This window comes from Dendropsophus ebraccatus, chromosome 14 (genome assembly GCF_027789765.1).
Source record: "Dendropsophus ebraccatus isolate aDenEbr1 chromosome 14, aDenEbr1.pat, whole genome shotgun sequence".
Classification (NCBI taxonomy): Eukaryota; Metazoa; Chordata; class Amphibia; order Anura; family Hylidae; genus Dendropsophus; species Dendropsophus ebraccatus.
Genome location: NC_091467.1, coordinates 42,957,371 through 43,101,549, shown reverse-complemented (window position 1 = coordinate 43,101,549; position 144,179 = coordinate 42,957,371). Strand labels below are relative to the sequence as shown.

Genomic DNA, 144,179 nt, shown 5'->3' with positions numbered 1-144,179 from the left:
GAACCGGGTTCGGGTTCGAGTCGATCCGAACCCGAACGTTCGGTATTTGATTAGCTGGGGCTGCTGAAGTTGGATAAAGCTCTAAGGTTGTCTGGAAAACATGGATACAGCCAATGACTATATCCATGATTTCCACATAGCCTTAGGGCTTTATCCAACTTCAGCAGCCACCGCTAATCAAATGCCAAAAGTTTGGGTTCGGATCGACACAAGCATGCTCAAGGTTCGCTCATCTCTACTGCCCACATACACCACTTTAATGACAGATGATGGGTATAGCCATTGTGACGCTGTTAAGAGGGTACAGAGAGGGCTCACGATGTAAGCCCTCTCTGTACCAAATTGCAGCTGGGGACATAGATAACATTGATCAATGCAGTAAATATGTACTGCATTGATCCCTATGAGCAATCATGGTATTGCTTATAGAAGTTCCCTTAGGGGACTACAAATTAGTGTAAAAAAAAGTTGTTTTTTTCCCATAAATTAAAAAAAAAAACCTTCCCATCTTAAAAGTTTTCCCATTTTATAAAAAAAATAAACATATTACTGTGTGCGAACTATTAAAGGACAAGTGCCATGAAAAACTTTTTCCCAGTAATTGAAGCACATTACAAAGTTATATAACTCTGTAATATGCTTCAATCACCTATCTGCCTCCCTTCCCTGTCTTTTCCCCCCTCCACCCCCCACCAGGAAGTGTCCTAACTCACACAGACCTGATTACTGTTGTCACTGTCACCAGGCAGCTCCTTCTTGTGAGGATGAGTCATCAGCAGGAGGGCTGCTCTAGGTCCTGTTACAGCAGCCCCCCCTCTCCAGTCAAAGTGATGGCTTGCAGTTGTTCAGCCAATGGGAGCTGAGCAAGCTGAGTCACCTGACAAGGCAGGGGAGGGGGGGGCTGCTGTAACAGGAGAAGGAGCTGAGAGAAGAGCTTGGTGACGGTGAGGACAGTAATTAGGTCTGTGTGAGTTAGGACACTTCCTGGTGGGGGGTGGAGGGGGGAAAAGACAGGGAAGGGAGGCAGATAGGTGATTGAAGCACATTACAGAGTTATATAACTTTGTAATGTGCTTCAATTACTGGGAAAAAGTTTTTCATGGCACTTGTCCTTTAAATTATCACATTCCTGCAAAAACCTGCCAAAGTGCAAAATTGGCTATTATTGGTCACATCACAACCAGAAAAATTTTAATAAAAAGTGATCAAAAGGTTGCATATACGCAAGAAAGGTACCAAGAGAAAGTACAGATCATGGGGCAAAACATTACCCTTAAAATAGCCTCACAGACCAAAAAATAAAAGTATCCGAATTGAGGAATTTTAAATACATTTAGGACAATAAAATAAGACTTATATAACTTGTATCATTGTACTGACTGGGGGCACATAGATAACATGTAAGTTTTTCCACAGGGCAAACTTTTTCATAGCGCAATTTTTTCCCCTCAGTTTCACAGCATATTTTATAAGAAAATTAAGTTTGTCATTGCAAAGTACAGTTGGTATCAGGCCCCAGGCTGTCCACCCAAACCTGATTCCCCACCCTGTTGCACTTATGTGGGACCCTTGTTTGTGCTGTACAAAGGTACCTGCGACATGGGGTGGGTTATAGGGAGTCACAGATTCACTTTAACAAAGGTAAAACAACTGTATGCATTATAAGGCTAAGTTCACACAATGTAAATTTTCTATTAATCATGGCTGTTGTTGCCAATTTGCAACAATGGCCGTGATCAATAGAAAATTTACATTACGCTGCAGTCAATGGAATACTGTGTATATTCACTCCAGCATGACAGTTTTTTGCAGCCGCTATTCAGTGAAAAGCGGCCGCACAATACTGACAGCTCACACAATGGAAAGTTTCCATTGTGTGCTATGGTGAATTGGAATGCGGGCACACACTGATGCGCCCGCATCCCAATTCAGCACAAATGAAGTTCACGGCTGGGTCACAGAACGCCGGTGTCATACAGTGCGTGAACCCGGCTTTACACTGTATACTTATATTACTATATTATTATATTGATATATAAATAGTCATACAGCTACCAAATAACACCAGTATATAAAGAGCAAATATTGTCACTATACATATTACCACCATACTGATCAAATCCAGTCAACCGAGACCAATAATACCAGTATACATGGGGCATATATTACAGCCACACCATAATCACTATTATTACTACCATACTGTTAGTGACCAAATCCAGATTGCAGATCCAGAAGTTATACAGAGTTGGAAAATCTCAAGCCTTCCTTTGTTGTTGTGCATTATTTGTAGTCTAACAGGGTGCTCTCTACTGCCACCTCTGTCCCTGACAGGTACTGTCCAGAACAATAGCACATAAATTCCCATACAAAACCTTTTCTGCAGGTGATAGTTCCTGACATGTACAGAAGTGGCAGCAGAGAACACTGTGTCAGACTGGAAAGAATACACCGCTTCCTGCGGGTCGTGCAGCAGCTGAAAAGTACTGGAAGATTTGAGATTTTTACATTTTAAAATATTTTTTCTATTAACTCTGTACTATTCCTCTGTTATTCCTCCTAGAAATGTATGAACGAATTATAACATTAGCATAGTACTACATACCCTGCTAGGAAGGGTAGGGTACAGTTTATGTAGTTCTGAATATGCATTTAACCAGAATTGCAGACAGCAGACACAGAACATTGCATAATGATAATTATCGTAATACGGAACTAAGAAAACGTATCTTTGTATCTGGTAAAACTACTGTCTGCTGCACCGCGGGGAAGGAAGTCAGTGACGGACAGACCGGAAGTATCTTGCTCACTGCCGGAAGTGGCCGAGTCATGGCACCGGAGAGGAGCTGAGTATCGGCGGTCGGGCATGAGATTGCCGGTAGAGCCGCCGGGCACTCGGGAGCGCTGAGCTCTGTGGCCCCGGGACACCGGGCAGCCGTCAGCATGGCTAAGCTGCAGGGCATGGACTTCTGGAGAGAGACCCTGAGGGGAGCTCGCTATGTGTTGGCCCCAATGGTGGATCAGAGCGAGTTAGCCTGGAGGCTCCTGAGCCGGAGACATGGTGCCCAGCTCTGCTACACCCCCATGCTGCACGCCCAGGTGTTTGTACGTGATGCCAACTACCGTAAGGAGAACCTGTACTGTGAGGTGTCCCCCGAGGACCGGCCGCTCATCGTCCAGGTAACGCCCCCCAGTGGCTGCCAGCAGTGGTGCAGGCAGGGCCCCTAATCCTGGTGCTGGGGGCAGATATGGACCAGAACTAGGAGACACCTCTATAACAATCAGTATCCATGGAGACATGGCTGATGGGGGTTGTAGTGTCTGATCATGGCCCCATCCCAGTCATCTTTAGGCTGTGTTCACATGTACAGGATCTGCAGCAGATTTGATGGTGTGTTCTGTTATTTAGTTACATTGATATCTGCAGCATCAAACCTCTTGCAGATCCTGTATGTGTGAATGCTCCCTTAGGGATTATTTATCATTTTCCTTTCCCATTGGAGTGATAGGACAGATGTGGCATCATCTATAGAGCCGGGATGTAACCTTCTGCGCTGGACCGTGCTGCGCATTCATTATAGCGGAGAACAGCAAGGAAACCCCAAGCAGCTGAAGTCTATATTATAGAGGGAGCAGCAGTGTTATAGAATGTAGGAAGCAGCAGAAGTCTATAGTATAGAGGGAGCAGCAGTGTTATAGGATGTAGGAAGCAGCAGAAGTCTATATTATAGAGGGAGCAGCAGTGTTATAGAATGTAGGAAGCAGCAGAAGTCTATAGTATAGAGGGAGCAGCAGTGTTATAGGATGTAGGAAGCAGCAGAAGTCTATATTATAGAGGGAGCAGCAGTGTTATAGGATGTAGGAAGCAGCAGAAGTCTATATTATAGAGGGAGCAGCAGTGTTATAGGATGTAGGAAGCAGCAGAAGTCTATAGTATAGAGGGAGCAGCAGTGTTATAGGATGTAGGAAGCAGCAGAAGTCTATATTATAGAGGGAGCAGCAGTGTTATAGGATGTAGGAAGCAGCAGAAGTCTATAGTATAGAGGGAGCAGCAGTGTTATAGGATGTAGGAAGCAGCAGAAGTCTATAGTATAGAGGGAGCAGCAGTGTTATAGGATGTAGGAAGCAGCAGAAGTCTATAGTATAGAGGGAGCAGCAGTGTTAGGATGTAGGAAGCAGCAGAAGTCTATAGTATAGAGGGAGCAGCAGTGTTATAGGATGTAGGAAGCAGCAGAAGTCTATAGTATAGAGGGAGCAGCAGTGTTATAGGATGTAGGAAGCAGCAGAAGTCTATAGTATAGAGGGAGCAGCAGTGTTATAGGATGTAGGAAGCAGCAGAAGTCTATAGTATAGAGGGAGCAGCAGTGTTATAGGATGTAGGAAGCAGCAGAAGTCTATAGTATAGAGGGAGCAGCAGTGTTATAGGATGTAGGAAGCAGCAGAAGTCTATATTATAGAGGGAGCAGCAGTGTTATAGGATGTAGGAAGCAGCAGAAGTCTATATTATAGAGGGAGCAGCAGTGTTATAGGATGTAGGAAGCAGCAGAAGTCTATAGTATAGAGGGAGCAGCAGTGTTATAGACTTCTGCTGCTTCCTACATCCTATAACACTGCTGCTCCCTCTATAATATAGACTTCTGCTGCTTCCTACATCCTATATTATAGAGGGAGCAGCAGTGTTATAGGATGTAGGAAGCAGCAGAAGTCTATAGTATAGAGGGAGCAGCAGTGTTATAGGATGTAGGAAGCAGCAGAAGTCTATAGTATAGAGGGAGCAGCAGTGTTATAGGATGTAGGAAGCAGCAGAAGTCTATAGTATAGAGGGAGCAGCAGTGTTATAGGGTGTTAGGAAGCAGCAGAAGTCTATAGTATAGAGGGAGCAGCAGTGTAAGGATGTAGGAAGCAGCAGAAGTCTATATTATAGAGGGAGCAGCAGTGTTATAGGATGTAGGAAGCAGCAGAAGTCTATAGTATAGAGGGAGCAGCAGTGTTATAGGATGTAGGAAGCAGCAGAAGTCTATATTATAGAGGGAGCAGCAGTGTTATAGGATGTAGGAAGCAGCAGAAGTCTATATTATAGAGGGAGCAGCAGTGTAAGGATGTAGGAAGCAGCAGAAGTCTATATTATAGAGGGAGCAGCAGTGTTATAGGATGTAGGAAGCAGCAGAAGTCTAGTATAGAGGGAGCAGCAGTGTTATAGGATGTAGGAAGCAGCAGAAGTCTATAGTATAGAGGGAGCAGCAGTGTTATAGGATGTAGGAAGCAGCAGAAGTCTATATTATAGAGGGAGCAGCAGTGTTAGGATGTAGGAAGCAGCAGAAGTCTATAGTATAGAGGGAGCAGCAGTGTTAGGATGTAGGAAGCAGCAGAAGTCTATAGTATAGAGGGAGCAGCAGTGTTATAGGATGTAGGAAGCAGCAGAAGTCTATAGTATAGAGGGAGCAGCAGTGTTATAGGATGTAGGAAGCAGCAGAAGTCTATAGTATAGAGGGAGCAGCAGTGTTATAGAATGTAGGAAGCAGCAGAAGTCTATAGTATAGAGGGAGCAGCAGTGTTATAGGATGTAGGAAGCAGCAGAAGTCTATAGTATAGAGGGAGCAGCAGTGTTATAGGATGTAGGAAGCAGCAGAAGTCTATAGTATAGAGGGAGCAGCAGTGTTATAGGATGTAGGAAGCAGCAGAAGTCTATAGTATAGAGGGAGCAGCAGTGTTATAGGATGTAGGAAGCAGCAGAAGTCTATAGTATAGAGGGAGCAGCAGTGTTATAGGATGTAGGAAGCAGCAGAAGTCTATATTATAGAGGGAGCAGCAGTGTTATAGGGTGTAGGAAGCAGCAGAAGTCTATAGTATAGAGGGAGCAGCAGTGTTAGGATGTAGGAAGCAGCAGAAGTCTATAGTATAGAGGGAGCAGCAGTGTTATAGGATGTAGGAAGCAGCAGAAGTCTATAGTATAGAGGGAGCAGCAGTGTTATAGAATGTAGGAAGCAGCTGAAGTCTATAGTATAGAGGGAGCAGCAGTGTTATAGGATGTAGGAAGCAGCAGAAGTCTATAGTATAGAGGGAGCAGCAGTGTTATAGGATGTAGGAAGCAGCAGAAGTCTATAGTATAGAGGGAGCAGCAGTGTTATAGGATGTAGGAAGCAGCAGAAGTCTATAGTATAGAGGGAGCAGCAGTGTTATAGGATGTAGGAAGCAGCAAAAGTCTATAGTATAGAGGGAGCAGCAGTGTTATAGGATGTAGGAAGCAGCAGAAGTCTATATTATAGAGGGAGCAGCAGTGTTATAGGATGTAGGAAGCAGCAGAAGTCTATAGTATAGAGGGAGCAGCAGTGTTAGGATGTAGGAAGCAGCAGAAGTCTATAGTATAGAGGGAGCAGCAGTGTTATAGGATGTAGGAAGCAGCAGAAGTCTATAGTATAGAGGGAGCAGCAGTGTTATAGGATGTAGGAAGCAGCAGAAGTCTATAGTATAGAGGGAGCAGCAGTGTAAGGATGTAGGAAGCAGCAGAAGTCTATAGTATAGAGGGAGCAGCAGTGTTATAGGATGTAGGAAGCAGCAGAAGTCTATAGTATAGAGGGAGCAGCAGTGTTATAGGATGTAGGAAGCAGCAGAAGTCTATATTATAGAGGGAGCAGCAGTGTTATAGGATGTAGGAAGCAGCAGAAGTCTATAGTATAGAGGGAGCAGCAGTGTTATAGAATGTAGGAAGCAGCAGAAGTCTATAGTATAGAGGGAGCAGCAGTGTTATAGGATATAGGAAGCAGCTGAAGTCTATAGTATAGAGGGAGCAGCAGTGTTATAGAATGTAGGAAGCAGCAGAAGTCTATAGTATAGAGGGAGCAGCAGTGTTAGGATGTAGGAAGCAGCAGAAGTCTATAGTATAGAGGGAGCAGCGGTGTTATAGGATGTAGGAAGCAGCAGAAGTCTATAGTATAGAGGGAGCAGCAGTGTAAGGATGTAGGAAGCAGCAGAAGTCTATAGTATAGAGGGAGCAGCAGTGTTATAGAATGTAGGAAGCAGCTGAAGTCTATAGTATAGAGGGAGCAGCAGTGTTATAGGATGTAGGAAGCAGCTGAAGTCTATAGTATAGAGGGAGCAGCAGTGTTATAGGATGTAGGAAGCAGCAGAAGTCTATAGTATAGAGGGAGCAGCAGTGTTAGGATGTAGGAAGCAGCAGAAGTCTATAGTATAGAGGGAGCAGCAGTGTTATAGAATGTAGGAAGCAGCAGAAGTCTATAGTATAGAGGGAGCAGCAGTGTTATAGGATGTAGGAAGCAGCAGAAGTCTATAGTATAGAGGGAGCAGCAGTGTTAGGATGTAGGAAGCAGCAGAAGTCTATAGTATAGAGCACATGTGTCAAACTCAGGCCCTCCAACTGTTTCAAAACTACAACTCCCATCATGCCTGGACAGCCAAAGCTAAAGCATGATGGGAATTGTAGTTTTGCAACAGCTGGAGGACCTGAGTTTGACATCCCTGGGAGGCAGCAGGCCTCATTCATTGCTCTGAAGCTGAATAGTTAATCCTTGGAGCCTGTGAATAAAACCACAACCCCACCCCCCCATCTCCTTGCATGTACTCCTGCGCTGCCATGTAGGTGGTTTCCATATTTGTCTTAATTTTTCTTTTTTCTTTTTAGTTTTGTGCGAATGACCCTGAAGTTTTTGTCCAGGCAGCTCTGCTGGCGCAGGATTATTGTGACGCCATTGATCTGAACCTTGGCTGTCCACAGATGATTGCAAAGAGAGGTAAAGTCTCCTACCTGTACCACCTTAGCACTGCAGACTTGATAAGGGGACTCGCATATGGCAAAAAAAAAAAAAAAAAAAAAAAAAATATATATATATATATATATATATGCCTAACCAGCACTGCTAGGGACAACTACACTCGCTATTTAGGCTGGGATCACACTGTGTTTTTGCAGTCCGTTTAACGTATCCATTATTAAATGTTTACTTTTAACGTACACAAAAATGTGGTCAACCTCAGTTTTGTGTACGCTAGAAAAAAAAAACACACTGCGCACAAATACATCTGTTTTTGCATCAGTTTTCAATCCATTTTTCATAAAACATATACGTTAAATGGACTGCACATACAGTGTGAACCCAGCCTTATTTATTTACCGTTTACCTCCCCCCAGCACTGTTGGTCATTATGAATGGTCCATTACACTTGTGCATCATCCTAGTCGACTACTTTCATAAAAACATGATTACATGGTCCTTCTGATAATATTAAATCCAGCCCTAGGTAAAAAATAGAAATTGCCTCATTGAGTTAGTCATGTGTCAGTACTACATGATCCAGAGGGTTAGTCAGCGTGAGCCTTCACACTTTCTGTCTTCCCTTTAAAGAGGATGTACCATCAGGTACATCCTCTTTGACCTGACACAGGGATAGAACGGCCCCGTCACGGGCAAGTGGTACCGTGGACCGTTTTTCGAACTGCGGCCCGGTTGACATGTACAACGCCGTTCTATCCACGGCTACTGGCCGGTGCTCAAGCACTGGAGGCCGTCCGGGCCGCCCCCAGTGGGTGAGAATTCCCTCCCCTCTATGCCCGTGACGGCGCCGTTCTATCCCTGTGTCAGGTTAAAGGATGTACCTGATGGTACATCCTCTTTAAGTATGTCAGAAAACCATCAGTCCTCCGCCTGCTTTCCTCCTCTGCTGGTCACCCATCCCATGAATACTGCTTCCACAGTTGGAGTCTGGTCGCAGATTATGCAAAGTGACCCTATGTGTACAGTGTTGCTGTACTATACATGGTACTTATTATGCTATGTCAGCAACCACATTACCCCCTTCCTTAGGTGGAGTAATTGTGTTGTACAGAGGTTAGCTACTCCATTATACATAGTAGCTATCATGCTAATGCAGCAGTCATGTTACCCCTTTTCTTTAGTAGCGTAATTGTGTTTTAGAGGGGTGTTTTCTCCCATTATACATAGGGCCTAGTATACTACTCCAGCAGTCACATTACCCACATTCTCCATAGGCAGAGTACTCCTTTACTGTGGGTAATACCTAATGTGCTACTCCAATAGCCATATTCCCCCTTCCTTAGGAGGAGTAATGGTGTTAAGCAAAAGTGGCCTTCTCCTTTATACTTGCTTTATACTGTGCTGCTTCATTGCCCCCCCCCCTTCTGCCCCTTACATGGGTGAAATGATTGTTTTACAAGGTTCCACATCTCTACCACAGGTTCTACCTATTGTTACTTCATTAGCCGTAAATGACTTCCATTTCTATGGGAGTCATTGGCCTAGATTAAGGCCTAATTCACACGTCAGTATTTTTCATCCTTTTTCCCAGACCAGGAAAGACTGAATCCATTACAACCCATTATTTTCAATGGTGCTATTCATACATTCAGTTTTTTTGCAGATCCGCAATCCTTGACAAAAAAAAAAACGGACATGTAATACGGTCCATAATTAGAGAACGGATACTCCAATAGAAGTCTATGAAAAGCACAAAATTTGCGGAGAGTACATTGCAATACGCAAAACCATCCAAATAACGGATTTGGTTTTTTTTGTCCAAGCTCCTCCTGCCAGAAATATCCTGCCTGATAGAAATGACTGTAGAATGACCCCCAGATCACCAGGTGACCTTTTTTGGGGGGGTTGGGAGAGCTACTGACATCATTTTTGCCATCCCCTCTTTTTTTTCTCCACTACACCTTTTTTTGCGGATCAGCAAAAAAACGGATACAAATCAGATGATTTTTTGCGGATGAAAAATAGAGGATCCAGATTTTTATCCAGGAAAATATAATTACGTGTGAATAAGGCCTTACTAATGTGTCTGCGTCTGACTTCTGTCCATTAGGTCATGTGTAAGACCTAGGGTGCGACCCTCGTGACAAAATCTGGCTGAAAATTCTGGCACACTTCAGGCAGACTAATAGTTGGTGTGACTTTAGAGCAGACAGTCTTCAAGTGCAACAGATTTCAAGTGTGGCAGTCTGCACCACATTGATAAATCTGCCACATGTTCTCTCATCTTAGGGTGGTATTACACAGTATGATTATTGTTCAAAAAATCGTTAAATCGTTCGATTTTAAACGATAATGGTTTAGTGTAATAGCAGACAACGATTAAACGACCAACGAGAAATCGTTGGTCGTTTAATAGAATTTTGACCTATTTTCATCGTTGATCGTTTGCAAATCGTTCACATGTAATAAGACGTGGTACGCAGTAGCGGCAAACTCAGTAGTGACGACTGGACGAAAGCAATAACGATCATAAGTAATGATTACCACAATAATAATAATAATAGTTTATTTGTATAGCGCACACAGATTCTGCAGCGCTTGTATGTTTTTTCTGTTTTTTTTTTTTTGTGTGTGGGAGTAAACCAGAGTACCCGGAGAAAACCCACGCAAACTCAAAGAGAACATACAAACTCTTTGCAGATGTTGCCCTTGGTGGGGTTTGAACCCAGGACTCCAGCGCTGCAAGGCAACAGTGCTAAGCACTGAGCCACTGTGCTGTGTAATTGGGTGAACGATTTCAGGTCGTTCGCCATAGCGGTAGTTTAAGTTCGTTTATCGTTAATTGTCGAAAAATCGCTTCGTATAATGGTACCCTTACTACTTGTAGTTTCCACACCAGCATCCTTATTTCATTGCCCTATAGGTGAAGGAGTTGCGTTATTGGCCCTGTCGGAACTTCCCGGGTGTGCTATCTGTGGCCCAGGCTACCCCACAAGTTTTTCTCTGCACCTGTTATGACACAGTCCACCTTTACAGCCCTCCACATTATGGTCAAGACTTTCCTTTGAGGGTCTCTCCTATTTTTTTTACCTCAATGGAAGTTCTTCTTTCTGTAGCCTCTCTCTCATTGGGTCAGTTTTGTTCCTGTGGCAGAGGTGCTCTGTCTTGTTCTGTTGTTAAAGCTTTACCAAGCTCTGTGGGTGCCTCCTCACCCGAGAGGCCATTCACTTGCGGATCCTGGGTTCCTTGGTCTACCCCTCTGTCTCTTTGTAATGTTTTATCGACCCCTTTAAGTTGTAGTTAGGATAGGTAAATAGGTCACCCCAGTTGTTTGCTGGTGATGTAAAACTACTCTGCTCAGCCAGCGGCTGACAGGACATGCTGGGAGTTGCAGTTTCTTAGCTGGAGAGCCACTGGTTTGAATTGTTGGAGGTTATCGGTTTTAGTAGCCTTATTGCATGTGCAGTTTGATTTCAAAGGACACTGTGTAATTCTTTGCTGCCCATGCTGTGGTAATGCGGGAATATTTAACACTTAGAGTTGGTTTCTATGAATAATAGTATAAGCCAGCGTTACATGCAGGAGTCAGCTTATTGATAAGGACAAGCCGTTTTGGGGTCACATGCATTGCTATGTTGGGTGCCTGGATGGTAAACATGCCTGTGTTCTTATTGTACAGGTCACTATGGAGCATTTCTACAAGATGAATGGGAGCTGCTGGAGAAGATGAGTATGTGTCCTGTTTAAAGTAATTGTTTCATAAGATTTCCAGTTGCTATTTTATATCTGACTTTTACATCCCTTCATTTCTTAGTTCAGCTGGCGAACCAGAAGTTGTCCGTTCCCATCACTTGTAAAATTCGTGTCTTTCCTGAGATTGAAAAAACTGTCACATATGCCAAGTTACTAGAGAAAGCCGGGTGCCAGGTGGGTGTTGTGTGGAAGGTGTGTTGTGTGTGTGTGCTATGTGTCTCATTCTTGGATTCTCACAAGATTTTGTTTCAGCTTCTGACAGTTCATGGTCGCACCAAGGAGCAGAAAGGTCCTCTAACTGGTGTTGCTTCATGGGAACATATAAAAGCTGTTAGGTGAGTGTATTAGCACTTAAGAAAAATTCACTATTCCAAATGCATCAGGAAGCTGGCTTACATGCCTAGCACCCCATTTAATATCCATTTTTATATGATTTTTATGCCTTGCTGGGCAAGTGGCGTCGCTTAAAGTGTGACGCTGTGTACCAACATTTTATTGCTACACAATCAATAGGCTAGAAATTACACAACATCTGTATAAATGGATTATACAGTGAGAGGCAAATTCATGAATGTGGTGATTCTTCAGACTATGTTCACCAAGTTAAGACACTAAATCTTTCCCACTGTCTTAGAAAAGCAGGGACACATTGGGTGAGGTTTATGACAACTAGGACTATTGAACAGTTGTCAGAATTTCATGGGGTAGAGCTTCACTTTGTCAGATGCTTTGTGGACAATGGAAGATATTGCATCTTTGGTTGTCAAAGGAAGCAAATTTATTTTACCATTTTATGTGTTTAGAAGGTTTATCTGGCCCCTATCACTTACTGCAGTTCCCTGTACAGTGGGGATGCAGTAATAAATCAGTGCAGTGGCCCCCTTATCTTATGATGGGTGGGGTTCCAGTGGTCAAACTCCCACAGAATATGTAGTGATCCTGGTGAAATGCTATCACTTTGAATAACCCCTGATCTCATTATCAATGCTTTTTTGCCCATCACAGCTAACACTTCTGTTCTTCCTGATGCACAAAAGATCCTCGCCAATCCACGAAAATAGTTTCCATTCTTATGTGTTATGACCACTAATTCATTTGTTTTCCCTTAATAACTCATATAGGAAGGCTGTCAACATCCCAGTTTTTGCAAATGGGAATATCCAATACCTTAGTGATGTGGAGCGATGCCTTCAAGAAACTGGAGTCCAAGGAGTGATGAGTGCAGGTTGGTTTATTTTGTCCAGATCTTTAGTCCCTAGTAAGGGTGTATTCACACTGCGGAATGGCGAAGGTTAACCCGTTGCACATTCCGCAGCCCGCACCTGCCGGGGGACTAAGGCGGGCACGCACGTCTCCGCCCATGTCATAGACTCCATTCTATGCACGTGCGGATTCCGTTGTCTGTCCAAAGAATGAACATGTTCATTCTTTGGACGGAGAGTGGACCCTGCCTGTGCATAGAATGGAGTCTATAACACGGGCGGAGACGTGCGTGCCTGCCTTGGTCCTTCGCCATTCCGCAGCGTGCATGCACCCTAAAACCATGCTGGTTATCACCATGCTAGTCTATAATACCTGGAGAAGACCTTCTAGGTGACCTTCTTGTGTTTTAGAGGGAAATCTTCACAATCCAGCCTTGTTTGAAGGGAAGAGTCCCTATGTGTGGGAGATGTCAGAGGAGTACTTAGAACTTGCCCAGCAATACCCATGTCCTTTGTCTTTTGTGCGGGCACACCTCTTTAAACTGTGGCACCACACGTAAGTATTAAGTTTTATTTTTCAGTTTTAGGTAAATCCACTTCTAAAAGGGGTATTTCTAAGTCAAGAAATTACCCATATGAATTTTGGGGGAGGGATTGCCCCAGAATAAATGGAATGCACCTTGTGTGTATGGTCAGCTCTCTATTTATTCTCTGTGGTGGTTCTGTGCCTTGGAAATCCCATAGAGAGTGAATATACTTTATTCTACTACTGTGCAGTACAGTCCACTAATCTGTATAAACAACGATTCAAAGTCTAACATACAGCTGTAGTTCAGCTTCAGGCAATAGGAGGCACAGGAGCCAGAGGGGCTATAAGCAATTACATCCGCCCCATCATGTCACTGCATGGAGCCAGGGGAACAGAGCATAGTCTATTATTTGCTTCTTTGCATGTGCCCATCTGGGCTCTGAAAACACACACCTACAAGTGGACGAGGACAAGTGGGAGGCAAGAACAAACAATGGCGCTCTAAACCCTTCATCCTCTTATTCTAGATAATATCTGTCATGAACCAAGGGGGCAGCAGTGAGCACTTTAATCATGAACTTACAGAACCATAGAGGCTCATTATTACAACATAGTAAATATCAATGTGCAAGACGCAGAGTCGTAAAGCACAATTATCTTTTTTAAATAAATGTTCCTGGACAATCAATAGTTGTAGGATCACAGTGGAGTTGAACCACCAGTATAAAATAAATTATTTTTTAAATAAAAACTGACTAATCAAAGCTCCCAAAAACTTCCCAATGTGTGTTTCAGAATTTTACGTTAGAACCTAGCAAGATATTTATACATGGACTAAGTTAATTGGCATAGAAATATTAAGATCTTTACCATCATTATATGTAGTGTCCTCGTGGCTCACTGGCCAGCAGTGAGCGATTTGTTAAACTGAAAGAGAAGGGGGTGCTAGAAGATAGGAGAAGGAATCACTTTTGTCTGATAAGATATATTACAAAGTTTCCTGTGTTCGCTTGTACTAATGATCTATGCAAAGTTTGTAGAAACCACAGTGCCTATTTAAGATGCATTGGATTTTGTTAGAATTCTGGTAAGCTGTTTATTCTAGAAGACATTAAAGGAGTTCTCTCCCCAGGGAATCGTTCACACCTTTGAAATTGAAATGTCGACTCTTTTCCTTTCCTGTGGATGTAGTAATGAGGATGCTCGTCCATACTCATTATGTATGGCATAATACAGAGTAGATCTGTTCTGAGCATACTTACACACAAACCCCAAGAGCCACACTGTGTGCCTCTGCCCAGAGTCTCCTCTTGATGTTACTTCGTCTGAGAACAGAACCCATGTATGATATTCTCCAGGCATCAGAATGCTGACGTAAACCAGTGATTCCATTTTAGGGAAAATGCTGTTTGATGTGCACCACAAGCATGGTACTGTACACCTCTATGGTATATAGCTTACACATTGTGTATAAAAGAAATGGGAAGGGCTGTCTTTTGTCTACACTTACACAGACCTTTATGCCGTTTGCCCTGTAGTGAAACTAACATGGTATCTATGTTCCTCAAGTCTGAACAATTAGAACGATATGCAATCTATATAGCTCTAATTTTATTTTACTGCTTTCAAAAAATTCAAACGTTAAAAAATAAACTGTATTTAAAATTGCTCTATGCTAATTCATATAATGCTTTTATTTTCACTTTTTATCAGTACCTTGCTTATGTATATGCAACTTTTTTGATCACTTTTTTTATAAAATTTTTCCATGTGATGCGAGCAAAAAATCTGCAATTTTATGCTTGGGTGGGTTTTTGCGCTTAAGCTGTTTACTGTGCAGGAATGTGATCCTTTAATAGTTCAGGCGGTTCTGCACACGGCCATAGCAAAAATGTGTGTTTACTTTTGTTTATAAAATGGGAAAAGGGGGCTGATTTAAACTTTTATTAAAGGGAACCAGTCAGCATCAGTGGTAGCTTTAGAAATGTGAAAAAGAAGTTTTATTATGCCGCCCAAAACAGGGAGAAGGGCGCTAACTAGTCATCAGGTAGGGAGCCACCCATGACTAGTCACAACTTTTTGCCTGCCGCCCCTCTCCCTGCCTTGTGCGGCAAAATAAATTTTTTTTTCACCTTTTATAAAACTACTACTGCTGCCGTGGCTGGTATGCTCTGCGAGCTGCACAGTAGCTCTATGCTGTACCGCAGGGAACCATATCAGGACCGCCACAGGGTCTCCACCTGAAACTTCTGTGCATATTCCGTAGTGGGAACATACCCTAATTTGTAGTAGGGGACTTCTATGAGCAATACGCTGATTACTCATAGAGATCAATGCAGTACATATGTACTGCATTGATCTATGTAATTTGTACTCAATTACAAAGGGCTGCTGAAGCCCCTAGTAATTTATCACTGAGCCTGGATCAGCTTCATTACATCATTGAGGCCATTTACAGCATTTAAATGGTTTATTGGCTGACACGAACAAACGGTTTGTGCCAGCTGCTAATATCAGGGGGCGGTTCTGTACAGAGAGGGCTCGCATTATGAGCACCCTCTGTTCCCCCTTAACACCATGACATAGCTTGACATCAAAATGGGTTAAGGGGTTAATAAAAATTAAAACACAAGTGAGATGGAATGAGAGTTCTGTTTCTTCGCCAACATATGGAAGAGTCTTTCCATGTTTTTGCTGTGGCCATAAGGTTTCTTAAAACCTCTCATATAGAGCAAGTTCACAGAGACTAAAGAGGATGTGCAACCTATGGAAACCTTTGTAGCTTTATAGTAAGATCTAGTGGGTTCTTCGGACTATGACTCCAATGGCTTTCATAAAAAAAACGGCTGGTATACTTCATACTTCCCAGTCAGGTGGTAGCTTTCAGTGAAACATTGAAATGTTGCTGCAGATTCTCACTGTTCTGGTCTCTCTAGTTTGCAGGTTTACCAGGTGCTACGGGAAGAGCTGGCAAAAGCCAAGAGCCTAGAAGGCATCATTGCTGTGAATAAAGAACTGAAACTCAGGTGCCAGGTAAAAAAATATAATGTCTCCAAGCTTGTTTATACGGCTGTTTTCCTACACATAAAAAACGTGTATATATATTATATAGAATTGTGAAAACTTTGAGCACGCTTGGGTTTGACTTAAATGACTTGCTCAGTATGCATTAAAAATCAGATATTTTAAGGTCTACAAATATTTACACCAGTCCTATTCTAAGCTATTAAAAGGACAAGAACCTTCAAGGGGGTATTAAGGTATGCCTGCTAGGGTCCTCTGTGCTAGGGAACGTTGGTCTGAATCATAATAACCATATCTTATACCTCGCAGGAAGAAATTTCTGAAAGGAAAGAAGGTGAAGCTGTCTCAGGGGATTTGCCATTCCCTCACTGGATCTGCCAACCTTATGTCCGCCCACCGTGAGTTTCTTACTGTCTCTTTTTCTAAATTTAATATAAATGTTTTCTGTAGTGTCCTCTGTACTGTAACCTCTGTGTCATATATATATATTTAGCCATAATTATTTTCAGCCCTAAAGATGTCTCGACAGAGGAAAGTGGAGTGCGAGGAAAGAGAGCTTTGGAGGATGAAGAAGATGGGAATGCAGAACATCTGTCAAAAAACAAGCAGAAGAAGAAACTCCGTAATCCCAACAAATGTTTTGACAATTCTGTAAAACGTATGTCACTCCTTGGATATAGCAGAGCATAATTGGATTCAACCCTATCTCATAATGTATTACTATTGGTTCCACATATATGTATTACATTATACCTCTTGTACATGATAGGCGATTACTAGCCAAAATGTATTCAACAGGTGTTAAACCTTATTTTTAGACTGAACGATTGAGAATTGACTGCATAAATCCAAAGCTGTCAGTGGCCCTCTGTCTGCTGACACCCATGGATAACAAAACCCCAGAGAGCAGCAGCTCTCATTTACTTGACACAAGTTTTTTTTTTTAAATCCTATTAAAGGGGGTTATCTAGAAGTAGAAAAACACAGCAGCTTTCTTCCAAAATGTCTTCAGGTTGTATGTAACATTTCCAATTGGCTACAGTCACAGTGGTATTGAGCTTTAATGCCACATACATGCTGAGTACTGAAGTGTTTTTGAAAGAAAGTGGCTATGTATCTCTGATCGTGGATAACCAATTTAATACTGTCCAAGGTCTAAGCATTAATTATGTTTATCTCTTTATTCCAGCCAAATATGCAAAATGTGACCAGTGTGGAAACCCCAAGGTGAGCTTCAAGTAGACATATTCCTATGTTCACCAAGAGCAGTTCCGAGACATTGATCTAAGAGGATATAACTTGTCAAACTGTCATGCATCCAGTATGTAGGTATAAAAGTAGCAGAACTTACTGCAGTTGCACATTAAAGGAAAACTCCGGCCCAAATCTATTTTTTAAATATGTTATTACATAAGCAAAGTTAGAAAAATTCCTAACACCTAGACAGAAGCCCATAGTGTAATCATACCCTAAAGCCCCCCAAACACCCATCCACCACCCGATCCCATCAGAAGTCCTGTTTAGTGTAATGATCAGCCCGCCGCCCTGACAGGAGCCCTTAGTGCTGTGTACTAGAAATAGATTCAACAATAGCTGTGTATGTGATTTCCTAATCCACAAGCATAGGCCTTCCTACAGTGGTATATAACAGACTATCCCTCTTACCGCTCTTTACAGGGCAATAGGTGTGTGTTCCATCTGTGCCGCAGCTGCTGCAAGAAGAAGGCGTTCAGGGAGTTGGCAGACTGTGCAGGTTGGTATTGGCTGTCTTTGCCCGCCGTCTCTAGATCATTTGAGCCTCACTAAAACTCTGCTATTGCCTGCAGGTCACGGGCTGCTTTTTAAAACCAAATATGAGAAATCTCTTCAGTCTAAGACGACACCAGACGAAGATGTTTCGGAGAAAAACCTGACAGAATCAAAGCTCTCACAGCCACTCCCTGAGATCAAAGCCTGAGCCTAAACTGCTGGACCTGGCTCATCACAGGCACATCTCCTATCGCTTGCTCAGGGAAATCTGCAGACTTTACTACATGTCTGGGGCTCTCACTATCCCATGGTGAAAGGGCACGGTACAAACTTTTTGCACTTCAGACATTTTTTTTAAGCTTTAAAATCCTTTTTTTTTTTTCTTTCCGACTGGACTTGGAAAGGTACCATCATTGCCTTTTTATGATATGCTGCTACTGGATTTACATCCTCTTCAACCTGGGACACGGCAAAGGATCTGCATTAACAGGGAGACGTTTTAAACTTTTAGACACAAACATGGAAAATAAAGATCTTACCTGCTTCTACCCAGTGTGTGTGAATGTGTTATGTCTCAGAAGTTTAGCTGTGATCGCTACATAGATGACAGTGTGATGTGGAGGGTGACAATCCTAGGTTATTGTTTGTGAATATATTAAACGTTTTCAGCATTTCTGGACAAGTCTGATCTCTTTACTGGTTTGTAATTGCTGGAACTCTTTTGTAGCAGGGCATTTGAAAGTTTTTATAGAATGGTAGGGGTCAAATTAAATTGCAGTTGCCTTAAAATGCCCCCAAGATGCTTAACTACTTGCTGCTCAAGAACTTACAGCCTGAGGCTATGTTCACACTACGTAAGTTTCATAAAAATAATGGCTGTTGTTGCCAATTTGGACTTGCGTAGTGCTCCCGTCTATGGAATACCGTCCGGAGTGTATACACATAGTATACACTCCGGCTAGGATCCCTAGCGGCACCACAAAAATGAATAGCGACCGCAGAGAACCTGTCAGTGTACACAATGGAGAGTGCGGCTTTGGCCGCATGCACGCTCCATTGTGAGCAGCAGGAAATTTGGATGCGGGCGCACACGGATGTGCACGCATCCGACTTCAGCAGCAATAAAGATGATCCGGCTGGTACTGCAGTACCCACCGGGGAGATCTTCTCTGACACTGGCCGTTCTGTGACCCGGCCGGGTCACAGAACGGCCAGTGTCTTATGCCATGTCAACATGGCCTATGGCTTTATCCAAGGTTTCCCAGAGTCCCTAGGGCTGCATCCAACTTCTTTAGCTACCGGTAATCAAATGCTGAGTGATCTGATTTGAGCATGCTCGAGTTATGCTAATACATATACCGCATCAGCATAGATAGAGAGATCCAAATATAAAAGGAACAAGAATTAAGCTGCTGTACTGTTTGACTGTATAGCTGAATAGTTAAGTGAAGCATGTGCCAGATTGATGGGTCTCCTATATGGAGATCTCATCGATGCACTCTGGGCAGATACTGTGTCTCTGTAAGTGTTGGTGACTTAGGCGGATGCATACCTGGACTTCAGCACTGGTATACATTTAGATTCCTTCCTTAGGACTTTTGACAGCCTGGTATATAGGTTCCAGAACGATAGGGACAGTTTTTTGCCATACATAACAGATGGCTTGCATAGACTAATGTATTTAGCCTCGACCATCCCCCTCATCCCCAGCTCTCCCTTGTACTAAGAGTATGATACATCCCATACATTTCCTGATTGACTATTTATGATCCACTGCAGAGATATGTTAAAATAGACACTGGCGGCATAAGTAAGCTGGTGATGTCATGCATGGGCTGTGATGTAGGCGAGACTTTTGCTTCTGCGGTCCGTTGTACGCCTAGCACCATGCTGTCACTGCTAGTGCAATGCAGCTGTGTACAGTTGCCAAGACAATGCAGTGGGGCTGGCACACTGATGGTCCTACCCACTTCTTATAGCACGGAGATCTGAGCAGGATCTGCAGAATGGATTCTCCTCCTTCCAGCATTAGTATCTCACAAAACCTGTTAAATAATCCTCTATTGATCGATGTTTCTATACAAATACTATACCATACCACATAGAAACACAGAAGATTGTTGGCTAAAAAAGACCACTGAATCCGTCTAGTCTGCCCTTTTTGGTATTTTCCTTTTTATTATCTTAGAATATCCCAGGCATGTTTAAATTTATTTATTGTAAAGTTCTGCTGGAAGTTTGTTCCAAGCATCTACTACTCTTTCAGTAAAATAATATTTTTTCCCCCCTCTTGTTCTTGTATGCAGTTTTTGGGAACCTAAATAAACCTTGAACAAATTATTTACCATGCAGATGTTGTCGAAGTCCTTGACAACTTTGTATGTTCCTAAAGCCTTTTTTGGGGTTAGATGGCTACAGCGTGCATATACCCTTGTACCAGGATACATTGATTTCCACCCTACAGTGCTGTTGGACTTTTTTTTTGTTCCAAGTTGTTTTTTTTTTAACTCGTTTTTATTAGGAGTTGCATAATAAAAAAAAATACATGACCAAAGTTCACACATATACATGTCGCAAATATAAACACGAAAAGGCGAGGTACCTTGCCCATAAACTAGAGTCCAGAATATTGTCCTTACAGGTCATCCATAGAAACAAACATAAACATTGGAGTAACATTCCATATACAAAGAGAGTGAGGTGTTTCTCCATACATAAAGGTGCTATATTACGTATTTATAGGCACTTCAGATTCAGAGATAAGTGTCAGGGGGATTGAAACCAAGATTCCCAGACCCTCCCAAATTTGTTAGGGCAACCTCTATGTTGGCCTTGCGTCCAAGGAACAAGGTTTCTCGCAGAGAAATATTATGATGGGACCACACCTCCTCACGCAATGCTCCAAAAGACATACTGTAGGATCAAGAGGTGCTTGCATAGGACATACAGTAGTGAGAATATTCACTACCTCCCTCCAAAAGGCCTGCAGACAGGGGCAGGCCCAAATCATATGCCAAAAATCGGCCGGCTCCATTTGACATTTAGGACATGTGGGCGCAGGTATCCTGCCCATACGATGCAGGCGTATAGGAGTCAAGTAACTTTGATGTATGGTATACAGTTGTGTAAGTTTATTGTTTATAGATGGGGACACCTGCAGGTGTGATTCCAGTATAATATCATATGTGTCATCTGACAGGGCAGGGATGTGGTCTCACCACCTGTCTACAGCCGGGAAAGGGATAGAGGCAGATTTTTTGCCTTTGAGGTAGGAGTAGATGGAAGAAACTAGTCCCCCAGGACCTTGTGATCGTATGATGCCTATTAGTGGATAACAGATGTATGTAAAGAGTGTCTCAACTGTAGATATCTATAGAAGTGTCCATTAGGGATAAAATAGATGCAGATTTCAATGTATCAAAAGAAACAACTACTTTGTTCTTATAAACTTGAGATACGCTACATATCCCTATCCTTCCCCAATAGGCAGCATCGTGGAAGTTCAATAAGTGTGGGAAGTATTATGCCAAAGAGGGGACTCTGTATATTCGGAGATTTTAAAGGGGAACTCTAAGTAGAGGTTAAAAAAATGAAACTTCTGCAGAAGCATAATGACTTACTTACTGGTCTATCCCAGTTTTGAAACTACCAAAAATCCATTTGTTTGGGGTTTTATTGCTCTGTATTGTGTTTCTGTCTTTTCTGGTTTAGCACTTCCCAGAATGCAATGCTTTCCCTCAGCTGACCATCACAGCCCCCACCCATTACAATCAGTAAAATTAGTGCAGCAGCTGCTTCTGGCCAGTCAGAGATGGTGAATCACTCAGGGGATTGGGGGATCCAGCCAAGCCTCCTGTGACATCACACCCTGCCCCCTGTCTGAATCATCAGCAAACACACACAATGTGAGACAGAGGTATGTAAGATTTGTCTCCTAGAGGGGGGATAGCAGAAGGAGTAGGAGACAATGTGAATTGGCACAGGGGCCATTTTTTTCACTTCCTGAATTTCTATCAGCTACCAGTGTGGCAGAACCGCACATGTACAGTAATACATTGCATAGACACATGTCACTGTGCAGTGGGATAGCAGGCTGCGGGGGGGGGGGGCAGCACCACCATGCCCCCTGCAGCAGGAATGATTTCCTTCCTCCTTAGAGCTTGACACTGAAGTAGACATGAACACTGTAAGGCTATGTTCACACGTCGTAACAGACCGGCCGTTCCGTGATGATCCATCTGGCCGCAGAGCTCTGATGCGGGCGTGCGCTGCTTCCCATAGCCCACAGTGAAGCAAGCGACCGGAGCCGCTCGCTTCACTGTGTGAACTGACAGGACCTGTCAGTTTTTTCCGGCGCCGCATGGGATCCCGGCCGGAGCATGTACGATGTGTGTACGCTCCGGCCGGGATCCCATTGCACACAAGGCTATGTTCAACTCCGCGAAACTACGGCTGTAGTTCTGCGGCGAGAACTACGGCTGTAGTTATACGTAGTGTGAACATAGCCTAATACTGTAGTCTGTAGGAAGATAATGTGAGTCTGTCTGGAAGGGTCCCTGAAACAGCGACAAGGACCCTTAAAGAAGCATTCCGCTGGCGCATATACTTACCATTGATGATTGGTGTCCCACAGCACGACTTTATTCTGGTAGTACAGCGCCATTCAGATCCCGCGGGCGTCCATGTAACCTCGCCAGAAGTCAAGGTCTCCAATGCATCTCAATCAGAGTGCTCTTGTAGAGATGCATTGGAGACCCTGACTTACAGCCTTCAAAAGTCCTGAGGTCAGAAGAATCGTGACATACCCGACAGCGGGGTCCAAACAGCATTGTAATAAAGCCGTGCCAGGGGAAATTATTTAAAAAAAAAAAGGCGGAATGCTTCTTTAAAGGGGTTGTCCAGTGAAAATCTTTTTCCTTCAAATCAACTGGTGTCAGAAAGTTATATAGATTTGTAATTTACTTTTATTTAAAAAAATGCAGGAATGTTGTTTTATTTTCAGTCTGACACAGTGCTCTCTGCTGACATCTCTGGCCGAGACAGGAACTGTCCAGAGCAGGAGAAGTTTTCTATGGGGATTCATAGAAAACTGAGGCCGAGTTCCTGTCTCGGCCAGAGATGTCAGCAGAGAGCACTGTGTCAGACTGAAAATGCAACAACATTTCCTGCATGACATACAGCAGCTAATAAGTATGGGAAGACTTGAGATTTTTTAATAGAAGTAAATTACAAATCTATATAACTTTACCCTACCGCCCATGACAGCACCCCTGGAGAGCACCTCCCACCGCAGGACAGGAAACCTGAGGATATAAAAGTTTGACACCTCTCCACAGACCTCAGTTCAGGTTTCCTGTCCTTGCGGATGGGAGGTCTGGGGACGCTCCATCGGGAGTGGAAGATAGAAGTTGATACCTCCGGGGCCACAGGTCCTCCGTTTGCGTCAGGCAGAGTGGGGCTCCCTGCAGGCGTAAGGCTCTTCTGGTGAGCAGCCTGGAAGTCGGCGGGGGATCTCTCCGGACTCTGGCGGGGCTCCGACTGCAGGCGGTGATCCCCGGCTTGGGGGTTGCGGCCTCCAGGGAACGAGGCATCCGAGTGTGCTGACTTCCGGGATTGGCCCGGCGTCTGACGTCAGCGCGCGCGCGGCAGTATGGCGTCTGCTGTCTCCTGCGTCCGGAGCACCGAGACCCCCGCCAGCCGGCCTTACCTAGACCTTGCTGGTACACCTCCTGAACCATGTCTGAACCTGCAGGAGGGGATCGAGGACGCCACGACCGCGGTGAAAGGGGCGACAAAAGAGCCTCCAGGACCTCTAGTCCGGTACCAGCTGAAGATCATATATGGGTGAGAGGTCCTCTTTTTATACGTTTTAGTAACAGGGCGTTTATTGTGTTTATGTTTAGAGATCATCCCATAGTCCTAAGGAATCTAGATCTTCTGAAAGACACCGTCACAAGAAATGTGGAGAATGTAGAAGGGAATTAAGTGAGGATTACCATAGGTCTGTGTGCCCTACATGTGTAGATCGTATGGTAGCCCTGGAATCCAGGTCTCTGGCTGATCAACAGATGGTCAGAGATGAAATCAGAACTTCCCTCTCCCAGATACAGGCCCCTGCTCAGCAGGAAGTCTCTGGTCTCAAACAGATGGTCAGAGATGAAATCAGAACTTCCCTCTCCCAGATACAGGCCCCTGCTCAGCAGGAAGTCTCTGGTCTCAAACAGATGGTCAGAGATGAAATCAGAACCTCCCTCTCCCAGATACAGGCCCCTGCTCAGCAGGAAGTCCCGGGTCCCTCGGGTAGCCTAGTCCAGTCCGAGCCATCCCCAAATTATGCAATGGCAGGATGTAGAAGAAGGGGAGATACAGACAGTCTCTGATGTAGAGGAAGAACCGGTCTCCAGTAAAACATGGTTCCCGGCAGAGGATACGGATCAGTTAATAAAGGCTATCCGTTCGTCTATGAACATAGAGGATCCGAAACCTCCACTATCCGCAGAGGATGCTCTATATCAGGACTTAGCCCCCAAGAAAGGCCGAACATTCTCTCTGCATTCAAGTATTAAAACCCTAATTAAAAGAGAATGGGATACCCCAGATAGGAAATTCTTTGTGCCACGTTATTACAATAGAAAATACCCGTTTGAAGAGCAAGATTGTAAAACCTGGGAGAAAGCCCCAGCAGTTGATGCGTCCATAGCCAGGTTGGCAAAAAAAGGATAGCCTGCCCTTTGAGGATCTAGGCTCCTTGCCAGATCCTATGGACCGGAAAGCGGATCACTTCAATCGGAAGACCTGGGAAGCCACAACTAGTACACTATGAACCAGTGTGGCGGCTACCTGTGTAGCTAGGTCTTTAAGAGTCTGGTTGAATGACCTAAAGACACAACTAACCAATGATAATGCCTCTGCCAGTATCCTTAATGACTTTCCAGTATTGTCCAAAGCAGCAGATTTTTTGGCTGATGCCTCTGTAGACTCTCTGAGAATGTCAGCAAAAGCAGCAGCACTTTCAAACTCGGCCAGACGAGCCCTCTGGTTGAAAACATGGAAAGGTGATATTGCAGCCAAAGGAAAATTATGTGCCATCCCTTGTGACGGCGAGTCTCTTTTTGGTTCAGTCCTTGACTCCTTGCTGGAGAAGGCCTCAGACAGAAAAAAGGGATTCCCCGGTCAGCCTAAATCTCAGGAGAGCCAGGCCAAAAAACAGTATAAGAGGCCCTTCCGTCCTAGACAGGACTCAAATAAGAGGTTTAAAGCCCCGGGTAAAGGTAGAGGGTTTCTTTTTTCCGGGAGGGACAAATCCAAAAATCCACAATGATGCTTGTCCGATGGGGGGACGTCTGTCCCTTTTTGCCCCAGCCTGGGGGGAAATCTTCTCCAGTCCCTGGGTTCTAAACACTGTGTCTCGGGGTCTTCTGCTGGAATTCAGCAGTGTCCCGAGGGACAGATATCTTCCCACCAGACTTGTCCCAAACAAGGAGAAGCAAGCAGCTATGGAATTAGAGGTGCTCTCCTTGATTCACAAAAATAAGGTAATAGTACCAGTCCCCGAAGACCAGTGGGGGACGGGGTACTATTCTCCCCTCTTGTTAGTAAAGAAGCCGAACGGCTCTTTCAGAGTAATTATAAATCTAAGAGGTCTGAATGTTCATCTAAAATACAAAGAGTTCCGCATGGAAACACTGAAATCTGCTCTGCATCTTTTATTTCCAAACTGCCTGATGGCGTCCATAGATTTAGAAGATGCGTATTACCATGTCCCGATTCATCCATCTCATCAGAAGTTCCTGAGGCTAGCTGGGAATATCAAGGGACAATGGTGCCACTACCAGTACAGGGCACTGCCGTTCGGAATTTCACAAGCACCAAGGGTGTTCACAAAGATTGTAGCGGATATGGCGGCATTTATAAGAACGAAAGATATGGTTCTAGTTCCCTATCTGGACGATTTCCTCCTCATCTCGGATTCAGTTCAGTCTCTCCTTCTCCATCTGGACCAAGCTTCACAAATTATAAAGTCTTTGGGTTGGAACATCAACACAAATAAGTCAAATTTGATTCCATCACCCAAATGCATCTTCCTAGGAGTCCTACTGGACTCTACAGTCCAAATGTCATACCTGCCAGAGGTCAAAAAACAAATAATCAGAGAGAAAGTTCAGAACCTTTTCTTAACCTTCAGACCATCCTTGCGAGAGGCAATGTCTGTCTTAGGTCTTTTGACCTCAACAATCCCAGCAGTAAGATGGGCCCAATTCAGAACAAGACCCTTACAACAGAACATCCTGTTCAATTGGAACAGAGCACAGGAGACACTAGACCTACCCTTCCCCCTTTCATCCGAAGCAAGACTGTCACTTTGGTGGTGGTTAGATCCAATCAATCTATCAGTGGGCATTCATTGGTCTCCACATCCATTACTGAGAATCACAATGGACGCAAGTCCTTGGGGTTGGGGGGCTCACATGGGCTCCCAGATGAGACAAGGTCAGTGGCCCCTTCAAGTCAAGCACTCATCCTCAAATTACAAGGAACTGCTGGCTATCCAGATGGCCCTTCAAGCATTCAAAACTCAGATCCGCCACAATCACATACTGATCTACACAGACAACACTACAGCAGTTGCATACGTAAACCGGCAGGGGGGCACAAGATCACAGACTCTTTTGAATCTGTCATCACAAATTTTTTTCTTCGCAGAGGAGAATTTAATGTCGCTATCAGCAGTACATCTAAAAGGAAAGCAAAACAGGGTAGCGGACTTCCTAAGCAGAGTACAGCTAAATCAAACAGAATGGTCCCTAAACAACGAGATCTTCCTCCTCATAACAAAAAGGTTCGGCAACCCGTCCATAGACCTCTTCGCCACGAGACAGAACCGAAAGCTACACAAGTTCTGCTCCCTAAATCCTCTGGAACATCCGACGGCAGTAGACGCATTCTCCCTAAATTGGGGGAAAGAAAAAGGGTATGCATTCCCCCCATTCAAACTGATCCCAAGAGTCATAAAAAAAAATCAGAGAGGACAAAGCGACCATTCTGCTAGTAGCTCCGTTCTGGGCAAGAAGGTCGTGGTTCACCTGCCTAAGAAAGATGTCAACAAGTCAGCCATGGGTTCTTCCAGAAATAAAAGATCTCCTGTTGCAGGGCCCAGTAGTGCACCCAGAATCCCGGAGTCTCCACTTGACTGCTTGGATGCTTGACTGCTTCTAAGAAGAAGAGGCTTCTCGGATGGTGTAATAAATACCCTACTTGCTAGTAGGAAGGACGTCACCTCAAACATTTACTTTCGTGCCAGGATCCATTAGATCAGCCTAATATCCCCTTAGTTCTTAGTTTCCTCCAAGCGGGACTGGACATGAACTTGAGTACAAGTACCTTGAAGGTCCAAATCTCTGCATTGAGCTCATTTCTAAACTATAAGTTGGCCGACAACTCTCTTGTTAAAAGATTTATTACTGCCGCATCCCGTCTAAATCCTCCGAAAAGAGTTACAGTACCTCAGTGGGACTTAAACTTAGTTTTGGATGCTCTAACAGCACCCCTCTTTGAACCATTGCAGGATCTGTCGATAAAAATGTTAACCATCAAGATGTCTTTTCTCCTCGCCATAACTACAGCAAGAAGGGTAGGTGAGCTACAGGCGTTATCTGCTAATCCTCCTTACACTCAGATCTTTGAAGCCAGAGGTCATGAAGACTCTTCCCACTTTTTTGCCCGAAGTAGTTTCAGAATTTCACAAAAACCAGGACATTATTCTCCCTTCTTTTTGCGATTCTCCAAAAAATCAAAAGGAGGCCACCTTTCACACGTTAGACGTTAGAAGGTGTCTGCTTAAATATCTAGAAGTCACTAAAGAGTTCAGGTCCTCAGAGAACCTATTACTGCAGTTTTCAGGCCCAAGTAAGGGAAAAGCGGCCTCTAAAGCTTCAGTTAGTAGATGGATCAAGCATTGTATCTCGCTAGCTTACACTAGTAAAAAGAAAGATCCTCCTGCATTCTTCACTGCCCACTCAACCAGGTCAGTAGCAACATCTTGGGCAGAGAGAGCAGACGCTTCATTAGATCAAATTTGCAAAGCTGCCACCTGGAGTTCTGTCCATACATTTTTCAAACACTATCGTGTTCAGCTTAGGCCAGTTTTTGACCTAGCTTTTGGCCGAAAAGTCCTTTCGGCCATAGTCCCCCCCTAGTTAGTTCTATTACAAATCTCCAGGGGTGCTGTCATGGGCGGTAGGGTAAAGACACGATTACTTACGGGTAATCTTGTTTTCAGTAGCCCATGACAGCACCCCTCAAATATACCCTGCTCGTTAAAATGTACCTAGAGGTGGCTGAAAATTTTTTTCTTTGTTATATTCTGTGTTATATGTTTATCTCCGCTGGAGTACTTGTTAACGAACTGAGGTCTGTGGAGAGGTGTCAAACTTTTATATCCTTAGGTTTCCTGTCCTGCGGTGGGAGGTGCTCTCCAGGGGTGCTGTCATGGGCTACCGAAAACAAGATTACCCGTAAGTAATCGTGTCTTTCTGACATCAGTTGATTTGAAAGAAAAAGATTTTTGCTGGACAACCTCTTTAACTGCAAACCTCACCTGAACTGGAGACAAGAGTCGGGTTGTCTCTGAAAGAAAGTGGCCATGTTTTTTTAGCACTGGATAACCCCTTTAAGCATGGATAGCATTGCAATACAATAATATTCACCTACAATCAGCGGGTAGTTTTAGGGCTCCTTATTGCTCTTGTACTTATTAAATGTTACTTTATGGTATTTTATATATTTTATATATTTACATGTACATTTGACTTCACTAAAGTTTCATGGCAGCAGGGCCCTTAAGTGAAACGTCTATTCTCCATCTTCCATTCCTTGTGTGTGCCTCGGCAAACTTTGCAGGTGCACAGCCCACAGAACGCGTCTGCTGAGTGTCTTCAATTGCAGGTAATTCTCGAGCTGTGAAAGCCCCAGTTTTCTGCTCCTTTCATTGAAATGCAGGATCTGTGCTCCAGCCTTTGAAAGGAAGTTTGAGTTGCGTCTCTGAAAAAAACTTGTTATCCTTTATGTTTTACGGTCATCAAAGACCTTGCTAAGTGCGCAATTCAGGTTTTGTTGCTCAGACAAATTATCTTGTCTTTCAGTCTCCGGGAGAGGGAAACAGTCATCCAGTCCGAGACTGACTAAACATCATTGACTAAGACCGTCTTGAGTGTTTGCTTATAGAGTACCTGCAGAAAAAGCCTCTAACTGGCTTACATGAAAAAGAGAGGGTTTTTTTTAATATTCTGTAGAAGAAAAGGTTTCTTGTATTATGGAAGGACATAATGGGATCAAGGGTGAGCTGTCATTGCTTAAGATGTGGCCAGAAGTGATAATTTACAGTCTACATGTGCAGGGGACCTGTCATAAACAAACATGAGCATTACATACTCTGCTCTGCTCCTCCTTGACCTTATTCTGTTTTTTACATGGCAATCTCAAGGGTAAAAAAGTCCTATATTCTTGTTCATTTTATAATGAATAACCGTTTCTTTGAACTACATATACAAAATAAAACCAATTCTTGTAAAATGACCTAAAGAGTTTAACAAAATACTCAATAATCACTGTTTTCTTTACCTTAAGGGTGCGTTCACACCTACAGGATCTGCAGCAGATCTGCAGCAGATTTGATGCTGTGTTCAGTTATTTAAATGAAATCTGCTGCAGAAAATCAGCTGCAGATCCTGTAGGTGTGAACGCACCATAAAGGGGTATTCCGGCAGGGTACATTAACACATACAGGATCTGCCGCAGATCTTGTACGTGTAAATGTACCCTAAAGGCTGTATTACCCAGGCCAACCTGAGGTGTAAGAGCTGATCTGCTAGATAGACTTTCGCTTGCGGAGCCTATCACACAGTACAATAATTGCTAGTAAGGTTCATGAAGCCCTTCCCTTTAACAAGCCGTCAGCTGCACATCTCTTATTACATGGTGAGATGCGTGACCAATGGCAGATGTTTTGTCTGTTTTCTATAAGAAATAGAGTGTCATAAAATTGGCCACTAAGTGTCTCACTTTTTGGAAAGCTGCAGTCGAGGCTCCGTCACTAAGGCCATTTTGTCTTTAGTAACGGCAAAAAAAGAGACCAAATGCAGGAAGTGATGTCAGTTGTCCCCCTGCTCTGCACGGACTGACCCAGTGATGATGAATGCTAATTGGCCAGCAGCTATACACACCCCTGTACACTACAGCAGCTGAGTTAACTAACTGATCTTAGGGCCCAACCGCCAGCTCACAAAAAAATGCAGGAGCATGAGCAGAACAATGGGGCCTTTAGGCAACTCTGTACCTACAATCTGAATCCCCCACCCAACCAACCGATTGTACTGTCAGATAGCTACTTTTAATCCAAGATCTGTCCTGGGGTCCGTTTAGCAGGTGATGCAGTTATTGTCCTAAAAATCAACTTTTAAACTTGCATCCCTGTGCCAAATTAGCGTGGCCTAGAGTGTCTGTACCCTAGGCCTGCAACGCCTCTTTATCCCTCCTCCCTGCCCTCCTCATCATTAGGAACAACCCTGGGCAGTATTTATCCTATTCATCACATGTCTGAACATTGCACATGTGCCTTATGATCCAGTGCATGTGCAGTGTTCAGACAAGTGATGAATAGGAGAAATTCTGCCTGGGGAAGTCCTAATGGTGAGAGCGGGGAGGAAGGACTGTGAGGCGTTCCAGACCTAGGGCACGGGTACTCTAGGCCATGCCAATTTGACACAGGGCTGAAAGTTTAAAAGTTTTTAAGGACAATAACTGCATCACCTGCCAAACGGACCCCAGAACACATGTTGGATTGAAAGCAGCTATTCGAAGGTACTAGCGGTTTGGGGGTGGGGGGCAGATTGTAAGTACACAGTCACTGTAAGGCAATTCTAATGTGCATTCTCTCTTTTCTTCCTGTTCACCTTGTCCTTTCAAAAACAGCCTAGTCATGTGATGAGTCTAGCCAATTCTCAGCGACATGACATCAGCACAATGGACGTTAAAGCAACTTTGTACCTACAATCTGCCCTCCCTCCCCCAAAACCACTTGTACCTTCAGATAGCTGCTTTAAATCCAGGATGTTTTCTGGGGTCCATTCAGCAGGTGATGCAGTTATTGTCCTAAAAAACTTTGAAACTTTCAACCCTGTGTCAAATTGGCATGGCCTAGAGTACCCTTGCCCTAGGTCTGGAACGCCTCTCTGTCCCTCCTCCCCGCCCTAACCATTAGGACTTCTCCAGGCAGAATTTCTCCTATTTATCACTTGTCTGAACACTCCACATGCACTGGATCGTTAAAGGGGAACTCCAGGTAGAGGTTAAAAAAAATGAAACTTCTGCAGAACAATAACTGCATCACCTGCTGAACAGACCCCAGAACACATGTTGGATTGAAAGCAGCTATCCGAAGGTACAAGTGGTTTGGGGGTGGGGGGCAGATTGTAGGTACAAAGTCGCTTTAAGGCCCCATTGTGCTGCTGTCATGTCATGACAGATACACAGATTTTAGATGTACAATTAATTTATACTTTGATTTGTTTGGTGCAGAATCAGTGAATAATTTCTCCAGCAAATCAGCACATGTGAACATACCCTTAGGGTATAACTGAGGTAGAGAATAGTGTTTGTTACAACTAATATTGCTATTACTATTGAAAATTACCTGTGTGCCAGAATTGTGCACCAGACTGATAAATCAGTTGGGAAAAGCAATGTTTGGTGGGGAAAGCAGTTAACTAGTAATAACTAATAGTAAAGCAGGGCCATTGATGTAGCAGGTTTTGCTAAGACTTGGCTAGACTCATAACATGACTAGGCTGTTTTTGAAAGGACAGGGTGAACAGGAAGAGAAGAGGAGAATGTGCATTAGAAATGCTATGAAGGTGAGTGGAAAAGATTCAGTAGTGGATGATGAATGTGACGGATGGAGGCACAGCATTCATGCAATTGTTACTGCTGACATTGCAATCCATTAAGTCAACATGTATGAGAATATAAATGAGCCACCTGGACATTTGGATGTGGAAATATTGGCTATAAAGCACAATTTTATATATAATTATATAAGGTGCACAATTATGTGAAAAAAGCACTTGTTGTGGTACAACTATTACAGATGAAGCAATAAAACCAAGGATAAGGCCTTTCAGTAGTTGTCCGTATTTATTGTCCGAATTTTTTGAAGGTTAAAGAAAGGTTTAATTTTTTTTTTGCGGATGTTTTTTCTATAAAAATTATGGCTCTGCAAAAAGTACAGACAGTTACGGAACGTGTGAATAAGGCCTATTACATATCCAAGGAATGAAGGCTGATGTCATTTTTTCGGTAAATATTGGACGTGTCTTTTTTCAACCATACTAATTATGAAATACCAGTTTTCACTCTTCTGGGGAAACTTTCTACAAGATTTTAGAGTGTGTCTGTAGTTTTTGCCCATTTATCCATCTATGAGGTCAGACATTTGTGATAGATGAGAGGGCCTAATCTGCAACCTCCTTTCAGGTTTATCACAAAGGCATTGGATGAGGTGTGGATGGATGAGGTCAGGGCTCATCCAATTCTTCCACACCAGACTCCCCTTCCATGCATTTATGAATCTTGCTTTGTACACTGAGGAACAGTTAGGCTAGAACAGAAAAGGGCAAAAGCAAAAGCATTAGGATTTCACAGCCATCGCAATGACCCTTAACAGATAAAATGTTAAGTATTAGTAAGTGTGCTCCCTGCATTTACTGACAGATGCTCCCTGTGTACCTCATAGACCTAAAATCAGATTCCCATCCTCCAGGCTGTGCTGCCCTGCTCTGCGGTGTGTCTGTCCATAAGATGGTAGACATGGAGGAGCATGTGACCAGTGTCCTCCAAAGGCATATACAGGTTCAGTGTTGGACACTTAGGGACGGGACATGGTCACATGCTCCTCCATGTCGGCCATCTTATGGACAGACTCCCCACAGAGCAGGGCAGCACAGCCTGGAGGAGTCAGTAATCAGTATACTTACTAAGGCCGTGTTCACACAACGTGTGTTTTGCATAAATCACGGCCGTTGTTACAATTTGCAACAACGGCCATGATTTATGCAAAACATACATTGTAGGTGAATGAACGAAATCACGGCCAGATGATCTTCATTTCTGTTGAAAGGGGATACGGGCGCATACGCGTGAGCCCGCATTCCAATTCACCATACCACCCAATGGAGAGTACGGCTTGAGCCACACTCTCCATTGTGTGAGCTGACATGTCTGTGCAGCTGCTATTTAATGAATAGCGGCCAAACAAAACTGACATGTCAGTTTTCCGTGCCACCGGCTAGAGTCCCGGCCAGAGTGTATACTATGGGGGAGATTTATCAAACATGGTGTAACGTGAAACTGGCTCAGTTGCCCCTAGCAACCAATCAGATTCCACCTTTAATTTTCCAAAGAGTCTGTTAGGAATGAAGAGTGGAATCTGATTGGTTGCTAGGGGCAACTGAGCCAGTTCCACTTTACACCATGTTTGATAAATCTCCCCCTATGTGTATACACTCCGGCCGGGATGCTATTCATTCACATACAATGTGATTTATGTAAAAGATACGTTGTGTGAACATTGCTCAATACTGTACACTGAACTATTTTACTATAAAGTGGCCAGACCCTTTAAGTTTTTTGGTTTTATTTTACATGCTGCTATGGTTTTGACAATATGGCATTGCATGCTGGCATTTCATTACTGTAACATTCTGTACTAACTACAATGCATTTCATGTGCAGAGTTATACTGTCATTGGAAGGCTTACCCTTTTCTGTCTGTTAACCAAAAAAATAAAATTTTTAATAAAAATTATGTGATTAAAAAAAAAATTAAGATTTCCCTTCAATGGACCTAAAAGGCCTTGGTCAAAAATGGCCAAAACACCCCTATAGCATCCTCCCCATAGCATGGACAAAGGTGAAAAATATATGCCCCTCCCCATGCCTTTTCATTTGAGATTTGAAATAGGCCCTTAATAGCATCCATGCAGGAAGTAAGTATGCTTTATGTATGGCTGGTGATATATTAGCTCTTATACCTTACCTTGAAGCGCTGAAAGTATGCATACATCATCGTCTTGCAATACAGACAGACACATATAAAATATGGCTGACAGAATCAGTCTTTTTTATATGTTCTCAGTTTTCTAAAGCTTGGAAGTAAAGAACCTGAACACAGAGCAAGCCAAGCACCCTTCAGATACATTCCAGAACCAAACCATGGCAACATATTTCTTGTGCTTAATAAATTAACATACTGTACAAAATGCTGAAGCATCTTTAACCTGATGCGGGAACATAGTCCTAATTATCTGCTGGAAATATATCTGCGATAATGGGTACAGGCTGCAAAGGAGGAGAACTACCTACCAGATGCCATAATAGAGGACACAATTATATCCCCTGAATAGCCTCTACAATGACATTCTGCACCTGAAATGATGCGGAATGGCAATCACATGGCTTGGAGTCTTACCTCCTTAGGAGTGGAGTCTTACGGCCCTATTACACACAAATTTATCTGACAGATTCTTGAAGCCATAGCCAGGAATGGATGTGAAAAGAGGAGGAATCTCGGTCTTTCCCTTATGATTCTGTTCATGGCTTTGGCTTCTATGATCTGTCAGATAAATCTGTGTGGGTAATAGGGCCCTTACATTTGAGTTTAAACCCTTGACAGGCACTTTAAGAGACTGCCTGGTGCAATGAAAACCCAAAATTACATTCAATGGGGAGTGAATGCATAATGTATGGTGGTGCTTATAGCCGGGAAGCTATCAGCAGGTTAAAAGCAGTACTGAGGATGAAGGTAAGTTTCTTATGTACATCCTCTGTGCCGCTTTCGAGATATTGTCAATATGCTAATATGCTAATGAGGCATTTGTGTGCACTGGGGGTGGGGCTACCACTGTGGCCGTGCCGTCCCTCTTATTGAATATTGTGGAGGTGCTCTGTGCTGCTCTGCTAACATTAGGTAGGAGGGATGGGACCGGACGGCAAGGGCAGATAGGTACACTGAGGGCAGTAGCCCCACCCTCAGTGCACCAGTATGCCTCATTCATATATTAAATAAGCTGTTAATATCTTGAAAACAGATTAGTGCACTGAGGGCGGTAACCCCACCCCCAGTGCACCCAAATGCCTCATTCATTTATATTAAATAATATCTTGAAACTTAACTCCCTCAGCGCACTGTGCCCTATAGGGACATATCAGCAGGTTAGATACTTCTACTTTACTTTCCCTAAAAAAAATATTATAACAGCAAATCTTCTGGATAAGGGTACATGCACACTATGAAATCGTGACGGAAAAACTGTTTTTCCTGAGGCCAGATGGAATTCCGGCCAGAGCGTATACTATGGGGGAGATTTATCAAACATGGTGTAGGCCCAGTTGCCCCTAGCAACCAATCAGATTCCACCTTTCATTCCTCACAGACTCTTTGGAAAAAGAAAGATGGAATCTGATTGGTTGCTAGGGGCAACTGAGCCAGTTTCACTTTACACTAGTTTGATAAATCTCCCCCTATGTGTATACACTCCGGCTGGGATTCCAATCATTGCAATACAACATATGTTGTGTATAAATTATGGCCGTCGGTGCAAATTGCAACAATGGCCATGATTTATACACAACATATGTTGTGTAAATATAGCATTCTCCTCAAAATGTGGGTCTTTTGAATGGTGGTCTTTATATCATTCCCTAAAATTCCCTGCAGCTTCCTACTCATCAGGATTATAATAAAATTCAATGGGATTGGGTCATTCACAATACATGGCGGTCCGAGCTCCCCCTCCCTGCACAACAGCCACAACAGTCACAGGGCATGCGCATTCTGTTGTTTCCTATGTCTATGTGATTTGCTATAAAGCATAATTTTAAATGCTGTGAAAAACATCTTAGGCCAGATGGCAGCCCCTCAAAATAAAATAAAACAGGAACATATTAGATAAAAAGAACATGTTTCAGTATTCAGTATATGGCTCTAATATCTTGTATTTATTCTGAGGCAATTTGGTTCCTTTAGCTTTCTTCACCACTTCTTCACTTGCCATAGATAGCATCTCTCTGAATGCAGAATGCTACCATGCCTGTGTACATTCCCTGTAGCACGTCTTCTGTCTGTCTGCACTAACAAAAGCCAGTCATCACCTTCATGGAAAATGAGCCTGGCTCTCACTGTAATAAAGGAGTGACAGGTATAAGGAAGTATAACAAAACAGCATCAATCCTTCATGTGTTCCTGTGACAGGATGACAGACGGCTACAGAAACATTAAACAGATGGATATGTGGCTGCTGTCAGCTGTTCATGAATGAGTGGGTCTGAAGTACCCACTGGGAAGGAAGGGGTTAAGATTCACTGGACAATTTCTTTTCCTTCTAGCCATGTAATAGTTTCTTGTTGACACATTTCTTGTTAGGTGAATGTATATAGACGGGGACTGTAATAATTCAATGTCTGGTCATGGAGACTAGTTACCCAAGATAATAAATGTTGTAATACTGAATCCTGTCTATCTATCAATACCAATCTTGTGCTCCTTTCTTCAGAGTAGCCCATTTGCGTTGTCAGTAAGTGTTATAAAAGTGCCCCAATACCTCCAAGGAGTGTTAGTAAAAGTTCTCACAGAAACCATAACATTAGTAAGTGTCCTCAGAAGGGTGCCAGTAATATCGTCAATTAGAGATCCATGCCACTCAATATCATGCAAAAAATTTCTAGCTACACTGCTTCAATCCATGGGTACAAGACAAAAAGCTTTCCCAAAAAGGGCCAGCCTCAGTGCAAGCTCCCCCACCTGCCACCCCGCCAATATTGCCCCCAGAGTCTCTCAGTGAGTGAGTCTAACCTGTCTGCTCTCTATGCTGTTCAAGGTCCCTAACATGAATCCAGTTTACCTCCTGCATTGAACTGAACTCGGCAGGAAAGCTAGCCCCCCCCCATTTAACAACTTTTTGGTTGAACTTGGTGGACATACTGTATGTGGTTTTTTCCAACTATACCAAACATGTAAACATAGGGAACATGTAGCTCGGGGGTATCACCACTGGGAGTTCCCACTATCTCAAGAACGGGACTTGGCTATCTTCAGTGGAGCACTGTCGAGTTATGCACACTGCCACACTGCCACTCCATTCAATGTCCTCCTGGGAAGTGGGGATAAAGGGGTACCACCATTTCAAAAAACATAGCTAAATTTGTAGGCCTCGTCGAGTTAAATATTTTTGGAAATACATTTATGTGGCAAACTTGCCTCCTTTTCCTGATATGCGTCTCTTGTTGTCTAGGTTTTCTATCGTTCTATGTATTTTTCCTCATCATCCTCAGGCAGCGCAGCTGGGATATTCCGCCCTTTAGTCTCCCCTCCTAGGACCGCCCACCTAGAATATTAAGAAAATTAAGACACTACTGGCAACACCTGTATAAATAGCCAAAGTACACCATCCAAATTGTGTTTTTTTCTTTCCTCTCCATCTATAAAGGTAAAATCTTCACCTGCATGTCACCCACACTTATTTTTCTTCCACATGTTATCTACAGGATGTCGCCCTCCAGGGTCTACTGCACAGTGACAAAATTATCAAGGACATTTTTTTTTCCTCCTGATGATTTTAGTGAAAGAACCTATGGATAAAAAGGCAGACTCAAGCGCCCTCACTGTCACCTAGCCTCTATGAATAAAGCGACTCTCTCAACTGTCCTTATAGCCAGAGCATTACCTGTATGGCCACCCAAGAGAGGTTTTTTCTAAACCGTAATGAAGATCCAAGAGTTACTTCTCTCATCTCATCTTAGTTCATTCAGACAGGAGCTTTAGAACCAGTTCTCTCAGGTGAAGAAGGCTTAGGAGTTTACTTCAGGGTATTTCTAGTGCCAAAACTAGATAAAAAATGGTCTGATTATCGATTTACAGTATCTCATTCGAACTCTGAAGAAGATGACCGCTTTGGCCTCTCTGGACGTGAAAGATGCCTATCTTCATATTTCAATTGATTACAGTTCAAGAAAATTCCTTTTGCCATTTGGATGGGAGGTGTGGTTCATCTCTACAGTTCAGAGACTTACTCCTGCATGTCTTCACTAAAGTTGTCATCATCCTAGCAGCAACCTTGAGGTTCACGGGAACTGACTGGTGGCTTATGTAGGCAATGGCTTCTTATTGCATCATCAGCAACAGAACTGAATGCTAAGACAGGCTCAGATAGCAAGAACCCTGCTAGAGTGGGTTGGGTTTGTCATCAATGTGCAGAAATCCAAGCAGATTCCAATCACCAGGAACCAGGACAGTTTCTGGGCTTTGTCATCGATTCTCTGTCCTTCTATATCTACCAGAAGAAAAGGTACTGAAGAACAAACAGCCATGCATTCAGGTATCTTAAGACGTCTCAAAGACCGTCTGGGGAGCGCAACTTGAAGGCAAATGGGTTCAGGACATCTGGACCAAGACTCTCTTACTTAGTTTATCCAGCATCTAGTCAGGAACAAAGCTGTTCTCATTCAGTCAGAGAATCTGGTCTTAGCCTGCTACATAAACAGACAAAGAGGAAGCAGAAGTCCAATACTTTAAAAGCAATGTCAGCAGATGTTCTGGGCAGAGTAAGTACTGCAATCCTAGGTAGCTGTTGACATCAAGGGAGTAGACAAAATCCAAGTGGACCTCTTGAGCTTCCAGGGGATCGGTCCCTCAAGCCCAAGTACTTCCAGCAGATTGTAGATATGTGGGGTCTTCTAGAATAGGATGTGATGGCCACTCATAAAAATCAACAAAGAAGTGGCTTAAAGGGTTAAGGCCTACCTGAAGATGTCATTAAAACTCTCTTTTCGCTAGAAAGATTTTTACTACTACTACCTACACCAAGCTCTGGAAGAACCTCTCATCTTGGTTATAGGATAAGAATCTTGAAGATATTGATGATTCAGTGATCCTCCAGTTTCTGTAGGATGGTTTTCAGATGGTACTAAGCCCAGCACTCTGCGATCCCATATGACGGCTATTAATGCATTTATGGATGGAAGACTCTAATCGACCACTTATCACCTAGTTCTTCAAAGTCCTAAAAGAAACTGTGCTCAGGACTCCAGTTGACACTTGGGAATTGTTGTTAGTCTTAAAAAGGATCATGGCTCCACCCTTTTAAACTCTGAATTAGTAATTGATCTAAATTGCTTGTCCTTCAAGGTTCTATTCTACTTGGAGAACTTGGAGAACTGCAAGTGCTGTCTTCCAGGGAGACATTTTTTAAACTACTACCAGATCCATCTTGTAGTAGTTTAAGAAATATCTCCCTGGAAGTCATCTTTTAAGCCCAAAGTGGGATCTGAAGCCGATATTGACAGAGAAGCCTTTCCTCCAGTATTTTTTTACTAATTCAAAAAATTGAGAAAAATGTTCACTCATTGGATATAAAGAGAGATGTCTACTACTACCTTTCAGCAGGTAAAGCTTTCTTTATTGATAAAAACCTATTTGTCCAGTTTGCCGGAGCTAGTTTGCTGTTTGCCTCATCCTGTAAGTGTACAAGCTTGAAGAACAAAGTCTTCTGTTTTCAGTAAAATCTCATCCCACCAGCTCAACTGCTACATTGTGAGCAGAAGAAGTCCAAGTGCCTCTACAAGAAATATGCAATACGGCATTGTGGTCATCATCCATTATCCTTCAAGACATTATAGACTTGACATTCAGAACCAGTGTCCAGCCTTGTAATTTTGGCAGCACTCCAAGACTGATCCTTTCCCCTCTTTTGGTATAATTCTATGCATATCCCAGCTGTGCTGCCTGAGGATGATTAAGAAAGTGAAAATTCATCTTACTTGTAATTTTGCTTTCCCTAAGTCTGAAGGCAGCACAAATATACCCACCTAATATTATTATTCTGTTTATCAAACACAATGTGGATGGTGTATACAGGTGTTACCACTAATGTCTTAATTCTCCTAATTAATATTCCAGGTGAGTAGTCTTAGGAAGGAGACTGAAGGGCAGACTGGCCCGACTGTGCCGGGATTTGAGGAAAGAGAAATTACAGATTAGACAAAGTTTCACTATATCGGTGGTGGTCTGTAACCTAGACAACAAGCTGTCCACAATGGGAGGGAAAGAGCAGCTTATCAGGAGAAGGAGAAATATTTTACTTGATACGCCTTACATGATTAAATATATTAGTTGATAAAAGAATATAGCTCTGTGGTAGCGAAACTGCTTTGAGAGCAATAGAGCCCCCCCCCCCAGTTGTTGTTTTCCTTGTAGATACATCTGTTCTCCGTGTATTTTTTCCTCAGGTATATAATATATGTTGTAAAGAATTCATTAAAAAATGTATTACAATCATTTCTATAAAACTGGTAGTGTCAGCACACCTTATGGCATCACTGCCCAATACAGATGAGACTGGTATATTCAGTATTTTCATAGACTGGATGACATCATCTCCACCTGCCCCTTCTATGTGAGCTGCTGGTAGTGGTGTTCTGTGGACACCTACACAGGTAGTCAGTGTGCCAGTTATATCCCAGACATCCATCAATTTCAAGAACATACAAAACAAGTGTAAGTCCATATGCCTGTCTATCTGTCTATCTATCTATCTATGATCATAATCATTATCTATTAAGCTATCTCTCATCTTTCTATAATCTATTTTCAGTATATATGTCTATTTATCTCTATCATTTATAGATTGGAAACCATCATATTGCTGTGAGACATTGTTCAATAGGTACAAACAAAAGAATAAATGTCCACATGATCTATCTATCTATCTATCTATCTCCTGTCTATCTATCTATCTATCTATCTATCTATCTATCTATCTATCTATCTATCTATCTATCTCCTATCTAATCTATCTATCTATCTATCTACAGTATCTATCTATCTATCTATCTCTCTATCTGCTATCTATCTATCTCTCTATCTCTCTATCTATCTATCTACAGTATCTATCTATCTATCTATCTATCTATCTCCCTATCTATCTCTCTATCTCTCTATCTGCTATCTATCTATCTCTCTATCTGCTATCTAGCTCTCTATCTGCTATCTATTTATCTATCTCCTATCTATCTATCTATCTATCTATCTATCTATCTCCCTATCTATCTCCTATCTATCTATCTATCTATCTCCTATCTATCTATCTCCCTATCTATCTCCTATCTATCTATCTATCTATCTAGCTCTCTATCTGCTATCTATTTATCTATCTATCTATCTATCTATCTATCTATCTATCTATCAATCAATCTTCAGTCGATGTATCATCTATGTATCTGTCTGCCTGTCTATCCATGTTCCATGTGTTCATGTACACCTTATTTTTACTAGATGGAACATTACCTTTGTGTATCTCTCTGTCTTTTCTATTATCTATTTTAGTTGATCTATAATTAATGTATCTGAAGATCTAAGACCTATATATCTATACCTGAGACCTATGTATCTGTCAGTCTGGCAGTATATCTACTGATTGATCTATCAATGTGTTTTCTCCAGAAGACAAAGTGTCTGTCTATTTAACTATTCATTTCCCTCTGTCCACCTTCTCTTTCTGCAGATCAGTAGAGTGACATCTGACCTGTAGCTAGCTGTATACTGCAGCTGTATACCCGTACACAGGGCTCTTGTGCGCTGAGGTTGGGGCAGGGTCCTGGAGCGTTCTAATGTCCTGGGGATGCGGTACCGCCTCTCTCGGTCACGGCTCATAAAGCCGCCTGTGCCGCGCTCCCGCACTTCTCTGCTGTTCAGCACCTGCTCTCCGGACAGCTCCTCATCCTGCCCGTATCTCCCGGTACTGACAGCTCCTTATCCTGCCCGTATCTCCCGGTACTGACAGCTCCTCATCCTGCCCGTATCTCCCGGTACTGACAGCTCCTTATCCTGTCCGTATCTCCCGACACTGACAGCTCCTCATCCTGCCCGTATCTCCAGCACTGACAGCTCCTCATCCTGCCCGTATCTCCAGCACTGACAGCTCCTCATCCTGCCCGTATCTCCCGGTACTGACAGCTCCTTATCCTGCCCGTATCTCCCGGTACTGACAGCTCCTCATCCTGCCCGTATCTCCCGGTACTGACAGCTCCTCATCCTGTCCGTATCTCCCGACACTGACAGCTCCTCATCCTGCCCGTATCTCCCGGCACTGACAGCTCCTCATCCTGCCCGTATCTCCCGACACTGACAGCTCCTCATCCTGCCCGTATCTCCCGGCACTGACAGCTCCTCATCCTGTCCGTATCTCCCGACACTGACAGCTCCTCATCCTGCCTGTATCTCCCGGCACTGACAGCTCCTCACCTCCCCGGTATCCGCCAGCACTGACAGCTCCTCACCTCTCCGGTATCTCCGGTAGTGACAGCTCCTCACCTCCCCGGTATCTCCGGTAGTGACAGCTCCTCACCTCCCCGGTATCTCCGGTAGTGACAGCTCCTCACCTCCCCGGTATCTCCGGTAGTGACAGCTCCTCACCTCCCCGGTATCTCCGGTAGTGACAGCTCCTCACCTCCCCGGTATCTCCGGCACTGACAGCTCCTCACCTCCCCGGTATCTCCGGTAGTGACAGCTCCTCACCTCCCCGGTATCTCCGGTAGTGACAGCTCCTCACCTCCTCACCGGTATCTCCGGTAGTGACAGCTCCTCCCCGGTATCCGCCAGCACTGTGCACAGAAGATGCTTCAGAGCAGGGACACTTCTCCTCCGGGCCATGGCGGCATTTCTCCCCCTGTGTGAATGAGCACCTAAGATGAGCACCGTGGATCTCCATCACACCCTCGGAGAACTTCTCCCGTGGAATGTCTCCCTGTTCGGTTACGTGTCCCGGGGCAATGAGAGTGTGTGGGAGTCCCCCCCGTTCTCCAGCAGCGCCCTCCTCTCTGCCCATGAGCCGGGCACCATCGTCCTGGTGGTCATGTACTCTGCCTCCTTCCTGGCCGGCTTAGCAGGTAACATCATGGCGCTGCGGGTGCTGGGGACGCGCAGAAGACGCAGGTGTCGCTTCTCGGGGGTGTCTGGCACCAGGGACCTGCTTGTGAATTTGGCTGTATGTGACATGATGGTCATATGTATCTGTATGCCCATCAATCTGGGCCACCAGCTGCACAATGCCTGGGTGTTTGGCGACTTCTTGTGCAGGGCAGTGCCCTTTGTGCAGGCAGTGTCAGTGTCTGCCAGTGTCCTCACCTTGGCAGTGATCAGTCTGAACAGGTACTACAGTGTGCACAACCCCCTACATGCCAGGACCTTCTTCACCACCAGGAGGATAGCCTATATGATCATGGTGGTGTGGCTCTTCTCTTCTGGCCTCTGTGTGCCATTGCTCTTCATGAACAAGACCCAGAACTTGGTCCTCTTCCCTGGGCAACTGGCTATGGTGGTTTGTACGGAAAGTTGGCCCAGTATAAACATGAAGCTCATCTACAACTTCCTGCTCTTCTGCGCCCTGTATGTCTTCCCCGTTTTATTTAACCTACTCATCTGTTTCCTTACAAGTCGCCGCCTCTGGGGGGCAAGTGACTCGGTCATTGATAATAACAGCTGGTCCATGTCAGGCTCCAGACTAAAGGCTCGCAAAAAAATCGCCAAGATGGTGGTAGCGTTGGTCCTTCTGTTTACCTTGTCCTGGCTGCCCCTCTATGTAGTGGACATCTGGATTGACATCAATATGCCCCATATGCCCTCTGGAGAGGTACTGGGGCATCTCCAACATGACTGGATACTGCAGATGAGGCCCTTCGCTCAGTGGCTTGGCCTCACCAATTCTACCCTTAACCCCTTATGCTATTGTTTTGTGGGCAACCTGTACAGATCGGCGAAACGCTTTCGAAACAGCTATAGAGAAAGGATAGTCTCTATTTTTAACATGTCGCTGACCCAAGCCCCGGGAGACCCTTCGGTACCCAGGTTATTACATTACAAAGGTGCCAGAGAGCAAATGGAGCAGCAACAGAAAAGAGGCAAAATCCGGACAACGTTTCGCCCTCTCACTAAGAACAAGAGCGCTTCCTCAGTCAGAATTTGTGAGCAGAGTCCTGGACTCCTGAAACCTGCACATATCTGAGACCATCAGGACTTCTCTAGTACGCCTCCTCTGTTGAACTCTCCGGGAGTCTATTGATTCTAATGTCATGTGTGTAATGTTAAGCTATGCTGGCACTTATTGATTATGATATAACGTGGCATGTGTGCTAATTACAACGGCCACATGAGCTTACAGAGGCCTGAGGAGCTCCTATCTGACTAGATTGTCTGTTTCTTCATCTGTCATTGGCAGCCTTAAATAAATAGCTACACTATGGAGTCAGGCTGTTTTCTATGGGAGAAGCAAAGGGTTAACTCCATGTCTATAACCGTTCTCGACTAATCACCGTGTAATCTACGTAACCTTTCCTTTCATTACTGGTCTTGATGAGCGGGTTTAAAGGCTTCGGATGATTCTGAGTAAAATTAGCAAATTAAAAAGGGGTCACCTCTGGGTTCAGACGCAAAGATGGCTGGGAGATGTGGTGACTACTGCATGATACAGATTATGCAAATTATGGGGCAAATAATACATGTTCAAGGAATGTTTTTATGGCGGGATGGGTCTGCTTGGTATTGGAGGTATCTACCCTGTATCAAGGGGAAATAGAAGGATCAGGCATGTTAGATTTTAACATATGTACTGCTTTGTTCCCTGGAGAAATAAGCCACTGCCAGGCTGTCATCAGATTATTAACCTCTTCTCAGTGAAAAGATAAGTATGTATTGTACCTATAAATTAATTAAGCTATTGCCACCCTCCGTACTCTATGTTTGGTTCTCCGCACCATCCACCTGCTTAAAGGGAATGGACCATCAGGCACATAAGCTTTAAGTTTTTTACATGAATAGACTGGCACTGGGATGCCGGTTCCGCAGTTCTTTTTTGAATTTCCAGTCTATTCCTAGGCTCTGGCTCGGTCTTAAGCACTGAAGGCGGGCCCCCCCCCCCCCCACCCCCAGTGTGGCGAAACCCCCTCCCCTCTGTAATGCATCTCCATTGATTCTAATGGAGCCGCGTCACAGAGGGGAGTGGAGATCATGACACTGGAGGCAGGCGGGCCCACCTCCGGTGCTTCAGGCCGAGCCGGTGCCTGGGGACAGACCAGCACTGTGCTGCGGTTCAAAAAAGGGCCATGTCACCAGCATCCCCACATTGGCTCCGGTCTAGTCATGTAAAAAACTTAAAGCGATGTACCTGATGGTCCATTCGCTTTAAATGCTGCTCATATGATATATACCTTTAGGGTACAAACCCCCACACCGTATACGCAGCTTATTTACTGCTGTGATACGCAGCAAATACGCAACAAATACGCAACAAATACGCAGCAGATTAGATCTAAATAACTGAACACAGCATCAAATCTGCACCACCAAATCTGCTTCAAATCTGCTGCATTTTTGCTGCGTATCTGCTGTGTATACGGTGTGTGGGTTTGTACCCTTAGAAAACTTATCTGCTCTAAAAAAAGCTTAATTTTATCGATGGTCAGTATCACCTAGGAGAGGTTCAGGGCAAGTTTGGTGCAGTCCCGCTTAGGTTACACCCTCCCCTGCACAAAACCACACAAGTAAGGGAGGTGATGGTATCACTTTAAGGCTGGGTTCACACTGCATTTTTGCAATCCGTTTTTTCATCCGTTTTAAAAAGAAAATTGGCTGAAAAATGGATTACAAAAACGGATGCATTTGTGTGCATCCGTTTTGATCCGTTTTTCCATTGACTTCCATTATAAAAAAACTGATCAAAATAGATCAATTTTTTTTGACGGACACAAAAACGTTTTTTTTTTGTCCGTTAAAAAAAACAGATCTGTTAAACATATGCTAAAAACGCAGTGTGAACTTAGCCTAACTTACACATAGATGGAAAGTATGCTTCGACAACTATATAAATATAAGGCTATGTCACAGAAAGGAATAGCCCCCACCCTGTAGATTACCGACAACTTATGTCATAGTATCCTTAAATATTCTTCAGTTGACAAGGGTAGGGGTACTGTCTGCAATGGTCAGTTATATGGTTACCCCCGTCCCCCAAACACACATGCACCCTTTTCAACTGTGACTTTATCGGTAGGGTAATAGGTTGGACCAGCTGGACCTATGTCTTTTTCAGCCTTACACTAACAGATTATGTGTTACTATGACCTTAATGCTATGGCAGAGCAGAAAGCCTTCACTCTGTCATACCCTGACATTACAGGCAAAAGGACAGAAGATGCCTATAGAATGGACTAGTCTATTCATTGTGGGAATGGGATGAGGTGAGTATCCATGTAATCATTTTTGGTGTCATTTTACCATATGGTACCATATGTCATTTTACCATCTTTTTCTTTCAGATCAACTGGTGTCAGAAAGTTATATAGATTTGTAATTTACTTTTATTAAAAAATCTCAAGTCTTCCCATACTTATTAGCTGCTGTACGTCATGCAGGAAATGTTTTATTTTCTGTCTGACACACTGCTCTCTGTTGACATCTCTGGCCAAGATAGGAACTCGGCCTCGGTTTTCTGCCAGAGATGGCAGCAGAACTCGGCCAGAGATGGCAGCAGAGAGCACTGTGTCAGACTGAAAATAAAACAACATTTCCTGCATGACATACAGCAGCTAATACGTATGGGAAGATTTGAGATTTTTTAAATTACAAATCTATACAACTTTCTGACTCCAATTGATCTGAAAGAAAAAGATTTTCGCTGGACAACCCCTTTAATGTTGCACTGTTATTGTGAGAAAACAATTGGGACACGGTTACTGTGTGAGGGTTTGCCACTGTTGTAAAATTGTACCCTATATCCCCACTAATATAACAGTAAGTTATTCTGTAATATGGAGTTAGAATGTATCTGCAGCACTGCATCCTGACCCATTGGACACGTCACGGAATGTAACTCTTCTGTAATCACAATATGGTCTGCCGAGCCTGTGTAGAGCTGGTATCTATTACTATATGGTAAGAGATGTAACTTGAAGCTGATGGGCCCAAATGCAAAATCTTTCATAGGACTCCTTCAGTATAATGCTTCATTTATAGTATTTGTCTTCTCATATAGGAAGGGGAAAAAACATGCTCCTCCAGGCTCCTGGGCAACTGTGGCCTCTGCACCCCTAGAGCTACACCCCTGTATATGGTTTCTGTATTGGTCCTAGTATAGTGATTTTTCTTTGGCATGGTAGTATAAGTCAGTTACTGTGCTGTGGTACTATATGGCCATGGTGTGGTGGTAATGTGTTACTAGTTTGGAGTTATTATTCCGTATATTTTATGTGAAAATATGTCACTATGTGGTGGTATTATTCACTCACTGTGCAGTGGTACCGTGTGGTCTTGGTGTGGTGGAATTATTTAGTCACTATGCAGTAGTATTGTATGGTCCTGGTGTGGTGGTATTATTTAGTCATTATGCAGTGGTACCATATAGTCTTGGTGTGGTGGTATTATGCAGATGCTTTGCAGTGGTACCATATGGTCCTGGTGTGGTGGTATTATTCAGACACTATGCAGTGGTGCCATGTGGTCCAGGTGTGGTTGTTTTATTAAGTCACTATGTAGTAGTTTTGTATGGTCCTGGTGTGGTGGTATTATTCAGTCACTATGTAGTAGCTTTGTATGGTCCTGGTGTGGTGGTATTATTCAGTCACTATGTAGTAGTTTTGTATGGTCCTGGTGTGGTGGTATTATTCAGTCACTATGCAGTAGTTTTGTATGGTCCTGGTGATGTGGTATTATTCAGTCACTATGCAGTAGCTTTGTATGGTCCTGGTGTGGTGGTATTATTCAGTCACTATGTAGTAGTTTTGTATGGTCCTGGTGTGGTGGTATTATTCAGTCACTATGCAGTAGTTTTGTATGGTCCTGGTGATGTGGTATTATTCAGTCACTATGCAGTAGTTTTGTATGGTCCTGGTGATGTGGTATTATTCAGTCACTATGCAGTAGTTTTGTATGGTCCTGGTGATGTGGTATTATTCAGTCACTATGCAGTAGCTTTGTATGGTCCTGGCGTGGTGGTATTATTCAGTCACTATGTAGTAGTTTTGTATGGTCCTGGTGTGGTGGTATTATTCAGTCACTATGCAGTAGTTTTGTATGGTCCTGGCGTGGTGGTATTATTCAGTCACTATGTAGTAGTTTTGTATGGTCCTGGTGTGGTGGTATTATTCAGTCACTATGCAGTAGTTTTGTATGGTCCTGGTGTGGTGGTATTATTCAGTCACTATGCAGTAGTTTTGTATGGTCCTGGTGATGTGGTATTATTCAGTCACTATGCAGTAGCTTTGTATGGTCCTGGCGTGGTGGTATTATTCAGTCACTATGTAGTAGTTTTGTATGGTCCTGGTGATGTGGTATTATTCAGTCACTATGCAGTAGCTTTGTATGGTCCTGGTGATGTGGTATTATTCAGTCACTATGCAGTAGTTTTGTATGGTCCTGGTGATGTGGTATTATTCAGTCACTATGCAGTAGCTTTGTATGGTCCTGGCGTGGTGGTATTATTCAGTCACTATGTAGTAGTTTTGTATGGTCCTGGTGATGTGGTATTATTCAGTCACTATGCAGTAGCTTTGTATGGTCCTGGTGATGTGGTATTATTCAGTCACTATGCAGTAGTTTTGTATGGTCCTGGTGATGTGGTATTATTCAGTCACTATGCAGTAGTTTTGTATGGTCCTGGTGTGGTGGTATTTTTCAGTCACTATGCAGTAGTTTTGTATGGTCCTGTTGTGGTGTGTATTATTCAGTCACTATGCAGTAATTTTGTATGGTCCTGGTGTGGTGGTATTATGCAGTCACTATGCAGTAGTTTTGTATGGTCCTGGCGTGGTGGTATTATTCAGACACTATGCAGTGGTACCATGTGGTCCTGGTGTGGTTGTTTTATTTAGTCACTATGTAGTAGTTTTGTATGGTCCTGGTGTGGTGGTATTATTCAGTCACTATGCAATGGTACTGTAAAGTCCCAGACTGGAAGTGCTATTTAGTAACTATGCAGTAGTACCATATGGCCCTGGTGTTGTGGTATTATTCAATAACTATGCAGTAGTACCATAGGGTCTTGGCTTGGCGGTGTTGAGAAAGAGGTAGGTTTAGAGTGTACAATACAGTCCAGCCAAGGCTCCATAATAAACTTACCGCATTCCTCTGAGAAAATATTTCATAAGAGTATGGACAAAGGGAACGGTAAGTCAGTTGTCAAGTTCTTAATACTATTTCCAGGAGGGATAACAGAGGAATGATACAATGCAGACTTTGGGGGAAAGAGCATTATTTCATGGGAATGCAAGTATTCCATAAAAAGGTCATGTTAGGAGAGCTGTCAGTCCGTTTGTTATAATGGTAGTTGTAATAATGTAGGATGATCTCCTATACCCATTCTGTAGTCTTTTTATTGGTATTATTAATTTAGAACTTTGTGCAGGCCATTACTGGAGCGGATCTGTCATGTGGGGGCTCTCCGATGCGTCACTTAGAGACAGAAAGTAATAAGGTGAAAGAACTTGTTTCCTTCCATAGCGTATAACTGCTTATTGGAAATATTAAAATGAGCAAAGCAAGTCTATGAGGAACAGCTATTTCCTTGATGAATCTCGGCGCCTGATGTCTTAAGCACTCCGGTAATTCGGTTTTCTCAGCAACGCTTGTGTTATTTTATGCAATGCAAATGGTCTGGTTACATCAGAAAAGCCCATTTATTTACAGCTAACATTCAATCTAGGCTGGTACTTTCCTATGACATAGCTATAAATACTATACCACATACATCACAAATAGGTAATGGCGGGGGAACTTGTATAGACAGCAATTACTTCTCGCAGATCTTAGTCATGATATCCATAGAAATATAAGAATCAAGACAGTACTGGAGATCCACAATGGAAACATTTGCATTACATTGGTGTGATTAAGACAAGGAGAATTCCATTTCCAATGTCTAAAAAAAAATGCATAAAATAACACAAAGTCATTGTAGGCATAACTACATGTAAAATCTAAATGACTCACTGTACCAGACAAATAGCTTTAACCATATCAGTTCCATATCTGCATGTTTTCCTTTATAAAGCAGTGGCTTAAAATAAAAGTTAAAACGACACTGTACCCACAATCTGACCCCCCCCCCCCCCCAAACCACTTGTACCTTCAGATAGCTGCTTTTAATCCAAGATCTGTCCTGGGGTCCGTTCGGCAGGTGATGCAGTTATTGTCCTAAAAAACAACTTTTAAACTTGCAGCCCGGGCCAAACGGGAGTATCCGTGCCCTAACTTTGCACCACCCCTCCATCCCACCCCCTCCCTCTGCTCCACCCTCCTTATCATTAGGAATGCCACTGGAACATTTTCTCCATGCTGAACGTTGCACAGCTGCTTAACGATCCAGGCCATGTGCCGGGCTGACACAAGTGAGGAATAGGAGGCAATCTGCCTGGAGCATTCCTAATGATGAAGAGGGTGGGAAGGAGGGACGGAGGGTGGTGCAAAGTTAGGGCACAGATACTCCCGTTTGGCACGAGCATCAAGTTTAAAAGTTTTTTCGGACAATAATTGCATCACCTGCCGAACAGACCCCAGGACAGATCTTCTATTAAAAGCAGCTACTCGAAGGTACAAGTTGTTTGGGGGGTCAGATTGTGGGTATAGAGTCACTTTAAAGAGAACCTATCAGGTCCCTATGGCCGGGATGGGGAACCTTCGGCCCTCCAGCTGTTGCAAAACTACAATTCCCATCATGCCTGGACAGCCAAAGCTTTAGCTAGGGTCTCACAAACTGGTTCCTAGACTGGACAGGACAGAAATCTGACTCTGGTTTGCTGAGCTTCTGCAATCCAGCAGAGGGGGGAAAGAAATGTTTGTTTACCGCCGCTGTGACTGTATTTTCCAGTCATTGGGAGCAGTTCCAGTCATGATGCCACACCCCCTTGCGCCCAGACAGTGGTGATTGACAGCCAGAGAGCAAGGGGAAGCCCTACACTCAAACTGTCAATCAGGTCTCATTAGCAGGAGGGGCGTGGCATTGTGACAGTAACCGCCCACCATGACTGGAAAATATCAGTCCTGGTGCCGCCTTGTGGTATTTCAAGGGACCACTGTATATGATATTTTGGAAGGTGCCATATGGTACACCACAGTGCCTGTAGTTCTTCTTCCTTTCAGGCTCACTGTAATGTCTAGAAACTTCCTTAGTCACAAATGATTTGTATAGAATGACAAGGCAGGTCCAGGTGCTGTGGACAACTTCCAGCAAATAAATCTGTGAGATTTTGCTGCCAAATTGCCGAAGGTTTCACGTTAAACTTGGCAATGCCTGCTGATAATCTGCTGTTTCTGCAAAAGACTTAAAAGTGCTGCTATTTCTTTGCAGGATTTGCCTGGTTCAGGTACATTCAGTTCTGATAACCCCATTCACTTGTACTGCACTGAAAATTGCTGCAGAATTCCGATATTACAGTAGGAAGGGGCAGTAGAAATGGAAGGCATATCAATGCTCAGAATGCAGGTTTGCTTGACAATATTCTGTATATGCTGGCCTCAACAGATCAATGCAGTACATACCGTTTGTACTGCATTGATTTGTATGAGCAAAGTTATTGCTTATAGAAATCCTCTAGGGAGATGACAAAAATGTTACAAAAAATAAATAAATAAATAAATATATATTTATATATAAATAAATAAATCCATCCCTTATAGGTTTTATGCTTCAGTCCGCCCACCATCTTTGGACCAATTCTATTTCATCAATATCTATTTCCTCCAGAAATCATTATCTATAAATCCTTCTCTTGTAAAGTCTTTGCCAACACAGTACTGCCTGTCTCTGCTCATATTACACTGAAGGATAGATGTCAGAGGGTTGTTGATAAAGAGTTCCTGTCATTATAAAAAAAAAAAAAGCTTTTGACATGTCCTCAGTCATGTCAAAAGTGATTGATCGCAGTGGGTGGGACAGTAATGCATTGCAATCCTTAGCCAGGTGAAGATTCCGACACTCTCGCTGTCAGAATCTTGGGCCAGCTGGGGAGAGGAGCGCACTGCCTCACTCCCCCCCCTCCCCAGATGTATCTCTGTATCACAGCGGGTCTCAGCATGAAACCCACTAAGATCAATAAAAGAGACATAGGGGGAGATTTATCAAACTAGTGTTAAGTAGCGTTGCCCCTAGCAACCAATCAGCTCCCACCTTTCATTTCCAAAGGAATCTGTGAAGAATGAAAAGTGGAATCTGATTGGTTGCTAGGGGCAAATGAGCCAGCAATACTTTATATCAGTTTGATCTCCTCCATAGGCTATGTTCACAACACAATGTCAAAAATAGAGAAAAGGCATCCCATTTTGATATTTTAAAAAACTTCAGTTTTTGCCGGTATTTAACTGACTGCAATTGCAATGCATTGAAGTCAATGGGAAGACGGACGTCCAATGCACACAATGCATGGAATAACGGAAGTTCTTACCGCGGACGTCAAAATAGTGAACACGATCATTATTTCAGATGCATTTTGCAAACAGCGGACTTTTTTATATTAGTTTTTCAAGCTGTTTTTCTTTGTCACAGTTCTTTCTCCGTTTTTACTATTAAATTCAATAGACTTTTCAATTAAGCCACATCCAAAGGGTAATTAGTAACCCCAAACTAAAATAATGTGCAAACACCAGTCATTGTACTAAGGGGAGGCCAGACAGCTAAATGACGTCCGTTATTTTAGACTCAAAATAACGGACGTCATTTTAAATGGAGCTGAAAAAAATGTTGTGTGAACATAGCCATAGGCTGTATCCATGTTTTCCAGGACTTCCTATGGCTGCATCCAACTTCTTCAGCCACCGGTAATCATGCCGAACCTTTAGACTCATCTCTACAGGTTATTGGGTGCCATTATTTGTCCAGTGTATTAAAATTGTACCATATAGCAGCATATGCACATACATCTTAGAGAAGTCAAAACCTCTCAAAGATATCATTGTGATTTTTATTTTTTTCAGAAAGCTAAGCAAACTGTAAGAGTAATGTTTCTATATCTGCAATAACTCCTACTTACAGCTACGTGTTATAAGCTTTGGCAAAAACTTTGATAGAGAAATTAGAGTTAAAGTCAGTTCTAATTAAACAAGGTTACAAAATACAGATGGGTGAATATGACCCGCTTCTAGCCAGATGGTCCTTAGTCATAGACTGTGCTCATTTAAGCAGTTACATGCAAATTATGCGGGGTCTGTATACGATGTGTTCAAGTAGATGGCAAAAAAAACACAGGGTACGGGTATTATTCCAATGTTGGCAAACAAAGGCTGCTCATGGATAAAATACTGTGGAGCATTATCAACCCAAGGTCACCTCCATTATAGCCGAATGCATAAATATGGACAGATAGCGGAAGATCATTCTGCAGATCTGAACAGGATTTAGCAGCAATAACTTTTAAATTTAAAATTAGCTAACAGACCTCCATGAACAAGTAATGTGCAGGCTGGAGGACACCTAGGAAATGGTGACCACAATATTATACATTTCCCCATGTTTTCCGATATCTAAACCCTTAAGGAAGAAGCCAGTTTGGGCCTTAAAGGGGTTAAAGGAGGAAAATGCTTAATTAGCCATGCTGGGGACCGGAAAGTATACATTACTGAATACTGACACGTACCCACAGCCCCTGTAGCATGCCTAATTATGCATTTTCCCGGACAATCCCTTTAAGGCTTATTTATTGCAAATCTAACCTGTCTCATTTTATGTGGTCATAACTTTGTGATGTTTTTCCATGACATCACTGATTACATCATCAATGACAGCACCAACACCATCCCTGATGACTTAACAAAAAAATAGAAAGTCCCAACAGCACCTAGGAACCAAGCCCAATAAGGCCATGTAAGTGGTGGATGAATGCCGGAAAGCCTACAATCCCAAGGCAAATAAACTTGAGGAGAGAGTCCAGCAGCATCTGTAGAATGATAAGATTAGGAACAGCAATGCAATGTTTCGACCCTGTGGGTCTTTGTAAAGCATACAATAAGATAAACAGTGCAGCGTTATACATATATTGTATCAAACCATAACCAATAGGGATCATTGAGTACTGCGTACAGTTTTGGGCACCTGTATATAAGAAAGACGTGGCTGAACTGGAGCAGAAGAGCAACAAAGTTCATTAAGGGAATGAGTGGGTTACAGAACCAAGAAAGATAATCAAGCTTGGTGTTATTTAGTTTAGAAAAAAGACATCTTGTGGGGGTGGAATCTGATCACAATGTACAAATATATGAATGGACAGTACAGAGATCTTTGTAGTGATCTTTTTACTAGGCCTGTAACCAAGACAAGGGGGCATCCTCTACGTCTAGAGGAAAGGTTTTACCATCAGCACAGATGGGGATGCTTTACTGTAAGAACAGTGACACTATGGAACTCTCTCCACATGATGTCATAGCTTGAATAAGTTAAAGGGAGTCATGGATGCTTTTCTTGAAAAATATAATATTACAAGAAGATCTCACCTGATAGGACACTGATCTAGGGATTATTTCGATTGACATATTGGAGTTGGAAAGGGATTCCAACTGCCTCATGAGGGTTTCAGCTTTAGGCTATGTTCACGCTACGTAAGTTTCGTATTAATCATGGCCGTTGTTGCTGAATTGCAACAAAGGCTGTGATTAATTTGGGACTTACATAGTGCTGCCGTATATGGAAGAATGGGCGAGTGTATACACATAGGGGGATATTTATTAAGGCCGGCGTTTTCTGCGTCCCCACAGCTCCCACAGTAGGCGGATTTATGTAGAGGTGCACTGCCTCTACATAAATCCCATGCGCACCAGTGTGTGCATCGAGGAAACCTACGCCAGCTCAGAGCTGGCGTAGGTTTCCTGATCACTTTTTCACCATAGAGGAGGATAATATAATATTACAGAGAGATTTGGAGAAGCTAGAGGCTTGGGCAGATAAATGGCAAATGAAGTTTAATGTGGATAAATGTAAGGTTATGCATTTGGGCCATAGAAATAATAAGTACAGTTATGTGCTAAATAATAAAATACTGGGTAAAACTGCTTCCGAAAAGGACCTGGGGGTATTGGTGGACAGTAAACTCATCTTTAGTGATCAGTGCCAGGCGGCAGCGGCCAAGGCTAATAAAATAATGGGATGCATCAAAAGAGGCATAGATGCTAAAGACTAGAACATAGTTTTGCCCCTTTATAAATCACTGGTCAGACAACATATGGAATACTGTGTACAGTTTTGGGCACCGGTATATAAGAAGGACACAGCTGAACTAGAGTGGGTAGAGAGGAGGGCGACCATGGTCATTAAGGGAATAGGTGGGTTACAGTACTAGGACAAGTTATCAAGCTTGGGGTTATTTAGTTTAGAAAAGGCGTCTTAGGGGCGAGCTAAATATATGAATGGACAGTACAGAGATCTTTGTAGTGATCTTTTTACACCTAGTCATCCTTTGCGTCTTGAGGAAAGAAGGTTTTACCATCATCATCAGACGAAGATTCTTTACTGTAAGTGCACAAGTGCAAGTACCACATGATGTTGTCATCACTGGGGTTCAAGGGAGGCCTGGATGCTTTTCTTGAAAAATATAATATTAAAAGTTATGGGTTTAAAATTTCATGTGTTAGGACATTGATCTAGGGATTTCTTCCAATTGCCATATTGGAGTCAGGAAGGAATTTTCTCCCTGAGGGGCAATTGCAATCTGCCTCATGAGGAAAAAGCCCTGAGGGTGCCCACCCCAGCCTGAGCCCACCACCCACACAAGCATCGGCTTGTGCATTCTAGACTGCTACCTGCTCCTGGGGCCGGTGGTATCCCGTCACTCGCCGCAGCAACTCCAAAGACCTCAGCACTTTGCAGGTCAGGTCCGCCAGCGAGCCTCCTGCCGGTTACAACAAGGCTATGGGATCCGGTGATCCCACCTCGCAGTGTGTCGCTGTGGAGAGAGATAAGCAGGGAGCTGCAGAAACCAGCGGGGGGTCCATGTCGCAGGAGACATGCGTTATTTACCCTCCAGGAGGGAGATGTGTGATCACATAATTGGCCTGTGTGGCTGAACCCCCGCCCCAAGTAAAACATGGTCTGCCTCCATGGTAGCTGCTGCTCACAGCACCCACTGGCACTGCCAGTCTCTCTTGTGGCTGGAGGCAGCATTGCACCTCCAGCCACAAGAGGGCGTTCTGTTGACCCAGCTCCCTGGTGCACCAGTGACATCAATCCTTCACTGGGGATCCCGGAGAGCAGAACACAGCGGGATCATGCAAGTATGTGCATGTGGAGGGGTTTAGGATTCATGGGGCCCCATACAATTTCTTGCTTGGGGCCCCATGAATCCCTTCTCTCCTCTTTTCTTTCCTCTAATTTAATTTTTTTCTACGTTCTTTTCCTACTTTATTATTATACACTTATATCATATATAGGCTCCTTGGAGAGTCTCTGGGTTATGGGTCTTTCAGTATTGTTAATGTATTTCAAATGTTTTGGGCTTTCCTTACTGTATTTACAACCCTGTAAACTTGTAAAATAAAAATTGCTATTGGCTGCATTCACACAGGGCAAAATTGCATGAGAAACACAACAAAAAATACTATGTTAAACAGGGCGGGTAATAATAAATTTATAAGGGCCACATGACTGAGGCGTGTTAAGGCTCTGCAAATAAGCCCTGATCTCACTGATTGGGCCCCAAGACATTACAAGACTGGGACCAATCACTGCTGCCCCTAACCAATATCATTGTTGCCCATAGCAACCAATTACAGCTCAGCCTTCAGTGCACATATTGCTCTGGTAAAGTGAACGCTCATCTGTGATTGGTTGCAATAGACAGGCAATGAAGAGAATCTTACTATACAATAGCACCATATACTGTATATGTAAATCTGTAAAATGTAGATATGATGATACTGTGTGAGTGTTGGGGGCGGCCAGGGGATTGATGATACTGTATATGTGTGAGGTTCCCGATACTGAGGGGGGGGGGGGTGCCAGGGCGGTGATGATTATACTGAGGTAGCTGCCAGGACGGTGATGATACTGTGTGTGTGGGGGGTGGCTATCAGTGGGGTGATGATGGTGTGGGGAGCTCCCGGGGGAACGATGTGCTGATACTGTGGGTACTGATAGTGTGTAGTGTGGGCTCCCAGAGGGACACTGACACTGTGGGTACCTCCCAGGGGGAGCCGACAGTGTGTAGGTGGGCTGCCGAGACTGTGGGTGGCTCCCAGAGGGGTGATGATAGTGTGTGTTTTGGGGGGGCTACCAGGGAGGTAGTTATACTGTGGGAGGCTGCGAAGGAGGTACTGATACTGTGGGGGCTCTTATACTGTCCCCTAGGGCATGAGGTGTAGCCCTTTAACGGAGGTTCCCATAATGTGTCATGTAAATCAACAGTGGAGCACTTTAGAGCAGGTTGGTCATCTCCCATTGAACCTTTCCAGGAGGAAAAGTAAACAAAGACCTTTCATCCATCACAATACTACAGTGAGGGAAAGTGGAAATAACAACCACAACATAAAAGATTTGTCTCTTATATAATAGTAAAATTGTTGCAGCAACAAACATGGAGAATAACGCCTTCATGCTCTCCTGCTGGGAACCACTAGAAATTATATAACCATGTGTTGTCATTGGGATAAAAACAGCCTCAGGCTCCTCTAGTTGTTTACAGATGAAGATACAAAGTCCAGATCAATGACGTCTAACTATATAAAAATGGATCAGACTCCTATACATGTGCTCCAAAGAGATGGACAGTAGGACGGCTCAGGTTATAATGTGCCACCACTCTGAATAATTTATATAACTATATACTTTCTGTTGATGTCACTGTTCTAAAGTCCAGTACATCTAGCATAATATTCCTGAACCCAAACAATTAGCAAACATTCAGCTTGTCGCAAAGGCCCTACTAGGGCTGGGGTGATTTTGGCCCTTAAAGTAAAACTGAGATTATTATTTTTTTTTTTAAACATGCTAAAAGAATGAATAAACACATTTTCATACTAGGGAAACAGCAGAATTGAACAATTTTTATAATCAATATACTGTATATTACCTATTTATATTTATCACCTATCCGCAGAATAAGTGTGAAATGTAGAAGCGGTGAGGGTCTGACCACAGGAGCAACTCACTCACTCACAGGAGCAACCTTACTTTTATCACTGCTGCTTCTGCACATTTCAAGCAGACCAGCAGTGGTGGTAGACAATATTAGCTCATAAATCAGACCCCCCCCACCCGCTAATGCACACTCACTACCACTATTCCTACAGTACCATCTGATTCATTCCAGCTCAGCTGTATCTGTATGTTTCATTACTACAACTGGGTCATGTGACCATCAGAAAATTGCTTTGGTTTGTGTGTCTCAGGAAGTGGTCTGTCCTTGGTCAGCTAACACCACTCTGGTATTCTTAAAGGAGTACTCCAGCAAAAATCTAACTATATCTTAACTGGTTTCAGAAACTTATATAGATTTGTAATTTCTTTCTATTTAAACATCTCAAGTGTCCCCATACTTATCAGCTGCTGTATGTCCTGCAGGAAATGTTGTTTAATTTTCAGTCTGACACAGTGCTCTCTGCTGACATCTCTGGCCGAGACAGGAACTGTCCAGACCAGTACAGGTTTTCTATGGGATTTTGCTGCTGCTCTGGACAGTTCCTGTCTTGGACAGAGGTGGCAGCAGAGAGCACGGTGTCAGACTGAAAAGAAAACATTTTCAGCAGAACATACAATAGCTGATGAAGTATGAGAAGACTTTAGATTTTTAAATAGAAGTAAATTACAAATCTATATAACTATCTGAAACCAGTTGGTCTGAGGTGGTGGTGGTGGAGTAGAAAAGAGATTCAAGGGACCCCTGAAAGAATATTCCAGAGCCATGTCCAGAGGTCCACCAAACTCTGCTGTACCAGTTTCATCTACACCATTGCTTTAAATGTCTAAGACCACTAAAAAGAGGAAATGCCATAAACAGTCTTGTATCACATTGTTAAATCATTATACAAAGTCAATTTCCCATAGTAAATGAGTGAATAGATGTAATTGACATGCAACCTGAGTCTTTTCAGCTACTGCTATGAATTCCATATAAAACTCCACAAGGGACGACCTGAGCCAAAACTCTGAGTGGGCTATCGATCTGTGATAAATTTAGGCAAGGGGCGAGACGTGAAGAGCGGGAAAGCGTACGGACAAGCGTGCAATCCTGGCACAGACTAGGCGACTGAACACATAAGCGTAACCATGGTAACAAGAGTGGTATCTAAAAATGTACAGAATAAACGGCAGGTGGTAATAGTTTGACTAGGAAAAGACAGGACCCCCCAGAGGTGCTCGCTCTAAAGCAATACGAAAGGACGGCTATTTTTACCTTCCTTGCATAAACACTGTTCACAGCATCCGTCTCAAGTGATTGTTACAGCAAACACCAAGGTGCATGCTGATTCCCACTTTCATTCAGGAAATACCCAAAGAATTGCAGCTAACACTGAAGTAGGACAAAGTTTCGGAAAGGGAAGTGGAGCAGACTGGCTACACCTCCATTATAAGGCTCCAGCCAGTCACACAGCATCTTGCAGTGTTCTTCCATGGTATGAGGAGACTGCCTGGTGTATACCTCCCCCATGTTAGGAAACCTCAGTTATTTATTATTTTTCTATGTATCCATCTCCATTGAATAGAACAGTGGACAAAACTGAAAAGAACCTAATGTACGCCCTAATTTAATAATATTAAGGGAACAGCTGCCTGGACTCCTGAAAAGGTGATGTGGCTATGGGCTCCAGCAGCCTAATGGTGGCACTTTGGCATCTTCAAGCATCAAATGTTTTATGCAGATGCAAAATCTACATCCACTTTCTTTCCATGGGAATCTGGGCCATAATTCATACAGCATACATTTGGTGGGGGAAAATTGCAACAGTGGGAAACCACTAATTTGTGTACAAATTATATTTAGTGTTGAGCAAACTTGCCGAAATTTCGGGTTTGGCAATATTTGTCTGAACCTAATCACTCCCTTGACTCCCAGGCCTTTAGTAGTTTGATAGTTGCCCTAGGACTGTCAGAAAAACATGACTACAGCCTAAGGCCATGTTCACACACTGTATTTTTTCAATAAATTACGTCCGTTGCTGCAGATTGCAACACTGGCCGCTATTTATTGAAATGTGAAATAGTATTGTTTTCTATGGAACGGCCGCAGTGTATTTACACACACAAAACTCACATGTCTAATTTGTGTGGCTGCTATTCAGTGAACAGCAGACGTACGAAATGGACTACAGACCATGTAACGTACAGCTCCCAGACGTACTTTACATTGTGTGTTGTGATTAAATAGAGAGCGGGTACTCCCGAATGTGCCCGCATTTCAAATTAAATAAAGTGATGTTCACCCAGCCGGTACGTGGCTATGCCAGACAGCGGCTGCTGTGTGACACAGCCTTGTCACACAGCGGCCGCTGTTTTTACAGCATGTAAACCTGGCCTACGGCTGTATTCATGTTGTCAGGGACACCCTAAGGCAGCATCCAACTTCTCCGGACGTCAGGGTTCAGATGAACTTTTGGTAAGTTTGCTCAATACTAATCATAACACATACAAATTCATGCCAGAAATCTGCCTGAACATGACCTTTGAAAACTATTAACATACTTTGCATATATTATGGTGCATTTTTTTTTATAGGTCTTAAAACGTTACTGTCATATGTTGTAACTTTTGACCAATGCTCTTTATTTCTAAAACACACTGTAGTAGATAAATACCAGTAGTAAAGATTTCAGCTTGCTAATAATGTTGCTAAAACTTCATAGAACTATTTCTTTGCAAATATATTATTTGTTAGAGAGAAAGCTGGAGCTCCTAAATCAGACCAGTAAAGTACAGGCTGAAAAATGTATACTTACCACTACTAGCATAAGGAGCATGTGTGCCAGCCACCCCCAACAGTAATTCTGCTAGATGCATTAGAGAAGACATGGTGATGGCAGGTACGCAGGGCCTGGACAGACAGTGCCCCCAGCCGTGCTTCAATCCACAGTCTTCAGCTGAGTATCCCTCCTATATTTGCTATGGTGGCTAAACAAACATAAACCATAAAAAACAAGTAAAATAGGTCACAGTGAGAGAAAAAAAACGCAAAAACAAGAACATGTTTAATTCCAAACCAGAAGAAACAAGGAACATGTAACTTGCAATGCTTTATAAGGAGGCAGAGAAGTTTTTCCTACGGGATAATAATGCAGTCATATGTCCTGTCTTCACCAAGGAAAAATGGGAAGAGCCAGTGTCTTTTTTGAGTGAGTTGGTAGCAGTCACTGCAGTGTTAAAGTCTCTGGACCTATGAAGGGTGCAGCCTGGTTCCGATTGGCAGAATGTGAACCAGAACCAGTAAAGAGATGGGTCTAGGAAGCAAGATGTGGGGGAGGAGCGAGGACCTGAGAACATGGTAGTGTCTAACACATAAGCTGCTGAATGCACTTGGTAACATTCAAAGGAAGATGATACTGTGACTGTTCCTTGCCACCTACATCACAATTACTTTTCTGTTCTGCCCCTGTGCAGCCACTACCTGGAAACCATCCAGATATAGATTCAGCATTACATCACTACTCTTCTAATTCCACTGGAGAGAGCAAGGCGATCATGTCCAATAAACTGAGACCACTGAGACAAACCATGCAGCTCCTGTCAAGCTCTCACAAAAACACAGCGGCCTATGGGAAGGTAATGTAAGCAGGTGGTTAATGTCTCTGCAGTATAATCTGATCGCCCTGGGTGGTTCTGTGCAGACGACAGGGCCAGGAGTGCAGAATAATAGTGCGGTCACATGTTGGTGCTGAGCCGCGATTGACTGTTTGCTGGTGTCAGTTCTCCTTGGCTTCCTTCCCTGGGAGGTGACTAAATGGAGAGAGATATAAGCCTAGTAAATACATGGTAATGCACCTATAAAAAATAATGCATCTAATGCAAGCAGAAGTACGAGGCTTAAAGTATTACTGTTATTTAAATGAACTTTGGACATTTTGCACATAAATTTAAAAAATTTGGATCAGTTGGGGGTCTCAGTGTCGACAGCCTCTCTGACCATTTGTAACAACAGCCGAGATTTCTGCGGAATTTACGTAGTGTGAACATAGCCTAACCCTGTAAGCTATGCAGTTTGCATAACTCCTGGCTACACAGTTTGCTTAAAGGAGAAGTCCGGCCAAAATTAATTTTTGATATGTTGTTACTTATGAAAAGTTATACAAATTTCTAATTTAAGCGCTGCGGAATCTGTTGGCGCTATACAAATAAATATTATTATTAATGTACATTAATTATGGGAAATGCACATATAGGGCTATTTCCCTTAATTTAGTAGATCAGGAAGTGTTAGAATTCTCTCAGATACAGTGACGTCACGACGAAAGGTGTAATTCCTATGGAGTGTCTAGCAGGGGGCGCTCTATATGTAGAAGTCTATGGGACTTTGTTTCTATAGATGTCTATGTAAAGTAATGTAATGTAGTGTAGTGTACAGTATGCTTCATTGAATGAATACATCTATAGAATGTATAGAACAAAGTATTGCATAAATGTATTCATTCAGTACATTAGGATATCACAGTAAGCCCGCCGATCCGTCGCATGCCCGCCGATCCGGACTATATACACTGAACTACAGCTCCCATCATCTGTTCATAGTATGAGCAGATGATGGGAGCTGTAGTTCAGTGTATATAGTCCGGATCGGCGGGCAGGGGGATTGCGGCGGGAATGAAGCGGATCAGCGGGCATGCGGCAGGCTTACTGTGATATCCTAATGTACTGAATCAATACATTTATGCAATACTTTGGGGAGCAAGGACACTTGCTCCCCACAGTATTCCATAGATGTATTCATTCAATAAAGCATACTGTACACTACATTACATTATTTTACATAGACATCTGTAGAAACAATAAAGTCCCATAGACTTCTATATATAGAGCGCCCCCTGCTGGACACTCCATAGGAATTACACCTTTCGTCGTGATGTCACTGTATCTGAGAGAATTCTAACACTTCCTGATCTACTGAATTAAGGGAAATAGCCCTATATGTGCATTTCCCATAATTAATGTACATTAGAAATTTGTATAACTTTTCATAAGTAACAACATACCAAAAATTAATTTTGGCCGGACTTCTCCTTTAACTACCATTAAAGTCAGTGGGAGTTAAACAAACGGCTGTTTTCAGCTTCCTGACCAACCCCGGCAGCTACAAACAGGTCGAGAGGCTGGGAAGTCTTTGATCTGAAGATAGGTTTGGGTCTCAAAGGTTGGACCCTTATCTAGGGGACACTTATACCATGTCCTTTCCATGTCCTAGATGGGTATACCCCTCTAAAGAAGTTGTACAGAATTACAAAAAACATAACTTCTTTTTCCAAAAACACTGTAAAGGCTGTTTGCAGACAATGTGTTGTATCACAACTCAGCCCCATAAGAGTCTGCTAAGCAGCATACAGCCATTTCTGTTTAAAGCAAACACCAGGAAAAGTCACTCTGTATGCATTAAATACATTTACTGACATCTGTATCCCCAAAAGTGTGTAATTTAATCTTGTATTGTATGCACCAAGCCTGATTGATGGCTGAATGGAACAGCACAGACCTCCACACTACCAGTATTACATAAAAGGGAATCTAAATTAGAGCTGACAGAATCCATTTAAGCTGGATCACATAAAAGAACATGTGTGATATGTTTTTTTTTTTTTCTTTTTACCATGCAACCACCCAAGTTCAAAGATTTTCTATATAGAGATAAAAGGAAAAATATTCTTAGTGTACAGAACTTTAGACATCTCTATCAATATCAGTGAAACCTAAATCTGTATGGTTATCGGTGGATGAACTATGCAAAGATCAGTCACATAAAGGCTATGCCTATAGATCATTAAAGGGGTAATGCGGCATTTAACTTTTATTCACTAAATAACACACATTACAACTTTGCAATGTGTGTTATTTAAGTGAATGGCATAACTATGCTCAGCCAATTGCTGCTGAGCAGCTGATGACGCGGCAGAAAAGGGCCGGCATGAGGGATGGCTGGAGCGGTCCGGCCGCCTCCCGAAGATGACGTCGCCCACCCAAGATGGCAGCCGGGGTCGACAGGAAATACGTAAGTATAATGCACAACACTTCCGGGGTGGGGGAAACACGGGGAAGGGGGCCATTCACTTAAATTACACACATTACAAAGTTGTATAACTTTGTAATGTGTGTTATTTAGTGAATAAAGGTTAAACACCACACTACCCCTTTAATATCACATAGGTGGGGATATGACCACTCAGTCTTTAGCACGGTTACTTTACAGAGCTGAAATCTTTGATTCAGATACCTAAGAGCAAGAGTTTCTATGCTCTCTGCATGCTTGTGTTGGTTTCCTACAGGTGGCCCCAGTTTCCTCCAACGCTTCAAAACATATGCATAGGTTAACTTGAAAATTAGACTGCAAGTACCATTGGGAACAGGTACAGATGTGAGTAATAACAAGTTTTGTACAGTGCTGCAAAATATGTTGGCGCTCGCTATGTAAATGAAATTGTTATTTACCAGGAACAGCTTTGTATGTTTAGTAGGGGTTTTTGCAGCAAATTTGCAGTAGTGGTTACATTCACAGGAGCTTTGATGTCGTCGAGCACAGCCAGTATAGTACAGTACTGTACATGGCAGCCCATGAACTGTCCTGACTGTCTGCTTTATAGGCTACCTATCCTAAATAATGGGGCACCTGCACAGAACTCGCCAGGTGTGAGACTATCTTCCAGAGTCAGCTGTGACGGCACGCCAGTCTGGACACAGGACCATCATGACAGGTATACTTATGTTACACGCATTCCTATGTTTTACCTTGACATGGATCTGGTTACGCAGAACAGCAGCTCGTAAGATCATTGCTTTAGCTCTTCTCTGAAACTCTCTCCCCATCTGTAATGACTTCTCAAACGTAGTACTGCGCTGGTCAACGTCTCGTGCATATAAGATCTGTAAGTAACAGGCAATGTCATTAAAGCAGTAGCTGACTACCCAGGAAATGTGCTTTCATATTCAAAGGACATACCTTGCTATGAGAGTCAATGCGAGCATTTATCAATCCTTCAAGTATGAGTTGAGTCAATTCGTCTTCAAGCGCAGACACTGTCGTGTTAAATGCAGTCGCCATTTTAAACATGTCAGCTGATACATATGGACTGAAGTACTGAGGGATATACAAGAAAACATTAAACATGTAATAGAGAAAGATGTAATATGTATATTTAGCTTCCAAGCTCAAAATCCACTATGACATATTTGCACTGCTCCAGTAATTTCCTATGGCCACCGGACTCATCCCCGCTCATTTGCAGGTGAGCCAGTGGCCAGATCTTTGCGGTAGGACTGGCAGTTATGTAAGCGGGCCCTGTCCAGGGGTAGGGAGGGTTCAGGGGGGCTGCCCGGGGTGACAGGTTCCCTTTAATAGTGATTTTTTACATTAATTTCCATTAAATATGATAAAGCAGATTATCTTGGTTCAGGTAGTATAGAGGATGTGTCACTCATTATGCATAAACCTATCATTAAAATTTACTTTAACACCAAATATAGTTTAAAGGACCTGTTGTCACTGTTAAAGGGGTACTGCAGCAAAAAAAAAAAATCTTTCAAAATTAAAAAGTGTCAGAGATTTGTAATTTACTTCTATTAAAAAATAATCTCAAGTCTTCTTTTACCTGTCAGCTGCTGTATGTTCTGCATGAAGGGGTATTCTTTCCAGTTTGGAGAACAGGAGAGGTTTTATGGGGAAATTGCTACTGCTCTGGACAGTTCCTGCCACAGACAGAGGTGGCAGCAGAGAGTACTGTGTCAGACTGGAAAGAATATACCACCTCCTGAAGGAAATACAGCAGCTGATAAGTACTGGAAGATTTTTTAACAGATGTAAATTACAAATCTCCGGCATTTTCTGACATAGTTGATCTAAAAGAAACTTTTTTTTGCTGGAGTACCCCTTTCACCTGTCCGTTTAGGAAATATTTGCAATGCCAATAAAGTATCTTTTCTTATAGCTCTATGATGTCTCTTTTATGCTTACTAAAAATGTATGGCTCAATAACCAACTGGGTGTTACCAATTGCGGGCATGTCCCTACACTGTCTGACAATATTGAATCAGAGCTGACGGTGCCAGACTGTGCAGGGACACTCCCCTCAATTGGTAAAACCCATTTGGTTATTTAGCCATACATGTCCAGTAAGAATAACAGAGGAACGGCACAACACAGAGCTATAAGATGTTCCAGAATTGCTATTTTGGGGGCACTGCATGTAGTTGCTAAAACAGACCGCTCAGGTGTGGTGACAGGACCTCTTTAAACAATCACGGAACAGCAGAGCATAGCCATGAAATAATAGCAAGGGTGGGAAGAGAAATGAAAAAAGTAACAGCAGGAGATCTGAATGAAATATAACATAAGGATATGTTAAGAACAGGCACAGCGGGCGGCAGCAGCAGAAGTAACATAAGGAGCAGCAGGAAGGAGAAACCCAGCAGAGAGCATCAGAACAACAATCATTGTGTAAAAGACATAAAAAGACGGAGTGGTACGTAAAAGATACCTGTATGAGGGCACGGTTCCGGATCTGAGTGTACAGTGTCCGGACGTGAGGGGCTAGATACATGTCCAGAAGGAGGTTATCCTGTGGGAAAGAAGTTACAGACATGAGACTGATAAGGGTATGCAACATGAAGTATGTAGACTGGATGTGTTAGTCTCAGGTTAAAAAGCATTAAACCCTTAAGGACCGGCCCAATTGCCACTTTTGTGTTTTTGTTTTTTCCTCCTTGCCTTCTAAGACTCATAACTCTTTTATTTTTCCACCTACAGGGCCATGTGAGGTCTTTGTTTTTTGAGTAGCAGGTGTACTTTGTAATGGCATCTTTTAATCTCCCATAAAATGAATGACGGAACCCCCAAAATATAATTTATGGGGAGAAGTTGGGTCAAAAAACGCGATTCCACAATTTTTTTTGGGGGGGTGGGGGTGTTCCATTTATTTATTCTACAGGTTGGTCTGAACACAGCGATATGCATGTTTATTAGGTTTTCTGATGTTTTACTATTTTTATTAGCATCAGACGATTATGCACACTACGGTATATTATATGTTAATAAACTTTATTATTTTTTGTGTTTTATGTAAAAGATGGGAAGGGGTAATTTATTATTGGGGGAGTGGCTTCGGGACATTTTTTAAAACTTATTGATTTTTTTCCACGTTACTTTTACATTTTTATATTAGATTTCTTACACTGATCACTGCTATGCCATAGCATAGCAGGGATCAGTGTTATCTGCGATCTTCTAATAGAGCCTACCTGTGGAATGTGGCAGACTGTTTCAGAAAATTGAAGACCTGACTGCATGGAGGAAGGCAAGGGACCTCCGGGAGTCAGGCCATCCGATCAGTAAGTGAGAGGAGATGCTCCTGTCACTTACACTTAAACGCCACGTGGCAATCACTTATACATATGTAATACTTAAAGCGAAAGTAACTGATGGTATATTCGCCTTAAGGTTCATTCCAGAAATAACAAAAAAACTATGGCCTACATTCAACTATTTTCCTATTTTACGTTCTAGGTCTTCAGTTTTAAAACTGTCGCTTATATAAGAAACCCTCAGAATAAAAGCCTGTCCTCTCACTCACCTTCATTTCATCCAACATCTTTAGACAGGATGCATACTTAGACTCATAGAATTTGAAGATGATATCGCGGACTTGAGGCTCCAGCTCCAGGAAAAGCTTGAACGAACTACAGATAAAATATAATAGTATATTGTACTAAACAATGCCATCACTCACCCATCCTTCACTGCACACCGCCCCCTACTCACCTGCTAGAGATCACATTCCTTTGAAGCTCCTGTCGATCAAAAGTGGCCAAGGCACATAGCCCCCCATATACCGCAACATTATTAGAGGAAAGAAGCTGTAGAGAGAAAGAGGGAGAGGCAAAATAAGGAGAAATTGAGAAGATACTATGAGGGTTTCCAGAATGGGGCCGGGAACCTACCTCAGGAAAATCACAGTGATCAAATGATGCCAGCAGAAAGCATTTTGCTGCCTGCTTGTATTTTCGAGCTGCAAGTTCTGCCAGCCCTGAAATAATAGATAAGATTTTTAAGATCTCCGCCCTAGGCAAGGAATTGTATTTTCTACATTTGATACTTATACCTGTCAACCTGCTATTTTCATTCACAATAACAATATATCTACAGAATAAAGGCTGCCACACAACAGCTTATGTCTTATGGTGCCTTCAGGGCAGGGAATCAGTATGAAATTTTGTTAGGGGTGTCAGGGTATATCCCATCCTAACTGCATGCCTGTACCTACCAATAATAATAACTGGTACTATTAAACTGGCCATACATATTGGCCTAACACACCTCACACATAGTGATATAGAGGTCACACAGTGATATAGAAGGTCACTGTGGGGGCGCGCAATAGCACGCACACAGCCTGCTGCAGCCATAGCACACACACAAACACAGCCTGCTGCAGCCATAGCACACACACAAACACACAGCCTGCTGCAGCCATAGTTTGCACACACACAGCTTGCTGCAGCCATAGCACACATACACACAGCCTGCTGTAGTCATAGCGCACACACAGCCTACTGCAGCCATAGCACACACACAGCCTACTGCAGCCATAGCACACGCACGCGCACACACACACAGCTGCAGCCGTTGAACACTGAAGAAAAACACACAATCTTTTCCCAGAGAGAAAACACCACACTGATTCCACCAGACGATTATCGTTCAGATTATCGTTAAATCGGTCGAATCTAAACGATAATCATTCGGTTGAAATGCAGTTAACGATTAACGACCGAACGAGAAATCGTTGATCGCTTTATAAGACCTGGACCTATTTTTATCGTTGCTCGTTCGCAAAGCGTTCGCATTGAATAAGACATTGTTTGGTCGTTCGCAGTAGAAACGAACGCAATAGCGAAGAAGTAGCGAAGAAAAAACAACCGCAAATATGATCATAAGTAACGATTATCGTTCCATGGAAATGATTGAAAGTTTTAAGGTCTTTCGCAATAGCGGTCGTTTGAGATCGTTAATCATTAACGATTATACGAACGATAATCATCCGGTGGAATAGGGCCCTAAGTCTTCTACTCCTCCTCTATATTACACAGGATATCTTTTTGTTACACTGCTGCTCACATACAGTCATCCAGCATCCAGGAAGAGAAAAACACAGATCTCCCCCCACACAATGGAATCTTCCAGCTCAGAAACAAACTGCTAAATAGTGACCGACAACTTTTCCATGACCACCCTTATCTAATAGGGCCAGTGTCCTATTACTGATGTATTCCCTGACCACCCTTATGTAATAGGGCCAGTGTCCTATTACTGATGTATTCCCTGACCACCCTTATGTAATAGGGCCAGTGTCCTATTACTGATATATTCCCTGACCACCCTTATGTAATAGGGCCAGTGTCCTATTAGAATGTTGCTCATAATATATATTCCTGAGCAAAACTTGTAAAATTCATATTAAAATTCAATTCTACATTTTTTAAAGATTTTTTTTAAAGCTGGAGTTGGAGTCGGTACATTTTTTTTTCGACTCCAAGTCTGACTCCGACTCCAGCATAGCTAGCTCCGACTCCAACTCAACGACTCCACAGCCCTGCCCAAAAGTGCAGATGTTAGGGAAAAGAAGGAATGAGCTGCTGGATTTCCTTATGCCCAACCAATCTGTCCTTGGAAGAGGTGTCTGATAGCAGCTCACGCCAACCTCAGGAAACATACGTATTAAGGAGTCAGGAGGAATAGCAACCTAGTGTTTATGGCGAGCCTTAGTCATGTGATACCATAGGGGATAGATATGCTGGTCAAGGTTTTTACTAGAGCAATTACAATAAGCTTATTCTCTGTACTCCCTAAACAGGATCTTATAGACAGGAAGTTCTTTTCCTTAATATTAACAGCTAATCCCAAAACCAGGGATGAATGTGCTCTTTAATGTAAGAGCAGTCAGCAGGAAATCATATAATAGGCTTTCATATAATAGGATGGGAGGGGACATTCTCCTATCTGTTACTGCAGAAAGCAATGGCTGGTGGGCAACAAAGTTGGTGTGAAAAATTGTGGAGTTGTCATTTCTCTGATATCCCTGCGCCGCATCTAACTATACAGGGTTGGGGAACCTTCGGCCCGCCAGCTGTTGCAAAACTACAATTTCCCGGCAAAAGGATTGGGCATCAGAATGACAAATGTCCAATCCTTCTTTCCGCTGATATCAACTTTAAAAGGGAACCTGCCCCCCCCCGGGCGATCAGGTAAGTATAGGGGTCTCTAGCGGTGGGTGGGGGGGGGGGGGGGGTCGGGAGCCTGTCAGCCCGGCACGGGGGGTGACAGGTCCTCTTTACGTTGGGAGATAGTTGTAAGATATTGGCATGCTTGAAAAAGTTTTCTTATGTGTATGGGGATGTTTAAAGGGGTTGTTCCACCACTAGCAGTTATCCCTATCCTCAGGTTGGGGATAACTGTCTGCAGAGGGTATGACTGCTGGGGATCCACTAAAATGTCAAGAACAGGGACCCAAATTTCCCATTAGAATGGAGAGGTGGTACACATAAGTGACAGCCCTGTAATTCACTATTTGCTCTAAGAGAGCCACTGAAAATAGGTACGAGCTCCCACAGAGAATGATTGAAGTGGCACAAGTGTGATCACTGCTTTATTCTGATGGGAGAACTAGGTTCCCCATTCTCACAAACAGTGAAGGTCCCATCAGTAAGGCCCCCCCGTGATAGGGGGTAAATCCTAATGGTGCGACAATCCCTTAAATAAAGGTTACCTGTTATTCCTATTTGCTCTAAAGTAATCAATGTTGCTGGCAGCTATACTGTATGGAAAGTAAAACATGGGATTTTTAACACTGCAATGTGGGGGCTTTTTTTGAACATCTTGGGAAATATGCCCTTAAAGTGTCACTGTGGTTAAAATTTGTAATTGGGTTTATTAGCCGAAAAATGCATTTTTTATCATGAAAAAGCAGTTTGAAGCTCTTCCCAGTCTTCATTGTTCTCTTATAGAGAGGGGAGGGGTTGAGAAGATGAGGCACCAAAACAGGACGACAAAGAGTGAATTTACAGCTACATCACCGGGATATCTCCTCTGAAGTCAGCACTGACCTCTCTGACCTCTGAATACAAGCTTTCACACAAGTCCCACTGTGTAATTCTTTGTTCTCTGCTGGCAACTAATCTCCCTCCATAGGTTAGACAGGGCTCGACTGATGTAAAAGTGCTGAAAAAGACTTTCTGGATGCAGATTATGGCATATTTGCCTAATAAATCCAATTACAAAGTTTATTAAAATCACCTGTACTATTGATTTCTGCAAAAAATAAATAAAATATACGACAGTGACACTTTAAAGTATTTTCTTAGTACCTGTAAGATACAGTGTTAGGGTACAAACCCACTTGACGTATTTGCTGCGTGAATCAGTCTTAAAAATAAGCAGGCAAAACGCAGGTTGGCTTTATACAATTGTTCTGCATTAAAATACGCAATTGCGTATTTTTGAAGCGTGAAGCTTGTTGTTAGCAAAGCATCAGTTGTTAACAACCTGTGTGAAAAACGCATGTAGCTTCACGCTTCAAAAATACGCAATTGCGTATTTTAATGCAGAACAATCGTATAAAGCCAACCTGCGTTTTGCCTGCTTATTTTTAAGACTGATTCACGCAGCAAATACGTCAAGTGGGTTTGTACCATTATACAGAAAGCAGATTTATACATCAGAATAGGATTACATTCCCCACACACTGAATAACTCCTGTCATCTCCTCTGTAACAGACATGATTCGTCAGCTCTGAAAGGAGAATTTCATTGAAAGACTTTACAAAGGTAAGATGTGAGCGATAAGATGGAGAGATAGGATGTGCAGTGTTTAATGAGACAGCCAAGTCCTGTAGCTATGTCTGACAGATGAAAAGAAGGAGGGCAAGGGTGACAGAACCATAATGAGTTCAGTGCAGAGTTTTCCATCATCATTGTAGGGCTGGGTGTGAATAGAAACATTAGGTGCAGAATCGTCTACTGATGAAGAACACATAAGTAGGGTTAGAAAAGGGTTTTCGCCAGCTGTAAACACTCGTCTAGAGTTTAATATGATTCTATGTAGACTGTGTGTGGAGTATTCTCTTATCTTTTATACTGTTATTAAAAGGAATAAACGAATCAGCTCAATACTGTCAATATAGAAAGTCTCAGTTTATTCGGATGCCATCAAGCCACTGCTGACAGTGCCGCACCATGCAGGGAAACATGCCACTGTCGAGAGGAATGGTAACACCTAGGGGAAGATTTATCACGCTGTCTTATAGTTAGATTCTCAGTGAATTGCCCATAGAAACTAATCACTTGTGGCTTACTCACCGTAGGGAGTGTAGGTTTCCAACATTTTTTTCACACTATGGTGCATGTCAAAAGTCTGTTTATAAGTTTAGGTACACTTTTAAAAATAAATAAAATACCAACATACCAGCCAGGCAGATGCCAAAACGATGCAATGGAAGCTTATGGAAACATTGAGCATGCAAGCAGTAATGTATAGCCCAGACACAGCGTGAAGTCTTATCCATGTTTTCATAAGTAATAGGAAAATCACATTGCAAAGTACTAAGAAAAGATATGTCCTTTGTTGTAAGGTGACTGCCTATATAATACTGACCTGCAGCACACTTTAGTTTGGTTAGCACGGCTTGGGTCTGACTGTCTCTTTCTCCTCGTTGCTGTAAAACCACAAGAAACAAAAGTCAGACAAAGGAAATGACTGATATAGTGTGGACCCAATATCCTCTTTAAAGTGTCACTGTCGTTACCAGTGTCACTGCCAGTATGTGACCCGGCCCCTTTAACCCCTTAAGCCCCTAGCATACATTACCTGCTCCGCGCCACGGCTGCATGTGAGGCTTCCGTCGGTCCCCATCAGCAAATCAGTGCATGGCAGCTGGGAGCCTTACATGCAGCAGCGGTGCCGAGCAGGTAATGTATGCACCGGCCACAGGCTAAGGGGGTGGGTCACATACTGGCAGAAGAATATAAATTCCACTGCGGGTATGTGACCCATTCAATTTTACTACACCAGGATTCGCAGCGGATTTTGCAGCATGAAATCCGCTGCCAATCCGGTACGTGTGAAGTTACCCTAAGGGTCCAAACACACACAACGGATCTGCAACAGATCCTCTGCGGATGTAATGCTCCTGTAATGTCTATGGGCAGACATATTAGCAGCGGGATGTCCATCCCGCTGCGAGTATGTCAGGAGACCGCCCTGTTAACATCCGGCCGGAGCTTATAAATCACCTGCTCTGCGATCTGGCTTGCTTCATTGGTTCCCAGGTGGACGTCCCGCTCAGCCAATCAGTGGCTTTGGCAGGGCAGCACACTAATTGGATGAGTGGGACGTCTAGACGGAAACCCCCAAAGCAAGCCGGATCCTGGAGCAGGTGATGTATAAGCTCCGGAAGGGGGTTAACAGGGCGGTCTCCTGACATGCTTGCAGTGGGATGTCCATCCTGCTGCGAGAATGTCTGCCCATAGACATTACAGGCCAGGGATCCGCAGTGAGAATTCTGCTGCGGATCCGTTGTGCGTGTTTGTACCCTAAAACATTTTTAAAAATTCTACTTTTTGCTAATGTACATCGGGTGGGATAACCAGAAGTGGAGGACAGGTGTTGTCTGTAACTATGAAGACACATAGGGAGGTACTTACATTTCTTTTACCCCTTAAATCATGTTGCTAATTTTTGCACAGCAGCTTGTTTAATTAAAAAAGTGTGACTTCTTGACTTCTACAAAACACATGATACAGATAGAACTTCGTGGTTTTGTATCCTTCACTCCTTGACTTAGCAGACCTCAATTATGACCTTATGACAATTATGACCTTAGCAGACCTCAATTATGAAGTCATGTGGGACTTCAAGATAACTAGAGTGAAAGTTCTTGACTATCGAGTAGAGTGTAATAGAACTGGTGTTAAAAAAAAAAAAAAAGTCACCGATGATGAATTCCCCCCATAATTATGTAGTGACTGTAGCAACAAAGCAGTAGGGCATTTCTACTAAACACCTACTACGTCCAGGGCCGTATTTGCGGCACCCGTGGTCCGGTGCCTAGGGCGGCGCCCTGCAGGGGGCGGCACCTACAGGGATCAAAATATATTTTTTTTAATAAAAAAAATATTTTTAACCCCCGCCGCCCTAGGTACCGGACCGCGGGTGCCTTGTCCGCGGCCGGGGGGGGGGGGGCCCCACACCGCCGCTGCCGCCACCGCCGCCACCGTTGTGCAGCCCCGGGGCATCCGGGGTGAGCTCCTTCCGGCACACGCTGCTTCTATCTCAGGCCCGCAGCTCACCCCTGCAGCCCCGCAGTGCCCGAACTTCTTCCTGCTTGGCGCGATGACGTCACGAGCGCTGCAGCAGGAAGAAGTTCGGGCACCGCGGGGCTGCCGGCCTGAGATAGAAGCAGCGTGTGCCGGAAGGAGCTCACCCCGGACGCCCCGAAGCTGCTTTGGGGGGACCTGACCGGTCTGCCTCTGCCCCCGGCTGTTCCCTCTTCCCCCCCACAGCTCCTCCCCCTGCCTGTGCCCCCATCTGCTCCCCCTGCTTGTGCCCCCATCTGCTCCCCCTGCCTGTGCCCCCCATCTGCTCCCCCTGCCTGTGCCCCCCATCTGCTCCCCCTGCCTGTGCCCCCCATCTGCTCCCCCTGCCCCCATCTGCTCCCCTTGCCTGTGCCACCCATCTGCTCCCCCTGCCTGTGCCCCCCATCTGCTCCCCCTGCCCCCATCTGCTCCCCTTGCCTGTGCCCCCCATCTGCTCCCCCTGCCCCAATCTGCTCCCCCTGCCTGTGCCCCCCATCTGCCCCCCCTGCCTGTGCCCCCCATCTGCTCCCCCTGCCCCCATCTGCTCCCCCTGCCTGTGCCCCCAGCTGCTCCTCTGCTTCCCAGTTGCTCCCTCTTCTCCCCTTGTCCCCCCAGCTTCTCCCCTGCCACCCCAGCTGCCCCCATCCTCTCCCTGCCACCCCAGCGGCTCCCCCTGCCCCCTCAGATGCTCCCCCTGCCTCCCCAGATTCTCGCCCTGCCCCAGCTGCTCCCCTTTACGTCACCCCAGCTGCTCCCCCCCTGTCACCCCAGCTTTTCCCCCCTGTCACCCCCAGCTGCCCCCCTTCCCCAGTCCCCCCCCAGCTGCCTCCCTTCCTCAGCCCCCCCCCAGCTGCCTCCCTTCCCCTGTCACCCCCAGCTGCCTCCCTTCCCCAGTCACCCCAGCTGCCTCCCTTCCCCAGTCACCCCAGCTGCCTCCCTTCCCCAGTCACCCCAGCTGCCTCCCTTCCCCAGTCACCCCAGCTGCCTCCCTTCCCCAGTCACCCCCAGCTGCCTCCCTTCCCCAGTCACCCCCAGCTGCCTCCCTTCCCCAGTCCCCCTCAGCTGCCTCCCTTCCTCAGCCCCCCCAGCTGCCTCCCTTCCCCAGTCACCCCCAGCTGCCTCCCTTCCCCAGTCACCCCCAGCTGCCTCCCTTCCCCAGTCACCCCCAGCTGCCTCCCTTCCCCAGTCACCCCCATCTGCCTCCCTTCCCCAGTCACCCCCAGCTGCCTCCCTTCCTCAGCCCCCCCCAGCTGCCTCCCTTCCCCAGTCACCCCCATCTGCCTCCCTTCCCCAGTCACCCCCATCTGCCTCCCTTCCCCAGTCACCCCCAGCTGCCTCCCTTCCTCAGCCCCCCCCAGCTGCCTCCCTTCCTCAGCCCCCCCCCCCAGCTGCCTCCCTTCCTCAGCCCCACCCCCCAGCTGCCTCCCTTCCTCAGCCCCCCCCAGCTGCCTCCCTTCCTCAGCCCCCCCCAGCTGCCTCCCTTCCCCAGTCACCCCCAGCTGCCTCCCTTCCTCAGCCCCCCCCAGCTGCCCGCCTGCAGACGAGTTGTGGTCAGAGAAGACTTCATGATGGTTGCGCCAGATGGAGAAGAAAGCAAAAAGTGAGCAACGGCAATGGGAGAAGACGTCACCTGTGAGTCATAAGTAACTGCATTGTAAACAATTCTATAGTGTGCAGAGCCTGTGTACCATTGGGGTCTAAATGGGTCAGTGTATGGTTTGCGGTAGTGTACTGACACAGCCCCGCGTACACTACAGTACACTAGCGCAAACTTTTAAACTAGAATCAAACTACAACAGCTGCAGGCACTACAACTCCCAGCATATGCTGAGGGCTGCAGACTGTCAGTACATGCTGGGAGTTGTAGTGCCTGCAGCTGTTGTAGTTGGGCCCTAGGTGGCATATAAGAATATATAGATCAGTGGGGGCTCAGTGCAGGGAAGTGACCCCAGAACATCACTAATTGGGGATAGAACAAAAACATCTCCCCCTACCATATTAGTGATATTCTGGGGTCACTTCCCTGCACTGAGCCCCCACAGATCTCTGTATTATTATATGCCACACAGCATCCAGTGTATAATGCACCTAGGACCCAACTACAACAGCTGCAGGCACTACAACTCCCAGCATGTACTGACAGTCTGCAGCCCTCAGGATATGCTGTTGTAGTTGGGTCCTAGGTGCATCATACACTGGATGCTTTGTGGCATATAAGAATACATAGATCTGTGGGGGCTCAGTGCAGGGAAGTGACCCCAGAACATCACTAATAGGGGATAGAACAAAAACATCTCCCCCTATATCTTAGTGATGTTCTGGGGTCACTTCCCTGCACTGAGCCCCCACAGATCTCTGTATTCTGATCTCCCACAAAGCATCCAGTGTATAGGACCCAACTACAACAGCTACAGGAACTAGAACTCCCAGCATCTGCTGACAGTCTGCAGCCCTCAGGATATGCTGGGAGTTGTAGTACAGCGTAGACAGATGTATTGCTGGACCTTCAGGGCTGATGGTTGTCACCCACAGATTGCAGCCTCCAGGAGTCTCAGCACACAGTGATTTATTACAGGGTTGTCCTCTCAGAGACTACAACTCCCAGCATAGCCGGAGAGCTGTATAAATGTAGGGATTTGTCACAGATACAGATGAATTCAGGAAAGGAGCGGGGTCAGCATGTCGTGTCTCACTGGTTCTATATTGGTGGGCCCCAGGTGCCCCAGTCCCACACTGGACAGAAGCGGCCCCCGAACTAAGACGTCCCCGGCCTCCTTCCTTCCTCCATCACGTCTGTTTGATGAGAATAGCGGGCATCAAGCAGAGCGGCACACAAGTGCCAGGGTATATACCATGCATGTAACCAGCCAGTGCCGGGGGGGGGGGGGGCGCCTCAGCAAGCAAGGTGCCTAGGGCAGCATGAATGCTAAATACAGGCCTGACTACGTCACTAATTTATATGCACATAGCTTTAAATGTAAGGCTCTGATCACATCATAATTTCCCCTAATTTTAGTGCATGCGCTTTTCCCAGCATATATGCTATACAAGTTAAATGGAGACAAAAAAAACAAGATAAGAATGAGACCTGGAATTATTAGAAAGGCTTGAAGATGAAAGGCTCACCTCAGCGATTTCAGGAGTTGACTCTGCTTTACTGACATAGCTGAGAACATGAGACCAGTTCTGGAGATATACACTGACCTACGGAGGAATTATAAAGAGAAGAATAGCAATAAAACACAATAGCAAGACTCTTATGAGTAAATAAGATGACACAATGCAGTGGAAATTTATAACAGCAGGTAGGATGATGGCAAGTCTTCACCTTGATGACATTCAGGCACATGTTGATGACGTGCTTAGCGCTGGTGCAGTAGTCTCTAGCACGGGAATAGCATTTCAGTGCATTGCTTAGGTCTCCACAATCCAGATAATGATCCCCCAAATCATCATGGCCCCTCCTGTAAAAAGAGAACCTTAATAAGAAAGCAGTGGTAAAAATGTTCTGTAGCTGCCTACTGCATGCCATTATATACATAAAGGAGTAAATAAATGAATGTGCTCCTTCATTGATCTTCAGAACATTTCGTTGGTACCTGATGCTTTCTTTGATGGAATTCCCTTTGTAATTCTTTAGGTCTGTGTCCAATTTTTCCAGTTTCAGAAGTGCTTTTTTACGTGTTGCCTCTACCCAGGCTGTGTCCAGAGGAGGGGGGTCCAGAGAGCCCTCAGGCAAAGCGTCGGGTGCGTTTTGCAATTCCCTATACAAAGACAATATGTGAATGCTTTGGAGAAAGGCAATACTAGGGATGGAAAACAAGGTGGGAGAACATGCAGTTACAGACCTTTTACACAGTGATAAGCCAATGAATAAACAATCAATCACTTGTTTGTTGGCTGATCACTGGGATTGTGGGGCTCTTAATATCATCACTGGTCAGCCTCACATCTCCCCTTATGAACAGCAGATGTGCAGCCAATAATGATGTAATTGAAGTGCAGCATGGACGATCCAGTAAACATTTAAGTGGCCCTGGCTGCAAAATCATCAGTACATTCGCTTTAAGTTTTGCACATTCACCCCCGGTCGTTGTCCGTTCTATTCCCGGACAACGGCCAGGGAAGGAAGCACTGGAGGCAGGCCGTCCCGTCCCAAGAGGGAGGGAACCCCGTTCCTCTATGACATGGCTCTATTCGAATTAATGGAGCCATATCACAGTGGGGGGGGGGGGGGGGGTTTGCTCCCACTTGGGGTGGGGCTGTTCTTGGGAAGCGGGTAACAGTTCAAAAAAAAAAAGGACCACAGCAACGGCGCTGTTCTATCCATGAGTAAAACGTATGACTTACTTATGGTACATTCACTTTAAGTCACTTAAAAAGCAGTGATCTGCTAGAACGGTACATAGGCCTGCTCATTTAAAAGGATCCTTAGTGGATAAAAATGGGGTGACAAAGACAGAAAATTTAGATAGGGTGCAAGATAGAGGACACAAAGAAATGCAGAAGGACTAGTTAAAGATCAAGGAATAGAAAAGAAATGTTGAAGATAGAAAAGAGAGGGTATTAGAGGATTAGGCTGCTATAATCCAGAGACAGGAAAAGAGGAGAAGGGAACTGGAAGAAAATATAAGGAAGGAATAAGAGAATGACAGATTTAACCACTTTATCATAGTCACCTAGATGCTTCTGTCAACTTCCGATGGATCTCCTCATACACATCAACATTAAAAGTTCGCTGCACAAATGAAAGAGCCATTTTTAGAGCTTCAACCCGTAGCTGAGGGCATCGGTCAGCAATAAATTGTAGCCTCTCAATACGCATGAGGCCGCTGTAGCTAGAAGCATACTGCTCGAGATCCTGAGGAGACACAAAACAGACAAGTGTAAAGACCCTATATGTTCCCACAAGGTGTCAGATATTGAGAGGGACGATAGCTAAGGCTAGACAATTCACTGGTGGGCAGACATCAGTATACACTCACCAGGGTAGGGTTTTCCACCACGTAATTGATGTCTGGGACATTCTGTTGGTCATCCTGGGGGTCAGCATCAATCTGCATGGGTTCTACAGCCCCCTGGTGGTAAAACACAGAGTTGTCAAGCTATGTTGGGAGCTAGACCATAATGTGATAGAAGAAGTATTACAGCATTGCAGAGCGCAGGGTAAGAAATACAGAAAGACACAATGTATGCTGAGGAGGATAGGCAAGGATTTGACTGTATGTATTCTCATTTCTGAACACAACTGTACTGAGCTAGTTCCAGGTGGATCTGAAGCCTGTCCCTTTCTGATACCTTCAACATCACTGAGCTGCTGGGCAGGTCGGTGCTCAGGGTCAATTGGAGGCACCCAGCCCAGATAAAAATGGCAAGCTTGAACTTGAGCTATCACTCATTCTGTCCTGACTGTGTGAGCTCTCCATCCAGTGCAGAGAGCTATCCTGTTGAAAGCAAGCACAACTGGACACATTTTGCACTAGTGAAGAGCACGTTTACACACATTATTGAAAATTCAATTTCTGCCAAACAAAATGGTATTATATGACTTATATGGCTTGTATTACATTCGGAAGTTGGGGGATGGATATAAAGCATTTGACATATTGCATGCCTCTAATAGCCAACATTTCGTGATGCGGCTACAAGCAGTGTGGCTACAACAGGTGAAACATTTTTACAGTTTTACCTGTTGTAAAAAACCACAGCAAATTGAGGTAACAATTCATGCAAATGTTAAATGTTTTTGTCCCAACATTCAAAATGTAGTGAAAATGCACAAAAAAAAAAAAAAAAAGCACTGTGTGAACCCAACCTTCACAGCTACGTCAAAAGAAACTGACCTGCCAAGTATAAAAGCAGAATGCAAAGGGGTATTCCAACTTACAACAGATTCCCTATCAGCAGGATAAGTGTCAGACAGTGGGGGTCCAACTACTGGGCCCACCTCACGATCTTTGAGAACTGATTACATATCAGAATGGAGTTTTAGGTTGTGCATGTGTCCTGCTGCTCCTTTCTCTGTCTATGGCAGTGCTGGACTCTATCTCCAGCGCTTCCATACACAATGACAAATTTGACAAAATGTCATTGTTTTCAAATTTGCAGAGAGTGGGACTGCTGGGATGACACTTATGCCCAAAGTGTTTTAGATTGGAATACCCCATTAAAGAAGCATTTCCATCTGGACACTTATGGCATTCCTGAAAAATATTGCATAACACAGATGCTCCTCCAACCCACTTTTATTTTAAAGCGAATGTACTATTAGAATCAATGGAGCTGCAACATAGAGAGTCGGGGGTTTCTTCCCACAGGGGGAGGGGCGCTGGCCTCCAGTGGTTCAGCCATGGCCAGTGCCCGTTAATAGACCGGCACCGTATGCAGGAAGCGAGCCACAGCTCAAAAAAAAAGGACTGCGGCACTGGCTTCCCCGTGCTGTTGTATCCATGTGAAAATCTCCCCTTGGGCCTGCTTATAGCAATCAGATGACTGCAGGAAGCCAAAAACAGCCAAGTATGCTATTCTACTCAGTTTAGGTAAGGTCACAGACGGGGGCTGGTCTTTTTTTTGGGGGGGGGAATTATTGGCCGGACAGATGGGTTTGGTATTTCCATTTATTCAATGGTGACTCCTTCACCTAAAGGGGTTGCCCAGTTTTTTCTCTCTCTATTTCTTATCTAAAATCCAGCATAGACAGATGTTACACACAATGAGTAAACGTTGCTGAATCTATCAAAAGGAGACATAGAATGGCACACCTCATTGTAGAACTGAAGGGCTCAGGTGGTGCTCAGCTTCTAAAAAGGAAAGATATAAGCCTATCCATGGAAACGAAAAGCAATAAGTGAGTCTGAGCTGGGGCTGTGCTCCCCTCCAAAAAATAAAAACAAGCAAGTAGTTCCGGCACAAATCACCTATCTTCAATGACTGGGTCTGTGCAAATGTGAACGGTTACCAATGTGTGAATCAGGCCTAAGGCCTTGAGAACATGCTACACAAAACGTAGTCTAAGGAGAAAGGGAAGCTGTTATTTGCACCACCGCTACTCATAGGAAGAGAACCCGTAACATTGAAGGGGCTGCGGTGCTCACCCAAGAGACAGCTAGTCACCGGGGAGCGCTAGGAGAAGGACCCCAATATATTCCAAAGAACAGGCAATCCATTATCTAAAGCCAGATAACCCCTTTAGACCATGTTCACACCCCATCATAATGATGGACGCGTTAACAGAACAACCGTCATTTAACAGCAAATAACGGCTGTTGTTTTGAAATAACGGACATTATTTACAATTAAATGACAGACGTCCACTAACAGCGGCCGTCATTATGACAGAGTTTGAACATAGACTTAAAGTGTCACTGTCGTGATTTTTTTTTTGCAGAAATCAATAGTCCAGGCGATTTTAAGAAACTTTGTAATTGGGTTTATTATCCGAAAAATGCATTTTTATCATGAAAAAGCAGTTTGAAGCTCTCCCCCCTGTCTTCATTGTTCTCCTATGGAGAGAGCTAAAGAAAAGACCAAAACAGGACAACAAAGAGTTAATCTACAAATCCCTCACGGGATATCTCCTGTGACAGTCACCAGTGACCTGTCTGAGCTCAGATTACAGCTGTCACCCAGCTACGTGCCTGTAATCCTCTGTTATCTGCTTTCTGCTGCCGGCTAACTCCCTCCTTCCTCCTCCCCCCTCCCCTCTCCCTAGAACAGACAGGGTACGTCTCCTGCAACAAGTCACAATTTTCAGATTTTTCAGAGTGGATGAAAAAGAGGAAGGAGGGGGGGACCTGGGAAAGGGCTTTTTACATGCAGATAATGGCAGATTTGGCTAATAAACCCAATTACAAAGTTTCTTAAAATCGCCTGGACTATTGATTTCTGTAAAAAAAAATAAAAAATACGACAGTGACTCTTTAAAGGGATATTTCCATCTAAACTACTATAGTTAAATTCGTAGTAAAGTTGAATACTTTTGCAAATACATTCATTTAGCAAACTTGTCTCCTAATATGATGCTTTTTTTTACCCCTCCAATTGTTGACAGCCCATTGTCTAGGTTACTGACCACCACTCTGCTCTAAAAGCGATGGTCTGGCTGGTTTTTATATAGCTAAAGTATATATTCTACAGTATACATACATTATCTCTTTATACAGCTACATAATTGTGATATATACACCGGCCAGAACACTGTTTTTAGAGCAGAGTGGTGGTCGGTAACCTAGACAATGAGTTGTCAACCATGCGAGAGCCGCATATCAGAAGGAGGAGGCGGTAATTTTGCTAAACAAATGCATGTACATAAATCTTTAACTTGACTAGAGATGTGTGCAACGCATAGGGTGTATTGTATTTTCCCAGGCTCCCTAGGGCTGCATCCAATTTCTTCAGCCACCGGTAATCAAATGCTGAATGATCGGACTCCAGCATCTCTAAATCTCATGAACCCCACCAGTATATCTATGTAAGGTGAGGTGGGAATTACCCCTTTAAGATACTTTGTGGGAGTTTCTTGGGAATGACATGGCAATGCCAGTCTAGCTGTAAGAAGGTATCCATTACAGCACATGGTGAAGATCTTGAAGATGAGGAAGAAGGAGAAGTATATAAGAAAGTTGCAGAGCATTACACAAGTGAGGATACATTGAAGCCTGTTCACACTGCACGTTTTAACCCTATAATGGACAGTTTATATACATACACAATGTGCCCTTCATATCAGGGTATTAGAAGTGCTATGTAATCCATTATCAGCCCTGCTCTGCCTCTAAGGACTGAGTGTCAGATGAGTGACATGCCGATCCCATGCCCTGCACACTGCCCAGCCCTGCCGCAGCCGGGCACCGGCCACACGTCCCGTCCCGCACAGTGTCACCGACAGCTCCACACCCCCAGCACCGCCTCTCACCTGCAGGTTGAACACTTGCACCGGGAGAGGCATCTTCCCCTCGTTTTCCACTGCTCCGGCCCGGACCCTCAAACCGCTTCCGGGTTGCGCACCGTACACTTCCGGCGTAGTCTGTCAAGAGGCGAGCGTGATGGCGTCATTACGTCAGGCTGAAACTTAGAAGGAGAGCTGCGTCACTTTCTCACAGGGATGACGTCACCAGTCCGGCTCAGCTGTGTGTCTCGGGCTTCCTGAGGCTTCGTGTTACGGCGTCGTGCACACTGTGAGCGGAGACGCAGGTATGACGTGTGGCTGTAGACCTGGTGACTAGTGAGGTGGCACCGCGTGCCCTGCTGTGCTGCATTCCCTATGGTGTGCTGTTTATCCAAGTCCCTCATTGACATGTTTAGTATCACTCCTCTGCAGCATTGCCTGAGCCCTCTGTACAGTATATAGTGAGGGCAGTACAGGTGGTGGAACATAGAGTGGGAATTACTAAGGGGCCCCCATGGTGTTGTCCCAGCTGCAAAACCCCCACAGACTAGATACCATCACATGTTCTGTGAATAATACTCTTAAAGGGGTAGTCCACCCAAAAAAAAATTCTTTCAAATCAACTGCTGCCATGAAGTGACAGAGATTTGTAATTTACTTCTATTAAAAAATCTCAAGCCTTCCAGTACTTATCAGCTGCTGTATGCCCAACAGGAAGTTGTATTATTTCCAGTCTGGAGAGCAGGAGGGGTTTTCTATGGGGATTTGCTCCTGCTTTGGACAGTTCCTGACATGGACAGAGGAGGCAACAGAGAGCACTGGGTCAGACAGGAAAGAGAACACTACTTCCTGCTGGACATACAGCAGCTAATAAGTACTGGAAGACTTAAGATTTTTTAATAGAAGTGAATTACAAATCTCTGGCACTTTATGGCACCAGTTGATTTGAAAGAAAATTTTTTTGGGTGGACTACCCCTTTAAAGGTTCAGTCCAGGCAAAGTATAAAAAAAAAATTCTGGACAGCTGCCGTCTTGCTTTCTGTTATGTCATCACAAGAACTGCCCGCGCAGCCAATCAGTAGTATTTCCTCTAGTGACATCACAGGAACCAGGATGTAGCGGAGACCAATGAGGGACCAGGACAGATGACGATAACTTATATCACTGAGGGATTAGGTTACACAGTGGTGATATGATGAGACTTTATCAGATTTATGGCCCATCTAGATGCTCTAATGGCTTTCTTATAAGGAGCACCAATCTTATTATTCGGTACCGCGTTTCCCCGAGAATAAGACAGTGTCTTATATTATTTTTTGCTCCCAAGGATGCGCTAGGCCTTATTTTCAGGGGATATTTTATTTTTCCATAAAGAAGAATTCACATGTCACATGCACAGCAGGGACAGCGTACGGTATGGCAGCATCTGGCCACCAGGGGAGCTTACCACAGCTCATACAGCACAGCAGGGACAGTGTATGTTATGGCAGCTTCTGGCCACCAGGAGAGCTCACCACAGCTCATACAGCACAGCAGGGACAGTGTATGGTATGGCAGCTTCTGGCCACCAGGGGAGCTCAGCACAGCTTATACAGCACAGCAGGGACAGCGTGTGGTATGGCGGCAGGTAACAGGATAACAGCAGACTGTGTGTAGCTGTGGTGGTAGGGGACAACAGGGATGGCGGCAGGCCATCCCTGCACATTTGTGCCTTCCTGCACATTTGCAAGTGACAGACGCGGAAGGGAACATTATGTCCTGCAAGCAGCTGCTTTGCAGGTGATGGTGAATGTAGGAGAAAACGGCGTGGGCTAAAAAGAATCACAGCCGCATGCCCTAGTGTACTGTTCGGCGGCCATGCTTTCAGACAAAAACTTTGCTAGGTCTTACTTTACGGGGAGGCCTTATATTTAGCAATTCAGCAAAACCTCTACTAGGTCTTATTTTCAGGGGATGTCTTATTTTCGGGAAAACAGTATTAATCGGTTTAATTAGTCTTCACTCCATATTTTACAGGCTGAGCGATATGAGCGATCACTAGATTATTTGTGCTGCCCTTTAATTTCTCAATTGTAAGCTGCACATCACCTGTCCATACAGCAGGCCTGTGGAGTTGAAAATAGTTTTGGCTGGAGTTGGAGTCCGGGAAAAAAATGTACCGACTCTAGCTTTAAAAAAAATCTTTCAAATCTTTTATAATTGAGTTTTCTTATGAATTTTATAAATGTTCCTCATCATTATATTTTATGTTTTATCAATCTAAGGAGCTTATTTATAAAGACCAGAAGAACACTTTCTCACGTACCTTCAGTTTCCTCTATATTATATAGAGACTGTGCCTATTATAGTATATCTTGTGGATACTTAAAGGAGTTGGCCACTTTATAGTAAAATAGTTCAGTGTACAGTATTAGTAAGTGTTCTCACTGTATATACTGACAGCAGCTCCCTGTGTACCTCATAGAGCTAATATCAGACTCCCCTCCTCCAGGCTGTGCTGTCCTGCTCTGTGGTGAGTCTGTCCATCAGATGGCTGACATGGGGGAGCATGTGACCATGTCCTATGCCCCAGTGTCCTCCATAGGCATATACAGTCTTGGTGGTGGACACTGGGGGGTGGGGCATGGTCACATGCTCCTCCATGTGAGCCATCTCATGGACAGACTCGCCACAGAGCAGGACAGCACAACCTGAAGGAGGAGAGGTCTGATATTAGCTCTGTGATGTACACAGGGAGCTGCTGTCAGTATATACAATGAATGCACTTACTTATACTTTACACCAAGCAATTTTACTATAAATTTAACCCTTTGAGGACCAGGCCCAAAATGACCCAGTGGACCGCGCAAATTTTGATCTTAGTGTTTCCGTTTTTCCCTCCTCCCCTTCTAAGAGCTCTAGCACTCTCAGTTTTCTATCTACAAGCCATGTAAGTGCTTGTTTTTTACAGGAATAGTTGTACTGTGTAATGGCGTCATTCATTTTACCATAACATGTATGATGGAATTCCAAATATATTATTTATGAAGATATAAATTGGTGAAATCGCAAATAAGAATGCAATATGGTAATGTTTGGGGGGTTCCTGTGTCTACGTAATGCACTATATGGTAACAGCGACATGACACTATTATTCTATAGGTCAGCCCGAACACAACCATATGCAGGTTACACAGATTCTCTAATGTTATATATTTTTTTTTTTATGAAATCCGTTTTTTTGCCAATTAAATATTAATAAAATGGGCCTATTGTGACGCTTATAACGGTTTTATTTTTTCACCTACGGGGCTGTATGGGGTGTCATTTTTTCCGCCATGATCTCTAGTTTTTATTAATACCATATTTGTGAAGCTCGGACGTTTTGATCACTTTTTATTAATTTTTTTTAATATATAATGTAACATAAAATCGGTAATCTGCGCACTTTTTCCCCTCTTTTCGTGTACGCCGTTTACCGGTCGCAATGACGCTTGTTATATTTTAATAGATCGGACAATTACGCACGCTACGGTATATTATATGTTTATCTATTTATTCATTTTTATATGTTTTATTTATATAATGGGAAAGGGGGGTGATTTAGACTTTTATTGGGGGAGGGGATTTGGGGTAGTGTGTTAGTGTTTTGAACTTTTTTTTTTTTACACATTTGAAGTCCCTTTGGGGGACTTGTACATACATTAGTTTGATTTTTACACTGATGAATGCTATGCCATAGGCATAGCATTGATCAGTGTTATCGGCGCTCTGCTCATTGAGCCTGCCTGTGCAGGCTCAGTGCAGCAGAGCGCCGATCGGACCGCACGGAGGCAGGTAAGAGACCTCCAGCAGTCCGTTTTACCGATCGGGACCCCCGCAGTCACACTGCGGGGGTCCCGATCGGTAAGTGACAGGGGACTCCCCCTGTCACTTACACTTAAACGCTGCGGTCGCGCCGCGATCGCGGCGTTTAAGGGGTTAATGACACGCGGCAGCGCGATCGCTGCAGCGTGTCATTACCGGTGAGGTCCCGGCTGCTCACTGCAGCCGGCCCCCACCTCCTATGAAGCGCGCTCCGCTCCGGAGCGCGCTTCATAGCGGGAATAACACCCATGACGTAAGGTTACGTCATGGGTCGTCTGGGGACAGACTTCCATGACGTAACCCTACGTCCAGGGTCGTCTAGGGGTTAAAGAGTCACTGTCATATTTTTTTTTTTTGCAGAAATCAATAGTCCAGGCGATTTTAAGAAACTTTGTAATTGGGTTTATTAGCCAAATCTGCCATTATCTGCATGTAAAAAGCCTTTTCCCAGGTCCCCCCCTCCTTCCTCTTTTTCATCCACTCTGAAAAATCTGAAAATTGTGACTTGTTGCAGGAGACGTCCCCTGTCTGTTCTAGGGAGAGGGGAGGGGGGAGGAGGAAGGAGGGAGTTAGCCGGCAGCAGAAAGCAGATAACAGAGGATTACAGGCATGGAGCTGGGTGACAGCTGTAATCTGAGGTCAGACAGGTCACTGGTGATGGTCAGAACAGATAACGGGTGAGGGATTTGTAGATTAACTCTTTGTTGTCCTGTTTTGGTCTTTTCTTTAGCTCTCTCCATAGGAGAACAATGAAGACAGGGGGGAGAGCTTCAAACTGCTTTTTCATGATAAAAATGCATTTTTCGGATAATAAACCCAATTACAAAGTTTCTTAAAATCGCCTGGACTATTGATTTCTGCAAAAAAAAATTTCACGACAGTGACACTTTAAAGCTAAATTTTATGTACCTTAAATTATGGAAAAGATATAATAAAATATTCTTTCATATGTAGTGTCTGCAATGCGGGAGTTGGTGGACCTGGGCCCATCCCCTGAGGGCTGAAGAATGAAGATCTCCTGCATTGGGCTGACTAAGATCTGTTTCCTGCTCTCTCTGTCTGTCTGTGTTGTGTTCTTCCTATTTATTCCATTGATGAAGCATGGTTACCTGAAAGCTCAACCGCTCTTGGTCTGTAACATCACCGGCAGCAACCGATACTTTCAGTCTCCGCTGGAAGTAGCCAGACTTTCTCCACGTAGTCACAACCAAAGTGATGTTCTCCAGGAATGGAAGAACTACAGTTTACAAGAAGGTGGCCTGAAAGACTCCCCTCGTGTAACAAACCCTCTACAGATTGGAGATATATTTATTGCAGTAAAGACAACGAGGAAATATCACAAAAGTCGCTTAGACCTTCTCCTGAAAACTTGGATCTCCAAGGCTAAGGAGCAGGTGAGGGACATGTAAATGTATGTGTTTGCATTTTATTTTGGGGCAAATATGAGTTTTTGCGCATTTTTGTGTTGTATTTTGTACAACATTTATCAAGGCAAATCAGCTACATTTCTATAGTTTACCACATTCGCCATTTTTCACTTTTTTCACCTAAAGGGGGCGTGGTTTCAGATTTATCATGTGCACCACTGCTACCCTAGCATAGTTATTTTAGCCAAGCTGTTTTAGGCAAAAATTGCGCAAGAAATATCAAGGCACTTGCACCAAATAATTTTTGTGCAACAACCGTAAACTTTGCACAGCCCATAAAAGCACCACCTGCTCAAAAATATTGTACAGATGATACACTTCCCCGCAAAGTGTTTCTACAGATACACCTTTGGGATCATTAAACACATTTTAGCTTTGCCTAGAATTGCTCTTTTTATAAAGTCTCTTAGAAGGAAGCTGTCATCGATTTCATGCTGAGCCATAAGTTATTAGGGGGGCCCAGCAGTTTCTCCTACCCCACCAGCCATTTGATAGATTTCTCTCTGTTTGGGTGTATGGAGAGATCAGTTAAGGGCAGTGGGGTGGGGAGAAGCCACAGGGGACCTCCTCAGTGACTAGTGGTTCAGGCATCAAGTAAGGGATGACAGGTCCCTTTTAATATTTTGTTAATATTTTTTCAACTTTGTCAACTGTATTACATAGTGTGGTAAATATGCATATTCATTATTCATGTATCTTCTAATGTCCTTACAGACCTTCATATTTACAGATTGGGAAGACCAAGAACTGCGTCAGAAAGCAGGTATGACATTAGATGATGACTGTTACTTGTGTACACTACATGACCAATCTTAGGGCCCTATTACAAGGGACGATTATCGGTATATCGTTCAAATTTAAACAATATTCGTTCTGTGTAATTGCAAGCAACGATCGAAAAATCGTTTGTGTGTCGTTGATTTAGATCAGAACCTAAAATTATCGTTAATCATTCGCTGTAATTCCACATTCGTTCGCTCAAGTTCCGCATTTGTTCACTAATCGTTCAGTGTAATTGCACATTGCCCATTGTTTTGCTAATATCAAAAGGAATAAAGGATCATAGTAACGATCGTATCTAACGACCATCGTTCTGTATAATATGGCTAACGATTTCAGGTTAACGATAAACAATCTCGTTTGCGATTGTTAATAGTTAAAAATCGCTTTGTGTAATAGGACCCTTAGGTAGAGATCTAAGAAGTACACCCATAGTGTTTGTACATAGAAACATAGAAGATTGTCGCAGAAAAGACCTTCATGACTGCACCGGCATCCCTCTCTTATGTATTGTATTTTGGAATGTGATACTCACATGGTGCTAGAAGTTGTTTATGGGTAGCTTCACACACACCGTATCGCAGTGAATTTTGATGTAAATAACTGAACACAGCATCAAATCTGCTGCGCATCGGTCATGTGTGTTAGCACCCTATACGTGGAAAAGTGTTCTTGCACACTGGATAAGAAATGCTATTATTTAGTCATATAAGTTACATTATTTAGCTTCACTGATAACAGGTAAGGCCCATTCTGCCAGGGCAGTGTCTACCTCATGGGCGGAAAGAGCTTGCGCTTCTATTGAGCAAAAATGCAAAGCTGCTGCAGCTCTCTGAGGGCAGGAATAGTGAAGGCGAGGAGAGCAAACATTAGTGTTACCGGTTAGATGGTTTCTCCAAAACCTTTACGACAGCACCAGCATCCCTCCCTATTGTATTGTATTTTTGAATGTGATACATGTTGCTACAAGTTGTTTATAATGCACTGGTGATAGTGGGGAGGGGGTGGGCTTTTAACATTTATTGTTTGTGCTTTTCCTTTCCCTTAGGGTAAGAGTTAACTTCTGTGGTGCTATTGTGAAGGTTTCAGAGAAACAGTTTTACCTGTAAGACTAAGGGCCCTATTACACCAACAAATATCTGACAGATTTTTGCAACCAAAGCCAGGAACAGACTAGAAACAGGGAACAGGCCATATAGGAAAGATTGAGATTTCTCCTCTTTTCAAATCCATTCCTGGCTTTGGCTGTAAATATCTGTCAGCTATCTGTTGATGTAATAGGGCAACTTGACCTCAGAATAACCCTCCTATCATTGCAAAGAAGCTACAGTGTTGCAGATAAAGCCAGTCAGGGACTTGTTTACATCAGCTGTCTCAGAAAGGAGGGTGGAGGAGGGGGGGAGAGGCTCACATACAGATTTTTGTGTTTTCAGCAGAAAGCAGCATCTCTGAACTGGGGGAAGGAGACTGAATAGATAATAACTAGAGATGAGCGAACCGGGTTCGGGTTTGAGTCCATCCGAACCCAAACGATCGGCATTTGATTAGCGGGGGCTGCTGAACTTGGATAAAGCTCTAAGGTTGTCTGGAAAACATGGATACAGCCAATGACTATATCCATGTTTTCCACATAGCCTTAGGGCTTTATCCAACTTCAGCAGCCACTGCTAATCAAATGCCGAAAGTTCGGGTTTGAATGGACTCGAGCATGCTCGAGGTTTGCTCATCTCTAATAATAACAAGTAGGGAAGGAATTGTTAGTCTCACCATGAGCAGCAACATTTCAAAAGTTATGTTTGAGTGGAATACCCCTTTAAGCCAGTCATTTAAGCATTATTGATAATTTTCACTTAAAGGAACATGGCTGAGGGTTTATGAGACCATCGCTCAGGTCAGGTAAAGTATTAAATTAAAGGGAAACAGTCACATTGAAAATGTAGTCAAGGCTGCGGGCAGTATGTTATAAAGCAGCTGGAGCTGAGAGGATGGATATATATGGATTTTTTGGGAAGTTCCTGGATAGCTTGTCATTTATTTATGTAAGTCTCTGCTTATTTTCAGCCGAGTAACTATTTAGGTGGTGCTACTTCATGAGTAACAGCTATCTGTGTGCATGTAGAAAGTGGTCTCCAAAAAAAATAAAAAAATTATACCGTATATAACAAGAATTTTAATGTGCAATATTCTGATGACTTTGCCCCAGGCAATGTTTACCATTCCAGATTCCAATAGCTTTTGTGCTTTACATCTTTGCAGCCAGTGTATGACATGTTGGTCTTAGACTTAACCCTTGGAGTGGACACAGGGGCACACTGGTACTAGTCATAGCTAATCTGTAATATTTCATTGTAATTGCACAGGTATTATTATCTTGTGTCTTTTACAGGGATGCAGATGGTGAACACCAACTGTTCTGCAGTTCACACTCGCCAGGCTCTGTGTTGTAAGATGGCCGTGGAGTATGACAAGTTTGTGTTGTCATCCAAAAAGTAAGGACTGATCTGTGCAATATCTGCAGCCTCTAATAGAAAGGGCATGTTCAAGCATATTACCCCTCACCTTATTTAATTACCTTCATGGATTTTGTTTGAAAGGTGTCCTGTTGAACAAAGTCTTTATAAGAATTATACTAGATGTAGTAGCATTGGGTCTCACATCTTAAAGTGTACTTTATAAAACAGTGAAACTTTAAGAATCAGAAGAATGGAATCTTTAGCAAACTAAGATAAAAGGGGACTTAGATTTAGGTAAAAAAAAGATTAAATGCTCTTGGCTACATAGTAGTATGATTTATAATTATATAAATCTTATGCATGGTAGGATATTGTGTTATATGGCTATGGATAGACACTGAGAGAGAACCATTCTTTCTTATTCCAGGTGGTTCTGTCATTTGGATGATGACAATTATTTGAACTTGTGGGCCTTGCTAAATCTTCTATCTGAATTTCCACACAATGCTGATGTCTATGTGGGAAGGCCAAGTCTAGATCATCCCGTAGAGACCCTGGACAGAGTTAAAGGAGATGGCGCAGTAAGCATACATTTTTATTATTAATCTATAACTATATAGTTCTAAAGAAGTAAAGATCATCAGTGTAGATCCAGTACCCACAAACCAGGGCTGGTTAGTCAGAGTGCAGTACATATTGTGTAGCTGTGCTTGGTACTGTGGATAAGCCCATTGAAATGCATGTAATCAGCAGAAATTGGTTATCTAGATCAGTGATTTTCAACCTTTTTTGAGCCGCGGCACCAGGGGCTGGCTGGCAAGTTTTAGCCTGGGGGGCAAGCACACAGCACTGGCCCTTGAGTGACAGGCTAGCGGCCCATCTTTCAAGGACCACTCTGGCCCTTATCTACTATTATCCTCCCCAAATCGGTGCAGGGAAAGTAGATGCCACAGGCGCCACAGAATCATAGTATTGGGGTCAGTGTTCCCAGCCACGAACATCCCTTGTGATGTGAAGGCCAGCCCCAATACTCTAATCAAGATGTGTGAGTCCCATCGCGCACCTTCAACCCCGTATCAGAGCCATGTCTCACCTCTGGTTGAGATGTCTCAAGCCCCTGAGTACTTCTTTAAACCTAGTGCTTTCTCACATGCTATATAGTATGTAATGAGAGCTATACCAAGATATACATCTATTGGATTAAAGGGAACCCAGCTCCAGGTGTGCACCATAGTACCTTGGGGTTGCCTTTACACAGAGAGATTTATCTGACAGATTTTTGAAGCCAAAGTCAGGAACAGACCATAAACTCCATTCCTGACTTTGGCTTCAAAAATGAGTCAGATAATCTGTCTGTGTGAATGCACCCTGGCTGCGTTCACACTACGTATATTTCAGTCAGTATATGTATATTTCAGTCAGTATTGCAACCAAAACCAGGAGTTGATTAAAAACACAGAAAGGATCTGTTCACACAATGTTGAAATTGAGTGGATGGCCGCCATTTAATGGCAAATATTTGCTGTTATTTTAGAACAACGGCTGTTATATTGAAATAATGGCCGTTATTTACCGTTATATGGCGGCCATCCACTCAATTTCAACATTGTGTGAACAGATCCTTTCTGTGTTTTTAATCCACTCCTGGTTTTGGTTGCAATACTGACTGAAATATACGTAGTGTGAACGCAGCCTTAAAAGTGTCACTGCCGTTAGAATTTTTTGGCAGAAATCAATAGTACAGGCAATTTTAAGAAACTTTGTAATTGGATTTATTAGCCAAAAAATGAATTTTTATAATGAAAAAGCAGTTTGAACCTCTTCCCCTGTCTTCATTGTTTTCCTATGGAGAGAGAGATAAAAGACAACAAAACAGGGCAACAAAGAGTTAAATGTACTGCCACATCAGGGATCTCTCCTCTGATGTCACCACTGACCTCTCTGAACTCTGAATAGCCTCTGAATAGCTCCCCCCCGCTGTGCAATCCGTTCTCTGCTGCAAGGTAATCTCACTCCTTCCCCCTTCCCCCTCCCCTCTTCATAGACCAGACAGGATCCTACTGATAAAAGAGATGAAAACAGTCGAGATTTCCTGATTCTGAGGAGTGGATAGCAGAAAGGAGAGGAGGGGGGGACCTGGGAAAAGGCTTTTTGCTTGCAGATAATAGCAGATTTGCCTAATAAACCCAATTACAAAGTTTCTTAAAATCGTCTGGACTATTGATTTCTGCAAAAAAATATATATATATATATATTTAACGACAGTGACTCTTTAAGGTACCATGCTGTGTACCTGGTGACCTTGATATCAGTGCTGTAATCATTTAAATTGCCCTTCTGGTTCTCTTATCCTGTTACAACCATCAGCCCTAAGGGTGCCTTCACACCTACCGACTCGCAGCGTTAATAACGCTGCGAGTCGGCTAGGTCCTGGCAGATCACTGTCATTACATACACGCAGTGGTCTGAACGACCGCTGCGTGTATGTAAACCTGCCGGCCGCTTAACCCTTTCTGATGCCACCCGCCTGCCGCTCCAGCTCTGTATACATTACCTGTCCTGTTACCTTACCCCCCCTCTGAGTATCCATATATTAGTTGGGCCACCTCTGTGCCCCAATAAACTAAAAAGCCCCTCTATGTGCATCCATATAGACATCAGGACCCTTTATGCCGCCAACAGAGTAGCTGGGTCCCCTATGTGCCCCAGTAGACTAGTTAAGCCCCTATCTGGGCATGCCCAATACTTGTTAGGCCCTTCTGTGCTCCCATACAGTATTAGGCTATGTTCACACAACGTATTTTTTCGTATTTCTACGGCCGTTGTTGCCGATTGCAAGAACGGCCGTAGTTAATACGAAAAAAATATGTGTGCGATCTGTCTATGGGATCCCGGCCGGATCGTATACACATAGTATACGCTCTGTCAGGGATCCCTTGCGGCGCCGCAAACAACTGACATGTCAGTGCACACTATGAAGCAAGCAGCTGCGGCCGCTCGCTTCATAGTGTGCAGTGGGGAGTTCTGATGTGGGCGCACGCTGAAGTCTGCAGCCATAAAGATCATCTGGTCAGTACCGGCTGGGATGATCTTTTCAGAGCCTGGCCGGGTCACGGAATGGACAGTCTCTTACTATAGGTGCACATGGCCTGAGTATGTAGTGCCCCCTCTGTTACCCCATATAACATGCTATAGAGTCCATATATTGTAGAAGGACCCTCTGTGTAACAACATGGTAATTAGGCCCCCTCCAAGCATCCATACATTAGGTAAGACCTCAGGGTAATACCCCCCCCCCAGGAGACAGCCCCCACCATTAATATTATTTCCCCTCTCCCCCATAAATGTCAACCCCCTGGGAACTAGTGGAAAGCCCTCACCATTAATAGCAGCCCCACCTCCATTACATGATTGTTGTATGATAACATGATTGCTGAAATAGAAATCAGCACAGCTCCTCTTCTCCCCACCTCAAGCCTGTGACGTCACTAGAGTGGGAGGCCGGGAACAGTGCGGTGCGGTGATTGACAAGGCAGGCAGCCAATGGGCTGTCTGCTACCAGTGCGCCTTGGATTCCCGTCTGCCGGTATCCCCGCTCCTTTACATCTGGGCCGGGCAGGGACGGACACAGAATACATAGGGCCCCTTTGCAAAAAAGTTGCCTGGGCTCCCCTATAAGCAAACCATGCCACCACATTCCTCCCACACGCCGGAGAATTAGACACAAACGGATTTATGTACACACACATATATATATATATATATATATATATATATATATATATATATATATAAACCAACAAAACACAGTAATCACTGAACTCAAGGAGAACAGCGAAAAAAATTCCAATGAAGTACTCAATCAAGAGTCTCCACTGATGCCCCCAAAAATTTAAATATGCAAAACAAGAGTCCGTGGAGCCTCAGTTACGAGTCTCAAAACACGGGATAGCCAGATATCTCTAGCCTGTTGCCAACGGGGTGCCTCCATGATGGGGAGAGCACCACACCACCCTGATAAATAACCCCTTAAGTCCCACTCGGTTGCGAGTATTGGAACATAGACAGGGAAACAACAGGGTGGCCCCTTTTGTCAATGTCTAACTCAAGGTGCGAGTATTGCGATCATGACAAGGGCTTGCAAAGGCAGGCTTCCACCCACAGACAGCCGTTTTGGGGTTTTTGCCCCTCGTCAGTGTGGGGTAGGATTCTGGCTAGTTGGGGCAATGAAAAATCAACCAACAAAACACAGTAATCACTGAACTCAAGGAGAACAGCGAAAAAAATTCCAATGAAGTACTCAATCAAGAGTCTCCACTGATGCCCCCAAAAATTTAAATATGCAAAACAAGAGTCCGTGGAGCCTCAGTTACGAGTCTCAAAACACGGGATAGCCAGATATCTCTAGCCTGTTGCCAACGGGGTGCCTCCATGATGGGGAGAGCACCACACCACCCTGATAAATAACCCCTTAAGTCCCACTCGGTTGCGAGTATTGGAACATAGACAGGGAAACAACAGGGTGGCCCCTTTTGTCAATGTCTAACTCAAGGTGCGAGTATTGCGATCATGACAAGGGCTTGCAAAGGCAGGCTTCCACCCACAGACAGCCGAAAAGGCTGTCTGTGGGTGGAAGCCTGCCTTTGCAAGCCCTTGTCATGATCGCAATACTCGCACCTTGAGTTACACATTGACAAAAGGGGCCACCCTGTTGTTTCCCTGTCTATGTTCCAATACTCGCAACCGAGTGGGACTTAAGGGGTTATTTATCAGGGTGGTGTGGTGCTCTCCCCATCATGGAGGCACCCCGTTGGCAACAGGCTAGAGATATCTGGCTATCCCGTGTTTTGAGACTAGTAACTGAGGCTCCACGGACTCTTGTTTTGCATATTTAAATTTTTGGGGGCATCAGTGGAGACTCTTGATTGAGTACTTCATTGGAATTTTTTTCGCTGTTCTCCTTGAGTTCAGTGATTACTGTGTTTTGTTGGTTGATTTTTCATTGCCCCAACTAACCAGAATCCTACCCCACACTGACGAGGGGAAAAAAACCCCGAAACGGCTGTCTGTGGGTGGAAGCCTGCCTTTGCAAGCCCTTGTCATGATCGCAATACTCGCACCTTGAGTTAGACATTGACAAAAGGGGCCACCCTGTTGTTTCCCTGTCTATGTTCCAATACTCGCAACCGAGTGGGACTTAAGGGGTTATTTATCAGGGTGGTGTGGTGCTCTCCCCATCATGGAGGCACCCCGTTGGCAACAGGCTAGAGATATCTGGCTATCCCGTGTTTTGAGACTCGTAACTGAGGCTCCACGGACTCTTGTTTTGCATATTTAAATTTTTGGGGGCATCAGTGGAGACTCTTGATTGAGTACTTCATTGGAATTTTTTTCGCTGTTCTCCTTGAGTTCAGTGATTACTGTGTTTTGTTGGTTGATTTTTCATTGCCCCAACTAGCCAGAATCCTACCCCACACTGACGAGGGGCAAAAACCCCGAAACGGCTGTCTGTGGGTGGAAGCCTGCCTTTGCAAGCCCTTGTCATGATCGCAATACTCGCACCTTGAGTTAGACATTGACAAAAGGGGCCACCCTGTTGTTTCCCTGTCTATGTTCCAATACTCGCAACCGAGTGGGACTTAAGGGGTTATTTATCAGGGTGGTGTGGTGCTCTCCCCATCATGGAGGCACCCCGTTGGCAACAGGCTAGAGATATCTGGCTATCCCGTGTTTTGAGACTCGTAACTGAGGCTCCACGGACTCTTGTTTTGTATATATATATATATATATATATACACACCCCCCACACACACACACACACGTGTATATATACACCACACACATATACATACACACCACACACACATATATACACCACACACACACACACACATATATATATATACACCACACACACGTATATATACACACACCACACACATATATATACACACACCACACACACACACGTGTATATATATACACCACACACACACACACACACGTATATATATACACCACACACACACACACATATATATATATATATATATATATATATATATATATATACACCACACACACACGTATATATATATATACACCACACATATATATATACACACCACACACACATATATACACCACACACACACATATATGTACACCACACACACACATATATACCACACACACGTATATATACACACACACATATATACACCACACACACACATATATACACCACACACACACGTATATATATACATCACACACATATATATATATACACACCACACACACATATATACACCACACACATATATATACACACACCACACACACATATATACACCACACACACGTATATATACACACCACACACATATAAATACACACATATATATATACACACACACATATATGTACACCACACACACGTATATATACACACACACATATATACACCACACACACACATATATACACCACACACACACGTATATATATACATCACACACATATATATATATACACACCACACACACATATATACACCACACACATATATATACACACACCACACACACATATATACACCACACACACGTATATATACACACCACACACATATAAATACACACATATATATACACACACACACACACACACATATAAACCACACACACACGTGTATATATATACACACCTTCATATACACAACACATGTATATAGAGACACACATTACATAGATATACACTAACCTCCTGTGTCTGTCTCTCTGATAGATGTTACAGGCCGGCAGCAGTGGAGGGGACAGGAGATCAGGCTGTACAGGAGGGCACACAGCTTCCTGCCATGCTGCTCTGGCACATAGCTCTGCTGTACTGGGCCTCCCTCCCTCTTCCTCTCTGCCCCGACACAGACATGGAGCAGCTTTAGGAATTGTGGGGACAAATTCTTCTTGTTTTATCCCCCTGCAGCCTCCAGACAGAGCTCTGCCACCATAGTGTCCCTGCAGCTAGAGGGTGCACAGGGACAGGGCTCCGGTCACTGAGCTGGGGAGAGGGGCCTGAGGAGGCAGGGCTGCCTGGAGCTGTGCCTGAGGAGACCAGATGCAAGTGGGAAGATAACCAGACATCTTGCCACTTGCAGAGCTGGAGTCTTCTACAGAGAGACAGGGAGTGATTGTCACTCACTGTTTCTCTGTCACAAGGTTATCTAGCCTGTCGGGAGTGTGTGTGGGGGAGGGGGCGTTCTGCCCCGGCGTCCTAGTGCTCCCTGGGCTCCTGCTGCTAATATAGCAGTCACAGCAGGGGTCGGCAGCAGAGGCAGAAATCATCCTCCTCCGGCCTGATGCTCGGTAAGCTCCCCCTGCGGGGCCCGGATGCATTTAACCAGTGGCCACATTGCGGCCCTGTGATGTGGTGGGGAAGACCGGCCCGGGGGGCACATGCCCCCCTGCCCCCCGGCCCAGCCCGCCCCTGCGCGGCACACTTTTTATACTTAAAAAATCCCGGGGCACACCACCAACCAAAATGGCACAAAATGACACTAAAACAGTACATATTATACATATAGTTAATAATATAGATTCTAAATGTATTTATACTCACTCAGTGTGAAACCTGGGCCTGTTTTCTTCTCCCCCCTGTGCTTCTCTCCCGTGCTTCTCTCCACCATACTTCTCCCCCTTGTGCTTCTCTCCCGTGCTTCTCTCCACCATACTTCTCCCCCCTGCTTCTCTCCTGTGCTTCTCTCCACCATACTTCTCCCCCCTGCTTCTCTCCTGTGCTTCTCTCCACCATACTTCTCCCCCCTGCTTCTCTCCTGTGCTTCTATCCCTGTGCTTCTCTCCCCATGCTTCTCTCCTGTGCTTCTCTCCACCATACTTCTCCCCCCTTCTTCTTTCCTGTGCTTCTTTCCCCCATGCTTCTCTCCTGTGCTTCTCTCCCCCATGCTTCTCTCCTGTGCTTCTCTCCACCATACTTCTCCCCCCTGCTTCTCTCCTGTGCTTCTCTCCCCCCATGCTTCTCTCCTGTGCTTCTCTCCACCATACTTCTCCCCCTGCTTCTTTCCTGTGCTTCTCTCCCCCATGCTTCTTTCCTGTGCTTCTCTCCCCCATGCTTCTCTCCTGTGCTTCTCTCCACCATACTTCTCCCCCCTGCTTCTCTCCTGTGCTTCTCTCCCCCATGCTTCTCTCCTTTGCTTCTCTCCACCATACTTCTCCCCCCTGCTTCTCTCCTGTGCTTCTCTCCCCCATGCTTCTCTCCCCCCTGCTTCTTTCCTGTGCTTCTCTTCCCATGCTTCTCTCCTGTGCTTCTCCCCCCTGCTTCTCTCCACCATACGTCTCCCCCATGCTTCTCTCCTGTGCTTCTCTCCACCATACTTCTCCCGCCTGCTTCTCTCCTGTGCTTCTCTCCCCCATGCTTCTCTCCTGTGCTTCTCTCCACCATACTTCTCCCCCCTGCTTCTCTCCTGTGCTTCTCTCCCCCATGCTTCTCTCCACCATACTTCTCCCCCCTGCTTCTCTCCTGTACTTCTCTCCACCATACTTCTCCCCCCTGCTTCTCTCCTGTGCTTCTCTCCCCCATGCTTCTCTCCTGTGCTTCTCTCCACCATACTTATAATCCGCCACTGATCGCTGCGCATTGCCGGGGAACAAAACACAGGGGCACCATAGTTTGGGGAACTTTCCCCCCGGCACACTGGTTGAAAATCACTGATCTAGATGGAATGTAGCCCCCAGGCATAATAGCATAGAGCAGCGGTTCCCAACCGGGGTACCGTGAGAACCCGCCAGGGGTGCCGCAGGATCCCGGTGGGAATTGTGACACTGTCACTTTAATATCCCTAGAAGCTGCGGCCGTGCAGCTTCTAGGGATATACTGGTCACTTCGATGTTCCTTTGAACATTCAATAGAACAGAATGTAGGAGCAGGACCTGTCAGCGTCCTGCTCCTACATTCAATCCCATAGGCTGCCGACACCTCATGTCACCAGCCTATGAGACACCAGGACATGACTTCTCCAGCAGGCGTGATGATGTGACGTCATCACGCCTGCCGGAAGTTCCGTCCCTGTGGCTCCCAAGATGGAGCCCGAAGAGAGAGAAGAGCTGCTGTCTGAATCCACACAGCCCGGATTAGGTGAGTAGGATTTTTTTTTTATTGGTGCGAAGCATGGGGGACATTATTACTAGGGGCAGCATGGGGGCATTATTATGATGAAGGGCACAGTAGGGGGTATATTATTAATATATGGAGGGGACAACAGTTTACATTATTATGAGAGGCACAGCATGGGCATTATTACTATATTGAGGGCACAGCAGGAGACATTATTATTATATGGGGGCACAGCAGGGGACATTATTACTATATTGAGGGCACAGCAGGGGACATTATTACTATATTGAGGGAACAACATGGGCATTATTACTATATTGAGGGCACAGCAGGGGACATTATTACTATATTGAGGGTACAGCAGGGGACATTATTACTATATTGAGGGCACAGCAGGGGACATTATTACTATATTGAGGGAACAACATGGGCATTACTATGGCGAGCTCAGCAGTGGGGGCATTATTACTATATAGAGGTCACATTAAGGGGCATTATTACTACTAGAGATGAGCGAACCAGTCCATCCGAACCCGAACGATCGGCATTTGATTAGCGGTGGCTGCTGAACTTGGATAAAGCTCTAAGGTTGTCTGGAAAACATGGATACAGCCAATGACTATATCCATGTTTTCCACATAGCCTTAGAGCTTTATCCAACTTCAGCAGCCACCGCTAATCAAATGCTGAAAGTTTGGGTTCGGATGGACTTGAGCATGCTCAAGGTTCGCTCATCTCTAATTACTATATTAAGACCACAGCAGGGGACATTATTACTATATTGAGGGCACAGCAGAGTTCTTATTACTATGGAGAGCTCAGCAGTGGGGGCATTATTACTATATAGAGGTCACATTAAGGGGCATTATTACTATATAGGGGGCACATTAGGGGGCATTACTACTATATTGAGGGCACAGCAAGGGAGTTATGACTATGGATGGCTCGGCACTGTGGGCATTATTACTATATGGAGGGCTCTCAAGGGGACATTATAACTGTGGAGGGCACATTAGGGGGTACATCAAGGGGCATTATTTGTATAGGGGGGGACACATCAGGGGACATTATCATTAAATGAGGGGCACAGCAGGAGTTATTATTAGTATATGGGGGATCCTACATACAGGGGACAACCCACATACCTACTCGCTTTACTGCACATGACACCAAACAGTGCATTTAGTACAGTTTGGAAGGCTATAGGAGGGAGAAAGGGAAGGAAGTTGCTGGGAAAAGTGCGGAGCCTAAAATGTCTGTCTGGGAGGTTCTGAAGAGACGAATTGTAGTTGGAAGAAATCGTCATGGTGGTCTGGGCCAGATGAAGAGCAAAAGGGAAAGTAATGTCTCAGATCAATGAAAACGTCACCTGTAAAACACTGAATGGCAGTTTTTCTATTGTGTAGAAATTATTTTTTAGGGGTGCTTCGAGCTAATTTTTTTCTAAAGGGGTCCCCGAGGTGGAAAAGGTTGAGAAGCGCTGCTATAGATCTTAGAGTGAGTGGCTCTATGTATCACTCTAATAGAGTAAGTGGCTCTATAGTGCATTATATCCTGGGAGTTATATGCTCCTGTTAGCTCCGTTTATGAGCCTCACTATATGCTATAATCTATTAGAGTATTTGTGCTCGGTCTGTCTGTGAGATGTTATATGATTAAATAATATCTCAACCCCCTTCCCATGTGGGAACATATATCATCACATAACTTCCCCACAGCATACACAGATCATATATCATATCTATAGGATTCAGCATATAATAAAGCTTTTCTTTTATGTTGCCAATCCACACAATGCCAGTACAATTGGAGCAGAGTCGGATACAATATCAGCTCTGTCATTGTCTGTGCAGTTGCTGTGACTATCTTGGCATGCGTGCTGCTGCCACTAGCCACAATCTCAATCAGTATGTGATGTCAGATGAGCAGCTGGGTGAAGTTATAGGCCAGGTCACACCACCAGTGGAGGAAAGGATGGACCAAGTGTCGACACAGAGAGCTGGGTAAAAAAAGATTCGGAGCACTCTGATGGAGAAAGCATGGTAAGTGCTGGGTGAGACATGCGCCATGCTCTCTGTAGTGAGGGGGACGTTATTTTTTTGTTAAGCTGCACAATAGCTTAACATACAGTATACTGGTATCAGACACAAAAAAACAGCCCCTTTTCAGGCTCAATACCAGACTTTTGGGGTATCGTGCATTTCTATTTTTGCATGAGGACTTTGTTAGGAATAGCTATCCTTGTATGACAGATATTGAAGGTGCAGTATTATTTTTCTGCAGGCTGTAGAGCAGCTGTATTATCCTGTCACTGGTTGTGATTTCAGGCATCTTTGAAGTTTTGGTTTGCAACTGGAGGTGCGGGCTTCTGTATTAGCCGAGGACTTGCCCTGAAGATGAGTCCTTGGGCTAGGTGAGTGTATTAAGATCCTTTTAGACTTAACAACCTTCTGCTGGCCACGGCCACAAACAGGTACCGCATGAACAATCACTGTATCATTCGTGCGGCCACTCATCCCTGCTTACATAGGGAGATGTGTGGCTGGACAACAATGATTTAAAGGCCTGGACAAAAGATGCCATCAGCCGAGGAGCCGCCATTTCCCCGCTTCTCAGCTGATAGCTGCCACTTTTACATGGGACGATTATTAGCCGAAGGAAGGTGTCTAGCAATGCTTCTTGCTGATAATCGGCCTGTGTAAAAAGGCCTTTAGTCTTCTCAGATCATTTAGGTTGATGTTCCACAAATGAATTCAGCCCTATCCCTCTCTTGCCTTAGTATGGGAAACTTCATCAGCACAGCAGAGAAGATCCGTCTACCTGATGACTGCACTATTGGTTACATTATTGAAGCAATGCTGGAAGTAAAACTACAGCACAGTAACCTGTTCCATTCACACCTAGAAAACCTACCACGGCTTCCACAGAACTCTTTGCTCCAGCAGGTAAGTACCTTGTGATGTAATTTAGTTTTAGGTCTGTGTTTCACTCCCCAAGTGTTACAGCCCTTCGAAGTTCAGAAGCTTCTCTGACCCTTTACCAGAAAATTCTGTAAATCACTAAGTGTTGTGAAAACATCGCAGGCAAGATCACTGTCCCCATAATGTACAAAAAAAATAAATCAAATTCGCAATCAACTGAAGGCTCCTTTGACCCCTAGATTCTTCCTGGGTTGATGGTCTGTGCAGATGAGGCACCCAACTCTCTCAGCATTTCAGAGCTGGGGACATGGATGGGCTGGTCCAAAGCACCTTCAATTTTTTAATAATAATGTTTATTGATATGGTGCCAACAAATCTTTAATCACTTTACAATTCCAATCATTCATAAATAATCGGGCTTTACAAAATAACCTACTAATTACTGAAAGAAGAATAAGGGTGCATGTCATAACACTCTCATATAGATTCTACCTCCTGTCCAGAGAGTACAATATAAAATATATCACATCATGTATATTCATAAGGAACCCAGAACATTACAGAAATAAACACATATAAACAGTACCAAAAATGACCACAAGGAGGTAGCATTGTTGTATCTGTCCATATAGTATAGCAACACTTTGGAATAGAATACAATACCAGTACTGTCTGTGGTGGTAGGGGCAGTCTGGTTAACAGTGTGTCCTTTCTGAAGATAGAAAGCAGGCAGGATTCAAAGAATTACATAGGGTTGTTGTCTGTCTTTTTCTCCGGAACACCAATGAGATGTACATTATTTCTTCTAAGCCTGTTTTCCATATTGCCTGTCTTACAAAGCAGAGAGGCATCTAGCTGGTCGTGTTTAAGCATGCTTTTGGCCAAGGGTGTGACTTTATACTCTAGGGCGCTAACCCATTCTTCCATTTTAGCACTGATCCTCCTTGGGTCTCAGAAAAAACATTTTCCACTATATAGAGCCCACTTGGCTAGTGAGGGAGGCTGAAGCCCCCACCATTTGGATCACTAGGTCCAAATGTACTTGGGGGTATATGGAGTCACAGAGTGCTCTTCCTTCAGCACATCTATACAGGTCTGTATGGTTGTACTCAGCGATTGGAACAATCAGCAGAACAAATATACAATTAGGAGTAAACTGCAGCACTCGCCAGTCTTTTTCTCTGACCTTATAGATTTTCAGAAGAGATACAAAGTGCAGGGGAGGGAGCACATAATTGCTATGGGACGTCCCAGCATTGGCCGTTCCGTGCATATGGCACTTCTTCCGTCACTCTAGACACCAAACATATTATTCCACTGGTCGTCTTTTAAACATTTAAGTGGCCTAATGTTAAATAAAAGGTTTTCTCTTAACAATATTATTAATCTTATTAATCTAATTTGAGTAATCGCTGAGCCCAAGCCTAAAGATATGCATAGCGTTAATGAACCACTGAATGCGTTATAGAATACTAGATGCTGATGGTTCAGTTTCTTATTTATACTGACATATTTGTTGTCAGCACTTCCTTCCTTGTGTGAACCTAAAATTGCTTCCTCATGCTAGCTTTAATAGTGGTCATTGATATTGATGATGGGACACAGTCATAGGAGCAGGTTAGATCCCTACACAACAAAAGGGAAAAAAATCATTCCTTAAAAGAGAAACCAACAGCAAGTTAAACAAATGTAAACTGCTGTTTTGTTACCGTAAGGATGCTGAAAAAGAAGTTAGTTTTTGGACCTTTTCCTTATGTTAAGTAGACTGTTTGGTGCACTGGGGGCGATACAACATCCCTTGGTGCACTGATTCACACAATCCTCTTCATGAATATAGAGGTGGCGCTCTGCAGTTATGTCATTCTGGCCGCTCGTTACTGCAGAAAGCTGGATGAATATTTATATGAGAGGGGAAAAGGTGGGCTGTAGTATCAGTGCATAAAATTGCCTACTTTACATATTAACAAAATGCAGGGTTTCTGAGTTTCCTTTAACCCCTTAGCGACCCATGACGTATCTGATACGTCATGGTGCCGCTCGGGGTGTTCAGAGAGGGGTCCCGCCGGGACCCCGCTCTGAACGGCGCTGATCCCGGCTGACACGTGCAGCCGGGCAGTGCCTCTATTAGCCGGCGCGGGTCCCGTTGCCGCGCCGGCTAATTAAGCCTCTAAGTGCAGCTGTCAAACCTGACAGCTGCACTTAGATGCTGTGCTCTCCGTGTCCCTGGTGTCTAGTGGGACGGATCTCCCCCCCCCGCGATGCGATCGCGGGGGGGGGGGGGGAGATCCGTTCTTCTGCCCGTGCCGGGCCTCAGCGTCGGAATGACGCTGATCCCGGCTCGGCAATAGATTGCTATGGCCTGCAGCAGGCCATAGCAATCTATGACCGATCTGATCGATCTTTGCTGTGTATATACACAGCATTGATCTCTATGAGAGATCAGTGCTGTCTATATACAAGTCCCCCAGGGGGGCTTCTAGTTAAAGTAAAAAAAAGTAAAAAAGTGTTTTTATTAATAAAAAATCCCCTCCCCTAATAAAAGTCCAAATCACCCCCCTTTTCCCATTTTATAAATATAAATTAATAAATAAATAAACATATTTAGTATCGCCGCGCGCGTAATCGGCCGAACTATTAATCACATTCCTGATCTCGCACGGTAAACGGCGTCAGCGCAAAAAAATTCCAAAGTGCAAAATTGCGCATTTTTGGTCGCATCAAATCCAGAAAAAATTTAATAAAAAACGATCAAAAAGTCGTATATGCGCAATCAAGATACCGATAGAAAGAACGCATCATGGCGCAAAAAATGACACCTCACACAGCCCCATAGACCAAAGGATAAAAGCGCTATAAGCCTGGGAATAGAGCGATTTTAAGGAACGTATATTTGTTAACAACGGTTTGAATTTTTTACAGGCCATCAGATAAAAGAAAAGTTATACATGTTATATATCATAGTAATCGTAACGACTTGAGGAACATGCATAACAAGTCAGTTTTACCATGGGACGAACGACGTAAATGCAAAACTCCCCGAAATCAAAACAAATTAGTTTTTTTTTTCAATTTGACAGCGCAAATGATTTTTTTCCGGTTTCGCAGCATATGTTATGGAAAAATAATGCCTGTCATTACAAAGTACAATTGGTTTCGCAAAAAATAAGCGCTCATATACGTCTCTAGGTGAAAAAATGCAAGCGCTGTTGACTTTTAAACTTAAAATGGAATAAGCAAAAGCGCAAAAACGAAAATTGGCTTTGACCTTAAGGGGTTAAAGAGGATGTACCACCCGGTACATCCTCTTTAACCTGAACCAACGGATCGATCGATCCGTTGGTTCAGGTTAAAGAGGATGTGCCTGGTGGTACATCCTCTTTAAGGTGCAAGGTTTGCCTAGCTAGATGTTTCTCACTGTAATCAGTCAGCTGGGATCTCCTATTGTCCATAAACTTCAGACATCTATGTGCTTCAGCTGTACAGTGATGCTCCTTAATCAGTGCTGAATGTATACATTTTTCAGGTGACTCTCAGCTATGGAGGTCCTGAAAGCAGAAGGAATGTTGTGCGTGTAGCTGGGCCCTTCAGCCTGGAACAGGATCCCACTCGGTAAGTCACATCACATGTAAACAGACTTGTACACTTTTTAAATGTATGCTTTTAATATTATCTCTTTTCTGCAGGTTCAAATCGGTCCATTGTTTATTGTATCCAGACACAAGCTGGTGTCCTCACAAGAAGCCTTCATCTTAAAGTGATCCTCAACCTGTCTACCATATGTGTTCCACCTTATTGGCATATTTTTTTATGTTTGCTTTCATGATCATGGCTTTGTCAATATTTCCATTTATTATAGCCAAAATAAATCCTCATCATTCTTCCTTCTTTAGGATCCTTTTCCTGCTTACTTCCAAACATCAGAGCTGCAATGGGTATTCATGTTATATGGTCACATTGAGTCTGCAAGAGACTTTCTTTGCACTGATTTGTCTGATCTTGCTCCTAGAGGATGTATTGTGTGCATATGCCCCAGTGGTGGTCTCAATGAAGATGTCTTCTGATCACCTGTCTGATCAGGCCAGCCATTGATATGAGTAGCCAACCCTGCAATGCATCCCCTCCCCCACCCCCCCCCACCCCCCCCCCCCGTGTGTCCTCCTAGGTAGGTTTCATGCACTTCAGCTCAGCCTATGATTTTCTGTCGGCAGTACGCTTGGGGTAATACTTTGTCGAAAATTCTATGCCAACAGCTATTTGTAATGTAATTTATTGAATCCACTCATCTGTACAGCATTTATTGTGAATAAAATTGTGTATTATTTTTTTCCTTTGTCAGAAGTCTGATTATTTTTCATTCACTGAAGTAGCACTAACACTGTAGGTACTGCTGCTGTGGTCTCTACCAGTGTAATGTGTGACACTGCTGATTCCAGAGAACAATAGCCTGTACTCTCTCTCCTGTGTGTGTGTGTGTGTGTGTGTGTGTGTGTGTGTGTATGTATGTATGCAAAAAAGGGGTCCGTGGAGCCTCAGTTTCGAGTCTCAAAACACGTGAATAGCCAGATATCCCTCTCTCCAGAGAAGGAAGCCCATTGCCAAGGGGTGCCTCCTAGTGGGGAAAGCACCAAACCACCCTGATACGTAGTCCCTCAGGTCCTCACTCTGTTGCGAGCTTTGGGACCTAAATAGGGAAACACCAGGGTGGCCCCTGTAAGTCAAAGTCTAACTCTGTGGCGAGTATAACAACATAAGACAAGGGTTACCAAGGCTAGGCATCCATCCACAGACTGCAGTTTCGGGGTATTTGCCCCTCGTCAGTGTGGAGCAGGATTCTGGCTACTGGGGCAATGACAAATCATCCAACACCCTTCATCCCACCCACCACCCCCACGGAGAGAGAGCTGTTTGCCCGAAGCATCTTTCTGGGGAAATAAAGGTATACGTTATGTTACACAAATGGTGAATGGAAATTTGAGATCTTTGGCAGATATGAAGGTAGACTATGGTGAGGGTAGCTTTCACTTTTTGAGATATGGACAAGTAAAGAATGCTTTTAGGTGTACTTGTAATGTAGAGATCTGGCACGCTTTTTTTTTACTATATTAGGGAACCTCAGAGGGGAGGTAAGGTGTTGAGATGTATTTATAATCAGGGAGAGGGGAGGCGGGCAGTTGAGAAGGATTAAAAGTAAATGGGAAGAGAAAGTAGGGCTGATGGGAGAGGAAGATTGGGAGTTGGTCCTCAGTAATGTTAGAGATGCTACAGTCTCCCAGACTCATTGAATAATCCAATTGAATATCTTATACCAACTTTATTACTCCCCGCAGGGGTTGGTAAATAGGGGTTGCAGAGCTGACGCACTTTGTCCCAAATGCGGGAAGGATGGCGCAGATTTTATGCACCTATTATGGGAGTGTGATAATGTGCAGGTCTTGTGGAAGGGGATGATGGAATTTCTTAGAGTAAAATTAAAAATTAATTTGGATCTGGACACTTGGAAATTGATCTTGTGTGGATTCCCGAATGATGGGGGGAAAGGCACTCTTTGTAACAAAGCTTGTGTAATCATAAAAGTTCGGTACTGGATGGGTCCGAAAGTGGCGGTGATAAAGGAATGGTGGTCCCTTATGGATCTGGGGAGGGAATATGAAGACGTTCTGGCCAGAAAGATATCTGATAGAGCAGTTGGAAAAATATTGGAAGATCTGGGATGGATGGCAGAGTTTAGAAGGCTAAAAGAGCTTAAAGAGAATGTACCACCTGGTACATCCTCTTTAACCTAAACCCACTGACCAAACGGCGCCGGCACGGGGAAGCCGATGCCGCGGTCCGTTTTTCGGACGGAGGCCCGGTTCCCGTGTTTGGCGCTGTTCTATTCACCGGAACCGGACGGTGCTCAAGCACTGGAGGTAGGCCGGCCCGCCCCCAGTGGGAGGGGATTATATCCCACTGGGGGCGGCCCGGCCGGCCTCCAGTGCTTGAGCACTGTCCGGTTCCGGTGCACAGAACGGCGCCGAGCACGGGAACCGGGCCTCGGTCCGAAAAACGGACCGCGGCATCGGCTTCCCCGTGCCGGCGCCGTTTGATCAGTGGGTTTAGGTTAAAGAGAATGTACCTGGTGGTACATCATCTTTAAAAATTGATTCCTCGTCTTGGTTTTTTGATTTTTCCCTTTTTTTTTACCCCTTGTTTTTTGTTTGCTCTCTCGAGCCAGAATAATTTTAAAGGAAGGACGTCTACTTCCTGCTGCATCCACTTCTGGCTTTGGCTCAGAAACTGCAATGGCAGTTAGCAAAAAAAGCTGCAGTGTGTGACAGTAGCCTTATGCTGGAGTCCCACATGACAGTTCTCACTCTTCATAGGAGCATTATCAGGAGGAGGTCTGAAGACTTCTTTGAGGAGAAAAACTAGTTGAGGGGCTATTGGGTTGTTGTTTTTATACAGCACTCAGGCATCAATGTATCCCTTTAGAGTAGTCTGCAGCTACATAGTCCATGCTAGGTTGCGTCTGACAAGCATTACGTCATTATCAAGTACCCTGCTGCTTCTGAGTTGTTGTTTTTTTAAACAAAGTTACAAATTTTATTGGGAAAATAAACACTGTTTTATATTTAGGGTTTGACCCTGGTTTAGGTTTATGTAATTGATTATTACCCACCTTCCATTATCCCTTTTTGCGCAGTTATTGGTTTGCGAGTAGGAAACATGCATGGACCTCCTAACCCTTACTTTTCTGGCCAATCACAGAACAGAACTACTCTTACTATGCCATGACATGATGCTAGTGAAAGTGCACTGAAAAGGCTGCACTGCTCAGGGGAAAATTTACCTAGTACACTTCATTAGACAGCGTGTGGGTGGGACAAGGGGTTACTGAGTTTGCAAGCGACTATGTGAACAGAAATAAAAAATCAGAAGCACAGCAAGGAAGGGGTTATGCTAAGCACTGAGCTTCTACTGTTGCTGCTGAGAAGCTTAAAGGAGGGGGAGATTACACTTGCATCAGTGCAGGCTGCTTTGTCGTTATGGTGGCCGTCTGAGGTGAGGCTTCATGTAAGCTCAGGTTTCGTGTACAGGATGATGGTTTAAATAATTTTTTGGGGGATTTTTTTTTTTTTTTGCAAAAACAGCACTGTCCATATCCCCAGCTTGTATGTGGTATTACAACTTAGCTCCATTCATTTCAATGGGACTGAGATGAAAAACCCTCACCTAAATGATGAGACGATGTTTGTGGGAGAAAGCAGCCATGTTTTTCTAAGCCTGATTAACAACTTTAATCTAATTAATATGTGTATCTGAAGTGTCATGCACTAACCGGTTTTGTTTACCCCCCTGAGGGAAGAACTGCCTGAGAAGATTAGATGTGGAGAGTTACTCCATTTGCCAGCACTTTACCAACCAAAGCAAAGCTGGGAGACAGTTTACTCTCATTACACTCTTATAAATCCTGGCGTAATGGAGATCAACTTTAAAGGACATCGAGCCCTAGTGACTGGGGCAGGGAAGGGTGAGTATGCCAACTGTACTCATGCACACCCTTGGCACCACGTAACCCTTATTTATGGTTCAGTTATTTGTACAACATACTTCTAGCAAAGACCATGTAACATTTCTATGTCATCAACTGTTTGGCTAATATTGGATCATGCATGGACATTCTGGATAGCTGTGGCTTGTTTTCGCAGGTATTGGTCGGGAAACAGTGAAGGCTTTGTGGGCATCAGGAGCTGAGGTTGTCGCACTGAGCCGAACCGCAGAAGACTTGGAGACCCTGAAGCAGGAGGTAATCTCGCCCATATACTGCCTATCATCACGTATCAGCAGCAATGTGTAATACTTTGTTCTTAGATATAGCTAACAATAGGTTTCTCTGTAATCATTTATACAGAGATTATAATGAGTAGGTGCCCTCTCTTTTTAATACAGTCCATTTAAAGGGGAACTGTCAGCAGGTAATAGACATACCATCCTCCTCGGTGCCCCGTGTGCAACAGGGGACTATCAGCAGGTTAGATTCGTCTAACCTGCTTATAGTTCCCCTTTAATGCTTCACCCTATGTGGGATTTTGCTTTTGCTGGTGTCCCAGTTATTTCAGCCCAGCAGAAGTTTATTTTCTCTTTTTACTTATGTAAATCATCATCTTTCCATTAACTGAAAGCAAGAATAGGTCAGTGTATTATGCAGTAAAGGTGGTAGAGTGCCCCACCGTGTGGCACTGTATTTTAGGGGCTTGGGCTTCATATCTCCCAAGCTGGTGTTGGCTCTATACTGTTGTACCTGTTGTACCTGGGCTACCACCAGCGCATCACTTCCCACAGGACAGCCACTGACCTGCCCCATACACATACCAGGACAAGAGAACATTGAGCGCACACTGAGGTCCCTGGTCTTTGGTGGAGGAAGAGGCAGCAGGGATCAGGTGATGGCATCCCTGTGGTTGCTGGAGCTGTACAGTGGGAACGGGGGTCTGCACTGTGCCCCCCACCCATCAGACTGTAAAGCACCAGCACGCCATTATCCGTTTCCACAGTCCTTGCAGCCTCCTCCTCCAGAGACATGTGCAAACAGCCGGGAGGGGAGCGTGTCTGGGCTGAGCAGGATTGCATTATAAGGGTTAATGGTACTGACTTGTTGGTTGCAAATATAGATGAGTGAATTGCTCATCTAAATGAAATAATGAAATGAACTGCTTTGTTTGATCAGCCATCCGCTCATCAAGTCGGCTGGCTGTCAGCGCTGCTCCGCTTCCTGCCATTCCTCCCTGGATACCGGGAAAAGCTGGATCCAATCCTGGAAAGCTTCTCCTAGTTGGATCCAGCTTTTCCTCAACACCCGGGGTGGAGCAGCTGATCAAACAAAGCGATTTGCTTCGTTTAGCTGAGCGATTCACTCATATCTAGTTGCAAGCAACTCAGGTTCCTTATAAATGCCTGCACCCGATCTGGGCTGAGATGCAATACAACACATAGCCTGTAGACATATGGCAGTTTTGGAGCCAAAGCCAGGAGTGGATCTGGCAGGTGGGAGACATATGCTTCCTTCATTTTATCCATTACTTTGAATCCTCTTTTGGTTTTGGCTCAAAAATTGCAATGACAGTTTTAAAAACAAAAACTGCCATGTGTGAAACCAGCCTTAGGGCAGCTTCACACACAAGGGATCACTGTCGGCGCATACATTACCTGTCCTTGCTCTTGCTTGTTGCACAGGCTCCCGGCTTCCTGCTCTCCTGCTTAGCCAATCAGTGGATGCGGCTGAGCAACACACTGATTGGTTGAGCGCAGGGAGGGCACAAGGGGCACGTGCCCCGGGGCCCCCACCACACAGGGGCCCCCACCAGCCCGAACCCGGAAGCAGAGATCCGGGTTCAGGCTGATATCAGGGCCGGCGTCAGCACCCAGCTTACTCGGGCCCCCAGGGGCGGGTGCTGCTGACCCTGAGTCCAGGGGGGCCCTCCCTCCCTCCCTAGAATGGAGTTGTTAGAAGGAGGTGTAAAGGACCTACCATGTCTGCAGCAGAGCGATGTGGAAGGACCTGTGGTGACGTCATAAGGGGAGGGGCTGAGAACGGGAGGATGCTGGTGGATGAAGGATGCTGGTGATCATTGTCATGTGACTTGAGGGGGCGGGGTTTACTTATACCTCCCCTCTGTATGCTGGGAGTTGTAGTCCTCTTATATCTCCTCCTGTAATGTCCTCTGATCTCCCATAATAACAGGCTGGCCATGCTGTTAGTTGTGGTCCTCTTATATCTCCTCCTGTAATGTCCTCTGATCTCCCATAATAACAGGCTGGCCATGCTTGGAGTTGTAGTCCTCTTATACCTCCTCCTGTAATGTCCTCTGATCTCCCATAATAACAGGCTGTCCATGCTGGGAGTTGTAGTCCTCTTATACCTCCTCCTGTAATGTCCTCTGATCACCCATAATAACAGGCTGGCCATGCTGGGAGTTGTAGTCTTCTTATACCTCCTCCTGTAATGTCCTCCGATCTCCCATAATAACAGGCTGGACATGCTGGAAGTTGTAGTCCTCTTATACCTCCTCCTGTAATGTCCTCTGATCACCCATAATAACAGGCTGGACATGCTGGGAGTTGTAGTCCTCATATCTCCTCCTGTAATGTCCTCTGATCACCCATAATAACAGGCTGGACATGCTGGGAGTTGTAGTCCTATTATATCTCCTCCTGTAATGTCCTCTGATCTCCCATAATAACAGGTTGGCCATGCTGGGAGTTGTAGTTCCCCCCGGTATACCTCATGTAATGCCTCCTTCTAGCAACTCCATTGCTCTAAGGTGAAGAAGCTAGAATACAGACTCCAGGGGGAGGACCTCCTTCTAGCAACTTCATTCTAGTCTCTACCCTGCGTGGATCCGATCTCACCAGCAGACACAGAGCAATGACGTCATCACGCCTGTTGGTGCATCCACAAGGCGCACACAAGGGAGAAGAGAGTAGGGAGAAGAGGACCCGTCCCCCACCCGCATTAGGTGAGTATGATTTTATTTTTTTATTTTCTTGTATTGAGAGAGAGCAGGGGGCATTTCTATGGGGGCAGGGGGCATTAATATAGGGGCTGAGCAGGGGGCATTTCTATGGGGGAAGAGCAGGGGGTATCTACTATGGGGCATTACTTTGGGGCAGAGGACATTACTATAGGAGCTGAGCAGGGGGCATCTACTATGGGGCAGGGGACATTACTGTGGGGGCATGAGACATTACTATGGGGGCAGAGCATGGGACATTACTATGGGGCAGGGGACATTACTATGGGGGGCAGGGCAGGGGACATTACTATGGGGGCAGAGCAGGGGACATCACTATGGGGGCAGGGCAGGGGACATTACTATGGGGGCAGGGCAGGGGACATTACTATGGGGCAGAGCATGGAGCATTTTTATGGGGCAGAGCAGGGGGCATTTCTATGGGGACAGAGCAGGGGGCATTACTATGGGGCAGAGCAGGGGGCATTTCTATGGGACAGAGCAGGGGACATTACTATGGGGGCAGAGCAGGGGACATTACTATGGGGAAGAGCAGGGGACATTACTATGGGGACATGGCAGGGGGCATTACTATGGGGACAGAGGGCATTTTTACTATATGGAGGGCACAGCATGGTGTAACGCCTGGAGTAGTGGATCCACTGGACCGTCACCAGCGATGGCACTAACCTCACCAGGGAGCGGAGTCTAAGGGGCCGCTGGTTTTCACCAGAGCCCGCCGCAAGGCGGGATGGACTTGCTGCGGCAGGCGACCCCCAGGTTGCTACCCCTGGCTTGGTTGCTAGCGACGACAGGCGAGGCGTGGCAGGAGCAGTAGGCAGGAGATGGTGCTGGCAGAGGTCTGTAGACGTAACCGCAGGTGACAGGCTGAACACAGGAGCAATGGAGTGACAGGGGAGCAGGAACCAGGAACAAGGACTAGGGACCAGGTAGCAGATAGGAATCAGGAACAACAGGGGGCTGGGCCATGGGAAGCATGTAGAGGCTCCAACACAAGGGACAGGGCACGCTGGGATTTATAGGGAGCGATTGGGTGCAACTACCAATTAGGAGCGCACTGCCCCTTTAAATCTGAGACAGCCGGCGCGCACGCGCCCTAGGAGGCGGGGACGCGCGCGCCGGCCGGCACAGTGAGAGACAGGAGCGGAGGAGAGGTGAGGAGCCCCCAGGGGCCGAACTAGCAGCAGCGCCGGGTCCCTGCACAAGGACCCCGGCGGCTGCATGGGGCAGGAGAAGGTCGCGGCGGCGGCCCGGAACACGGGACGCCGCCGCGGCCGTGACAGTACCCCCCCCCTTTGGCCTCCCCCTCTTTCTTGCCTGCAGATGGAGGCATCAGGCAAGTCCAGCTTAGGGGCATGTAATTGCAGCCAAGGGAGTCCCAGGAGGATGGTGGAAGAAGAATGGGGCAGGACGTAAAAGGAGATCTTTTCCAGATGTGAAGTGCCCACCTGGAGGACTAGAGGTGCGGTCTGGTAGTGCACATGGTCGGTAAGAATCTCGCCCGTGACCGAGGAGATAGTCAGGGGTCTGGCTAGTGGGGTCACGGGTAGCCGCCATCTCTGGACCAATGTAGCTGCAATAAAATTGCCTGCTGACCCAGAATCGAGAAAGGCAGTAGTCTGGAGAGTTTGTCCTGAGGGTGTCTGGATGGAAACTGGCACAGACAAACTTGGAGAGGTGGCATTCACACTTAGGGAGACCTCTCCCACCGGACCTAGGTGCTGGCGTTTCCTGGACGCTTGAGGACGTTGGGGACATCTCAGCCGAAAGTGATCCGAACTACCGCAGTAGAGGCAGAGATTCAGCTCCAGACGACGAATTCTTTCATCATGCGTCAGGTGAGCCCGTACCACCTGCATAGGAATCTCAGGAGTCGACTGGGACACCGGAACGTCAGGATTCTGGAAGACCGGCGCCAGCTGGTGATGGCGACGGGACAGGCTTAGTCGCCGTTCATGCCAGACCTCCTCCTCTCTCTCAGAAAAACGAGTATCGACCCTGGTGGCCAGTAGGATGAGTTCGTTCAGGGAGGTAGGTAGGTCTCGGGCGAAAGCACGTCTCTCACCCGACTGGACAGGCCCTTCTTGAAGGTGGCTATTAGAGCGGCCTCATTCCAGTCTAATTCTGCCGCCAGGGTGCGGAACTGGATAGCGTAGTCACCAACAGAGGAGCTCTCTTGAGAGAGGTTGAGGAGAGCAGTTTCAGCTGAAAAAGCACGGGCAGGTTCCTCAAAGACGGAGCGAAACTCGACTAGGAAGGTTCGGAGATTGGCAGCAGCAGGGTCATCTCGGTCCCACAGCGGCGTGGCCCAGGCCAGAGCTCTACCCTCCAATATTCTGATGATGAAAGCCACTTTAGAGCGCTCGGTGGCAAACTGACTGCTTAGAAGTTCAATATGCATGGTGCACTGAGTCAGGAATCCTCTGCACAACTTGGAGTCACCAGAGTATTTGCTTGGGAGAGCCAGTCGAAGTGTAGAAAAAGTAGCAGGAGGTGGTGTGCGCTGGGCTGTAGTATGCTGCTGTAAGGCGGCAGTGAGTTGCTGGATCTGCTGCGACTGTTTCTGGATTTGTTGCGCCTGTAGGGCGACCACTCGGGCTACTTTGCGGATATCAGGCACCTCGCCGGGATCCATGGTTGGAGCCTACTGTAACGCCTGGAGTAGTGGATCCACTGGACCGTCACCAGCGATGGCACTAACCTCACCAGGGAGCGGAGTCTAAGGGGCCGCTGGGCGGGATGGACTTGCTGCGGCAGGCGACCCCCAGGTTGCTACCCCTGGCTTGGTTGCTAGCGACGGCAGGCGAGGCGTGGCAGGAGCAGTAGGCAGGAGATGGTGCTGGCAGAGGTCTGTAGACGTAACCGCAGGTGACAGGCTGAACACAGGAGCAATGGAGTGACAGGGGAGCAGGAACCAGGAACAAGGACTAGGGACCAAGTAGCGGATAGGTATCAGGAACAAGGACTTGGGACCAGGTAGCAGATAGGAATCAGGAACAACAGGGGGCTGGGCCAAACGCTATGGGAAGCATGTAGAGGCTCCAACACAAGGGACAGGGCACACTGGGATTTATAGGGAGTGATTGGGTGCAACTACCAATTAGGAGCGCACTGCCCCTTTAAATCTGAGACAGCCGGCGTGCGCGCGTCCTAGGAGGCGGGGACGCACGCGCCGGCCGGCACAGTGAGAGACAGGAGCGGAGGAGAGGTGAGGCGCCCCCAGGGGCCGAACTAGCAGCAGCGCCGGGTCCCTGCACAAGGACCCCGGCGGCTGCATGGGGCAGGAGGAGGTCGCGGCGGCGGCCCAGAACGCGGGACGCCGCCGCGGCCGTGACACATGGGGACATTATTACTATATGGGGGGCACAGCACGGGACCCACAAACCTCCTTACTTTACTGCACATGACACCAAACAGCAGAGTTACTACTGTATGAAAGCCTATGGGTGGGAAAAAGGAAAGGAAGTTGCTGGAAATGTGCGGAGCCTAAGATGTTTGTCTGACAGGTTCTGAAGAGATGAATTGTAGCTTGAAGAAATCATCATGGAGGTCTGGGCAAGATGGAAAGGAAACGGAGAGCGATCGCCTCAGATCAAAGAAGACTTCACCTGTGAGTTACTGAATTACATTTTTTTTCCGGTATTTTGTCAAGTGCTGGGTTCTCACATTGTGTTATTAACACAATGTAAGAACACACACTAATAGTTAGCCCTCCCTGCTCCTGTCTCTAGGCCTGGCATCTTCCTCTGCACTGCAGCCTCTAGTGACCATCACGTGCATAACAGAGGAGGATGCTGAGCCATACAGCCAGGAGTGAGGAGGGGTCTGTGCTAAGTCGCCTACAGTAAGCTGCCATATGTATACATTGCGATATAGTTTAATTTTAATTATAATTTTTTTTTTTGGGGGGGGGGGGTTGGAGTGGGGGCCTCCAACAAAATTGTCGCCGGGGGCCTCCACCAACCTTAATCCGGCCCTGGTTGAGCGGGAGGGCAAAAAGCCGGGACCCCATGCAGCAAGCAAGAGCAAGGGCGGGTAATGTATGCGCCAGCAGCGTATGGGTTAAGGGGGCGGGTGATTTACATACTCACAGCGGTCTGAAAGATCCAAAGTATGTATTTACATAGGAACTGACAGGGCCTTGGATCGTATTGGATCAAACTGCAAAACTCGCAGCGAGATTTCCGCTGCAATCTGTTGTGTGTGAAGCTGACCTTGGGAAGATTTATGCTTTGGTAAAATAATAGGAAATGGCTAGCCAGACATTTAGTTCCATTGGTGGTCACCAGTCAGTCAGTGGATCACAACCGTCTGGCCACTACTAGTGTATGACCAGGTTGTACTCCTGAATCATATGATGAATTATACTTCAGTGCCCTGGTGTGGAGACAGTGTGTGTGGATCTGGCGGACTGGCCTGCCACAGAAGCTGCCCTGAGCTCGGTGGGACCTGTGGACCTTTTGGTGAACAATGCGGGAGTTGCAGAAGAGCAGTCCTTCCTTCAGATTACACAGAATTCATTTGACAGGTATGGTGTACAATTACATTATCTCTTTGAGGGTCATGATGGTTAATATATATATATATATATATATATATATATATATTTGTCCCACAGTGATCCCTCTTCACTGGATCTGAACAGAAGTTGAGAGAGCAGGGGCTTATTTAATAATGCATTGTTCTTTCTCAGGGTCACCTGTATTATACTAGCCTCTCTTTTCTTGCTAGGTGTTTTGCCATTAATACAAGAGCAGTAATCCCTGTATCACAGGTAAGACACAGGGCCATGGAACTTAATATTACTACTTATATGTATGGATGACAAGGAAATAACCATATTGTGTACCCCAACAGATTGTGGTTCGTCAGATGATTGAGCGTGGGGTGTCCGGATCTATTGTCAATGTCTCCAGCCAAGCATCTCAATCGGCAGTGAAGAATCTAACTGTCTACGGTAAGCACTGCGGTATAACCTAGGCATGAATGTACAGTGGTAACTTGGTTTAAGAGCGTTTGGCTTAAGAGCTCACAGTTTTTCAAAATTGTGACTTGGTTTAAGAGCATTGCTTTGGTTTAAGAGCTCCTTGTACTAGGTGGGAGCTTGTGTGGAGAAGGGGCATGGTCTGCATAGCGTGGTCTACAGTCCTGACCCAGGAAGTCTCCCTCACCTTCCAAATCATAGCAGATCCGCTTAAGGCTGGGGCTTACATCAGGGGACAGGACTGTGGAGGTAATCTCTTCATAGCTGTAACCCCTCTCTCCCCGGACAGAGAGTGCTGCATGTATGTGCCCACATCTGCCCTGCTCATTCCTTCATGCTCCTTGCAGTCTCTGTCAGCCCTTGTGTTTCCCACCCTCTCCATTACTGTACAGTAACTTATAATATCACATATTCTGTTGTTTCTGAATGTTTGTTTCATTTGTTTCACATGTTATTCAGAATAATAAATCATTATTTTTGTGGTGTGGAACCAATTGTCTGCATTTCTATGATTTCTTAAGGGAAAATTTGCTTTGGTTTAAGAGTGGATTCAGATTACAAGCACCATCCCGGAATGAATTATGCTCGTAATACATGGCACCGCTGTAAATTTATTCATGGATTATTTATCCAAGAGGAAGGTTTTAACCCTGTTCTGAGCACATGAAGCCACCTTCCAGGTCTTAGTGGTTCAGGAAGTGAGATGATTGTTAACTACCCCCCAAGGATTTCAGTGGCCATGTTCCCACCTCACCTTGACACATGACAGCCAAACATAGCTTTGGCGGTTTTAGCCACCGTATATAACAGATAATTTTCCCTCATGTCTTCCATGCCAAACCCCACCTGTGATGCCATATCAGTGGTTTCCAGATAAAACATTTCAGTTCTAAAACTAGAATTTTTTTTAAACCTTAAAAAAATATTGTTAGGTCTTCTTGACTCTAGTATATGGTACTGAAGACCTTGTTAGATTGTATAAAATAGTTATCCCCAGAAGTGTGAATTTCTTTACTAAAACCACTTAAAGAGGTTGTCCAAACAAAATTGACTTGTCCTCTATCTACAGCATAGGGAACAAGTAAGAGATCACAGGGGGTCCAACCTCCGTACCCCCCGACGATCTCTGCATCGGGCCCCCCCCAGCTTCTTTGTTTTAAATACAGCCATGGTTATGGCTCGATACCCATGGCTCTATTCATTCCTATGCAAACCTGAGGCCCAATACGGAGATCAGGACCCCCTGTGATCCCTCACTTGTTCCCTATCCTGTGGACAGGGCACACGTTAATTTTGCCCGGACAACCTCTTTAATTCCTACTTATGCTAATACCTAAGGTCATTTCTGTGGTCTTTTCCACATTAAACAGGTTGTCCAGAAGGAGACACAAAGACGTATTTGGCTGTTCCCTAATTAACACATCAAGAAGGAGTTGTTGCAATTAAATGGAGCTGTGTGTGAATGTAATGGTGATTTATGTAAGCAATTGCAGTATTATGCTGCGTTTACACGAAACGATAATTGGCCCGATCGTATGATTAACGATGTCGGAGTAAAGTTTTTTTTTTTTTCATAACGATCAGCGTTTAGACGGAACGATACATCGTACGGAAAATTAGTTTTGTGATCGTTTAAGCCTATCTCACACATTGGTTAAATCGGTGAACGACTGTTTACACGGAACGATCTGCGTTTTTTTGGCGAACGACGATTTGAGAACATGTTGTAAGACCAAAATGAACGATTTCTCGTTCATGGGTTGATCGTTCGCTGCGTTTACACGTACGATTATCGTTCGAATTCGATCGTTATCATGCAAATTCGCACGATAATCGTTACGTGTAAACGCACCATTAAGAATGAAAAGATACATTTATTGGGGAAAATTGTACAGTTAAAAGAAAGCTGTAGTACTCTGTTGGGCCACTTCTAGTTCTGATACAAGATGTGATTCGCCCTCTGTATGACATGACATCCTGTGGCACATTTTTAGTTGCTGAAGTAGGTGTCTCAGCTGGCCCCATATATGTTCGATTGGTAATAAATCTAGTGACTGGATGGGACATGAAGTAGTTTAATCTAGCAGAGACTTTCCTGGGAAACCCTTGCTGTGTGGTCGAGCATTATCTTGCTGAAAAATACTAGTTGGAAGCCCTGACATTAGAGGCTACACACGTGGCCGCAGGATGTCCGGCACATATCACTGAGCTGTTAGTGTCCCTGTATCACTACTAGGGGTGACCATCATCATGTGATCATACTAGAAGTTTGGGCAGTGGGTCGCTTCACAGCAAAGCCAATCGTTGTCAGAACCTCAATTCATGACAAAGATGATATGGTTCCAGTGTGCAGCAGTCCATGTTTTCTTATTCATGATACTACTACAAACGAAGATGACTTTGGCTGTCAATAGTAGGACATGGAGATGTAGGACTTAGGATATAAAGGTAAGCCAAATACCGTAGGCTGCACATGGATCCATTCCGTTCTTTAGTAGAAAACACATTTTGAAAGCTAACAAGCTTTCATAATCAATTATTAAATACAGTAGGGCTTTATATATGCTTGACAAACCAGTAGAAAATTTTGTAAGCTGAAATTTCCCCCGTCGTCTCCACGACAGCACACCTGAAATTGCCTCCTCCTGATCAGGGACAGGAAAAAAACGGGAGAGGATAAACCCCACCCATTTCTCCAATCACAAGTGTTTTTCCTGTCCCGTTCAGGAGCAGGAATCCAAGAGGTGCCGGGAGTCAACAGGTTCCTGGATTTATTTTATTCCTCAGCTTACTGGTGGCGGGGATCGGGCCAGGCGTGGGAGTCCTTTGGTTTCACCAGGCTGTTTCACCACTTCTTCCGTGAGCTGATCTCCGGCATTATCATCCCCTGTAATCTGACTTCGAGTGGACACACAGGGGATCTCCCAGTGATGTGCAGCCTTCCTGTGTTCACCTCATCCTCTCTGTAGGCTGCAGTGTGCGGTGGGGGATGTCACTTTCTGGCCCTGATTCGATGATGAAGAATGCCAGCAACGCGGGTCTGTGCTCTGATCCCCAGCATTATACGTGCCTTCTCGGAGTATAGCATCATCCCGACAGGCCACGATTTGCAGTGGGCGTTGTTTCCCTTCACTGAGCACAAATGCCCCTAACACTGAGACCCGGCATAAAGGCACCAGATTAAAAAAAATCAGCCTGTGCATTACTGGAGGTCCAGCCTGAGCAGCAAACAGCTTAAGGCAAGTGTTCCACCAGCAGAATCGGCAGAATGAGTGCTCTTGCCAAATAAACCCCTGACAGTGATGCAGCGTTTGAGACTGTGAGAATGGCCTCAGCATGCCTTTATACTGGTAAACCCTTGGAAGTGGTCCTCATACCTTCTCTTCCTATTTCCTTAGGGAGACAAGCCTAAAACTAAAAAGTATGTGGTGCTAGAATGGACTTAGCTTTTGTGCAGTAGCTATGCAGCTTTGGTTGTTAAGTCAATCTCCAAGTCTTATGCAAGATATAAAGCTAAAGTGTAATGAGATTCGTGCCACCTTGTCGTCCAATCCTACACCAGTGACTTCTGAACCATCAACTGCCCCTAAGAAAAGATGTGTTAAGCCTGTTATTTCCATTTCTGATGATGATGGGAATTATGATATTAATAATCCTCCATCTGATGTTAATGAAGTGGTTGAAGACCGTACTTGGACTTGTTTAGTCCAGAAGATACCCAAAAACATATCAAAGCCATTCGAGCTACTCTTGATATAACAGAAGAAGAAGAACACAAGTCTATTCAGAACGAAATTTTGGGGGTTCAGCTTCACGCTGTGCTATTTTCTTTCTGGTTCGTTAAAATATCCATTCTATTAATAAATCAGAATGAGAAAAAACGAGAAAGCTCAGGCCTTACCCCTTTGATGAGAAGGTTAGCTTAGACAGGGTCTCTGTTTCTAAAATATATATACCAGTAGCCAAAACTGCAAAGCGTACTTCTTTTCCATTTGAAGACGCAACCAACTCCAGGACCCAATGGACTGTAAAGCAGAAAGCTTCTTAAAAGAGACTTGGGAAGTAGTCACAACAATGCTTAGACTTAATATTGCCTCCTACATGTGTGGCCGAACTCTTAATGTGTGGCTTGATCAACTGGAAATCCATCTCCAGAACAAAACTCCTAGGGATCACATCCTAGAGTCTTTTCCCCTTCTTGAACAGGCTACAAATTTTTTGGCTTCGGCTGAAGCAGTTAAAATGTCACCTTGGACCTTAGTTTTTTTTATTCAGAACATTGATGCAGCATATAACAAAGCTCACAGCTGATGTATACCATTAAACTCGGACGCCCAGACACGTCTTCTCCGCGGACGTTTTGGAGACTTCCTCATGCGCATTTGAGTATTATTCGCCCTGTATCTATAGAGCGAGTTGGAGATGGTCGGATAGTCGGAGTTGGACCACAATGACAGCTACCTGGTGAGAAAGCATTGTTCCTCCATAACTAATATATTGGATACAGTTGTTAAACTGGACTTGGTGGAGTCTGGTAGTGTGGAGGGTGCATGAAGCTAATTCAGTGCGGACTTTGTGCTGTTTTGTGAACCTCCGGCCTCAGCCTTAAAGTGCGGGGCCAACGGTAGTGCGGTGGGCGGGGCTAAGTGGTGCTAATGCTGTGAGGCCCTGCCCACTTAACACAATCTGCAGTTGATAAAAGATTACTTTTTACTTGAACAAGCACCATGACGTATGATATAAAATAAGGTATGAAAACTGCTAAACTTACCCTTTACACCTGTAAGGGGGGGACAGTGTCACTTTAACTAATACCACCAGACACGTCCCTTGGCTGTAATCCTGGTCAGGTGATATGGCATCAATAAAACAAACTGTGTTCCCTTCCCCTTCATGGTCAGTTTGTCTTCAGGCCAGGCTTCTGATAAGAAAAAAGGATTCCTGAAAGCTAAAAAGTTGAAACTGAAAAATCCTTACTAAGAAAAAAAAAAGGCACTCTTCTTCTTAGCCGTCAAGATTCCACCTCAAAAATCTACTTAAAGGTTAAGAAGAAGTTTGCTTCCTGGTGCGGCTCTACATTTCCACTAGCCTTTCCAGAAATCCCTTTCATATTTGACTTTTAACATGATGGTCTAGATTTGGGACTAGCCCCAATTACCCTTAAAGGAGTTATCCAGTGCTACAAAAACATGGCCACTTTCTTCCAGAGACAGCCCCACTCTTGTCTCCAGTAGGCTTGATTGAACAGCGGAAAAAGCTAGGTTCGATCGAACTCGAACCTAGCTGGACCTTCCGCATTTGATTGCTGATGCCTTCCCGATCTGTACAGAAGGAGGAGACATCCAGGGGACCGCCTGGAATTCCAGGCAGTACCCGGCTGTCTCCTCTTTCCCCACGGACCGGGAAGGCATCAGGAATCAAATGCGGAAGATCCAGCTAGGTTTTAAGTTTGATCAAACCTAGCTTTTTCCGTTGTTCAATCAAGCCTAGTCTCCAGCTTGGGCAGGGTTTTGCTGCTCAGTTCTATTGAAGTGAATGGAGCTTAATTGCAAACCGCACCTGAACTGGAGACAAGAGTCATGTTGTCTCTGAAAGAAAATGGCCATGTTTTTGTAGCACTGGATAACACCTTTAAGGTGCAAGCGTCCACCCTAAGAGCTTTCTATGATGCTAAACTATGTGATAATAGGTGGGTATTTAGGTTTCTTAAAGCTGCAGAGCATATCAGGCCTAGAATTAGGAACCTACACAACCCCCCCCCCCCCATGGAATTTTAATGTAGTTCTTTCTGATCTTTCAGTTGTTCCCTTTAAGCCTAATAATTCCACCTCTCTAAAATACCTTATACTTAAAAATATCTTTTTAGCCACTATTATAGAGTTAGTGAACTCCAAGCACTAAATATTCAAGAACCATTCCTTAGAATTTTTGATGACAGACTTGTTTTCAAGTTACACCCAAATTTTTTACCTTAAATTGTAACTTTCTTTCACAGGTCTCAGGACATTGTAGTCCCCTTTGTCCTAACCCTAAAAACAAGGAGAGGTCTTTACAACCTACATGTGAGGCAAGCGGTTTTGCAATATATTGAATCCACCTGCTCATGTAGAACAGACAAAAAATTTCTTTGTTCAGTTTGCAGGAGTATACTGGAGTTTTATCTCGATGGATTAGGTTAGCCATTACTGAAGCCTAATCTGTTATGGGTCAGACACCTCCAGCTGTCCTCAAAGCTCACTCGACCCATGCGGTCTCTACTTTGTGGGTGGAGAGAGCTTGAGCTTCTGTGGAGCAGATTTGCAAGGCAGTTACTTACATACTTTTTCAAAACACCATAGACTTGATGTGTCTTCTGCTTTGTCTTTATTCTTGGTTTAGATTATTCCAATATACTGGAATTTTACTTTCACTTTTCTTTTCTTCTTTGTGTTTTGTTATAACACACTGATGAATGGAGGAAGGGGTGGGGTTTTAACCGCTTTTGTGTTTTTCCTGTCCCTGATCAGGAGTAGGCAATTTCCAGTGTGCTGTTGTGGAGACTTCCTAGAAAGTGAATTATCGGTGAGTATAATTCACCGTTTTAATTTCCTGGAGTCCGTAGGCAGCACGTGAATGGGTTAATTGAGTTATCAACTGACCAGATAGGTTTTATCTAGCAGTGTAGGAGAACAATAAACCAATTGATCTACCAATATCAGGACTCATTATAACTGCCAGGAAAAAGGTCCCCAAATTGTAATTTATACCGCAGTATTAGGCTATGTTCACACTATGTATGTGTGCGGCTGTATTTTTTATGCGGCTGGAAATGTGCGGCTGAAACTACGGCCGTGGGAAAAAATAGACATGCGGCTGAAAACATACGGTCATTTACTTGGAAATGTGGTTCAACTAAAAATAACAAATAAAATCTTTAGAAAGTGATGCAAACACCTCTGGATGCATCTGGGAAAGCAGGGAAACTGTTTACATGAATCGCTATTACCGGGGTTTGCGATCCTCTGCAGTAATGCCGATGCCTCTCATGGTTAATATATTTAATTAATAAAACACATTTTCGTTGTAATAAAGTCCCTTTCATTGTTCAATAATTAAATTTAAACAATCCATCATTGTGCAATTAAATATACTGTTAAAATAAATATATATATAAATAAATGTATATTTATATATATATTTATTTTTTGACAGTATATTTAATTGCACAATGATGGATTCGTTTAAATTAAATATTGAACAACGAAACAGATTTTATTACAACGAAAATGTGTTTTATTAATTAAATATTAATTAGTACAGGAAGCTCCAGTAAGCCGTTAATTCATATTGCCGGCAATAGAGCATTCTGTACTAATCAACACTTTACTTTAATGAAAACATCAAATGTTTCTTCTAATTATGTTATCACAATAGCATTATTAGAAGAAATATTTAGAATTATATGTGCGCTCAGCTGATTGGCTGATCGGCTCAGCGCACATATAATTAGCGGGTCCGCAGCACAGTGACTTCATTGTGCTGCGGACCAGCGAAGAGGACACATCGGGGTGAGTATACAGCTCTCTCCACCCCCTCCCCTGCACTGCACCCCTCCCAGTGTTTCTCCCTTTTTGTTTTTCAGATATCGGTATCCTGTGGATTACGTCGGATTCTGTGGACTACGTCGATGACCAGCGGTTGTTTGGTGTTTTTTTTTTTTATAAAATGGTCAATGAGGGGTGTGGAGGTGTTTTTATTTGAATAAAAAAAATTTTTCACTTGTGTGTTGTCTTTATTTCTTTACTTTATAGACTTAGTAGTGGAAGCCGTTTAATAGACGGAATCCATTACTAAGTCGGGGCCTAGTGTTAGCCGGTATAAAATGGCTAACACTAACCCCCCCATTATTACCCCAGTACCCAATGCCACCAGGGGTACTGGGAAGAGCCGGGTGCCAGTGGTCCCGGAGCGTCAAAATTGGCGCTCCTGGACCGGGCGGCAGCAGGCTGGTAATATTTAGGCTGGGGAGGGCCTAAACCAATGGCTCTTCCCACCCTGGTATTACCAGGCTGCTGTCGTTTGGTTTTTAACCCGGCTGGTTATACAAATAGGGGGGACCCTATGTGTGTTTTTTTAAAATAAATAAATAATAAAAAAAAAAAACGCATAGGGTCCCCCCTATTTTTATAACCAGCCGGGTTAAAAACCAAGCGACAGCAGCCTGGTAACACCAGGGTGGGAAGAGCCATTGTTTTAGGCCCTCCCCAGCCTAAATCTTACCAGCCTGCTGCCGCCCGGTCCAGGAGCACCAATTTTGATGCTCCGGGACCACTGGCACCCGGCTCTTCCCAGTACCCCTGGTGGCATTGGGTACTGGGGTAATAATGGGGGGTTAGTGTTAGCCATTTTATACTGGCTAACACTAGGCCCCGACTTAGTAATGGATTCCGTCTATTAGACGGCTTCCACTACTAAGTCTATAAAGTAAAGAAATAAAGACAACACACAAGTGAAATTTTTTTTTAATTCAAATAAAAACACCCCTACACCCCTCATTGACCATTTTATTAAAAAAAACACCAAACAACCGCTGGTCATCGACTTAATCCACAGGATACCGATATCTGAAAAACAAAAAGGGAGAAACACAAAAAAAACACACAAACAGGAGCACAACACCCATCATTGTGAGCGGTGTTGTGCACCTTACAGTATGCAGCATCTTTACAGATCGCTGCTTACAGTCTGGCCCCCAAGGGGTTAAGGGAGGATGTATTGCATCCCCCTTAACCCCTTGGGGGCCAGACTGATGTCAGACTGCACCCATCCCAGCAAGGAAGGGGTTAAGTGACCCCCCTTCCTTACTGGGAGGGGTGCAGTGCTGGGGAGGGGGTGGGGAGAGCTCTATACTCACCCAATGTTGCCTCTTCGCTGGTCCGCAGAACAATGAAGTCACTGTACTGCGGACCGGCTCTTTATATGTGCGCTCAGCCGATCAGCCAATCAGCTGAGCGCACATATAATTCTAAATGTTTCTTCTAATAATGCTATTGTGATAACATAATTAGAAGAAACATTTGATGTTTTAATTAAAGTAAAGTGATGATTAGTACAGAATGCTCTATTGCCGGCAATATGAATTAACGGCTTACTGGAGCTTCCTGTACTAATTAATATTTAATTAATAAAACACATTTTCGCTGTAATAAAATCAGTTTCGTTGTTCAATAATTTAATTTAAACAAATCCATCATTGTGCAATTAAATATACTGTAAAAAAATAAATATATATTGTAGCAGGTTGAATGGGTTAATCTGGCAAGGCAGGTATATTCCTCTTCGGCTACTAAGAGGTTAACCTGGAGGCTGATCTCCCCACAGGTGCAGGTGGATTAAAACCCTAGCTAGTATGATGGGAGTGGAACTTGGAAGCAGCTTGGTGTGGACACTGCTTTGCTGCTGATACTGGAGCTATATACCAGGAGAGACTTCTAACCTACAGATGGGTGAGAGATAACCCGATATCTGCTGTGACTGTACTCCAGGAGACTGTACAGGACTGTATGATTTCTGTGAACTTTTATTTATGCAATTTTGAAAGACTTGTTTCTGCTGAAGAAAGCTGTATTTTGTTTCTGGAGTCTCTATGCTTGGAAATAAAGCTGCTGACACGTCTGGGTGACAAGAAACCTGCGTTTAGAGTGTATCTTTACCTGAGCTCACACCCCAAGCTGCTACAATATATATACATTTATTTATATATATATATTTATTTTAACAGTATATTTAATTGCACAATGATGGATTTGTTAGAATTAAATTATTGAACAACGAAAGGGACTTTATTACAAAGAAAATGTGTTTTATTAATTTAATATATTAACTATTAGAGGCATCGGCATTCGGCATCATTGCCGGCTATTCTTGAAGTACTCCGTACGGACCGCCTGTCAATCCACGGCCGTGAATTTGCACATTTCCAGCCGCAAACAATGGTCTTGTTCATTTTTTACGATCCGTTTACGATAGGGCCGTAGATTCATACATAGTGTGCACTGTGCAGCCGTATATCGTATACTTTCTAGCGTACGCATGAACCGGAAAAATCCGGCCGATGATTTACCGCCCGCAATACAGCTGCACAGATACATAGTGTGAACCTAGCCTTAGTTTATTGGCAGAGATACTTCCGCTGTCTATGGACTTCAGGAAATGAAAATTTCAGTTAAATTTTCCACTTTCTGTCATCCTATGACAGCACATGAATGAGAATATACAATAGTAAGAAAAAAAAACAGTGAGGGATTACAGTTTGGCAGCTCCTTGTATCAGTCTTTTGCTAAAGACTGGCCCCTCAGAAGACAGACTGTTGAGACTATAATGCTTGATAATAGTGGATGATACATTCCAGCCTTGCATTAAATAGGAGGTTTATGGCCTGGAAACGCGTTGTGATGATGCCCTGCTATATATTGTTTTAAAGTGTCACTGTGGTTATAACTTTCAAAATCTAAATCAACAGTATATGTGATATAAAGCAAGATTGTTATATAAATTCATTATTTTTTTTGTTATGCTGTAAAAAAAGCTATACTTACCAGAAATCCAGGTCCAGTCTCCTGAAGGCAGATTTTCTGACTTGTGCTGGTTGAAAAAAAAACCCAGACTAAACACAGGAATTCCAGACATTACAGAAAGTCATGGCTCAATATGTCTGTCAATCACATGCCTGCCTTCTCGCTGTGAGTTCTCAGATGACCTGGGACACAGAGGGCTTCCTGTTTTCTGACTATTTTCTGAGAAAAAAAGAGTCAGAAAACAAGAAGTGCCATGTTTTCCATGATAACTAAAAAAAATTATGAATGTTAATTGCAAACTTGCTTTATATCACTTTTACTGTTGATTTAGATTTTGAAAGTTATAACGACTGGGACTCTTTAATCATTTTTATTACCATTGGAGGAGTTGCGCCTGTCTTACCCTGGACATTGAGGAGTGGAGATCTGGAGTTTCCTTCCATGTTTTGTGGAGAGTTGTGCCTCAGACTTGCACAAACCACATCAGGTGAGGGAGGCTGCCAGTCATTACTCTGCTGGTTTCACATTAATGTTTTGGGCCCTAAGAAGTCCTAAGCGTCAGATATGACAGGATCTGCATGAGTGCATGATGAGCAAAAGTTGGCCCAGATTTAATAATCTGTCTGAAACAAAAATCAGACACCAATCACAGCTCATTTTGAGAAATGAAAGCTAAGTTGCCATTGGTTTCTAACTGTTAAGACAAAATGTGTCCCAATTTTTTATTTTTTTTTGGCTGACTTCATGTTGACAAATAAAAGGCTATTGTGTTTAGACTTGTGCCTGTGTTCACCAAATGTGTGTGTGTATATATATACATATATATTGCTCAAAAACATAAAAAAACACTCAAATAACACATCCTAGATCTGAATGAATGAAATATTCTCATTGAATACTTTGTTCTGTACAAAGTTGAATGTGCTGACATCAAAATCACACAAAAATAATCAATGGAAATCAACTTTATTAACCAATGGAGGGCTGGATCTGGAGTCACAAACAAAATTAAAGTGGAAAAACACACTCCAGGCTGATCCAACTTTATGTAATTTCCTTAAAACAAGTCATAATGAGTCTCAGTATTTTGTATGGCCTCCACGTGCCTGTATGACCTCCCTACAACGCCTGGGCATGCTCCTGATGAGTTGACAGATGGTCTCCAGATTCAGGTCTGGGGAATGGGCGGGCCAGTCCATAGCTTCAGTGCCCTCATCTTGAAGGAACTGCTGAGACACTCCAGCCACATTGTCCTGCATTAGGGGGACCCCAGGGCCAACCGTACCAGCATATAGTCTCACAAGGGGTCTGAGGATCTCATCTCAGTACCTATTGGCAGTCAGGCTACCTCTGGCGTGCACATGGAGGGCTGTGCGACCCTCCAAAGAAATGCCACCCCACACCATTACTGACCCGCTGCCAAACCAGTCATGCTGAAGAATGTTGCAGGCAGAAGATCGCTCTCCACAGCCTCTCCAGACTCTCACAAGTGCTCAGCATGGACCTTCTTTCATCTGTGAAGAGCACGTGGCGCCAATCTTGGTGTTCTCTGGTAAATGCCAATCGCCCTGTATGGTGTTGGGCTGTAAGCACAACACCAACTTGTGGAAGTATTGGACTGGCCCACCAGAAGACCAGACGATCCTCCGGTGGGCCTCCAGCTTTAGAACCTGCACAAACACTGACTGACATGTTTCTGACTGGTTCTTCATTGGTGGGCCCCAGATATCCCAGTCATACACTGGTTTTACATCATGTGGAACAGGATTATTGCTTGATATCCTGGTGAAGTAAGGGATTACCGTATCCCCTTACTTTGGTTTGCTATATACCTATGTGGTTTTTAATCGTGTTTAATCATGCTTGCTGTGGTGGTTTTGACTTTTTCTTGAATCATGTTATAATAATAAAAAATGATTACATTTTATTTGGTGGTGTGCGCTGAAATATATATATATATATATATATATATATATATATATATATATATAGTGTCTAGCTTTTCTTCTTTCTTGATAATTAGCATAGTGTTTTAATCACTTAGCTGCACCCCTTTTCTTTTTCTATTGGACGTTTGTGTGAGCTCCCTTGCTAATAATTTTTCTGATAGACTCGGTGACACTGGGGCTGGCTGCTGTCACACCTCACTGAACTCTGATTGACTGCCACAGGCAGGATTTCTCGTCTGATCACTGCACATTTGCTGGATCCTTAAGACCCATGTGCAGTGTTCAGAAAAGTAATGAATAGGAGTAATCCTGCCTGAAGCATTCCTAATGATGAAGAGTGCGGGGAGGAGGGACGGAGGGGTTGTGCAGGCCTAGGGCATGGGTTTTCTAGGCCATGCCAAATTAAAACAGGGCTGCAAGATTAAAAGCGTGAAGATGGATGTCTACCACACCAGGCGCTGTAATGGCAGCAATACTGGTTACCAAAACCTTTTTTTATTTTAGAACAATGGTTTAGAGGTAAATAGATTTTTATCAGAGTACCAGCTTCAGGTAGGATTTGCTTTAGGTGGCCATGTCTAATACCTCCATCACAGTGCCAACCACTGTACCTATACAATTATCTGCTTCTAAATAAGAAGTGTTCCTAGCAGAAGCAAAAGGAATCCGCTACCAGGCAAGTGTGATAAGTCTGGATTCACAGCTTACGTAACTCCCATAGAATGGAAAGAGCCCTGCTCGAATTTCGCAATCTCTGCCTGTAGCAGCTACATCTCCATGGATAAATGCCTTTAGAGGGATCACCCCTTTAATAACGCCTTCATAAGACTACTCTTACATACATCCTAACAATTGCCAGATGTAAACTGGGCTAGCCAGCAATTATAAGGGTTGAATGAGGTTGCCATGGTCGCTAGCGCTACATGTAAGAGAGGGTTTAGGGAGTGTTCACATCTTTAGGTTTTTAATTTCAATTATGTTGACTTTTTTGGTTTGCAGGTGCCAGTAAAGCAGCTCTGGACATGCTGACTAAGGGGATGGCGCTTGAACTGGGACCCCAAAAGGTGACATTGAGGATGACATTTCAGATTCTGTAATATAGTGATACCCTGAACTCATGGATATCTGTTTTAAATCTGTCCCTCTTCTATTCATATCAGTCAATGGCCGAACTAATAGTAAAAAAAAAAATAATCTAAGAATTTACGGTAACAATTTCCAAATCCCCAAAATTGCTGAAGGGCTTTCAACAAAGGCCTGGATCTTAGCAGGATCCATATGGAAGGACTTTGAAACTAAAGGAAAACTAAATTATCTAACCTGCCGATATGTTCCTATAGTGCATGGGGCGCTGAGGATGAATGTAAGTTTCTTACCTCTATGCCGTTTTCGTGATATTAGCAGTTTTTTCCCTCTGCTAATGAGGCATTTTGGTGCACTGGGGAGGCGCTACCCTGTGATATTCATTAGAAAGGACGGGCCAGATCGGTCCACGGGGGGGGGGGGGGGGGTTGGTGTATGCGGTAGTTCCATGTCAAGTACACCAAAACACCTCATTAGCATCCCCAGTGCCCGGTGTGTTATAGGGACATATCAACAGGTTAGAAGAATTTAATGGTGAGTTTACACAGACAGATTTATCTGACAGATTTTCTAAGCCAAAGCCGGGAATTGATCTGAAAGGAGGAAATATCTGTCTTTCCTTTATTACCTGTTCCTTGTTTATAGTCTGTTCCTAGCTTTTGCTTCAGAAATCTGTAAGAAAAATCTGTCTGTGTAAACGCACCATAACCTGCTAATAGTTTCCCTTAAAGATGCACCCAAACAAATGCACTTTGTACCCCAAACACACATTTACAGGGCCCCTGCACCTTCCCAGTGTTTTCCTGTTCCTACTAGATCCAGGTAAGGGCCCCCTGGTCTCCTTCCCGCACAAGATGTACCCACTGTGTTGTGGGAGCCAGCATCTCCTACCTCTGTGGTTTGCAGGCCGGCAGCACTCCGGGGAAGGGGGTGTTAAATGCCGGTGCTGCGTGGGTTAGTCCCACAGGAAGCCTCCTTCGTGGGTGGCTGAGCCTTCCTGACCTCTCCTTCACACGGTGAGAGAGATACAGACGTGCAGAATCTTCCAGCAGCCGTGTCTGTATGATCTCTTCCTCTCTGGGAAAAGATTGTGTGTTTTTCTACAGTGTTCTATGGCTGCAACTGTGAGTGTGTGTGTGTTATGGCTGCAGAGCTTTGTGTGTGCTATGGCTGCAGCAGGTTGTGTATGTGTGTGTGTGCTATGGCTGCAGCAGGCTGTGTGTGTGGTGTGACTGCAGCAGGCTGTGTGTGTGTTATGGCTGCAGCAGGCTGTGTGTGTATATGTGTGTGCTATGGCTGCAGCAGGCTGTGTGTGTGTATATGTGTGTGCTATGGCTGCAGCAGGCTGTGTGTGTGTATATGTGTGTGCTATGGCTGCAGCAGGCTGTGTGTGTATGTGTGTGCTATGGCTGCAGCAGGCTGTGTGTGTATGTGTGTGCTATGGCTGCAGCAGGCTGTGTGTATGTGTGCTATGGCTGCAGCAGGCTGTGTGTACATGCTATGGCTGCAGCAGGCTGTGTGTGGCGTGCCCCCACAGTGACCCCTCTATATGACTATGTGTGACCCCCTCTATATCACTATGGCTGACATATACAGGTATCTGGCATTGTTAGCAGTGTTTCTTAGTGTATGGTGAATATTAGTTAGAAACATAGAAGATTGTCATCAGGAAAAGACCACCTGCTCCATCTAGTCTAGTTGTGAGTAGTTCAGGACATGGAGGCTGGAGACTGGCTTCATCCACTGCACACACAGGAGAAGCTGCTTTATATCTTTCCTCATTCCCTCAGAAGTTGCCCCAGGATCATGTAGGACATTAGGCAGAAGCTGCTGAGCCAGTTTGATAAATAACTCACCTGGTATATGACCGGCCATTTATGAAGGAGCAGGAGTCAGAGTCGGTCCTGATAAAATTCAGGAGTCGGAGTTGGAGTCGGAGCTGCGGCTTACCGACTCCACAGCCCTGCGTGAAGGTACCCACTCTTAGTGGCTGACATGGCCCTGCATGGGTTCCCTAACCTTTATCGCAGGGTAAACTGACAGTGTGACTTCCTGCCTGATGAGGTTTAGTGACAGAAGACCTTTCATGTTCTCTAACGCGTCATGGAGTCTAACCACTAGATTAAATGCATTGTCAAGAGTCTCAGGAGGGGATAGATCATAAGTAGGTCCTTAAAGGGGTTATCCAGACTTAGAAAAACATGGCAGCATGCTTCCATAAACCGCATCACTCTTGTCCAGTTTGGGTGGTTTTGCAGCTTAGTTCCATCAGTGAATAAAGAATTGTGATGCTTTTTTGCAAAAAAGCAGTCATTCTTTTTCTATCCCAGATAACCCCTTTAAATAGAGTCAGAGAGACCAAGCCTAAACTGACAACAAAGAGATGGATCGGGCCAACCAGAAGAAACATACCACACAATTCTTTCACTAGCTTCTTCCCTTTACCTAAGGGCCTTATTCCACCGGACAATTATCGTTTGCATAATCGTTAACGATCTCAAACGATCGCTATTGTGAAAGACCTGAAAATGTTCACTCATTTCCATGGAACAATAATCGTTACTTATGATCGTAATTGCGATAGTTTTTCTTAGTTATTTTTTCTCTATTGCGTTCGTACCTATTGCGAAGGACCAAACAATGTCTTATTCAATGCGAACGATTTGCGAACATTTTGCGAACGAGCAACGATAAAAATAGGTCCCGGTCTTATAAAGCGATCAACAATTTCTCGTTTGGTCGTTAATCGTTAACTGCATTTCAACCGAACGATTATCGTTTAGATTCGAACGATTTAACGATAATCTGAACAATAATCGTCCGGTGGATTAGGGCCCAAAGGCTTCCAACTGAGAATTAGCTAACCATACCCAGGGTCAGAAAGTTAGGACAGCAGTAAAAGAGACAAATGCAATACACAGACAGTCAAGCCAGGGTCAACACGAGGTCTAGCAGCAAGACACAATTATGGTGCCTGTCAGAGGTAGATGCCCATTTAACTCCCTTGCTGAGAGATCGTGGAACACTGGTGTCGCCACTGATTGTGGTCCATCCTGAACCCAATGTGAACTGGTAAATCACAAAATCGTAGCTCTAGTCTGCATAGGAAGGCGTGCATTTGAAACCACACCCCCTAGTGATCTGCAATGGCTGCACAGGGTTGCCTACAATCCTGGCAACACTGCTCAGTCATTAGGGAATTCTAGGGGGTTTGGTTTTTAAAGGGTTATCCAGCGCTACAAAAACATGGCCACTTTTCCCCCTCTCTTGTCTCCAGATTGGGTGGGGTTATAAAACTCAGTTCCATTGAAGTAAATAGAGTTTAATTGCAAACCACATCTTCACCTGGAGACAAGAGAGGGGGAAAAATGGCCATGTTTTTGTAGTGCTGGATAACCCCTTTAAGGGTACAAACACACACAGCAGATACGCAGCAGATTTGATGGTGCAGATTTGATGCTGTGTTCAGTTATTTAGATCTAATCTGCTGCGTATCTGCTGCGTATCGCAGCAGTAAATACGCAGCGTATATGCCGTGTGTGTTTGTACCCTTAAGGCATTCAGGGAACTTATTGTTAAGACATGGCATCGGTCATTATAGCCTAAAGCACAACTTCAGGTTTACACTTTTGTTTCACACAAGCATGTTTCTCGTTATATCCATTGTTTATGTGAAGTTAATATCAAACTCCACTTGGGCTATAAAATATGTACATATTTTACATGATACTACAGTGATGATGATGATATACCACAGTAATGAAAGTACTGATGACATACTGCAGTGATGACTCTATTGATGAGATACTACAGTGATGATGATGATACTGCTGATGAGATACTACAGTGATGATGATGATTGATGATGATACTACTGATGAGATACTACAGTGATGATGATGATGATATACCACAGTAATGAAAGTACTGATGACATACTGCAGTGATGACTCTATTGATGAGATACTACAGTGATGATGATGATTGATGATGATACTACAGTGATGATGATACTACTGATGAGATACTACAGTGATGATGATACTACTGATGAGATACTACAGTGATGATGATACTACAGTGATGATGATACTACTGATGAGATACTACAGTGATGATGATGATACTACTGATGAGCTACTACAGTGAAGATTATGATACTACTGATGAGATACTACAGTAATGATGATGATATAACTGATGAGATACTACAGTAAAGATGATGATTGATGACGATACTATGGATGAGATACTACAGTGATGATAATTGATGATGATACTACTGATAAGATACTACAGTGATGATGATGATTGATGATCCTACTGATAAGATACTACAGTGATGATTGATGATGATAATACTGATAAGATACTACAGTGATGATGATCCTACTGATGAGATACTACAGTGATGATGATGATTGATGATGATAATACTGATAAGATACTACAGTGATGATGATACTACTGATGAGATACTACAGTGATGATGATACTGATGAGATACTACAGTGATGATGATACTACAGTGGTGGTGGTGATGATGATACTATTGATGAGATACTACAGTGATGATGATGATGATTGATGATACTACTGATGAGATACTACAATGATGATGATACTACTCAGGGGAGTAGCTAAGGGCTGATGGGCCCTGGTGCAAAATTTTAGTTTGCCCCCCCCCCCTATAGTCACTCTAAGGTGACGCCCCCTAATGTGGCACTGTGTCCCCTCATGTACTGTACTTCTGCCCCCTATTATTGATTGACTGTACTGTGTCATTCTCTAATTGTTTTCTAACCTTTGAATCAACAGCTGTATCCCTCCCTGTGTCCCCCTGTATATAGCAGACCAGAATCCCTCCCTGTGTCCCCTGTATATAGCAGACCAGTATCCCTCCATGTGCCCCCTGTAAACAGCAGACCAGTATCCCTCCCTGTGTCCCCTGTATATAGAAGATCAGTATCCCTTCCTGTGCCCCCTGTATATATAGCAGACCAGTATCCCTCCGTGTCCCCTGTATATAGCAGACCAGTATCCCTCCCTGTGTCCCCTGTATATAACAGACCAGTATCCCTTCCTGTGTCCCCTGTATATAGCAGACCAGTATTCCTCCATGTGCCCCCTGTATATAGCAGACCAGTACTCCTCCCTGTGCCCCCTGTATATAGCAGCAGTATCCCTCCCTGTGCCCCCCTGTATACAGCAGATCAGTATCCCTTCCTGTGTCCTCTGTATATAGCAGATCAGTATCCCTTCCTGTGCCCCCTGTATATAGCAGACCAGTATCCCTTCCTGTGCCCCCTGTATATAGCAGACCAGTACTCCTCCCTGTGTCCCCTGTATACAGCAGACCAGTATCTCTCCATGTGCCCCTGTATATAGTAGACCAGTACTCCTCCATGTGCCCCCTGTATATAGCAGAACAGTATCCCTCCATGTGCCCCCTGTATATAGCAGACCAGTACTCTTCCATGTGCCCCCTGAATATAGAAGACCAGTACTCCTCCATGTGCCCCCTGTATATAGCAGAACAGTATCCCTTCCTGTGCCCCTGTATATAGCAGACCAGTACTTCTCCATGTGCCCCCTGTATATAGCAGACCAGTATCCCTTCCTGTTCCCCCTGTATATAGCAGACAAGTATTTCTCCATGTCCCCCTGTATACAGCAGACCAGTATCCCTCCCTGTGCCCCCTGTATATAGCAGACCAGTATCCCTCCCTGTGCCCTCTGTATATAGCAGACCAGTATCCCTTCCTTTGCCCCCTGTATATAGCAGACAAGTATTTCTCCATGTGCCCCCTGTATATAGCAGACCAGTATCCCTTCCTGTGTCCCCTGTATATAGCAGACCAGTATCCCTTCCTGTGTCCCCTGTATATAGCAGACCAGTATCCCTCCATGTCCCCCTGTATATAGCAGACCAGTATCCCTCCATGTCCCCCTGTATATAGCAGAACAGTATCCCTCCATGTGCCCCCTGTATATAGCAGACCAGTACTCTTCCATGTGCCCCCTGAATATAGAAGACCAGTATCCCTCCATGTCCCCCTGTATATAGCAGACCAGTATCCCTCCATGTCCCCCTGTATATAGCAGACCAGTATCCCTTTCTGTGCCCCCTGTATATAGCAGACCAGTATCCCTCCCTGTGCCCCCTGTATATAGCAGACCAGTATCCCTTCATGTCCCCCTGTATATAGCAGACCAGTATCCCTCCATGTCCCCCTGTATATAGCAGACCAGTATCCCTCCCTGTGCCCCCTGTATATAGCAGAACAGTATCCCTCCATGTGCCCCCTGTATATAGCAGACCAGTATCCCTTCCTGTGTCCCCTGTATATAGCAGACCAGTATCCCTCCATGTCCCCCTGTATATAGCAGACCAGTATCCCTCCATGTCCCCCTGTATATAGCAGACCAGTATCCCTCCCTGTGCCCCCTGTATATAGCAGACAAGTATTTCTCCATGTCCCCCTGTATATAGCAGACCAGTATCCCTCCATGTCCCCCTGTATATAGCAGACCAGTATCCCTCCCTGTGCCCCCTGTATATAGCAGACAAGTATTTCTCCATGTCCCCCTGTATATAGCAGACCAGTATTCCTCCATGTCCCCCTGTATATAGCAGACCAGTATCCCTCCCTGTGCCCCCTGCTGCACTCCTCTCCTCCATGGTGTATGCTGGATCCTGCAGGGCTGAGGCTCCTCCCCCTGGTCGGATCCCAACCCCATACCCCTCAGCTCTGCAGGATCCAGCATACACCACTGAGGAGAGGAGGATGGCAGCGTCCCTGCAGTCAGCACCTCACCTCTGAGGAACTTGAGTGGATCCTGCTGCTGCAATCCTCCTCTCATCTCCTCATCACTGTAGGCTCCTGCAGGGTGGAGGCCCCTCCCCCATACTCACTGATTCCTTCCTTTCCTACTGCACAGCGTTGTGACCTGGCTTGGGGGAGGGGCCTCCACCCTGCAGGAGCCGCTTACAGTGATGAGGAGATGAGAGGAGGATTGCAGCAGCACGATCCTCTCAGTTTCCTCTCAGATGAAGCGCTGCCTTCATGGAGGAGGCCCCTGCCATATCTGGAGGAGAGGATGCTGGTACTTGCTGTCATCTGACTAGGTAAGATATCCAGTCAGATAACAGCAAGTGCCAGCAGTTATGTCGGTGGAGCTGGGGACATAGTGCGTGGGCCCACAGGAGGAAGTGGCGAGGGGGTCGGCGGGCCCCCCTAGCATAGGGGCCCGGTCACCATGGCGACCGTTGCGACCTCTATAGCTACGCCACTCATACAGCTGGAATATATACACACAGGAATATGATCTCATCCTATTGTAGATTCCAGCTATAATCATCGATCACAAACATCATAGTAGCACTATCCTTGTAAAGAAGATGGCTCTGCTTCAAAGAGTTGTCTGCCACATACTATGGAGCATTTGTCACCGTTTATCACACAATGTCCGGCCGGCATTCATGGTGGTGCTAACACTTTGTCAAATCTTGTATTACAGATCCGTGTGAATTGCGTGAACCCCACTGTTGTAATGACCAGAATGGGACGGGAACACTGGCATGATCCTAAGAAGGTTGCAGAATTCCTGAGTCAAATGCCTCTGGGGCGCTTTGCAGGTGTGTATACTAGATTTCTTTTGATTTAGCTCTTCTAGAAAAAAACATAGAAGATTGACGGCAGAGAAAGACCACCTGGTCATAGTTAGTCTTTGCTTAGTGATGCATACTCAATACCTTAAAGGGGATGCTTCCCCCTGTTCCTTTAAGTATCCTCTTTAAAGTGATACTGTCACCCCCACCCCTTCATTTCATCCGTGGATAGTGTCACCTAGGTGCGGCTTCATGGCAGTTGGACCCCATCTCTGGGGAAAGGGCCCAACTGCTGTCAAGTCCCACCTATGTGACACTGTCTACTGATAAAATGAAGCGATTTTAGAGCAGAAAGAAGGCACGGACAAGTGTTATACAGGTATATACTGAATGTGCAGCATCTAAGCTTGTGGATGGTGCGGAGAACTGAACATAGAGTAAGGGGTAAGAGTATCACTTTTAAAAGACTCTGGCAGTAGGTTTATGCTGTCCTCTTCAGTGTGTGCATGAGCCCAGTAGTATACAATATTCACGAGAAGCAGAAAACTCCGCCCACCAACTGCTGATTGGCAGTTCTATATCCATGCTGTGTATAGGCAACAACTGTCAATCAGCAGCTGGATGGCGGGGGGAGTGGTGCAGCACAAATCTAATTCTCCAGCATATTAGGAGAATGGTTGAACAGGGTGATGTAAGTAATACACTGATCTGTTCAGCATTTCTGTAACTAGTTTTTGCTGCCCTCATTTAAGGCGGCATAAACGTAGTGACAGATTCCTTTTAAAGTGTCATTTGTAAAAGCTTTTGGCATGTCATAGAGACATGTAAAAAAGTTTTGATCAGTCCAGGGCTGAACAATAACACTCATGTAGCGATCGGGAGAATGAGCTCCCACTCTGTGTTAGAAAAGAAGAGTCTGGCTCATAATGTAGCCTGTGAAGTCTGTGAACACTCAGACCTGTTTTTCTACGTCAAAAGTTTTTCTAGTTCTCTATATGTCAAAAGTTTTTAGAAACAACAGGTACACTTAATAATGCAATGTTCTTCACTAATAACCAGGAGCATTGTATTAAACGGTCATGATTCTTGTAGCTTCTTCTGGCTGTGTGCACACAACTTTTTTGAGCTGTAAAATGAGACAAAAATGGGCATTTTACTCTGGGTGTATTCTTCTGATTTTATGTTTGTAATTGTTTTCGGCTTTGATACATTTGCCATAATACAGCTGTATATAAGTATACTTTGGCATGTAATCTGAGTAATTTAGGGCATATACAAATGTCCCAGTAACAAACAGACTTTTTTGAGCTCTATCATATGCTGTAGTCCAAATATTGGCTGCACTTACGGCCAAAATAACCTGTAAAAAGGGCCATAAAACAGCCCGATATTAACAAGAGGGTTGAATATGGCTCAACAATGGTGTGCACATATAGTCTTTCCAGTATAATTACCTTACTCTTATCTTTCCCCAGAGGTTGAAGACGTGATCAATAGTATCCTCTTCCTGCTCAGTGACAAGAGCGCCATGATCACCGGATCCTGCCTCAATTTGGATGGAGGATGCTTAACCTCCTAATGTCCAGACAGGAAAGGCAATGGGGGGGGATTTTTTATACTTTATGCTGAAAGTCTATAATTTCAGGTGACTTTTCAGGCAGCACTGTTCTGTGTATGTATTTAAGTGCAGGACTATATCTGGCTATTCTATTACTAGTATACTGTATGTCCTTTTTCCCTCTTGTTACCACTCCTCCCTATATAGCCTTGTGAGTACAGAAGGTAACTCTTTTGCCTAATAAAACCTATTGCAGACTTTCTTATATTCGCTTGTACTATTGATTTGCGCTAAGTTGTTTGACGTGACAGCAGCACTTTACATTTTCTGATTTTGAATTTGACACCATTTGAAGGTTTTATACCACACTTTTAGGTTATGTTCCCACACAGTATTTTTGCTCAGTATTTTGCAACCAAGATCAGGAGTGGATTGAAAACCCAGAAAGGCTATGTTTACACACTGATGCAATTGAGTGGATGGCCGCCATTGAATGGCAAATAATTGCTGTTATTTTAAAACAAAGGCCGTTGTTTTGAAATAAGGGCTGTTATTTGCCATTAAATGGTGGCCATCCACTCAATTGCATCAGTGTGCAAACATAGCCTTTCTGGGTTTTCAATCCACTCCTGGTTTTGGTTGCAAAATACTGAGCAAAAATACTGTGTGGGAACATAGCCTTGAAGGGGTTATCATGCGGAGAGCAGAAAAGGGCCAACCTGTGCAAATTACTGATGTGGTTTTGGAAGATTTTGTTGTATTTTATCACCACTATATTTATGGCAAATGCATAAACCATTGGGTTACAAAGATGTCACAAGTCCTGGTGACTACTACAGCTTTCTTATTACACAAAAGAACCAGCGTTAAAATTTTCACATGAGGGACCCTGATAAAGCCCAGGAACTTCACATTACACCTGTGCTCAGTGATCCAACCCTGTCCGTCTTGTGTCGGGTCAATGATGTTTAAGGGCACGTTCACACGTACTGACTCGCAGCGGAAATCTCGCTGCGAGTTTTGCAGTGAGATCTGCTACGAGTCAAGGTCCTGGCAGGCCCCTGTCAATACATACTCGCAGCGGTCTGAAAGTATGTAATATAGCTGACCCCTTAACCCCTTCGGCTGCTGCTCGGACCCTGCGCTGTCTGTATGTACATTACCTCTATCCTTGCTGCACGGTGTCTCGGTGTCCTGCTCTCCTGCCTAGCCAATCAGTGGCTGTGGCTGGGCAACACACTGATTGGCTGGGCGGAAGAGCAGGACGCTGGGACCCCTTGCAGCAAGGAGAGTAATGTATATACAGACAGCGCGGAAGCCAAGTGGCAGCCTAAATGGTTAAGGGGGCGGCTGCATTACATACTTTCAGACCACTGTGAGTATGTATTGATAGGGGCCTGCCAGGACCTTGACTCGTAGCTGATATAGCTGCAAAACTTGCGGTGAGATTTCCGCTGCGAGTCGGTACGTGTGAACATACCCTCATAGAGACCCCATGTTTTATTTTTCCTGCAATGGTTGGCTGACTAGAAGGAAAGACTCTGCAGGCATACTGGGTATACTGTAAAGCATGACTTGGTATAGTGGTAACTGGTTAGATTACACTTTGCTACTTCAGTCACACTTATACAATGGCAGTACATGGTGAGGAAAAAAGCTTATTGCGGAGAAGATCAGACTGCAGCCTTACAGATCTGATCCAGAGAAGCATCACTTCTCTCTGCCCAAGAGGTTGCCATGGTCCAGGTCGAATGAGCTTGAAGAGATAGTGGAGGAGACAGACCAGAAGATGAATAACACGAACAAATAGCCTGCCTGATCCATCTAGCTAAGGTACCTCTGGATACCTTACTACCCTTATTTGCGCCTGAAAACTAGACAAACAGTGTTCTAGC

The 144,179-nt window shown here is 44.4% G+C and overlaps 5 protein-coding genes across 6 annotated transcripts; 4 read left to right on the top strand and 1 right to left on the bottom strand.

Annotated features, from left to right (window-relative positions):
- Positions 1-2,805: 2,805 nt before the first annotated feature.
- Positions 2,806-18,669, top strand: DUS1L (dihydrouridine synthase 1 like). Its single transcript, XM_069953042.1, has 13 exons — positions 2,806-3,180; positions 7,640-7,748; positions 11,410-11,460; positions 11,545-11,657; positions 11,736-11,818; positions 12,605-12,708; positions 13,097-13,241; positions 16,151-16,247; positions 16,548-16,636; positions 16,748-16,896; positions 17,428-17,465; positions 17,916-17,991; positions 18,065-18,669. The coding sequence occupies exons 1-13, from the start codon at positions 2,944-2,946 to the stop codon at positions 18,193-18,195; spliced, it is 1,422 nt and encodes a 473-aa protein (XP_069809143.1). The 5' UTR covers positions 2,806-2,943; the 3' UTR covers positions 18,196-18,669.
- A 24,112-nt stretch (positions 18,670-42,781) lies between these two features.
- On the top strand, positions 42,782-44,095 carry LOC138771868 (QRFP-like peptide receptor). The gene has a single exon (XM_069951872.1). The coding sequence runs from the start codon at positions 42,782-42,784 to the stop codon at positions 44,093-44,095; it is 1,314 nt and encodes a 437-aa protein (XP_069807973.1).
- A 17,123-nt stretch (positions 44,096-61,218) lies between these two features.
- On the bottom strand, positions 61,219-83,628 carry GPS1 (G protein pathway suppressor 1). Its single transcript, XM_069953692.1, has 14 exons — positions 83,503-83,628; positions 79,574-79,666; positions 79,268-79,449; positions 78,188-78,352; positions 77,917-78,052; positions 77,715-77,792; positions 72,889-72,949; positions 68,180-68,265; positions 68,001-68,095; positions 67,813-67,918; positions 66,721-66,801; positions 65,187-65,324; positions 64,976-65,110; positions 61,219-61,984 (listed from the first exon to the last, which is right to left on the bottom strand). The coding sequence occupies exons 1-14, from the start codon at positions 83,533-83,535 to the stop codon at positions 61,910-61,912; spliced, it is 1,464 nt and encodes a 487-aa protein (XP_069809793.1). The 5' UTR covers positions 83,536-83,628; the 3' UTR covers positions 61,219-61,909.
- An 11-nt stretch (positions 83,629-83,639) lies between these two features.
- On the top strand, positions 83,640-108,355 carry RFNG (RFNG O-fucosylpeptide 3-beta-N-acetylglucosaminyltransferase). Of its 2 annotated transcripts, none has more exons than XM_069953694.1 (9): positions 83,640-83,764; positions 88,276-88,715; positions 89,463-89,511; positions 91,915-92,017; positions 92,409-92,562; positions 103,438-103,523; positions 103,890-104,055; positions 107,555-107,640; positions 107,715-108,355. In XM_069953694.1, the coding sequence occupies exons 2-9, from the start codon at positions 88,329-88,331 to the stop codon at positions 107,782-107,784; spliced, it is 1,101 nt and encodes a 366-aa protein (XP_069809795.1). In that variant the 5' UTR covers positions 83,640-83,764; positions 88,276-88,328; the 3' UTR covers positions 107,785-108,355. The 2 variants fall into 2 exon arrangements, with proteins under 2 accessions (XP_069809795.1, XP_069809794.1); XM_069953693.1 differs by having other exon boundaries at positions 83,641-83,780.
- Positions 108,356-111,403: 3,048 nt separating this feature from the next.
- LOC138772123 (L-xylulose reductase-like) lies at positions 111,404-142,551 on the top strand. Its single transcript, XM_069952278.1, has 8 exons — positions 111,404-111,541; positions 111,720-111,817; positions 118,916-119,070; positions 119,274-119,316; positions 119,400-119,499; positions 133,031-133,095; positions 140,636-140,753; positions 142,202-142,551. The coding sequence occupies exons 1-8, from the start codon at positions 111,490-111,492 to the stop codon at positions 142,303-142,305; spliced, it is 735 nt and encodes a 244-aa protein (XP_069808379.1). The 5' UTR covers positions 111,404-111,489; the 3' UTR covers positions 142,306-142,551.
- Positions 142,552-144,179: the final 1,628 nt, after the last annotated feature.

Bases quoted from the DNA above. Each gene is read 5' to 3' on its own strand.
- GPS1 (XM_069953692.1), bottom strand. From the start codon at position 83,535: ATGCCTCTCCCGGTGCAAGTGTTCAACCTGCAG. The intron at 78,353-79,267 runs GTGACTATGATA...GTCTTTGTATAG, and splicing joins AAGTTGACAGAAGCATCTAG to GGAATTGCAAAACGCACCCG. The intron at 77,793-77,916 runs GTGAAGACTTGC...ATTCCTCCGTAG, and splicing joins TGTGCCTGAATGTCATCAAG to GTCAGTGTATATCTCCAGAA.
- RFNG (XM_069953694.1), top strand. From the start codon at position 88,329: ATGAAGATCTCCTGCATTGGGCTGACTAAGATCTGTTTCCTGCTCTCT. The intron at 88,716-89,462 runs GTGAGGGACATG...ATGTCCTTACAG, and splicing joins TCTCCAAGGCTAAGGAGCAG to ACCTTCATATTTACAGATTG. The intron at 92,018-92,408 runs GTAAGGACTGAT...TTCTTATTCCAG, and splicing joins TTTGTGTTGTCATCCAAAAA to GTGGTTCTGTCATTTGGATG.
- DUS1L (XM_069953042.1), top strand. From the start codon at position 2,944: ATGGCTAAGCTGCAGGGCATGGACTTCTGGAGAGAGACCCTGAGGGGA. The intron at 3,181-7,639 runs GTAACGCCCCCC...TTTTCTTTTTAG, and splicing joins ACCGGCCGCTCATCGTCCAG to TTTTGTGCGAATGACCCTGA. The intron at 16,637-16,747 runs GTGAGTTTCTTA...AATTATTTTCAG, and splicing joins CAACCTTATGTCCGCCCACC to CCCTAAAGATGTCTCGACAG.
- LOC138771868 (XM_069951872.1), top strand. From the start codon at position 42,782: ATGAGCACCGTGGATCTCCATCACACCCTCGGAGAACTTCTCCCGTGG.
- LOC138772123 (XM_069952278.1), top strand. From the start codon at position 111,490: ATGGAGATCAACTTTAAAGGACATCGAGCCCTAGTGACTGGGGCAGGG. The intron at 111,818-118,915 runs GTAATCTCGCCC...ATTATACTTCAG, and splicing joins TGGAGACCCTGAAGCAGGAG to TGCCCTGGTGTGGAGACAGT. The intron at 140,754-142,201 runs GTGTGTATACTA...ATCTTTCCCCAG, and splicing joins GCCTCTGGGGCGCTTTGCAG to AGGTTGAAGACGTGATCAAT.